At 37.7% G+C, this 122,379-nt stretch overlaps 5 protein-coding genes and 3 pseudogenes across 7 annotated transcripts; 5 read left to right on the top strand and 3 right to left on the bottom strand.

The window, feature by feature from the left end:
* Positions 1 to 7,823: 7,823 nt before the first annotated feature.
* LOC119519822 (olfactory receptor 2M4-like) lies at positions 7,824 to 8,762 on the bottom strand. The gene has a single exon (XM_037817544.1). The coding sequence runs from the start codon at positions 8,757 to 8,759 to the stop codon at positions 7,824 to 7,826; it is 936 nt and encodes a 311-aa protein (XP_037673472.1). The 5' UTR covers positions 8,760 to 8,762.
* Positions 8,763 to 25,802: 17,040 nt separating this feature from the next.
* LOC119520051 (olfactory receptor 2T4-like) lies at positions 25,803 to 26,765 on the top strand. The gene has a single exon (XM_037817802.1). The coding sequence runs from the start codon at positions 25,803 to 25,805 to the stop codon at positions 26,763 to 26,765; it is 963 nt and encodes a 320-aa protein (XP_037673730.1).
* Positions 26,766 to 51,462: 24,697 nt separating this feature from the next.
* Positions 51,463 to 52,396, bottom strand: LOC119519898 (annotated as a pseudogene).
* An 11,222-nt stretch (positions 52,397 to 63,618) lies between these two features.
* On the top strand, positions 63,619 to 64,599 carry LOC119519823 (olfactory receptor 14C36-like). Its single transcript, XM_037817545.1, has one exon. The coding sequence runs from the start codon at positions 63,619 to 63,621 to the stop codon at positions 64,597 to 64,599; it is 981 nt and encodes a 326-aa protein (XP_037673473.1).
* Positions 64,600 to 80,783: 16,184 nt separating this feature from the next.
* On the bottom strand, positions 80,784 to 81,710 carry LOC119520120 (annotated as a pseudogene).
* Positions 81,711 to 89,284: 7,574 nt separating this feature from the next.
* Positions 89,285 to 94,655, top strand: LOC119519824 (peptidyl-prolyl cis-trans isomerase A-like). The gene is made up of 4 exons (XM_037817546.1): positions 89,285 to 89,368; positions 89,459 to 89,512; positions 90,899 to 90,987; positions 94,139 to 94,655. The coding sequence occupies exons 1-4, from the start codon at positions 89,285 to 89,287 to the stop codon at positions 94,653 to 94,655; spliced, it is 744 nt and encodes a 247-aa protein (XP_037673474.1).
* Positions 94,656 to 95,718: 1,063 nt separating this feature from the next.
* LOC119520139 lies at positions 95,719 to 95,837 on the top strand (annotated as a pseudogene).
* Positions 95,838 to 98,247: 2,410 nt separating this feature from the next.
* On the top strand, positions 98,248 to 121,569 carry PDCD2 (programmed cell death 2). Of its 3 annotated transcripts, XM_037817811.1 has the most exons (6): positions 98,248 to 98,618; positions 99,600 to 99,842; positions 103,632 to 103,763; positions 106,672 to 106,775; positions 107,805 to 107,918; positions 121,021 to 121,569. In XM_037817811.1, the coding sequence occupies exons 1-6, from the start codon at positions 98,336 to 98,338 to the stop codon at positions 121,177 to 121,179; spliced, it is 1,035 nt and encodes a 344-aa protein (XP_037673739.1). In that variant the 5' UTR covers positions 98,248 to 98,335; the 3' UTR covers positions 121,180 to 121,569. The 3 variants fall into 3 exon arrangements, with proteins under 3 accessions (XP_037673739.1, XP_037673740.1, XP_037673741.1); XM_037817812.1 differs by lacking the exon at positions 107,805 to 107,918; XM_037817813.1 differs by lacking the exons at positions 106,672 to 106,775; positions 107,805 to 107,918.
* The last annotated feature ends 810 nt before the right edge of the window (positions 121,570 to 122,379 follow it).

Here is a 122,379-nt window from a genome sequence, read left to right on the forward strand (position 1 = left end):
ACAGGAATTTAGCAAAAGAAGGAAAGAAAAGGAATCTATTTGAAAGGAAGAAGTGAAATCTTCCATATTTGCAGGTGACATGATCCTATGAAATTCACAAAAAGCTACTGGAACTAATAAATGAATTCAACAAAGAGAGAGTATACAAGATCAACATGCAAAAATATAGTAGCAGTGTTTCTATACACAAGTAATGAACAATGTGAAGAAGTCAAGGAAAATTCCGTTTACAAAAATAATTAAAAGAATCAAATATCTAGGACTAAATATAACCAGAAATAAAGGATTGTATGTAGAAATCTACAAAACATTGCTAAAACAAATTAAAGACCAAAATAAATGAAAGGTCATTCTTTGTTAATGGATTGGAAGACTAAATATTGTTAAAATACCAATTCTACCCCAAACATGGTGCAGATTCAATGAATCCCAATCAAAATTCCAAGAACTTTTTTCTGCAGAAATGGAAAATCCAAACATCAAATTTATATGGAAGGGTAAGGGGCCAAAAATACACAAGTCATCTTGAAAATGAAGAAAGAAGTTGAAGTACTCACACTTTCATATTTTAAAACTTATTACAAAGTCACAGTAAACAAAACAGCATGGTACTAGAAGAAGCACAGTTTTATAAACAATGATACCTAATTAAGGATCCAAAAATTCAACCTTCAAATCTATAGCCAACTGATTTTTGACAAGGATGCAAAGTCTATTCAATTGGGAAAGAATAGTCTCATCAACAAGCGGGACTAGGAAAACTGGAGAGCATATGCAAAAGAATGAAAGAGGACCCCCGACTTCAGACCACATCCAGAAATCAGCACAAAATATCTAAAAATCATAAAGATAATAACCATAACTATAAAATCCCTAGAAGAAAATTTAGGGAAGCATCTTCAGGACCTTCTATTAGGCAATGGTTTCTTAGACTTACACCCACATTACAAACAACAAAAGAAGAAATAAATAAATAGGACCTCACTGAAATTAAAAATAATTAATAAACTTTTGTACATAAAAAGAGTCTATCATGAAAGTACAAAGCCTACCCACAGAATGGGAGAAAATATTTGGAAACTATACATGCATTAAGGGTTTAATACCCAGAATATAAAATGAATCCTACCACTCAAAATCAGAAAGAAAGCCCAATGTTAAAAATGGGGAAAAGAATAGACATTTGCCACAAGAAGATACACAAGATATCACATAAAAAGAATTTCAACATCATTAGACATCAGGGAAATGTGGTTCAAAACTACAATGAGATAGTATTTCATACCCACTAAAATGACTACTATGCCAATAGCTGAAAATGACAGGTGTTGGAGAGAATAAGGAGAAATAGGAACACTCACTCATTGTTGGTGGGAATTTAAATTGGTGCAGCCATTCTGGAAGACAGTTTGGAAGTTCCTCAAAAAGTTAAGTATAGGATTACTATAAGACCTGGTAATCCCACTTCTAGGTATATACCAAAATGGTTTGAAAGCAGGTATTCCTGCAGATGTTTAAATACTGATTTTCATCGTGGCATTATTTACATTTGCCAAAATATTGAAGCAACCCAATTGCCTCATGAATTGATGAATGAATTAACAAATTATGTTATATATACACAATGGAATGCTATTCAGCTATAAAAAGGAATGACATTCTAATACATGTGACAACATGGATGAGCCTTGAAGACATCATGTTGAGTGAAATAAGGCAGACACAAAAGGAAATATATTGTATGATCTCACTGATATGAAATAACTATAATAAGCAAATTCATAGATCAGAAGCTAGAATACATGTAACCCAGGGCTGAGTGGGGGTAGGAAATGGGGAGTTAATGCTTACCTTATACATACAGAGTTCAGAGTGAGGGAAAAGATTTGAAAATGGATAGTGGTGACAGTAACTAACTGCAGTGAATTATATATTTGAATGTGGTTAAAAGGGAAAATTTTATGTTGTATATGCATTACTGGAATAAAAATTTTTAAAAACATAGGACTGTACAACACAAAGATTGAAACCTCAGGTATACCATGGCTTATAGCCAACAGTACAATTATAAATTATATTCAATTATATAATTGTATATAATTATAGTACAACTATATAATTATATTCTTTCATCAATTGTAAGAAATGTATCACACTAAGGCAAGGAGTTAATAATAGGTTGGTATCTGGCAACCATGTGTTTTATGCATGATTTTCCTCTAAAAATACAGCTTCCCTAATGAAAAATAAAAACAAATTAAAAATCTGCATTGCTCATATTAATTTATCAAATTATAAGTAGTGTTAAGAATTTTGGCATAAATAAGAATCATTAAGTCTCTTAAATATTTAAAGATTTCTCTCCTCAGTTCATTCTAGAGGCAATATTGGAAGTAATAACTACCAGTTGCAAAATATTTTAAGTATTCTAGAAATTTTTGATGATTAATATTATATTACTAAAATATATTATGTTTGTGTGTGCTCAATGATGCATTGTCTTGTTTCTGGAATATGTAATTTAGTCTCCTCAATTTGAAGTGAAGCACTTACAATAAAGCCTCTGCAGACTATTTTTTTGTCCCCACAGCACCTCACGGTGCATTCAAACACCCAGTCAACCATAGTTCTCAGGGAATATGGCATGTCCAATGCTTGCCCAGTTATTTAGCTTTCCACATGCATTTAATTCTTCCAGAATTCCATTTCAAACATTTTGTAGGAATATCCCTATTTATGCAAAAGTTAAGAAACCATCCCAATAACCCATGGAATTTTAACCTGGGGAATGCCTGTCAGGTGACTTCATGAACCAAACAGTAAAAATATAGATTTGGAAGTATGCAATGATGAGTTAATAATGTGTTATGCAATCATGAAGAAAATAATCTCCAGTAGAGAAGTTTATAAATATATATGTTTTGAAAAGGAGAAAGAGTGAAACACAAATGATAATTATTAACATGTCAACAAATGACAATTATTAACATGCGAAAAAGCAATATATTGACACTAATGATGAGCAACTTGAAAATGAAATTAAGAAAACAATTCCTTTTATCATAGCAAAAAAAATTGAGTAATATACTGATAAATATACCAAAAGTCTTACACACCAAAAGTGACAAAACACTTCTGAAAGAAATTAAAGAACACCTAAAAAAAGGTAAGATGTCTTTAAGTAATTAACTGAAAAACTTAATATTGTTAAGCTGGAAATACTTCTAAAATTGATCTACAGATGCAAACCAATCCCTGCCTTTTTTGCAGAAATTGACAAGTGGATCCGAACATTCATATGGATATTAAAAGGACACAAAATTACCAAAACAATCCTTAAAAAGATGGAAGCTAAAACAATGTTGACCAAAAAGTAGGAAAGACTAACATTCCCTATTTCAAAACTTACTATAAATCTGTGGTTATCAAGGTAGTGAAGGACTGGCATATGGAAAGATACAGAAACTAATAGAATCGATTTCAGAGTCTAGAAAATATGCATATTTCTATGCTCATTTAATTTTTTTTTATTTTTAATGCAATTTTATTGTGATCTATTCACACACCATACATGCCATCTGAAATATACAATCACTGGCTCATGAAATCATCACATAGTTGTGCATACAGCCTCGTGATCAATTTTAGAACATTTTCATTACACCATAAAAAAATAAAAAGAAAATAGAAAACTCAAATTCCTCCATACCAATTATCCCCACCCCCTATTATTGACCCATAGTATTAGTGTGGTACATTAGTTACTGTTGATGAAAGAATATTAAGATATTACTAATTTTTATGTGTTCTAAGACAATGTGAAGGGGCAAGGAATAGTGTATTCAACAATTGGTCCTGGGACAACTAAGTATTCACATGCAAAAGAATAAAATTAGGAGACTGCCTGTTTAAGATAGTAGAGTAAGAACATTCAGGGCTTTGTTCCCCCACAGGAGCTTTAAAGAACAAGCAGGAATTGGCAGCAACATCTTTCTCAAAGCTCCAAAAAAGTGCTGCAGTAATAGCATGAGTGCTGAATCAAGGAAAGGGCAACTTTAAATGGTAGATCCTCATGGGGCCCTGCCTTGCCCCTCCCTCTTATCCTCCCCAGCTCAGCAAGGAACCTGTCTGTGCTTCCAGCACACGTCCCTGGTCTGTTCCTAGAGGGATCAGTATATACACGCAGATACTGGGAGCATGTATCTCTGGCCAAATCTGTGTGACCGTGGCCTGGAGGTCACAGGCTTGCCATCCTGGAACTTGTCCTGCTTGTTGAAGGCAGCTTACAGCACTTTATTACAGAAAACTCTGGAGAGCAGTCAAGCCATGGCTGTCTGAGACAAAGGATTGCAAACTGTAGTGTCCGTGACTATGAAGAAACTGTTTCATAGGGAGGAGAAGACATTCATATCTGTATAAATGGGGAATTCCCAGGGCATTCACATGTGCCCAAGGCAAGACCCACGTGCAGGAAAGAACAGAGAGGCCCCTCCTCTTTGTTCTCAAGAAGATCTATAAACTCATTTTATGGATAATTTCTGAATGAAAGCACACTCACAAGTCAATAAGTAAAGACTGCAAAGGGATAATCATTTTTCCCTTTTTGTTTTGTTAGCTCCTAGCATTCAAAGAAATCTTTGTCATATTACTAGCTGGATTAACAAGCTGAAGGAGTAGATGCCCCAGAGCTTAAATTCCAATAATACATTAAAATATCAAAATGTCCTAGTTTAAACAAAATACTACAGAACATACAGAGAGACAAGAAGCAATGGCCCAGACAAAGGAGAAGATAAAAGCATTAGAATCCATCCATGAGAGGAACAGATCTTGGACAAAGACTTCAGAAAAAGGGTCCTAAATATGTCCCAAGAACTAAAGAGGAGCATGGACAAAGAAATAAAGGATATCAGGAAAATGATAGGTTAACACCAAGACAATATGAATAGAGACATGGAAATAATGAAAAGGAACCAAACAGAGTTGAAGACCAACAAACCTTTAAAAATTCCCTAAAGGAGTTCAACAGCAGATTCACAATGGCAAAAGAAAGAATAAGTGAACTTGAAGATAATCACTAAAGGTAAGATAATTGAAATCATTCAGTATGAGAACAGAAAGAAGAAGGAAAGAAGAAAAATGTACAGAGACTTAGGAACCTGTGCAACACTATCAAGCATATATATATCCATTGTGGGCTTCCCAGAAGAAGAAAGAGATAAAGGGGCAGAGTATATTCAAAGAAATAATGACTGAAGTCTTCCCAAATTTAATGAAAGATGTGAATACATACATCCGAGTAGCTAAATGAACTCCAAACAGGATAAACTCAAATAGATCCACAGTGCAGTCTTACTATAATCGCACTGTTGAATGTTAATGATAGAGAATTCTGAATGCCACGTGAGGGATGCAGTGTTTCATCTACAGTAGAGCCTCTCTGTATGATTAAGTGCTTATTTCTCATCAAAAACCATGGAGGTGAGACAGCAGTGGAATGGTATACTTAAAATGCTGAAAGTAAAAGAAATTGTCAACCAAGTATTCTTTATCTAGCAAAGCTGTCTTTCAAAAATGAGGGAGAGATTTCTGGGAACTCATCAATACTAAACCAGCCCTACAAGAGACACTAAAGAGAGTTCTTTAGGTTGAAAGGAAAGGAAAATAGACAATAGACTGAGGCCACATGAATAAACATCTGCAGTAACAGAGACAACATGGGTAAATAAAAATGCCAGTGCTACTGTATTTTGGGTTTGTAACTCAACTTTTATTTGATACAGGATGTAAAAGGAAAATGTATAAAATGTAATGATAAATCAGTGGTTTTGACTTAAAATACATAAATAGGTAATTTGTGAAAAGGAACTATATAAAGGTGTAGGGACAGAATGTTACAGAAGCCTAGTGTATACTATTGAAGTTAAGTTGACATCAAAGCAAATGTGATTGTTATAGATTAGTGATGCTAATAACTACAAAGAAAATATCAGAGAATAAGCAAGCTTAGAGAGACAAAAGTTAGACTACAGGTTTCCCAGAGATGGTGTCAGGGGGAATGAGGAGTTAATGCATAAATGGGTATAGGATTTCTGTTTGGGATAAAGGGAGAGATTTAGTAATGGATGTTGGTGATACCACAGCATTGTGGGTGTGATTAATCCCACTGAATGGTATACTTGGGAGTGGTGGAGTGGTGGAAATGGGAAAATTTATATTGTATATATGTTCACACAATTAGATAAAAAGAAAGAGCAACTAAAGAAACAATGACAATTAAATGCAATACATGATCCAGTGTAGGATATAACAAGGGGAGAAAAGCGTTCAGAAAGGATGTTATGGGTACATTTGAAAGTAATTGGAATATAAACTGTAAGCTTTATAACAATATTAAATTTCTTAATTTTGGTAATGCACTTAAGGCAGTTTCATATGTGAATATCCTTGTTCTTAGGAAATAAATGTATACACCAGTATTAAGTGTTCAAAGAACATGATGTACACAACCTACAGAGAAGAACTCAAAATGGATGGATAATAGATAGATATACAGACAGATGGTGATAGACATATTGATAGATAGATGATAGATAGATAGATAGATAGATAGATAGATAGATAGATAGATGGATTAATAGATGTATGGATAGAGAAAATGATATGACCAATGTTACAAAATGTGAAAATTGGTGGATCTGGATATCTGGGAGTATAGGGGATTTTAGAATTCTCCATATGGAGTTTGTATTATTTTTGTAAGTATCCTGTAAATGTGAAAGCATTTCTAAATAAAATTGTAAAAAATAAGAATGAAGTTGGATCTCTATCTCATACCATACATAAAAATAAACTCAAAATGGAAAAATGGTCTGAATATGAGAGCTAAAACTATAAAACTCTTTAAAAGAAAAGAGAGAAGTAAATTTTTGTGACTGGTTTAGACACTGGTTTCTCAGATATGACATCAAAAATGTAAGAAATAGTAGAAAATAATGGATACATTGTACTACATCAAAATTTGAGACTCTTAAGACACCATCAATAAAGTGAGAAGACAACACACACAGAATGCAAGAATATATTTGTAAATAATTTATCTAATATGGATCTAGTATCTATAGTATACAAAGAATTCTTACAACTCAATAACTAAAATACAACCAAATCCAAATGAATTGAATAGAACTTTCTCAAAAAAAGATTTTCGTTTCTCCAAAATAGACACAAGTGGACAATACACACATGAAAATTTGTTCAACACCATTGGTCATTACTGAAATGCAAACCAAAATCCAGATGAGATTGGTGGGAACAATCTACAGCCACTGTGGAAAACATTCCACTGATGCAAAAATGTGCTGAAACTTAAATTCTCACATCTAAATGCTTGGGAATTAAGTTGAGAAGGGTCAGGAATAAAACAATCAGTAATCAGGAGTGAAGAGAGATAAAACTGAACAAAAGTACTGGCAGGTAAGTAATCAGTAAACAAAGACACATCTCATGAAAAACTGTGGAACAACTCCAACCCTTACTCCTGGATGCAGCAAAGACATTTCATTCTTAAACCTGGTTTTAAGGCAAGCATTCTAATATCAGATACCACCCACAGCTAAAAACCAATAATATAAAAAAATTCATATATGCTAATGTTTAGATACAACTCACTTTATTCATGGTGTTTCTATAACACTGAGATAAATAAACAAATTTTAAATTTGAAAAAAAGTATGGCAAAAAAGAAAATGAATGTTTGAAGTATTTCCAGTTTTCATGGCGGAGTGTTGACCAGGCAAGCAATAAAAAGATGTTTGATAGAGTTACCATAACTTTCCTTTTCCCAGTGGCTTCTTGAGGCCTCTGGACACCTCTTTGTTTCGGAGGCTGTAGATGAGGGGGTTCAGCATGGGGGTGAGGATGGCATAGAAGGCTGACACCGTCTTGTCCTGGTCGGGGGTGTGGTTCGAGGCTGGCCTCATGTACATGAACATGGCAGCCCCATAGTAGAGCCCAACCACAGCCAGATGGGAGGAGCAAGTGGTGAAGGCTTTCCCACGGCTTTCTCCAGAGCCCATCCGGAGGACAGCTCGAAGAACATGGGAATAGGAAACAATAATAACGGAGACTGGGAGGATTAGCATCACCACACAGCAGATGAAAAGCAGTCTTTCAAAGAAAGAGGTGTCTGTGCAGGATAAAGGTAGAAGGGCAGCAACATCACAGAAAAAGTGATGAATTTCCAAAGATCTGCAGTAAGAGAATGACAAGGCAGCTGCCAGCACAATGATGCCATCAACAGACCCCAGGATCCAGCAGGCAACAATCATGAGTGCACACAGCTTCTGATTCATGAGGGTGGTGTATCGCAGAGGGTGGCATATGGCCACGTAGCGGTCATAAGCCATGACAGCCAACAGGAAACATTCAGCCCCAAGCAGAGTCACATAAAAGAATATCTGGGCTCCACAATCTGCCAGAGAGATGGATTTCTTGCCAGACAAGTAGTTGAAGGCCATCCTGGGTACCGTGGTGCAGATGAGCATGAGGTCCATGAGGGACAGTTGGCTGAGGAGGAAGTACATGGGGGTGTGGAGCTGGGTGTCCAGGTAGATGAGGAGAACCATGGCAGTGTTTCCCATGAAGGCCACTGTGAAGATGCCCAGGACCACCGAGAAGAGGAAGGTGTGGGTGGGGCTGTGATCAAAGATTCCCAGCAGAACAAATTCAGAGTTGAAGGTCTGATTTCTCCACCTCATGATGGTTATGTTTTCTTATCTGGAAGTTCCAGAGAAAGCATATTCTCATTTATTAATTCAGGAAAATGCTAAAATGCTTTTGAATGCATACCATGGGCAAGACCCTCTACTAGGCAGTGCACGTGACACATATGTGAGACATTTTCAACAGTCTGCACTTTCAAACTGTTTTGTCACAGTAAGAATTATATGAATTGATCTTCTGTTTTTCTGTTTTTTCTATCAACCGACTTTCACAGAGACCAACTCAAGCAGTGCTTTCTGTTTTACAGACAAAACCGAATTTTATAATAGCTTACTGGATTATCTACAGTTTTGCAGACAGTAGAGGACTTAGTAGAAAAATAATACATATTAATTGCTAAATTTCATGGCAATCTCTTATTGGAATTTCCCTATTGACCTTTTACTCCTTTTTTCCTAGCATGTCTCCAGACTGCTGGTCTCCTCAATAACTATAGAAATATTGATCAATGGTTTCTCCACTCTAAACCTCACCACTCTCCAGCTTGTGTTTCACAAGCCCAGTGTAAGACATTATGGGATCAGTACACCTTGGCATGACACATATTCAACTTTATTTAGAGAAAGGTTTATACTCAAGAGTTTAACTCTTCATTTCAGAAAAAGCCCGAGAACCTTGTCTAATCAAAAGACTAGTATCAATCTTTTCTTTAAAAACAAGGCAAACTTTTGTCTTCTGAGAATAATTTTGCTTCTCCCAATATGTGTGGGAAGGGCAGAAGTCACTTTTTGGAAAAAAATAATCTTCCAGCCACAATGAAATTTTATAAGTTGAATATGATAAATATCTAAGGGACAAAAGAAAATCCTTCTGTGATCCTTAAAAGCTTCACTGCTATGTGCTATTTTCAAGCTGATGGAGTCTCTTCCCTACCAGTGAATAGGGGTGTGATGGTGGGAAGTACCTGGCCCCTCACTTTTCATGAGAGCCAGAGAAGGGGTTGTACTTGTGTGAGGCATGGGTTACTGGGAAAAATGAACCAGGTTAATATTTAGTCAGGCAGATGTCTAAGAGGATTGAAATGGTTTAAGCTGTGGTATGGAGCTGCAGAATGTCTGTGACACATGTTTGCATTTGAGGAGATTCTCTCAGGTGTTGAAGGAACTGATGAATTTGTAAGGTTAAATCTGGAAACATGGAGACTGTGGGGGAGATACATGCAGCTGTCCGTGGGAGCTTGAGTAAAGTCATGAGATACCAACGGAGATGAAGGGAAAGAGAATATAAATCAGGAACAGACTGGAGAGTGGAGACCTGGGTGGGTGCAAGTGACAATGGAGTAACAAAAGGACAGATTGGAATATAACTAACTCTCAGGTTGCTTCAAATGGCCACCAATTACTGTCTCTAGCCTTCATTGCTACACTCCATGTCTAAAACATCAGACAGTGTAGACAGCTCCCAAGAATAATTTTCCCACAAATTTTTAAAAATCCAAAGCAAGATATGCTTTTATTCTTCCTATAAAAGCCCTTACAAAAATTCTTCTGGACTTCCAGACCTGAAATCTTGAAATACTCTGTCTTCTTTCCTTACATTATTGTGAGATCTTTATTTTTTTGTTGTTTTAGCTGTTTTTAATATAATCTTGTTTGGTATAACCAGATCATACTTTCTGACTAGTAGGTATTGTTTGATGGTCATTTACCATAGTGAGGGCTTATAATTGTTGTCTAGCCTTTATTCCATTAAAAATATTAAGCACATAGTAGCTTTCAAAACTGTTCTGTAGAAATGTATTAGACTGTTAAAAATTCAATTATCTTTTCTCACTTGAACATTTCACTGATCCCTGGCTTAAATGCCAGAATATTAATCTTTTTCTATTTTATATCAGCAAGTTAGCAAATAGTGTATACAAATCAAAAAACACAATACCCAAGAACAGAGTAGATTTTCGAGAACTAGTCTGTAAGCTACACCTTAATGCTTTGTGTACACTATGCCTATCATAGCACTCTACACATGATGAAAATTTAGTTGAAATTCATTTGCTGCTGACATTTTCCCAAGAAAATTCTCTGATTGTGTATTGATATAATAAATTAACTTCTGTCCATTGTACATAAATGTAGAACACTTTATACAGTAATAAAACAGAATATTAGTGACATTTGTTTTGATTTAATGACACAGAGAAAAGACATGTTTTTTTTTACTCTCTGAATGAAGAGCTTATATCAATTTTCCAAAAGAAAACATTCATTTCCAGTATGCCATCTGGGCATAGCAGAGTACCTTCAAGAGTGGGTTATGCTAAATATTGAAACCAGAGAATAACTACTAAGCAGGAATAAATGCATTTACTTGTAAGACAACTAGATATTTAATACATTTTAATCCTGCATATGTGATGAGGTAATCCAAATGCCCCACAACAAGAATATAGAAAATAATTATATCTACCTAATAAATGCCAAAAATTATCTTATTCCAAAGGTGATCAACATAAACAATTGATAAATTCAATTTGTTTGTTCTGTCATTTAAAAAACAGGATTGTCACAATTTCATGTTGAAATTGTAGAATTCCCATGCCATAGTGAGAGCTCTTTGAGTCCTTGACAATGCTTTCTTGCAAACTGGGAAAATGGAGAAGACTGAAAAATGATAAAGACATAGAAATAATAGAAGAAAAGTGACTTGGTAACAGAAAAATTAAGCATATGGAAAAGAGATAGAAGCATATGAGCCAAATGGATCTGCAAAGAAAAGAGCAGCAAATAAAAAGGAAAATGAAAGAAAAAAAGATTATGTACAGCAAGCCTGGTGATTAGAGATTATAAAATACAAATGGAGCTGAAGGGAAAGAGAACATAAATCAGGAACAGACTGGAGAGTGGAGACCTGGGTGGGCACAGGTCTTTATGAGGGTGCCCAATCACAATGGGTCCTGTATTTCCTTAGACCTTGTGATATTTTTTTCAACCTGGAGATTTCTATCCACACATCCCAACACACTCCCATTTCTCATAATATTCTGTAAGCTTCACACACTGTGTAATTTAATTAAATCAAGCCTCATTAAATTCTTCTTAACTTCAATTTGTTTGTAGTGACTCTGGGAATTTTATCATCTAGTGTATTAGAAGAATTTGAATCATGAAGGAGGCAACAGAGTTCTGCTTGGGGGCAGATCAATTCCTTAATAATTCATGAACTGAAAACATATTGTGTGTCATCTAAGATCTTTTATCAGATCTGAATTTCAGTGTCTATTTTAAACAACATATTGTTTCTGTAAAGCTGTGTCTACTTCTTGGAAGATACTCATGTTTATCATAAGGGCTCCATGAAATGCTTTTAATAAAATAAAAATGTAATCTCATCATTAAGGGAAAATGTGCCTTTTTTCTCCACTCTTTTTTTCAGTAAGAAAGTGTAAATGAGCCCAGGTTGTGAGGAGAAATCACGGAACTCTCAGAATGTAGTTAACTGCACACAATATAGTGAATTTATAAATTATATATAATTTTACTAAACAAGATGAGGGAGATTTACACTTATATTATTTCATGTATAGTGATGCAAAATCTTTTACATATACATTAATTCATTCTGTTTCACCAATAGTGTGTGAGGTCAGCAAAAGAGGTAACGGATTCTCAGAAAGGAAGGTTTTGTAATAGATATTTGTCATACTCACTTGTGTGGTCCAAGTGTAGATTCAATGAATATATTCTCTTCTCTGTATTCTAGAAAATTATAGTCACTCTTTGACTCTTAGCTATATCTCAGTTTTTTCTGTTGTCTCTTGCAGAAAAGATACAGCTTCAGCCACTCAGATTTTGGAAAGCACTCACATTTTCAGAGACTTTTTAACCTCCCTGTGTAATAGAACTTAAATGTTTTCCCTCTACAGAGAGTTCAGTCCCAAGACTTCAATTATAGAAAGGTACAACCTCTTTCATAACTTCTCTTAGGAAAAAAACCCATATGGGACACCTAAATTCTGATTAGCCAATATTTGCCATTCTCTCTTTGAATATTGAGTCACAAATGATGGCTGTTATAACCTACTTTTATTTATGAAGTAAACAGAGTTAATAATGTTGAAAATAAATATTTAAAAATTTTACAAAAATAGTTATATGACTAACTATTGAAAAATCAACTAAATCACGAAAATGGCTTCTCAACTGAATTTAACATTTTTACCTCATAACCTGTACACCATCAAATATTTAGGATGAAAAAATGCTTATGCATTCTCAGAAGTCTTAATGAAAATATCTGATTATCAAATCAAATTGGAGAAAGCTGTTCATAAAGACTCCCATGTAATCCACTTTTACAGGACAATCAAAGACAACTCGTTGCCCATTGTATTGATATAAAATCTGGGCACATTTTATGTTCTTCATAAATGATACAAGAAGCAAAAAATAAAATAACTATTTTTAAATGCTTAAGCTAGCTGCAATAATTAGGGAAATATGGTAGTGGGACAAAAATAGTATGGCAGAACAACGGGACAGAATAGAGTCTAAATTCCCAGCCACAAATATATGGCCACTAACAGGAGCAGCTCTTCTCCAAACAAAAACTCCAGATCTGTTGATTTCGTGAGTCTCTAAATTCTATGCAGCATCCTTCCATCCAGCAAGTTAATGAGCCAATACATCTGTGACAGGCACTGGAAGAGACATATGGTATACCTCCTACCATCCCTTTAGACTGAACTCTATCAAAAGGACCACAGAACTTATCAGCTCCCTCTATCCTCAGTGTCATTTTTTCCCACCTCCACACAAATGTGAATCTGATGCCTTTTAGCGGAAAGCTTTCTTTTTTTCTATGATGCTGGCTATTTATTTTTGACTTTCCAGAACCACTCTCCACTTATATCAATTCTTGCTTCCCAGCCCCTAATGGTTCCTTGTCTTCTGGGTTCTGGTGGAGCACAGACAGGAAATCAAATGGGAAAGGTAGCATATTTAGTACCCCAGAAAAGTCACCCTCCCTGACCCGTTCTGTGTTTTCCATTTGTTTTTTCTAATCATTTATCTTACATATTAATTTAATTTATTTGTTTTTACCTGAGAAATACAAGTTAAGGTCTACCAGTAAAAATGAATAATTACCAATATTTACTTGTATTAGTAACAATTTTTAATTTTACTAGTAAGTTAACTTGATAGTTCTTGTGTGTTTATGATTATAACTTTCTTAAATCGTTGTAGATTTTTTATTGTGAAATACATAGCAGTGAAAATTGCATTGCCTTTTTTATTGATTACAATTCCACATAGTATGAAAATTAGACCTGACTACTATCATTTATCCAAAAAATAAATATTTATCTGCAACTTTAAATGTCTCTCACTGAAGTATATATAGCTAGGTTTTTAAAATCCATCTTTTGAATCTGTAACTTTTTTAGACTATCCTAACTCCATTGATTTTTTATTTTTTGTACACTTCTAAAATGTTTACAAAGAAATGCTTCCTCTTTCCTCTTTTCCATTCCCAGGGTAAGTTTTAATCTGCTTTCTAACACTGTGAATTTTCTAGTTCATAGGGGTCCACCTTTATTTTTCAACCTGAAGATATCCAGTTTTCCCATACCATTTATTGAAGGAACTAGTCTTTCTCCCACTGCATGTATGCAAATATCTTGTTAAAAATTGCTTGGCTAAGATGTGTAGGTTTATTTCTGGACTTTTAATTCTGTTCCATTGATCTATTTTTCTATCTATGTTCCTCTAACACACTATTTTGATTACTATAACTTTGTGGTTCAAATTGAAATAAGGGGAGGATCCAAGATGGCAGCATAGAGTGGAGTGGAAGCTAAGTGGTCCCCCTGAAACAACTGAAAAAAAAAAACAGAAACAATTAGTAAATAATCCAGAATAATTGCAGGGGGACAAACGTGACCATCCACTCATCATACACTAACCTGAATTGGGAGGAATGCCTGAGAACACAGCATAAAACCTGTAAGTAAGAACTGTGGATCCAAATTGGGAGACCCCTCCCCCACAGCCTGAGCTACAAAACCTCGTGGTGCCAGAGAGAAGCTTTCTCCCAGCAAGCGAATATAGCTTAGCTGAGCTCCAACTGGGGTTTTAATTAGCGAGTGTGAACTGCTCAGTACAAGGTACAAATCCTCAACAAGTAGACAGAGGCTTTGGGTGGCGACTGCCCTTGGAGACCCAGATGGTCACCTCGGACTAGCTCTGTTCCTTTTTCGACTCAGTGGGGAAAGCCTCAGCCATTGTCAGTTCCCAGTTCTGTGACCCAGACAAGGGTATAGCACAGGCAGAGAGAGACCACTGAAATGCTAATGACCTCCACCTAGGGCATCTATCTTCTCTAAGAGGAAAGGGGTGGGACCCAGCTCTAATACCTGCCTTTCATTCAGAACTTACACCAGTCAAGAATTATAGGCTAATCTTTGCATCAGGCTGGGAGCACCCCTGCACGGCCTGGCGGCCTGGGGCTTCCCTTGAGGGATAATGCGCACTAGTGATGTAGCATAGCCTTCCCTCAGCAGAGGTCCTGGAAGATCACAGCTGAGAAGGGGGGCCCGCTCAGAAAACCCAGGGATGCTACATCAATGCCAGTGGTTTGTGGGTCAGCAACAGAGAAAAGCTGGGGCAAAACTGAAATGAAGGCTTAGACTCTTGCAACAGCCTTGAATCTCTGGGAACATCTGGGAGGTCTGAATATTAAAGCAGCCCTGCCTCCCTGACCACCCAGACACATGCACCAAGTTCAGGGTGGACAGCTCCAACAACAAACCCAAACTGATTTCACCAACAGAGCCCCACAAGAATCATTTCCCCACACACCACAGAGACAGAGTTGGGGAGAACTGACTTGAGGGGTATAGGTGACTCACAGACACCATCTGCTGGTTAGTTAGAAGAAGTGTACGTCACCAACTTGTATTTCTGAAAAATTACATTGGGTTTTTTTTTTTTTTTTACAACTTGAAAGAACCCTATCGAGCAAAGCAAATGACAAGAGGCCAAAAACAACAGAAAATCTTAATGCATTTGATAAAACCAGATGATATGGAGAACCCGATCCCAAACACCCAAATCAAAATATCAGAAGAGACACAGTACTTGGCACAATTAAACAATCACAATCGAGGAATGAAAACATGGCACAGGATATAAAAGACATGAAGAAGACCATGGAGCAGGATAAAAGGGACATAAAGAAGACTCTAGAAGAGCATAAAGAAGAAATTGCAAGATTAAATTAAAAAATAGAAGATCTTATGGAAATAAAAGAAATTGTTGGCCAAATTAAAAAGACTCTGGATACTCATAATACAAGATTAGAGGAAGTTGAACAATGACTCAGTGTCCTAGAGAACCCACAGAACAGAAAATGAAAGAACAAAAGAAAGAATGGAGAAAATAATTGAAAAAATCAAAAAGGATCTCAGGGATATGACAGATAAAATAAAATGTCCAAACTTAAGACTCATTGGTGTCCCGGAAGGGGACAAGAAGGGTAAAGGTCTAGAAAGAGTATTCAAAGAAATTGTTGGGGAAAACTTCCCAAACCTTCTACACAATATAAATACACAAAGCATAAATGCCCAGTGAACTCCAAATAGAATAAATCCAAATAAACCCACTCCAAGACGTATTCTGATCAGACTGTCAAATACTGAATAGAAGGAGCAAGTTCTGAAAGCAGCAAGAGAAAAGCAATTCACCACATACAAAGGAAACAACATAAGACTAAGTAGGGACTACTCAGTGGCCACCATGGAGGCAAGAAGGCAGTGGCATGACATATTTAAAACTCTGAGAGAGAAAAATTTCCGACCAAGAATACTGTATCCAGCAAACTCTCCTTCAAATTTGAGGGAGAGCTTAAATTTTTCACAGACAAACAAATGCTGAGAGACTTTGCCAATAAAAGACCTGCCCTACTTCAGATGCTAACAGGAGCCCTACCAACAGAGAAACAAAGAAAGGAGAATGAGATATAGAGAATTTTAACAGACATATATAGAACCTTACATCCCAAATCACCAGGACACTCATTTTTCTCTAGTGATCACGGATCTTTCTCCAGAATGGACCATATGCTGGTACATAAAACAAGCCTCAATAAATTTAAAAAAAAAAAAAAAAAACAACTGAACATATTTAAAGCACAATTTCTGACCACATTGGAATACAAATAGAAGTCAATAATTTTTGAATTGTAACTCCACTATTTACTTCCTACAGGATATAAAATACACAAACTCTAATGACAAATCAGCGGTTTTGAACTCAGTGTAAAATATGTAATTTTTGACAAGAACTATATAAAGGTGGGGGAATGGAGGAGTATAGGTACATAGTTTATGTGTCCTATTGAAATTAAGTTGGTATCAAAGAAAAACAAGATTGTTATGGATTTAAGAGTTTAATTTTAAGCACAAAGAAATTATCAGAGAATATGACCATACAGATGAAAAGCACATAGAGATGGTCAGAGAATATGACCATAGAGATGAAAAGACCATAGAGATTTTAAGCACAAAGAAATTATCAGAGAATATAACCATAGAGATGAAAAGTAGAATATGGGTTAAGAGAAATGAGGGAAGGGGCAATGGGGAGTTAAGAAATGAGTGTAGGGTTGCTGTTTGAGGTGAAGGGAAATTTCTAGTAATGGATGGTGGGAAGGTGATAGCATTACAACATTTTAAATGTGATTAATCTCAGTAATGGAATGCTAGGGAGGGTGTGGAATGGGAAGATTTAGGCTGTATATATGTTTCCACAATTGAGGAAAAAAAAAAGTCTAAATAGATGACAATTGAATGCCAAGGATGACCCTGGATGGGATCTGAGGATGGAGAACAGGAGGCTCAAAGGGACACAAGTGAGACATAAGGAAAAGGAAATATAGAATGTAAGCTTTGTATCATTGTTGAATCTCTTGTACTTCTTAGCTGCACTTAATGGGATTGCATAAAAGAATGTTCTTGTTCATGGGAATTGTATATGTGAATTATAGTGTTTGTTCAAGGATGTGTGCAGCTAGCTCTCATATGTTCAGAAGACAGAGCAATAGATGATGGATGATAGGGAGGGAGGGAAAGAAATAGCGATGTGACAACATGTTAAAGTTAGTGGATCGGGGTATCAGGGGGGTCAGGGAATGCTGGAGTTCTGTGTATGGAGTTTGTATTGTTTTTGCAACTGTTGCTATAACTTTGAATTTATTTCAAAATAAAATGTAAAAAAAATAAAAAATAAAAGAATAAAAAAATGAAAAAAAGAAAAATCTAGTGTTTGTATTTGTGATGAGGAAAATTTTGTTAATATGTGGAATGTGTTGGTATCACAACATTGTGAATGTAATTAACAGCACTGAATTATATATCTGAATGTGGTTAAAGGGGAAAATGTTAGATTATATATAGGGTATTAGAAAAAAAATTTTTAAATCATACATAATTGTAAAAGGTCACAAATATTCAAACAAGTTTTGAAAAAAGATGACCAAATTTGAAGGATACACACTGCCCAATTTAAAAACCTACTACCAAGCTACAGTAATCAAAACACTCTGCTACTCACATGAGTTTAGATATATAACAAATGGAATAAATTGGAGAATCCAGATATAAACCCACACATTTATGACCAGCTTGTTTTTAACAAGGGTGTCAAGTGCAATAAATGGGAAAAGAGTAATGTCTTCAACACACATGAGGAGGACTATTAGTTAAAAACAGAAAATAAAAAGCATCGTTGAGGATTTGGAGAAATGGGAAATGTGCATTTTTGGTGGAAAGGTAAAATTGTGCAGCCACTGTGGAAAACAATTTGATGGTTCCTCAGAAAGTTAAACATACTATTGCCATATGAGTTGGCCATTCCACCTCTAGTTATATAGCTAAAAAATTTGAAAACGGGAACTCAAGCATAATTGTACACCAGTGTTCATAGCAGCATGATTAACAATAGTCAAAAAGTGGAAACAAACTGATTGCCATTCAGAAAAATGAGTAAACTAAGTGTGGCATATACATACAATTGAATATTATTCAACTGAATAAGGAATGAAGTTTTCATACCTGCAACAACTTGGATAAACTTTGAAAATATTACGTTGACTGAAATAAGCCAAACACAAAAAGACAACTATTGTATGACTCAATTATTACATAACTAGAATAGGAAAATTCATAGAGAATTGCAGTTGATTTAGAGGTACCAGGCACCAGCAGGTAGAGGGAATGGGAGGTATTGGTTTAACTTGTACAAAGTTCTAGTTTGGGGTGATAAAAAAGTTTCGGTAATGGATGTTTATGATGGTAGCACATAATGACTGTGATTACTAGTACCCAATTGTACACTTAAAAATGTTAAAAATGGAGGTGTCATATTGTATATATTATTTACCACAAAAAAAATTTAAAAAGAAAATGTATCTGTGAGTGGGAGTCTTTAGGAAATGCTATTTTTATTTAGTATATGTAGATTTTCTAAACCCGACAAAATTATTTTAAAAAGTGAATTTAAAGGTAACAAACATTTTGAGTGTAAACATTCTGTAAAATAATGTAATTGTTCCAATAAATGTTAAAATTATCATGAAGCAACTCTGAATAAAACAAGGTATTTTTATAAAAATTAAGAGATAGATGAATGGAAAAGAAGAGATGATATGGAAGCTTAACCTTAACCTAGTATTAGATGTCAGGACTCCATTCTTGTACAATCCTCTTGCTTTATACATACACGTGCTGCTCCCCAAGCTCGTATCCTCAGCCCTGTACTCTCCCCTTCACTCCAACTCATGCATCCAGTCGCCCAGCCTCACCTCCACACAGATGTCTACTGGGCAACCTGATCCCCAAACTGAGGTTATAATCCTCCTCTCATACCTGCCCAGTCTCAGTATTCATCAGTGCATTAAATAACTACATCAACTGTGCCACCACCACCCATGCCCAGTCACCATATCTCTCACCAGAAATAGCTCAAACCCCTGCCTGAATTTGTACTCATGAAATTTATTCTTCAGAAGCCTTCCAAGTGATTCTTGCATGACTTTAGCCCTCTCATGGCATTCCTCTATCTATTTCTTCCAGTGACATCTCAGAGTGGGATTTACCAAGAAGCTAGGAAAGCCTAAGCACTTAGGCTGCTCACTTCGTGGGAATCTTAGTGAGTGCTAGAAATTGTTGGGAGTTGTAACAGGTCAGGATGGGAAGGAGAAACCAGGACATATGACTGCTTGGGCATGTCTGAAAGACTGCTAAAGGATCTTAGGAGAATGGGCAAAACCTCCAAGAAGTCAATAATTGATTTTGATTTCCTTGTTTGATTGATTTTTCTAATTGCACATGCACTCTTGTGAGTGTTGTATATGCAATTTTGTATTTTTTTACTTAAACAGAGTCTGTAAACACACTTGATTACCCCTGGTCCATACTGAACACTCATGATCCGATAGAACCTGCGCCTTGGCTCCATCTCTAACCTCATTACTGGATATCTGTAAATTTCTCACCAGCCCCAGAGGCACAGATCTTTGTTCTGCTTATCCTACAAGGCAGGTGAGTTCCTGTCTCAGGGGCTTTATGCTCCCCCTACCCTCAGCCTAAAACAGTTCTGCTCCCAAGTTTACATGGCTGTCCCCTGGTGTCATTCATGGACCTGATAAAATTTCACCTCCTGAGAAAATAACTATTAACCACCACATCTAAAACAGATTCTCTTATCATTACTTTATTTACCCCTCACCCTGCTTTTGTTTTTATTCATTGTAGTTATTATCATCTGACTACATGATTAGATATATTTTTATTTATTTATTTATGACTGGAAGATAAGTTCTTTGTTTTCACAGTTATGGGCCTAGAATAGTGGCTGGCCTGTAACTGGAATTAAATAAATATTTTTGAGTAATGAATGAATGAAAGGATCATCTGACAGGTGAAGTTAGTCTAATCACCTTAGAAGTCCACTGCATATCATATCACCAAATGAATTACTGCTCTACTAAAAGATAAAGGTACAAAAAAGTACAAAAAACTGCTCAGATTCACTCAGTAAAAAATGAATAATAGTTTTAGTGATCTTAAAATTGTATGAGACAAAAAAAATTTTTAAAAAATGGATGAAAACAATCTAAACACACGTTATGGAATAAATCATTCAAATTAATATTTTTATTTATTTATTTATTTTTCTTTATTAGAGAAGTTGTGGGTATACAGAACAATCATGCATAAAATACAGAATTCCCATACACCAACCCAACACCAACACCTTGCATTAGTGTGGAACTTTTGTGGGGATAGGGAATGGGATTTAAGGCTTAAATGTACAGGGTTCCCATTTGGAATGATGGAAATGTTTTGGTAAAGTTAATATTTTTAACAAAATTCTTTTCAAATTGCAGTGGCACAAAATATCCATATCAAGGAAAAATAGAAACATTTGCAATCCATAATAGTAGAAAAAGTTAGTATTCTTAATATATACCTTTTAAATCCGTAAGAAAAGGAAAAGCTCTCAATAGAAAAATGTATATTGTGTAAATTTATATTTCACAAAAGCCTTTATATGCATAGATAAACATGAAAAGAAATAAATATACCAGTAATCAAGAAAAATAACTTAAACAATGATGAACCTATCAAATTTTCAAAGATAACAGCACATAAATTTCAATGCTAGTGGAGATAGTGTCTCATAGTCTGCAGAAGCTTTAGGAAAAGCAACTCACTGTTGTGTACTAAGAACTTGAAAGGATTTATATCTTTCTGGTAAATTATCTTCAAGAAAAGAAAAACATTTATCTCAGCACAATTTATATTTAGAAAGCTGTACACCATTTAATTGTTCCATATTGGTGAAGGATTATAAAATTGTGATATAATTAATTTGACAGAATATAAAATCCAATATTCAGTGTACAGGCATATAAAAACACTTAACATTTCAAGCAGAGGGAGTTTAACGCAGGACACTAGTTATAGAAGTGGTAAAAGAACTAAAAGGGAAGGATGGAGAAGCAAAGGAGAGGATTGCTTTTACTATGAACCAGAAAGTGGACACAGCTGAGTCCCAGCTGCCTCTACCTGTTGAGAAGATGGAGATGCCAGGCCCTGGGTTTGCTGGTGGAATCTTTCCTTTCTGATGCACAGTAACCCAGACAATCTCATTCCTTAGAAGCAGCTGAAACTTCTCTGGGGTGCTGGAACCCATAATCCCTGTAGGGTCTCTGTTTCCCACAAATGCAGCAGCTGTCAGAGTCCATCATCAGAAGCAGAAAGAGAAGAAACGATTGTCTCTTTCTCCAGCCTTCCAATGTCCCCCCACCCCAAGCCTCCAATCTCAGAGCCTTACAGGAAATCAGTTGGCAATGAAGCCTGAAAATGCCACTGCAGGTTGAAACTCTGGGGGTTCAGAGGAGACTATAGCAGGCAATTGTTGCACGACAGAAAAATATGCCATTGGACAAAAACCATCCTGAAAAGCCATGTTTTCAGACATTCTTTAATATATGAGGAAAATCAAAATTGTCCCATACCTGCATATAGAAAAACGGTATGGTAGAATTTGACTGCAAGATCCAAGAGAGTTAGGGCCTGCCTCTATTCTGTCCCCTCTTTTCTCTCTAGAGCCTAATACCTGGTATGCACTCAGTAAATATTTGTAGTTTCAAGCCAAGATATGCCTTTCTAAGACTATTTTCACCTGGGTTTTTACATTATGGTTGATTTTAAAATTTTTCTGTATACCACAGTAGGCTTTTAAATTTTTCTATAATTATATGTTAACACAAAATGAAAACACTTTGAAATCAAGTGAAAAACAAAGCAACATTGGCTGTGAGTGAAAGAACAAAGAGAATAATCAGTAACCTAAGGAAGAGCGATAGAGAAGATGTGAAGATCACCTCAATCTAGTTGGGAAAACAGTCCTGATAAGTGGTGCAGCCTCGGACATGTTAAACTGGAAACTGAGTTTCTGATTCTATAGATGTGAAAGATAAAAAAACAATAGCAATATCTCATTTAATTTACTTGAAGATTTATTTAATATATACATATAGATTCATATGTATATATATGTGAAAGATGCTATATATGAACCACCTTATTTTTCAGATAAGATTTTACTGATGTAGGTGGGATCTGTGATTATTATTGATATTGTTTAAGATTTCAATCAACATTGAATTTAAAAACAAAAATAGAAATAATTTTTTAAAAGATGTAAGAAGAAAAAAGTGCAACGGGAATGTTATTAACTTTTTAGCAATCTAATTGCATACTGCTTCTAAGTCTCAGAGGGGATTCATCAGCAGAAAGCCTTATTTCCCCTACCCCCAATGGCTACAGAGAAGTACAGATGATGTCACTTTCTTACTTCTTCTTGTATACTTAAACACAGCTGAACTCCATTTGTCTCTAAATGAGGCTAACAACCTCATGTGGGCTATTGACACTATCTCCTATAATCATTTTTAAGGAGATAGACAAATTTCTTTCTCCTTTGAATCTTTTATATAATCCTTATTGACTCTCACATATTTGGAAATGGGTTTGCAATTTTCAATTATTCCAGAAAAAATGAATACATAATCCTACTCTGTAGTTGGATGACATGTTTGCTTTCTTGAGACTGCAATCTTATGGAGGCAGAGTAACTGATTTTACTCTGAATGGCATTATCTCTTGATGGTAAGAAAACACAAGAAACAAATGTCTGCATCATAATTGTGTTTCCCTGAAAGAACTGACATTGGGAGGCTTAAGTCACAAACTGAGGACCGTGGAGGTAGGACTGTGTCCCTCAGAGAACCGAGCCAGAATCTCAGGCTCCGAGGCCCACCGCTGGGCTGAAGAGAAGTCCTCCCCGAGGTGGTTGCACGACTTCAGGCAGAGACCCTGAGAACCTGAATTTTTAAATCGGCAAAAGGAGAAGACAAGGTAAGTTGTGATAAAGCATTAAAAAAAATTCCTTGGGTGCAGTAAGCTCCAAATAATCCTTGATAATACTCTACTATCATTACTGATGATCTGCTGTGATAAGGAGGCACAAAACTGTTCACATAAAAAAAATTGGATTATGAGTGTATGTGGTGTAGACATAGCAGTCTGCCATCTGTCTGGTGTCCTGGGTAGACAATATGGCCCAATGACAGTGACCCGTTTATCAAAGTGCAGCAGAGACTTTCCCAGAGACAAACCAACTGCCCCCTTGTTCTCCCTCCACCCCGCCACTCCATCCATTTTTAAAATGCCTTCGGGGTCTTAAGATAAGCCAGCCACTGTACATGTCCTGCATCATTTTGACATAGACACCAGAATATGTCTATGGTATGTTTTGTTGTTCATCAGGCTCTTAAACTTTCCTCAGAGTTCATCTGCAAATGAGGATGATATATGATACAAAGATTATATTTGGTTCATGCAATGTGTCTTAGGTAATATGGGTATTTATATTACGGCATCAAATTCATTTGCGGAGTTGCCTACCATATCAGCACCCTAGAACTCGGGACTGTTAATAAGTTGAATACCAGAAGTAGTCTATGGAGTTATTAGAAGAGTATAAAACATATTTGAAACTGTGCTGAATTCTGCCTGAAATATCCCTGCCTCATAACCACTTATAAACTCCTCCCAGAAAGAGGAGATTTTATTTCTTCTTTATGGTAAGGAATTTTAAGGTTGAACATTTATTATTTCAGAAATTGGAAAATTACGCGGATTTAATCTCCTTAACAGAAAATGTGGAAGAAGATTTTATTGATTCTCTTCAGGAAGAGCAAATATTTTGGATCTCTTGTTTTCTCTTATTTATTTTGAAGTCTATTTTGTTTCTATTTTAAATCACATTTATATAGTTTTGTTTTCCCCCTGAAAAGATTGACTGTGTCTTCTTTAAATGTAATCAAATTTAAATCTGTCTTTGAACCATCTTCAAGGTCTGACACAGAGACAGAATGTAAGTAGCAACATAGAAAAGGAAAAGTGTGTTGGAGACTGGGACTAAGAAATTATCAAATCTGAATTCTTAAATCTATGAGTAGGATTCTGAAACTGAAGACCTGAAGTAATGTATCTCACATCAAAAGACAAGAAATAGTGACATCTAACCCTTATAGACACTGCACAATAATATGCTCAGATATCAGCTCTTTACACCAACAGTATACGTGTATATCTATCTGTGATTGAAGAATGTTCTGAGTATTTTCATGATATTACCTTGTTTCATCATAACCACACATTATGGTCAAGAATTATATGTGTCCTCTGTTCATGTAAAGTGGGTAGAGGAATGGAAAGTTTAGTAACTTGCCAAGGGTACAAAGTGAGTAGATGGGAAGCTGGATCCATGGTCTCTGGCTGCAGAGCCTCACTCCTCACTCCCGGCCGCTGGGTTCTCTGAGTTAGTGAAGCAATGAAGATGTCACCCTGAAGTAGGGCTGCACGCCTCAGTCCATCAACATGGAGCTTCTTAGGGTGGGCTGATCATATCAGCAGGAGAGATAAAATATTTGGGTTTCCCCAAATTAGGTTTCAGTTACTTTCTGAATGTTTTTAAATGGGATACCATCAAATGGTTTTAAGATCCTAGTTAGATCCTCAAACCAGAGAGGTAAATTCAATTCACACTTCCATAATAGAAACTCTAGAAATAAAGAATTTGATTTCTTTTCTTTTTCTCAATGATTTAGTCTATGTATTTGCATAGGTCAAGGTTTCTGCAATTTTCCACTATTTGTTGGTACATGACACTATTGTTGGGAAATATCCTCACCCTTCATTAAAAGTTAGCAATACTTCAAACCCATAGTTGCAAATTCACTCACTTTTTTAAAAATGTGTTGAATTAAAGGTAATTTATAATCCTAAAATCAACAAGCTCATGAGAATTTCTTCTGTTAGCACAATAACGTAAACAAATACAAAAACAGGCACACAGACTCACTGAATGTACATGACAGAGGACCGAATCCCCATGACTAATCCATGTAATCCCAATGTTCTCCTTGGCTCCCTTAGGTGAAACCTCATGGACAATGCCACATGGCTGGAAAACCACACTGAAAGCTCTGACTTCATTCTAGTGGGACTCTTCGGTCAAACCAAACACCCAGCTCTCCTTTGTGTGGTCATTTTGGTGATTTTCCTGATGGCGCTGTCTGGAAATGCCATCCTGATCCTTCTGATACACTCCGATGCCCACCTCCACACACCCATGTACTTTTTCATCAGCCAGTTGTCTCTCATGGACGTGATGTACATTTCTGTCACTGTGCCCAAGATGCTCACAGACCAGGTCATGGGTGTGAATAAGATCTCAGTCCCAGAGTGTGGGATACAGATGTTCCTCTATGTGACTCTAGCAGGATCAGAATTTTTCCTTCTAGCTGCCATGGCCTATGACCGGTACGTGGCCATCTGCCATCCTCTCCGCTACTCTGTCCTCATGAACCACAGGGTGTGTCTCCTCCTGGCATCTGGCTGCTGGTTCTTGGGCTCACTGGACGGCCTCATGCTCACTCCCATCACCATGGCCTTCCCTGTCTGCAGATCCCGGGAGATTCGTCACTTCTTCTGTGAGGTCCCTGCCATAATGAAGCTCTCCTGCTCTGACACCTCACTCTATGAGATTCTCCTCTATCTGTGTTGTGTCCTCATGCTCCTCATCCCGGTGGCTGTCATTTCAGGCTCTTATTACTTCATCATCCTCACCGTCCATCGGATGAAGTCAGCAGAGGGTCGGAAGAAGGCGTTTGCCACCTGTTGCTCCCACATGACTGTGGTCTTCCTGTTCTACGGGGCCGCCATCTACACCTACATGCTCCCCAGATCCTACCACACCCCGGAGAAGGACATGGTGGTGTCTTTCTTTTACACCGTACTCACTCCTGTGCTAAACCCTTTGGTTTATAGTCTTAGGAACAAAGATGTCACAGGAGCTCTGAAGAAAGTGTTGAATATGCACCCTGTCTTTCAAGAAAGTATAAAGTAGGAAATTTGTGGAGTAACCACTTTTTCCTTCTCTTTAAACACAAAAATTTTAGAATATTATGACAATGCCATTCCTCTGACTCATATCATCATGTTCTATCTCACTTTCATTGTTTTTTAAAGTGTTTCCCTTTACTGGAAAACAATTCATTATTACACTGCTTCCCATTCAAAATGTTATTATGCAAATGTATTGTATTGATCTTACAATTACTGAAATTGGTAACCGCATTGTGATTCCACAGGAAATACATAAGGAAAATATTTACTGGTAAATGTAAAAGGTCATGAGTTATGCAAATGATTCAAGAAATAGAGGTGGGGAGAGACAGACAAAATCAAAAGGCGTATAATATCAACCTATATTAACAATAAGTGTGTCTGGTTAAATAGGTAACAAGAGGTGTGCCTCTTTAAAGGATGTCTGAGTCTCCTTTGTACTGTTCTTATTCATGCAAATTTTCTGACATTTTGAAACTATTTCCAAACAAATTTAAACTGTCAGTCATTCTTCCCTTTTTTTTCAAAATCTTAGTCTTCAAAAGAGAACTGTGTGGCTGGGAAACTTTTCACTGTATACCCTTTTGTAACTTTTGAATTTGAACTTTGAGAATATATCTCATTTTAAAATAAAATGAAAATGAAAAATTCTTTTTAAACTTGTTAAAACTAAAGATTTTGTGGTTATTAAATGTCCCAAACAAGTCTCAAAAAAAAAAAAAATCTTAGTCTTCATTTGTTGGCAGCTAAATGACTTATTCTTGAAAACATGCTCATTTAAACATGGCTATTCATTCCTGAAATACTCCAGGAGTCAGCACACATTTATTGAGGGTTGCTTTGTTAACAAGGCTGAAACTTGGGAGCATCTAGTGGTTATTAATAATTTGAAACTGTCATTATTATGTGGTAGGTTTAGGATCACTAGTGCATAATGGACTATGGGAAAATATTAACCCAGAGTGGAAGGAGAATTTAGGGAAGGTTTCCTACACAAGCTGTCATCTGAGCTGAGTATTAAAGTATGTGACTTATTAATCAGAGAAGGAGAGTTGGGCCATCAAATATTCAATAGTTCAAAATGATAGCTAAATAGATTGAAATCTGAAAAATACATGGTTTCTGACCCCAAGGAATTTGAAATGTAGATGTAGTTGAATATGCAAATAGGCACAATGAAATTACACAAATTGCATTGTCAATCATGTGCAAAGGTTATATAGTTCATCCTTCTGGAGACCTCATTTCTACCTGTGACGTGAGCTTGGTCAAAATACTAGAGACAGAGAGAAGACGATGCAGAGCTGAATGCTGAAGGGTAACTAGATAATTGAAAGGTAATTCATAGGCATGAGGAAGATGGGGAGGGGAAATATTCTCAGCAACATGATGCCAAGGAAAATGAGCTACATGACAAAAGTCCAAGTTGATGACCAAGCAGGAGTGTTAAATCTTCTAATGGCGCCTTCTTTCCTGCTGCACATCATCACCTCATTTCTTGACCTTTTGTGGCACTGGGTTTTACAACCAATAGTGAAACGATCAGGTTTGCATTTCAGAAATTTTACATTACTGGTAATTCATTGGAGAACTGCAAGACTGAAGGTTGGGAGACCAGGTGATTGACAGTAGGGAACTGAGTGGCTTTGAGGTAAGTGGGATGGAGTGGTGACACCAAACCTCAACACCATGAGATGCTGAGAGAGGAATACTGCAACAAATGGACCTTGCTGGGTCTGTTAAATAAAACCACACAGTGGTTCCAGGTCTGTCATTTTCCAACTGGCAGCACTCAGTCTGTGAAGAATCAGTTTTTAAAAGTACAGATTCCCTTTTCCCATTGATTCGCTCAGTGAAATAAGTGTCTTGCAGTGTTTGGGGAAAATTTATTGGAAAATCAGGTTTGCGGCAATCAAACTGACTGATAATAAATATGTGCACTCTTTGATTTTTGGTATAATTGAGAAGAGTATGAATCACCCCTCTCTTTGCCAGATGATAATAACAAACAAATTTGATAGTTCCATTTATAAGAACCTAGAAATGGGGAACAAATTGAAACTAACAGAGATATGGAACTATATTCTTCAAAGATGATTTTCTTTACTCTGTTTCAAAACACAAAGATATAGATATTTTCGAATAATACATATACTGTTTAGATAAGCTTCAAAATGCAATTTCCTATAGTTTATAATAATAATAACTTGCAAAAACTATGCAGTTGGGAAAATTCTTCATCAAATTATATATAGTAACTAGTATTTAGAATTCCTAGACATGCTGCACAAAATTTCTTGTCCAGAGTACAAGAGAACTGGCAAATGCATTTTCCTGGGTTCAGCAAGAAATTCTGGCAAACGAAGTTTCCTCAAGTGTGAAATAAGTAACTGTGCACTGAAATATTTTTAAATGTTCAAACTTCAGAATTTATTCTCGTGTTTTCACTTGTGATACCACCAGCATTTGGCCAAATATACTGTTACTGTGCTAAAACAAAGAAACCGGATACCTAAACCTTCCAAACCACAAAAAAGATTGAGATTCAAATTCTTTAATCCAATTTAGTAATAAATTCACACTTGGTTAGGTGGAGAAGTTAGCAACATTTTTTTAATAAATCGTATGATTTCTCATACATGTTCAAAGGATAAAGTTTGAAAAAACAGAATGAACAAAACCATGCATCAAGAGGGGGCTTAAGAAATGAGGACTAATAAGTAATGATTAGATGCCTTGAAATTCACATTTAATGGAATTTTAATTACCTTTTTCCCCTCCTGTATTATTATTTAGTAAATAAATGTTTTCTGTATCTGTTTGTCACTGAGTTCAGAAAATATAAACCCCTAATGTTATACTAGGAGTACCCTGGAGTTGTACAATTCAAACTTCTTTTGTAATAAGAAAATTATGTATGGATCTGCAAAATGTGTGTTTTTTAAACTTTTTTTTAACTTAGTAACCTATCTTAAATATCTTGCCTGTAAAACACATGGAGACTGGGTGATATTCCATAGGATGGCTCGGTGTCAATTTTTAAATAAACAGTTTATTAATAAGCTCATGGGGCTATTTTGAATCTTGATGATTATTATTAAAAGCAAGTGTCTTGTGCATGTAGTTTTTTTTCACGTGTGATTATCTTTGTAAGACCAATTCCCAGAAGGGAATTACTGGTTCTAATGATGAATATTTTTTGATACAAAGTGATAATTTACATAATAAATAAGCTTGATCTATAAACCAAGACCAGAGACCAATTATCATCCTCCCATTGCGCTGGATAGTCGCGCTCAACCTCCCACATGCTTGTCCGCCATTCCATGTCTGTTCTGAGACTGAGAAGGATAAATTGGACTTCTCATTTTGCATGTTATCATCAATGAGAGATCCTGGCAGGAGACTGGAGGGTAAGAGTAGCCTGAGATCTGGGTGTTTCTTCACTCAGCAACGTCACTCCAACACTGAGACTGACCGTGGCTGAGTATCTCCACCTATGACCCCACATCTGGCCAATGGTCTCCCTTCCCTGCAATTATAGCTTCTCCGAATCCTAGCTCTGCAGTTCTTTCCACTTCCCATCAGGCCCAAGGCTGGAGATAGTGTCCACGCGTTGCTGGATTTGAGTGATTTCCCACCATTTGCTGGAGTCCTTAGCCCTGCAAAAATATGTATTTGGTTTTATTGAGATATATTAGCAAGCCATTCAATCCTCCACAGTGTACAACCAGTTGTTCACAGTATCATCATATAGCTGTGCATTCATCACTACAACCAATTTTTGAACATTTTTGTTACTCAAAAACAATAAAACTAAGAAAAAAATTAAAGTTATAAAAGAACACCCAAATCATCCTAACCCCCTAACCCCCACAATTATTCATTTAATTTTTGTCTGCATTTTTCTACTCATCTGTCCATACACCAGATAAAGGGAGTGGGAGCCACAAGGTTTTCACAATCACGCAGTCACACCATGTAAGCTATATAGTTACACAATCATCTTCAGAAACAAGGCTCCTGGGCTGCAGTTCAACAGTTCCAGATGTTTCATTCTAGCTATTTTAATACACTAAAAACTAAGAAGGGTTATCTATGTAACACATAAGAAAAACCTCCAGAATGACCTTTCAACTCCATCTGAAATCTATCAGCCACTGAAACGTTACTTTGTTTCATTTCTCTTCCCCATTTTGGTCCAGTAGGCTTTCTCAATCCTATGATGCCAGGTCCAGGCTCATCCCTGGGAATCATGCCCCACATTGCCAGGGAGATTTACACCCCTGAGTGTCTTGTCTGACACAGGGTGAGGGGCAGCAAGTCCACCTGCTGAGTTGGCTTAAAGAGAGAGGCCAGATCTGAGCAACAAAAGAGGTTCTTTGGGGGAGACTCTTAGGCACAATTATAAGTAGGCTTAGTCTCTCCTTTGCAGTAACAAGCTTCATAAGGGCACACTCAGACTGAGGGCTCAGACCTCTAAATTGGTAGCCCCAATGTTTGTGAGAATATCAGTAATTCCCCAGGTGGGGAAGTTCAATATTTCCACGATTTTCCCAAGTCCCTCAAGGGGGGTTTGCAAATACTACTTTATTCTCAGCCCAAATTACTTTGGGATGTATCAGGGCTTCAAAACAACCTGTAAAATCCAACCAGATCTCACTCCCAATTCAAAGGTCCATGTAATTATGATGTTTGAATAAACTAACCATGCAAGTTAAATTATATAGTGTGCTACAGATAATATAGATTTTGCACCAAATAAACATTACCTCCTTTGGTCTCACACAGAAATTGAAGTTTTAAAACACCATCAATATCATCCTTTACCCTTTAGTCTGATTTGCCTTAATCCTAACCAGATTAGCTTCATTCACATCTCTAACTGAAGTCTGAATGCTTTTTCAGCTTTTCAAACAGTTACTGAATGGGGTAATACTGACAATCCTAGCTGCCAAACTGGCTCTGAGTCTCAGGTGTCACACAGATTCCAAAGTTCTAGTGACAGACCAGATTATACACAAAGAGCTCAGCATCTCAGAATTTGGAGACAGCCGTTACAACTCAGGAATAGATGTGATTGTTGTAAGAGCTTACAGTCTAGGGAATTTTACAATAAGCCTTCCCCTGATAACCTATGCCATAAGATTCAATTGTCAGAGTTTGCATATTATAGTTAGTCCATATTGGTGAGCTGCTATAATGCCTGTCCTTTCATTTCTGGCTTATTTCACTCAAATTGCTGTCCTCAAGTTCCATTCACCTCATTGCATTCCTCACAACTTTATTCCTTCTTGGAGCTGCTCAATATTCTATTGCATGTATACACCAAAGGATATCATTCCATTCATCAGTCTTTGTACCCTTAGGACACCTCCACTGATTGCAATTCATGAATATTGCTGACACAAATACCAGTGTGCAAATGTCCATTCATATCATTGCTTTCAGTTTTTCCAAGTAGATACCCAATAATGGAGTTGCAATACCTTATAGTAACACCATACTTAGCTTTTTGTGGAAACTCCATACTGCCTTCCAGATGGGCTGCACCATTCTACTTCCCCAATAGCAGTGAATAGGTACATCCCTATCTCTTCATTTTCTCCAGCACTTGTATCCCTCTTTATTTTCCCCCTGAAATTTTCTGGAGATACATACCATACAATCATCCACAGTTTGCAATCAATTGTTCACAGTATCATCATACAGTTGTACGTCCATCATGACAATAGCCCTTGAACACATTCATTATTCCAAAATAATTAAAATAAGAATAGTAAAAAATAAAAGGAAAAAAACAAATTAAAATACAATACAAATGTCAGACACCACCACCACCACCAAGAATCCCATACTCCTCCCTCATATCCCCATCTTATACACATTTAGCTATGGAATATTGCCTTTGTTACAATTAATGGGAGCATATTGTTCTGGTTTGCTAATGCTGCTGTTATGCAAAATATCAGAAATGGATTGGCTTTTATAAAGGGGATTTATTAAGTTACAAATTTACAGTTCTACAGCTGTAAAAGTTTCCAAACCAAGGCATAAACATGTATATACCTTTACTTGAGAAAGGCCGTTGGTGTCCAGAAAACCTCTGTTAGCTGGGAAGACATGTGGCTGATGTCTGCTTGCTCCCAGGTTGCATTTCATAATTGCATTCTACAAAATGTCTAAGCGTCAGCCAACATCAGGGTTCCAAAACTCCAAGCATCTTTGAGCCATTGTCTCAGTCTGGCCAGGGTTTTTAAAGGACTCCAGTAAACTAATCAAGACCAAAGCTGAATGGATGGAGCCATAACTCCATGAAAATAATCTAATCAACAGGTCACACCCTAATCAAAGGTGTCACTCACAGTTGGGTGAGTCAATCTCCAGGGAAACAATCAGTCAAAAGGTTCCAACCTAATCAACACTAATACATCTGCCCCCCAACAAGATTGCATTAAGGAACATGGTGTTTTGGGGAACATATTACATCCAAACCAGCACACATATTACAATGTACTGTTAACTATAGACTAGTTTACATTGATTGCATTTTTTCCCCAATACCATCCCATTTTCAACACCTTGCATAGTTGACATGCATTTGTTCTCCCTCATGTAAGAACATTCTTATAGTTGTACATTTAATCACCATCTTGCCCACTCTGGGTTTCACTAAGTTATACAGCCCCAGGCTTTATCTTCTATCTTTCCTTCTGGTGTCACACACACCCCTAGCCTTCCTCTTTCAACTGTACTCACACTCATTTTTGTTCAGTGTACTTACAATATTGTGCTGCCATCACACAGTAGCATGCTATACATTTCTAGTTCTACACAATCCATCCTGTTGGACATTTTATACTCCTTAATCATCAAATGCACTTTCTTACCTTCCTTCTATCCCCTGATAACCTGTGTTCTCAGCTTTAACTCTCAAAGTGTGCCTCATCTTAGTGGGAAAGGTTTCAGTCATCCCCCACTGAGAATGCTACCGGCAGTATGTTTTACACATAGTCCCTTTATCTTGTAGAGAAAATTTCCTTCAATTCCTATTCTTTGAAGTGTTTTTTTACCAAGAAAGGATGCTGACAACCCTGCAGGCAAACTCACTGCTGTCCCCCATATGTGGGACTGTATTCCCAAGAGTGTAGGTCTCCCTGGCAACGTGGATCATGAGTGTCAAGAGATGAGACTATCCCTGTCCTGTGTGATTGAGAAAGCCTCTTTGAACCAAAAGGGGGAAAAGGAATGAAGCAAAATAAAGTTTCAGTGGCTGAGAGATTTCAAATAGTCAAGAGGTCAATCTGGAGGATATCCTTATGCATTATACAGATACCACTTTTTAGTTTAGTGGATTAGAATAGCTAGAATGATATAACTGAAACTGTTGAACAGTAATCCAATAATCTTGATTCTTGAAGATGATTGTACAACTATATGGCTTTTATGGTGTGACTGTGTAATTGTGAAAATCTTGCAACTGACACTCCCTTTATCCACTGTGTGGACAGATGACTAAGAAAATAAAGACAATAAATAAATAAATAATAGGTGGGATATGGGTTATGGGATGTTTTGGGTGTTTTTTCTTATTTTTATTTTATTTTTTTGGAGTAATGAAAATAGTCAAAAATTGTGGAGATGAGTGCACAAGTATATGATGATACTGTGATCCACTGACTGTACATTTTGGATGGTTATCTGTTGTGTGAATATATCTCAATAAAATTGCATTAAAATAAATTAAGAAAGAAATAAAAATAAATTTAAAAACTAGTATAAACAATGAATGGCTTATCAGAATGCATCTTATTCTCCACCTATTTTATCAGCATGTTAAACCCTGAAAATATTTGCAAGTTATTTTATCTCAACCTTTAAATCAGAATGTGAAGAACATCTTGAAGTATCAGACAAGACTAACAATTAAGTTTGGTTCACTTAAATGAATACCTGTTAAATAGCTAAGACACTTTTATAAAATTTTTACTCTATGAACCAAACCAAAACATGCAGAGAAAATATACATATAGTCCTTTTCAAAAGAATATTGAAAGTGCAATTGGTTTGAAAGCAGACATGCAAATTCAAGGACAAAGTAAAAAGAAAGCATGACCTGATAAAATAGTAACAAAATAATCGTAACTGTATATTGCACATAATTAAATTTACCTTCACCTTTGAATATAAGTTTGCCAAATACTCTTCATAGCATGGCTTGGAATTGGGTCAGTAATTTATTGCACATTAGCATATGAAATAGAACAAAAAGAGACAATCTGTAACCTACTCAAGGACAAAAGGAAAATCAATGCCAGTAGGGTTGTTACTCATTTGATGTAATCCCACACTTTCCACCCTTTGTTGCAGCTCATGTACCATCATAGAAAGATTCTTTGGTAATAGCTTTTTAATAAAGAATGGAGTGGTTTGTTTGCTTATTATTCTTATTTTTTATAGAAAATAATCAAATGTCATAGCATATGTGTACATGAATCTACCCTGTTCAACAAGAAAGATGTGTCCATTCATTAAAAAATAGTGTGTGTGAGTGTGTGTGCATGCACGTGTCATAAATTCTAGAATAGCAATCCATTCAAGGTCCACTCTAGAAGCAAATTAAACACTAAAAAACTATTATCATAAATACAACTGCTCAATCTGAACAGCCTTTGATATTTCATTCTCAGCAGGAAGCAAGTCAATTCATTCAAAGAAAGTATGCAATAGTTCATGAGAAGTAGCAGTTTACTGACTGTATTGAGATACATTTCCTTTGTACCTGTAACATAGTTTTACAAAAATAATGCTATATTATAATAGTGTGACATTGAGACTTATTTTTATATAATCTCTGAGAAATGACTAAGTCTCACTTGTTTTAACTGGAAGTAGTCCTTCAACCCCAATAGAAGTCATAAAACGTAAAAAAAACATGTCATAGGGCCCAAAGACGCAGATTATATGAGTCAGGGAAAACACTGTCTTCCAATTCCTGTCCCAGTTTCCTGGGTTGCCTCTTTGTTCTGGTTTTAGAAATTGGTTTTCTTACCTGAAGAGGCTGCAATTATGCATCTCATCATTTATGTTTTCTGTTATACTTTCAAAGAAAACTGCTAAAATCCTGTTTTGCTCCATGATGTACAAAACATTTACATCACTATCACATTCCCTGTTTCTGTTTCAAATTTATTCTCTTGTTTCTGTTTTAAAACTCAAATTCAGAAAAAAGTGACATAGGTGAAAAAATGTATATCTGCTTGTCCATTGTATGTAATGTAAATTGTTGTTAAATATGTTGGATAATTCCAAATCACTGCAGTAAGATAAAATTCCACACATGTAAAGTAATGAAGAGAATAGGCTAAAACAAAACTCATGAAAATTTAATAGAAAGTGTCATAGAAACAGTGACTTTTTTTTCCTTAACTCAAATTCTCTTAGAAATCTCATGTACTGTAAACAATCTTGAAATTTATATATTTTTAAATGACTACTATCACATGGCTCAAAAATGTATTCCCACATCAAGTAACTAACCATGTTTTGAGAATTCTTGTATATTTCAAATTATTTTTTTTTACATTTTTGGTTTCTATTAAATTAAATATAATATCCAGGAATTATTTAATTTATCAGCTCTTATTCATGCATAATTGAATTAGCAACAAATTGCAAAGTGATAACAGTGAAATTAAATGTGAACAATCTACTTATAAAGATGTTTTCAGTCTCAATTGACGCATACTTTCAGAAATCATTGAAAAAAACTGAAGTTATTTTTAACTTGGTCTTTTTTTGATACCTAAACATAATAAAATGTGTGCCTCAAATCATTCCTCCATACTGCCAAGGGAAAACTGTATGCTTTAGGAGTTTATAATTTTTTTCTAGGTCAATGTGAAAATTAGGAGAATATAAGTATTTCTAGTCCTTTCTTATGTGTTTAAGAATGGTTTTCAAGGAGGCTACTTAGATATTTTCCATTTAGTATTCATCACGTACCAAATGTTAACATTTCTAAAGCATATTGAGGGAATGAGATGCTCATATAAAAAAAGAGACTACAAAGATGATTAGAAGTTTGAAGAATTAAGAGAATAATGCAAATAGATTTTAATAGGGGAAAGAAAAAAATCAAGAGAAATATAACATGTAAGAAGTAAAAAGTAGAATGGAATAAAATGGTAATTAAGCTTATCTACAAAGAGTCTAATTACATGTTCAGATATTTGAAGATTCAAACCGCTCTTGATCAAAAGATAAACAACAATGAGGGAAGAATATTACTTGGAGAAGAATTCCAAAACTCACTCACTCTGTTCATTTATTCGCTCTGAATGGGAAACTATCTTTGCAAGGTCAACACAGACACGATTTTTTTTTTAAATGTGTTTGCAATATTCAACAACATTATTCATAATTGACCAAATTCAGTGATGGGAAAAACTAATGTATGAGAAATCTTGAAATTATATTCCAAGGATCCACACTTTCATAATTCCAGCAAAAGTATAATTTGTATATATTTCTCAATATATTTCAAATATTTTCTTTAAATTTTGCTGGCTAAAGTTTCCAAAGGGGACTGGGAAGTCCAAGGTTTTATCTGGGTATTCATCATTCACCTATAGAAGAAGCTTCTAAAATGAGAATGCCTATGTCAAAATTATTTATTGGTTGGAAGAGTTTAAGATGATAAAAATACATATAGTTGATGTTTGTGGGTTGATTGTGAATACATTATTTCTAAAAGTTATTGATATTTAATTTAATAACTTATAAGTAACTAATCTTTGAGTGACTTCTGAAAAGTCATCAATAAGTGGAAATAAGTAATGTTTCCAATCTTTGCATTGTATATGTGTTTCATATAACATTTCACATTATATGTGATCATTTTCTCTTTACTATTGCTTTTAATGCATTTTCCAAGCATTAAACATGGCACCAACCAAACTACCATCCAACTAATAAAAGATGGTAACTTTATTTTTAAAATATAATTTATTGGAACACAAATGGCTCAAAAACGTATGAAAATATGCACAACTTCACTGGCTATTAGGGAAATGCACATCAAAACCATAATCAGATATCATCTCACACCTACTAGAATGGCCATTATAAAAAAAGAAAACTAAGCCAAAAACTAAAGGACAAATACTGTATGGTCTTACTAATATGAACTAGCTATAATGAGCAAACTCTGATAGTTAAATTCGAGAGCACAGGTTATCAGGAGATAGAAAGAGGGTAGAGATTGGGCACTTGATACTGAAGGAATACAGAATGTTCAACACGATTGATTGAATAGCACAATAGTACATGATGGTAGCATATATTGTAAATATAATGAACAAAGTTGAGTGTGACTATGGTTGAAACAGGAATGCTAGTGGCATGTATGACACCAGGAGATAAGCTAAGGATAAAACTGGGACTGTGTAACTTAACAAAACCTACAGTGCATCTCCCCATCTGACAGCATTTTCAGAGCCAGCCTCAGCTGCAGAGATCTTCCTTCCCCAGAAAGAAGCTTAGATATCTACACTTGAGGAAGGGCAAGTGACTATTGCTGTCTCACCCAAGCCCAAGTTCATTTCACCTCCTTTCTCCAGTAGTAACTGGCTTTAATTTTATCTCATGAGGATATACAGCCCACCTCCCCTTTTCATTGAGTCATCTAACCTTCCAGGATTACCTTTCTCAGATGAGTGGGTTCAACTGAAAATCACTTATCATTTTCATCAACCTAGAGAGAATGACAGTCAAGGAAGACTGTGTGTCTGGTTCTGTGCAATCATGTGGTCTGTGAAATAATGACATATGTCCAAAATTCAAGTATATACATTTAAGTTCATTACTATAACTTTTTCTATTCTTATTGCACTTGTTTCAGTTCTATCACATTATGACTATTTTATGTTAAAATTATATGCCCTGGTATATAAAATCTGGAGGACCTGACTATAATAATTGGTGTAAATATGAAGCCAGATCAAATTTCTTCACAAAGAGTTAGAGTAATGCAGTGACCCCACCCCAATCCCACCCATTTTCACAGTTCAGTTATGATAGGGCACATTTTGGTCCTTAGAACAACATACAAATATAATATAACTATATAAATATATAATATCTATAGGTGTATGTGTGTATATATATATATATGTATGCATGTATACATTTTTCCCCAGAGCCTACAGTGAACAGGTGTCCAGTACTTACAAGTGAAAGAATTTGTATTAAATTTTGTGTGTCCAAATACAAAGGGGAATTTTCATTTTTACCTTAACCATTTTTTTTAAATTCAGTTTTATTGAAATATATTCACATACCATACAATCATCCATGGTATACAATCAACTGTTCACAGTATGATCATATAGTTATGCGTTCAACACCACAACCTATTTCTGAACATTTTCCTTACATCAGAAAGAATCAGAATAAGAATAAAAAATAAAAGTGAAAAAAGAACACCCAAACCATTCCCCCCATCCCACCCTATTTGTCATTTAGTTTTTATCCCCATTTTTCTACTCATCCATCCATACACTGGATAAAGGAAGTGTGATCCACAAGGTCTTCACAATCACACTGTCACCCCCTGTAATCTACATTATTATATAATCATCTTCAGGAGCCCAGACTACTGGGTTGGAGTTTGGTAGTTTCAGGTATTTACTTCTAGCTATTCCAATACATTATAACCTAAGAGGTGTTATCTATATAGTGCATAAGAATGTCCACCAGAGTGACCTCTCGCCTCCATTTGAAATCTCTCAGCCACTGAAACTATTTCGTCTCATTATGCATCCCCCTTTTGGTCAAGAAGATATTCTCAATCCCACGATGCTGGATCCAGATTCATCCCTGGGAGTCATATCCTGCATTTCCAGGGAGATTTACACCCCTGGGAGTCAGGTCCCATGTAGGCAGGAGGGCAGTGAGTTCACCTGCCAAGGTGGCTCAGTTAGAGACAGAGAGGGCCACATCTGAGCAACAAAGAGGTACTCAGGGGGAGACTCTTAGGCACAATTATATGCAAGTTTAGCCTCTCCTTTGCAGTAATGAGCTTCATAAGGGCAAATCCCACGATCGAGGGCTCAGCACAACAAACTGCCAGTCCCAATGTTTGTAACAACATCAACACCAGTCCAGGTGAGGAAGTCCAACACTGCTGCACCTTCCCCCAGCTCCTCGGGGTGGTGGTGGGGGGGAGGCTGTAAATATATTTTTTATTCCCTGCCCAAATTACTTTGGGATGTGTCACTATTTCACTCTAACCTATACTAACCTACCGTATCTCACTTCCTATTCAAAGTTCCATGTAATTGTGGTGTTTGAACAAACTGACTGTAGAGTTATACTGTTTAGAAAATATAGATCCTGCACCAAATAGACATCTCTTCCCTTGGTCTCATATGGAAGTTGAAGTTTTAAAACACAGTCAGTTTCGACCTTTACCCTTTGGCCCAGTTTGCCCTGGTCTTAACCAGGTCTGCTTCATTCATATCACTAATTGAAGTCTGGGCTCTTTTTCAGCTATTTTTCAACAGTGGCTGTATGCACTAATACTGACATTCATATCTGCCGAGCTCTAGCTCTGAGTTTCAGGTGTCTCAGAGATATGCATTGTTCCAGAGACCAATCAGGTTATACACTAAGGGATCAGCATCTCAAAGTTTAGAGACAGGCATTACAATTCAGGAATAGAGTTGACTGCCGTAAGGGCTTACAATCTAGGGACCATTACAATAATCATGTCCACGTTAGGCTATGTTCTAAGATTCAATTCTGAGTCTACACATTGTAGTTAGTCCATATTGGTGAGGCATTATAGTGTTTGCCTTTATTTCTGGCGTATTTCACTCAGATACTGTGCACAGGATCCATTCACCTCGTTGTGTGTCTCACAGCTTCACTCCTTCTCATAGTTCCTCAATATTCCATTGTATGCACACACCACAGTTCACCATTCTGTTCCTCAGTCTATATACCCTTAGGCCACCTCCACCCATTGCAAATCATGATTACTGTCTCCATGAACAACAGTTTGCAAATGTCCATTCATGTCTCTGCTCTCAGATCTTCAAATGACACACCCCATAATGAAGTTGCAGGACCTTATGGTCCCCACATACTTAACTTTTTGTGGAACCACCACACTGACCTTCAGAAAGGCTGCACCATTCTATCTGCTCATCAACAGTAGGGAGGTACATCCCTCTCACCATGTTTTCTCCAACACTTTTACTCCTATATATATTTTTTCCTACAATTTTATAGAGTTATATTCACATACCATACATTTATCCACAGTGTACAATCAGTTGTTCATGGTATCATCATAAAGTTGTACATTTATCACCACAATCAGGACTTGAACATATTGATTACTACAGGAAAAAGTTGTTTTTTTTTAGCAATAATTAAAAAATGATAAAAAGAAAAATAACATGTCATACAATACAATATAATAGTAAGGACAGAAAATAACAGAACTACCAAGAATCCCATATTCCTCCCCTATATACCCCCTCATATACACTTAGCATTGGCATATTGCCTTTGTTACATTTAATGGAGGGATATTACAATGTTACTGTTGACCATAGACTCCAGTTTGCTTTGATTATGTTTTTTCCCAAACACCATCCCTTTTCCAACACTCTACATGGTTGACATTCATTTGCTCTCCCACATGCAAAAACATTTTTATGTTTGTATATTTAGTAACAGTCATTGGCCAATCCAGTTTTTGCCAAGTTATACAGTCCCAGTCTTTATCATCTATCTTTACCTCTGGTGTCATACATTCTCCTATCCCACCTCTTTCAGCTTTACTCACAGACATCTTTGTTCAGTGTACTTACAATACCGTGCTACCATTGCACAGTATTATGCTATCTATTTCTGGATCTATACAATCAATCCTAAACATTCTGTAGTCCTTCAGCATTAAATGGCTGGTCTTTGCCCTCTTTCTATCTCCGGGTCACCTGTGTTGTCAGCTTTTAACTCCCAAAGTTTGTTCATTAATGTCTGTTAATATTAGTGAGACCATACAGAATCTGTCCTTTTGTTTCTGGCTAACTTCACTCAACATAATGTCCTCAAGGTTCATCCACATTATTATATGATCCATGTCTTTGTTCTGTCTTACAGCTGCATAATATTCCATCATGTGTATATACCACAGTTTGTTTATCCACTCGTCCGTTGATGGACATTTGGGCTGTTTCCATCTCTTGGCAATTGTGAATAATGCTGTAATAAACATCAGTTTACAACTGTCTGTTTGTGTCTTAAGTTTCATTTCCTTTGAGTATATACCTAGCAATGGAATAGCTGGGTCATATGGCAAATCTATATTTAGCTTCCTGAGGAACCTCCACACCGTCTTCCAGAGTGGTTGCACCATTCTACATTCCCACCAACAATGAATAAGTGTGCCTCTTTCTCCACATCCTCTCCAGCACTTGTCATTTTCTGTTTTTTGGATAATGGCCATTCTGGTAGGTGTGAGATGATATCTCATTGTGGTTTTGATTTGCATTTCCTTAATAGCCAGTGAAGTTGAGCATTTTTTCGTATGTTTTTGAGCCATTTGTATTTCCTCTTCAGAAAAATGTCTGTCCATGTCTTTTGCCCATATTTTAATTGGATTGTTTGTCTTTCTGTTATTGAGATGCAGGATTCCTTTATATATTCGGGATATTAAACCCTTATCTGATATGTGGTTTCCAAATATCATCTCCCATTGTGTATGTTGCCTTTTTACTTTGTTGTACAAAAGTGTTTAATTTTGAGGAGATCCCGTTTGTCTATTTGTTCTTTGGTTGCTTATGCCTTGGGTGTGAGGTCTAAGAAACTACCTCCTATCACAAGATCTTTAAGATATTGCCCTACATTTTCTTCTAAGAGTTTTATGGTCTTTGTGCTAATGTTTAAGTCTTTGATCCATTTCGAGTTAATTTTTGTATAAGGTGTGAGATATGCATCCTCTTTCATTCTTTTGGAAATGGATATCCAGTTCTTCAAACACCATTTATTGAACAGGCTGCTCTTTACCAGTTGCTTTGGCCTCACTGCCTTATCAAAGATCAGTTGTCCGTAGATGCGAGGGTCTACTTCTGAACATTCAATTTGATTCCATTGATCAGTATATCTGTCCTTTTGCCAGTACTATGCTGTTTTGAGCACTGTAGCTTTGTAATATACTTCAAAGTCAGGTAGTGTAAGACCTCCCACTTCATTCCTCTTTCTTAAGATATTTTTGGCTATTCAGGGCACCTTGCCCTTTCAAATAAATTTGGTTATTGGTTTTTCTATTTCTGTAAAGTAAGTTGTTGGGATTTGAATTGGTAATGCATTGAATCTGTAAATCAGTTTAGGTAAAATTGCCATCTTAACTATATTTAGTCTTCCAATCCATGAACATGGTATGTTCTTCCATTTTTTTAGGTCTTGTTCAAGTTCTTTTAGCAGTTTCTTATAGTTTTCTAAGTAAATTCTTTTGTGTCCTTGGTTAAATTTATTCCTAAATACTTGATTCTTTTGGTTGCTATTGTAAATGGGACTTTTTTCTTGATTTCCTCCTTTCGTTGCACATTACTTGTGTATAGGAACACTACAGATTTTTGTGTGTTGATCTTGTAGCCTGCCACTCTGCTGTATTCATTGACTGGTTCTAGTAGTTTTGCTGTAGATTTTTCTGGATTTCTTACATATAGAATCATGTCATCTGCAAATAGTGAAACTTTTACTTCTTCCTCTCCAATTTGAATGCCTTTTATTTCTTTTTCTTGCCTAATTGCTCTAGCTAGAACTTCCAGAACAATGTTGAATAACAATGGTGATAGTGGGCATCCCTGTCTTTTTCCTGATCTTAGAGGAAAAGCTTTCAGTCTATCCCCATTGAGTGTGATGTTAGCTGTGGGTTTTTCATATATTGCCTTTATCATATTGAAAAAGTTCCCTTCTATTCCTATCCTTTGAAGTGTTTTCATCAGGAAAGGATATTGAATTTTGTCAAATGTCTTTTCCGCATCGATCAAGATGATCATGTGGTTCTTCTGCTTTGATTTATTGATGTGGTGTATTACATTAATTGATTTTCTTGTGTTGAACCAGCTTTGCATACCTGGAATAAATCCCACCTGGTCGTGGTTCATAATTCTTTTAATGTGTTGCTGGATAGGATTTGCAAGTATTTTGTTGAGGATTTTTGCATCCATATTCATTAAAGAAATCGGTCTATAATTTTCTTTTTTTGTAGTATCTTTGTCTGATTTTGGTATTAGGGTGATGGCTTCACAGAATGAGTTAGGTAGCTTTCCCTCCTCTTCAATTTTTTTGAAGAGTTTGAGCAGGATTGGTACTAATTCTTTTTTGAATGCTTGGTAGAATTCACATGTGAAACCATCTGGTCTTGGGCTTTTCCTTTTTGGGAGCTTTTTGATGACTGACTCAATCTCTTTACTTGTGATTGGGTTGTTGAGGTCATCTGTTTCTTCTTGAGTCCATGTTGGTTGTTTATGCTTTTCTGGGAAGTTATCCATTTCATCTAAGTTGTCTAGTTTGTTAGCATATAGCTGCTCATAGTATCTTCTCTTTTTCTCCTTAATTTCTGCAGTGTTGGTAGTTATATTTCCTTTCGCATTTCTGATAGCATTTATTTGCATCCACTCTCTCTTTTTTTTTGTTAGCCTAGCCAGTGGTCCATCGATTTTATTGATTTTCTCAAAGAACCAACTTCTGGTTTTGTTGATTCTCTCTATTGTTTTCCTGTTCTCAATTGCATTTATTTCTGTTCTAATCTTTGTTATTTTTTCCCTTCTGCTTGCCTTGGGTTTAGTTTGTTGTTCTTTCTCTAACTCCTCCAGGTGAACAGTTAACTCTTCAATTTTTGCTCTCTCTTCTCTTTTAATATAGGCATTTAGGGCAATAAATTTCCCTCTCAGCACTGCCTTTGCTGCATCCCTTAAGTTTGATAAGTTGTGTTTTCATTGTCATTTGCCTTGAGGTTTTTACTAATTTCTCTTGTAATTTCTTCCTTTACCCACTGGTTTTCTAAGAGGGTGTTGTTTAGCCTCCAAATGTTTGTGAATTTTATGACCTTCTGCCTTTTATTTATTTCCAACTTCATTCTATTATGGTCTGAGAAAGTGTTTTGTATAATATCAATATTTTTAAATTTGTTGAGAGTTGCTATGTGACCCAACATGTGGTCTATCCTAGAGAATGTTCCATGAGCACTTGAGAAAAAAGTGTATCCTGCTGTTGTTGGATGTAGTGTTCTATAAATGTCTGTCAAGTCTAGTTCATTTATCATATAATTCAACACTTCCATTTCTTTAGTGATCCTCTGTCTAGATGTTCTATCTATTGATGAGAGTGACGTATTGAAGTCTCCAACTATTATTGTAGAGGTGTCTACTTTTCCTTACAGTGATCTCAGTGTTTGCCTCATGAATTTTGGGGCATTCTGGCTTGGTGCGTAAATATTTATGATTGTTATGTTTTCTTGAGGAATTGACCATTTTATTAATATATAGTGACCTTCTTTGTCTCTTTTAATTGTTTTACTTTTGAAGTCTAATTTGTCTGATATTAATATAGCTACTCCCGCTTTTTTCTGGTTGTTGTTTGCATGAAATATCTTTTTCCAACCTTTCACTTTCAGTCTATTTTTGTCCTTGTGTCTAAAGTGAGTTTCTTGTAGACAGCATATAGATGGGTCCTGTTTTTTAATCCATTCTGCCAGTCTGTGTCTTTTTATTGGGGAGCTTAATCCATTTGCATTTAGTGTTATTACTGTAAGGGCAGTACTTTCTACTACCATTTTGTCTTTTAGAATTTATATGTCATATCTTATTTTTTCCTCTCTCTCCTTTTACCTTTCCTGGTAGTCTTCATTTCTGCACTATTCTCCAACTCTCTCTCTCCTGTCTTTTCTTATCAGCCTGTAGCACTCTCTTTAGTATTTCTTGTAGTGTCGGTCTCTTATTCACAAACTCTTTCAATGTCTGTCTGAAAATGTTTTAATCTCTCCCTCATTTTTGAAGTTAAGTTTTGCCAGATATAGAATTCTTGGTTGGCAGTTTTTCTCTTTCAGTATCTTAAATATATCATGCCACTGTCTTCTTGCCTCCATGGTTTCTGTGGAGAAATCTGAACATAGTCTTATCAACCTTCCCTTGTATGTGATGGATTGCTTTTCTCTTGCTGCTTTCAGAATCCTCTCTTTGTCTTTGATATTGGACAATCTGATCAGTAAGTGTCTTGGAGTAGGTCTATTGGGATCTATTCTATTTGGGGTATGTTGTACTTCTTGAATCTCTAATTTTCTGTCTTTTATAAGACTTGGGAAATTTTCAGTGAATATGTCTTCTATTACTCTTTCTGCCCCTTTTCCCCTCTCTTCTCCTTCTGGGATACCCAAAACACATGTATTTGTGTGTTTCATGTTGTCACTCAGCTCCCTAAGACCCTGCTTGTATTTTTCCATTTTTTTCACCATCTGTTCTTTTGTGTATATGAATTCAAATCTCTTGTCTTAAAGTTCACTGATCCTTTCTTCTGCCTTTTCAAATCTACTGTTGTGTCCCTCCATTGTGTTTTTCATCTCCTCCATTGTGGCCTTCATTCCCAGGAGTTCTGCCATTTTTTTTTCAAGTTTATGAATTCTTCTTTATGGTCATCCAGTGTCTTCTTTATATCCTTCAGTTCTTTCACTGTATCTTCCTTCATTTCACTGAGTTTATTTAGCATTAGTTGCCTCAATTCCTGAATCTCAGTTGAACTATTAGTTTGTTCCTTTGGCTGGCCCATATCTTCATGTTTCCTGGTATGGCTTGTTATCTTAAGTTGTCTAGGCATCTGATTTTCTTGATTAGTTTATTCTGGAGCTTGTTTTCTATCTTTTACCTAGGGGGTGGGTTCTTGTTGGTTGGGTTTGTTCTCTGGCCTCTGTTATTCAGTTCAACTTATCTTAGACCTCTAATTTAGTTTCTATTTAGTTAATCAGAATTTTTCACCTCTTGTTTTTTCTGTTTCTTGCTCTGCCTCTGTGTAACCTTTTTATGAGAGGGTCTCCTCAGATATGGTCGACCCTAGTCAGATTTTCCCAGTCTAGTGAGGCCCAGGTCTCATTGGGAGGGTATGGAGTTTTCCTGAGAACAAGACCCTCCTATGAGGCCTTTAGAATTGGTGCTTTTCCTCTCCTGTCCAGCAGATGGTGCTTGCCAGCCCACAGCTCCCCCACCAGTGTAAGGAGGTGTGGAGACTTTATTCTCCTGGTGACTCTGATCCTGTTGGGGGCATGGCTGACTGAAGCTGGAATCTGAATTCCAGCCCCTGGGGTCTGAGTTCCCAGAAGGAGAACTGCCAGTTGAGCTGGGCCTCCCTCCACTCTCCCAATCCTCAGAACTCCAGTTGTCTCTCAGGGGCACTATTCCCTTCTCCCCTCTCCTCTTTGGGGCCTCTCCAGATAGATTCCTTGGTCAGCCTGAGTTCCCAAATAAAGACAGGGATGCAGACCTTCTTCAGAAGTGAATCTGGAACTCAAAGACACTGTGGGTACTCTGTGTCCCCCAAGCCCAGCCTAGTCCCTCAACCTGGGCTTTCCGATAGAAAATAACCACATATGTCACTTTTAGATTAAAACAAACAATAGAAAAGAAAAACAAGAAAAGGAAAAAAAAAAAAAAAAAAAAAAAAAAAGGAGTCCCTTTTACAAGTCTTTCCCCAGCCTGGAAGTTTTGTCAGTGTCAGAATAGAGCATTTAAAGATATGCTTTGGGCTATTGTCTGATAATTACTCTCCAACCGCTTCAGTTCCACCCCTGCTGGGGGCTATTGAAATGCAAAAAGATAAGGGATCAGTGAGAAGCCAGAAGGGACAAAATGTAGGGGGAAAAAAATGGGTTTTTTGGAGTCTGGGACTGGGTGCCCGCTTTTACGTGCCCCCACTTCTCGGAGCCCAGCCCTTCTTTAGCAACCCCAGCTCCCAAAGTTAGTTAATTAATTTGTTAATTAATTCTGCAGTTGAGGCTGGGTTGAGCCTCCCTTCTTGCCCTCAGCAGATTGCTGTTTTTTGTCCCCCCCCCCCTTTCAGGGAGCCAGCAGCAAGACAGTCTGTGAGGTCTGGGTGGGGAGGGGCGCCAGACCCCTGGTCCGGGGAACTTACAATGTTCGCTGCGATCTCAGCTTTTCCTCCAATTCCAAACTTGCGTCCAATGTGTGACTGGTTACGGAAGACCCCGAAAACACTGTTTCACCTTAACCATTTTTGATGAATACCAAAAGCAGGACTGCCTGTTTTACTGTAACAATCTGTTTATCACCATTCTGGATGCTCAACAGACATGTGTTCTGGTTTTCTAATGCTGCCATTATGCAAAATATCAGAAATGGATTGGCTTTAATAAAGAGGTTTATTTGGTTACAAAGTTACAGTCTTAAGGCCATAAAGTGTACAAGTTAAGTCCTAAACAACAGGGTACCTTCAGTGGAGGACAGCCAATGGCCTCTGGAACACCTCTGTTGTCTGAGAAGGCACGTAGTTGGCATCTTCTTCCTTTGCTCCCAGATTGTGTTTCAAATTGACTTCCTCCCAGGATGTTTCTCTCTAGGCATCTGGGGGTATTCTCTTAGTTTCTCCCAGGCAAACTCTGACGTAGCGAAAGTCTACTTTCAGTGGCCGTCTTCAAAATACCTCTCTTGGCTGCAGCACTGAGTTCCTTCTGTCCGAGCTCTTACAGGGCTCCAGTGATTCAATTAAGACGCACACTGAATGTGTGGGGCTACACCTCCATGGAAATAATTCAGAGTTATCACCTATGGTTGGTGGGTCACATCTCCATGGAAACAACTCAATATAAAGATTTCAACCTAATCAACACTAATACATCTGCTCCCACAAGATTGCATTAAAGAACATGGTATTTTGGGGGGCCGAATGCATCCAAACTGGTACAACATGTATAGGGAAATACTGCTTTGGAACAATAATATAATTTGTAATCCTCCCAAATTATCATCCATTTAGGTTTTTTTTTAATTTTGCTTATTTGTTTTTAGTAAATCATAAATACTTTTTTGCCAACACACCAGTAAAGCCATACTTCTTTTACACTCTCTCTTTTCACTTTTCTTTATTTTGTTCCAAAAACAAGTATAGGGGGAGAATTATGTATAATTTTTTTCTTTCACTGCATAGCAATTTAGACATAAGCACAATTACAAATTTTATTTGTATTTGTGGATTTGATAAATATTAGGATATGATAAATGAAGTAATTCACTCCTTTTAGACCATGCACTTTCTGTGGAACAGTGTGGAATGATGTGGGTGTGGGTGTGGGCATTGCCCAGAAGCCCAGGTGGGTGACGAGACATGAGGTGTTCACCCAGCCTCAGCAGGACAGAGGGCGGCCATGGCCAGAGGATTCTTGGGTAGCATTTCTGGGACAGCACTTGGTGCACAAGCCCTCCCCAGGCACATATATTTTTGTTTATCAGTGGATAATGTCTGAAGACATATCAGTTGATATTGCACACAGAATTCCACAAAGAATCTGCATAAGTCTATTCAGTATAAGCATATGAATTCTCAATTAATATTAATTGACAAATGATCATCAGCATTTTTTGATTGCCCATTGCAGATACATGCATTACTGATGCAACTGTGCAAGAACCCATGAAAGCCTCTTTTAAAAGAATAACAGAATGTGGGAATTTTCATCTGATTTACCACAGTAAAATTAAAGGCTGAAACATAAGGGACAATCCATACAAATTTGAATACTCTGCTGAGTCTCAAAATTCTATGCTTAGGAAATTGATTAGTAGGGAAAAATAAATGGAGAAGCATAGAGTTTAAGCTAATGCCAAGTTCTCACTTGGGCTATGAAATGCCCTATATGATATGTGACATGTCATAATTAAACTTCTTCATAATTAAAACATCACTTTTTATTCAGAAAGATGGAATTTATTTTAATATTAATTCATTTTACTAAGAAGGGTCTTCATTGACAAATGTTTTTCATCATTCAGCAAAACATTTCCAGATTTTTTGAGACTTCTGCAAAAAATATCTCAAAATTATTCTGATCTCAGTACACATATAAATATCACTGTGTATAAAATTTAACATGATGAAAAAAATGGATTACATATAATGCAACAATAATGCCATCAATTTGAAGTAATAAAAAAATCACAGGAAACAACTTGGGAAATTTGATTACATAATTCTTGGAAATTGTGTTTAGTAAAAAATAACAAAACATTAATTAAAGGGATAATCAGAGATGGACAAAATTTACATGAAGTAGATGTTAGTATCTATACCATTTAAAAGCACATTAAAGTTAACCATAAATTTTATGACACCACAGATAAATGCATGGATATTTTAGACTGCAGAAAAATAAACAGTAAATAAGCATGTTCCTCTGCAAGGTGAACAAGTAATAACTTACAGAAATACCTACGTTATACCCCTGGGTGAAAAAATACTTCATGAAAATTGAAATATAACTTACAGCGTCTAAAAGAAATCTATCCCTATGAAAATCACATATTCATTAATTTAAAAATATTTTTGTAGATTAAAATACATTAAAATAAATGAAATATTCTGGAGGAATAATTTCATAATATTACATGAACAGTAAATGAGAACCTTGTGCAAATGTTTCTGGACAAGAAGCATTTGCATGCATTTGTATGATTATTTTACATAATACAAGAATACACATGTATATCATAGTAGAAAAATGATTAAGTTATGAGATATCTACTAGAATGTCAATCAACAGGCCTCAAAACAAAATTTTGATGAAGGAGAATCCTCAAGTATGGCCAAAATGAAAGTAAAATACATGAGTACTTTTATTTAAAAAGTAGAAATATGATTTTTTAATATTTATGATTATATAAATATATTTTATTTTTGTATTAAGAAGCATAGTTGTGTTGGGATAAAAATAAAGCATCACCCAAATTAATATTCCTTTAATTACGAAAAGTGAATCATAGTTTCTATACTCCCTTAGGTTTTGACAACTTTCTCTGGAAGAATTCGTTTAATGCTCATTTTCCATTTCTCCTTTTGCAAAAACCCTAAATCAATATATAAAAGGAAAGACAGTATCCCATAAGTAGAATGAGGTGAGCAAGACCATGCCATTTAATTTTGAAACCACCTTTCACTCACAGTGATATAAAAATAAGATGTCTCATAGGAATAAATTAAAATGTGTCCAAGGATTCTACAAGATTTTAGTAAGTTGAATTGGTGAGAAAATATAAGAAGAGAAGCATGAGATAGTTTTTTGTTTATTTGTTTTGTTTTGTTTTTGGTAATAGTTGGTAATGTTTGAAAATGCTTTCTGAGCAAACATGTTACTTTGCAGCATTTAAAAATACCTAGAATTCAGCTAATGAATGCCACATAAGAAGGGGGTTAGAGAAAAAGGATCCTTAACTACAGGAATTCTAGAGATTTAACAGTAAGAGCAAAATTTAACTTTTCTGCCCAATGAAAATTCCTAATGAGGCATTGATTCTTTTTTATTCTTTTAAATATTCACTTGCAAAAGTTGGTGGGAAAATGAATAAATGATAAGTGTATATTTGTAAATTTTATCTGAAATTGAAAAAACAGAGGGTTATCTTTTACTTTTGGATGAGTTTTCCCTTAATCAACATTCTCAGAGCCATCTTCACGTCCTTGTTTCTTAGACTGTATATAATGGGATTCAAGGTTGGTGGTACCACAGCATAGAACACAGAAATTACAAGGTCAAGAACAGAAGGGGACCTTGAAGTTGGCTTTAGATGAGCAATGAAGCCAGTGGAGAGAAATAATATAATCACTGCTAAGTGTGGAATGCAAGTGGAGTAGGCTTTTGACTGGCCTTCTCTTGATGGAATCTTCTTGACAGTGGAGAAGATGTAGATGTAGGAAACAATGATGAAACTAAAACAGCAGATATCCAAAACCACACTGATAAGGATGGGCACAATTTCTCTCATTAAGTTTTCTGAACAAGAAATAGCTAATAAATGGGAGATGTCACAGAAGAACTGATGGACCACGTTGGACCCACAGAAGGATAAGGAGAAGGTACTAGCTGTGTGCATCACAGAAATCAGACATCCACACAGCCAAGAAGCAGCCCCCCATCTGCACACACGTGCCCGTGTCCATGATGACTTCATAGTGCAGGGGGTGGCAGATGGCAGCACAGCAGTCAAAGGACATCCCCGAGAGGAGGAACAGCTCTGCAACTGTCAATAAAACCACCAGAAAGACCTGGGTGACACAGTCAAGGAAAGAGATGGTGTTGTTGTGGGTCATGGAGTTGGCAATGGACTTGGGGACAGTGGTTGAAATGAGGCAGAGGTCCATCAAGGACAAATTCTTCAGGAAGAAGTACATGGGGGTGTGGAGGTGCTGGTCCAAAGTTGTGATCATGATAATGAGGACATTCCCCATCAGGGACCAGAAGTAAATGAATGAGAAGAGCACTGAATGCAAAATGGACATATTTTGATTGGTAGGAAAGCCCATGAGAATAAATTCAGGCACAGCTGTTTTATTTTTCATTACTGCAGGTATAATATGATAATAAACAAAAAGAGAGAAGAAAAAATGAGAGAAGAAGAAAATCAAGTCTCTCAATATTAAACCTATATTGGATGTATACATATGGTAGTGTCACATCCGAATTACTAAATATTACCTCCATCTAGAGCCTCTTCAGTGTATTGATCATCAATCATTTCCTGGTTAATTTAGTTTTATTTAATCAATTTAACTTCAGTTCACATATATCTATCATTATAATATTGTTCAAATATATTCTGTGAAAGTTGCTCAATGATGGAAAGTTTATACTAGCCTTTGCAAAACCCTTCCAACACTCTAGATAAATCAAAACTGACCAACTCACAACTTCCAAATTGTGCCCTAGGCTTTCTGTCCCCACATATTTTTTTTAATTCATTTTATTGAGATATATTCACAGACCACGCAGTCATACAAAACAAATCATACATTTGATTGTTCACAGTACCATTACATAGTTGCACATTCATTACCAAAATCAATCCCTGACCCCCTCATTACCACACACACAAAAATAACCAGAATAATAATTAAAGTGAAAAGGAGCAACTAAAGTAAAAAAGAACACTGGGCGCCCTTGTCTGTTTGTTTGTTTGTTTGTTTCCTTCCCCCACCTTTCCACGCATCCATCCACAAACTAAATAAACAGGAGTGTGATCCCCATGGCCCCCCCAATCCCACTGTCCCCCCTCATAAGCCACATTTTTATACAATTATCTTCGAGATTCATGGGTTCTGGGTTGTAGTTTGATAGTTTCAGGTATCCACCACCAGCTACCCCAATTCATTAGAACCTAAAAAGGGTTGTCTAAATTGTGCGTAAGAGTGCCCACCAGAGTGACCTCTCGGCTCCTTTTGGAATCTCTCTGCCACTGAAGCTTATTTCATTTCCTTTCACATCCCCCTTTTGGTCAAGAAGATGTTCTCCATCCCACGATGCCAGGTCTACATTCCTCCCCGGGAGTCATATTCCTCTGTCCCTACATATTGTACCATGACAAATACAACCTCAATTTCTACAGAGCTTTAGAGAACTTAAGAAGTAAATAATTCTGAGGGAAAAACTGAACTATTTTTTACTGACCTTCTTCATCTACTCTATAAAACCGTTAGCCAAGTACTCACTAGAGAACATTCAATTTAGAATTGTTCACAAATTTCAAAATTTTAGTAAGTACTTTAACTAATGGCTAGCTTGTTTTTGTCCTTCACCATACCCAAGTTTTTACTATTTATAGTCTTTTACTCAGTGTTCCATAAGGTACATAATATATATCAAATATAAGAGCTGAGATAGCCACACATTCCCCAAATCATTTATTTTTAAAATCTCTTCTCCTTGTCATTCCTTTACATCAAATAACTTGAATAGTTATCTTTTCCCCACAAGCTCTTTTTTTCTCTTTCTTTCTATTAACTTTTCAAGTATTACAATGCATGGAATTATCAGATGCACATCTTAAATATTGCAAATATTTCATAACAATTTTCATATCAGTCACACAGCAACTTTCACATTCTCATTATCCTCTGTCTTTCCCATAAGAATAAAAGAAATTATGTAGCAGGGAAGAATGGATGACAAAGAGATGAACCTAAATTCATTTAGTACCAATGTGAAGAAATAATACAGCTAGAGGTTCCTCATGCAGTGACGGGTTGATGCCTTCTATTTGTAAAGAATTTATTCTTTAACCTACCAGTAAATGTAGTAAATCTATAAGAATGTACCTTACAGTTCAACCTTCCACACTCTCCCCTTTAATCCTCCTTTTAAATGTTATGCTCATCCTGTTCCCATGGTGGTGGATAGTGAAAACATCACAGAGTAAAGTTGAATGTTAGATTTGAGAGAGGTGAAATTAAACAATCATTTAATACCTCTAATTTAATATTCTCCAATTATTAGAGGAAAAGAATTCATATATTTCATTAAAGAGAAAATATAAGAATTGGGATTTGTTTCAGTCAAATAAGTCAACATTTTCTGAATGATTTAAAATATGTTTCTAATTATAAAGTTTGAATTAATATATCTCTCTGCTGCTGTTCTTGTTTAAAATATTGTGAATTCTTTAACTTAAAAAGCTACTCACTGCCCCTAAGTGTTTGAGTAAAAACATGTTTATAGCCTTACATACACATATTTTTATCTTATCTACCCATGTTTGTGTCTTGTAGTGTGAGGGAACTAAAATAGAAAAAAAATGCCTCAAGACAGGTTTTTTATAAGTTCTAACTGACTCAATTACCTACCAATAATATATCAGGGCTGAAAGTATAGTACACTTTTTTATAAACACAACATACTTACTTTTTAAATTTCTTATTTTATTATTTCTTATATAACTTTCTTTAATTGTGATTCCTTTTAAAATTGAATACACTTTCAGCTTATTGAGCTCAATGAAACACCCCTTACTCATTATATGCACTTCTGAACCAGCATACCGTAAATATGCCAAGAATAATAAAAATAATAGCCCTTAATGAAACACCTAAATTGAGGAAGACAAATGCAATATGTCCTTCCAATGAATTTCATTCCAAGGAAAAGTTGGCATTTTTGTATTTTACACCAGACAATCATGTATGATACAATATGGTCTCTTTATATTTTACTATTTTTCATTATTTGTTAAACAAGGATTTTTCACCTCTGTTTTATTTCCCAGGTTGCTTTTAAACCTAAAAAAACAAACTTCTAAAAATAATGACTTACGTGTATCCCTCCAAGAACCTTCTTTGTTTAAGAAGTTTCCAGCTGTCTTCTGAGGTTCACTACTACTGAAAGTTCAGCCTATTACAAAGAGGAAGGAGGCTGTAAACTTTCATTTCAATAGAGATCATAGAATGTGTTTATTCCTCTGAATACTCATGTGATGCCTACATTATCTGACATCATAGGTATTTATGTTGGCAAACACTGGTAGCTGAAGAGTTCCATCCCTTCACATACATTGCTGCTATCCCTTGGGCTTGAACATTGCCCAAGAACTACAATTTATCAAACTGTTTGATTCCAAAGGGAAAATAGGCTACCTTTGTCTCCATCGACTTTCTTAATTGCTATCAGCCAAAAATAAATCTTACTGCGTGATTAGTGGATCAGTATGTCATATTTTTTTTCTGAAAGTAGTTTGCGCATCTATGGCCAGAACCACAATTAACTCTACCTTCCAATTACTCAGTCTTCGTTTCTTGAGTAGCTTCACGTCACTGCTTCAGTAAAATCAATGCAGTAAGTCAAAGCCCAGACGTAGGTGGGAATGTCATTGTCTCTCACCAACAGATTTTGCTTTAGAAGTTTCATAAAGAGGCCATCCCTGGGCTGGGGGGCAGGTTCGAGGTGACCAGCGGAGGGTCCGGGGACTCGGAAAGGCAGAAAAAAGGAGGTGATGAGCAAGAAAGGAAATAGGAAAGAGGGCTGCATATATGGACACTGTGGTTCATGGGGAGAATTTATCATTTATATTATGCAGGAGAGAAAAACCTCAAATTGGTTGAGTAGGGGAGTGATAAGATCCAACTTATATTTGGACTTCACTTTCTGGCAAAAAATTGGTTGTCAAGCGGGGTCCCTCTTGTGAGGTTGTGGGTTTGATGGGCTTGGACAAAAGAGGTAGTGGCACAAATGAGAGAGGAGTACACTGTCTGAATATATTTTTTATTGTGAAACCTAAAATACTTGTTTTTGATTTAACAATACCTCATTTTATTTATTTTTATGCTTATTGTATGAGCATGGGTGTAACTATTCAGATTAAGATATTACTTTTTGAGCTTTAATTTTTGAGGGGATTTAGTTTTATACCTATAATTCTATAACCAGTATAATAATATTACAATTTGGAGCACCAAAACAATCAACAAGCAAACACACAGTCCAGATATGCAAGAATTCTACCCTGTCATAGATTGCCGCTTTGATTTTGTGAAGAGATTAAGTAGGAAATTGTTTTTTTCTAATAACTTGAATATTTCTCCACAACCCTACCCCCAGTCCAGTTACATGTCTTACAGGCTCATCCCACTAACATTCACCACTAGTTCTATTTTCCTCTTTTTTTCTTCTTGTCACTGGATGATCTTATAGGAGTATCTCTCTATTAATAGGGTTTTGGAATTTTACAAGGATATAGTATGGTGTATTATTTTTATTTCTGTTTTTAACTTATGGCACTATTTTTGTTTCTCTGTATCCTTTCTTTTAAATTCATTTCCATCATTCTGAAGAATTATCTTATTTTATTTTATTTTTATAATCCCACTCCTTTTCTATCTCTTTCCTCTTTCTGAAATTTTATTAATTAGATTTCCCTCATTGATATCGTTTTTCAAAGTTTTCTCTCCAATTTTTGATTTCTCTATTAGATAACTTACTCTTTAGAGATGTGCCTCAACTCTTACACCATTTAAAGGCAAAATTTTATTTCAGATACAGAATTTTCACATGTGAAGACCTCTCTCTACTTTTCTGAAGTACTTTTTCACCGTTACTCATTGGAAGGATTCTCCACTTTCTAATTTTTTCCTATGAGGTTTTTATATCACATGATTGCGGTTTTTTCCTTCTATTATCTGCAATGCTTATTTCCTCTGGAATTCTATATTTTGTCAGTATTATTTTTCTTTTGGTCTCTTCCCTTAAATTAGAGACTTTTCCTGAGCACATGGTGACTGTAGGATGCAAGGGAATAATGAAGAGGGGGACATTTAAAGGACGTGCCATGAGCATTGACTGTACTTGTGAACAGCTCAGCATCATTGATCAGGGATGTGGCAACATTGGCAACATCAAACTGCACCGGAAACACATATCACAACCTCCACAGCTATTGAACTAAAAGAACGGGAGCTAGCAGGTGGTAAGCAAAAATGTACAATGCATTCTCACTGAAATTTCATAGCTGTTTTTATCATTCAGCATTCCCTTTGTGGACATAAGTTTTTTATTAGGATATAGAGTTCTGAAAATTTTGATTCTGATTGGTTTTTCAAGCTCAATGGCTGCCTCAGTGAAGGAACTGATTCTTTGAGCACCCTACTCTGCCGTGTCCCATGACGTCACTCTGAGAGCAAGTTTTAATATGTATTTGAAGCATGCAGCACTCTGCTACCTGACTGATAGAAGATAAAATGGTGCATCCACTTTGATAAAAATGAGTTGTTAGTATCTACGAGAGCAAAACATAAATCTATGTTATCATCCAGCAATTTTTCTTCTAGTTATATGCTCAAGAGGAATGATTTATGCCCACAAAAAGACATGTCCAACTACTTTTAAATGTTTTATGTTTCCTAATGGCCACAATCTAATAGTAAACAATTGCCCAGTCTCAAGGGAATTGATAAGTAAAATGTGAACTATTCACACAGTAGAAAACTCTCAGATGTGGTAAAGAAAAACCGTGCATACAGTTCCTCGAAAAGTCTGATAGATATGGTAGTAAGAAAAAGAAAGTCAGCTACAAAAGAGAGCATAATGTATTGTTCTGTTTTTATGAATTTCAAGATTAAAGATAATTATTTCCAGAAGTTAAAGTGATGAATATCAGGGATATTGAAATGTGGGAAAAATAATGATGAATTCAGAAACACAAAAACAGAGAGAATTCAGTGTCAACATTCCAGAGGTACTAGAAATGTAGACAGACGTTGCACAGGCTGAAGGAGAAGCAGCCCAGATACAGGCACCAGAAGAGGAAGGGACAACGAGCACTGGAAATGGGAAATACATGCAATCAAGGATTTGTGGAGACAGTAAGTTAAACTGGATTGTAAACAGTTGAAAATGGATAAAGAAATCTCTAGCCTATAATTACAATATAAAACTTAACATTGTACCATCAAAAGCTAGGAAAGGAGAAAAAAGTAAAAGTAAACATTTATTTTATCAATCCAAATATAAGGAAAATAGAACAAAGAGCATATGGGACAAATAATGGAAACCAAAAATGTTTCAGCAGTTACATTAAATGTAAGCAACCTGAATAATCCAATTAAAAGAAAAAGATTGCCAAATAGGAGTGACTGTATACCTTAAAATATATTTAAGATCTTCCCCTTGAAAAGAAAGACTATTTGAAATATATGCAAACTGTATACATTGAAAATAAACTGGAAACAATTTATTGGGTATAATGGATATAATGAAGATACATAACTACACAAACCAAGAGCTGATGTGGTTATATCACTGTGTTCTTATCACACAGAATATATATGAAGACATGATATATAGCCCAATATTATGGTTATTTTGCATCATGATAGATAAAAAATGATAAATTTATATTCACCTATTAAATAGCTTTAAAATATATAACACATAACATGATATACCTAAAATAAGAATTTTAAAATCCAAAATTATAGCTACATATGTAAATACAACTCAGCCAGTCTAATAATCTTGAGACAATCATCAGGAAAGGTATAAAGTTTTGCACAGCACAGTTGACTAACTCCTAATGGTGCAGAATGTGCATTCAAGTGTATGTTGAGTTGTTTTAAATCATAAAGGGGTTGTGGCCTGAGCACAGTTGAATTAAACCATAAATAAATAACAGAAAAGTACGTAGAACCTCCAAGAAGCAGGTTGAGGCTCCTACTTTCCTAACACAACCAGAATAACCCACTCATGCAGTGATTGTGAAGACTGAGCAGCAGTTGTTGTAGTGCAATTTGTGCAGTTACTAGTCTAAATGGTTTGCACACTCCATTTAGTCCTTCTCTCAGGGGGCACCTAAGGGTGGACTCCGTCATTAATGTGCTGACAGATGAAGAAACTGAGGCATCAAAAATAAAGCAACGTGTGATGACCATCCAGCTCGCAGCCACTGTGCTGGGATTGGCCCCAGGCTCACATATGTGCTGGACAGTTTCAGAAGGGCTGTTTTGTCACTTGTCCATTAGCATTTCCTAGAGTTTGGTCTGACTAGTGGAAATAATTCCACTCCTGAGAGGAAAACCCTGAGGCTGGACAGGAAAACTTAGTGTCCTGGGATTGGGCTGAAGGCAGGCTTTGGATCTCCTCAGCTACTTAGTCTCTAGGATCCTCAGCAATTTCACCTTAACAGCCCTCAGAATATTAGAGGAACTGTGATTTTCCTTCTAATTAAGTGATGGTCCCTTTAACCTTCACCAATTCTTTTCATAAGTTCAAACACACTAATATATCTTAATATAAAAGTTCCGTTTGTGGACAGTTATTACTTAGATCCTGTTCCCTAACCATCTAGAACCAATTATCTCATTGAAATTACCATGGGCACTGGCTATTATTGGTGCCAAATCCTGTGTTCCCAGGGGTTTTCTCTGATGCTACTGGAGATTCCTGTTTGGAAATAAAATGTAACACGAAAGCTCTTGTTACAATATAAAGGTTCCTGACAGGATGTTAATCATCTCTTCTAAATATGGCCGCTCATCCTTGCTGCAGGTGAAACATCATTGGGTCCTTACCAGAAATTCTGACGGTCTGTCCAATGTAAGAAAAAAACAGCATTAACTTCTGAGGCTTTGTTGTTATTAACTCTTTTTTTCTCTTTCTCCTCCTTTTCTTCCCTATATGAATCATCTCCATTTGTTTCCTCACTGCTTACTTGATTTTTTGAGAGAAATTCACAAGGGAACTATTATAAATACACACACACACACACACACATATAGACATACACACACACATATGGAAGGTACTTACACAATGAGAGAAGCCTCTTTGTAATTTGACTTATTCAAAAACAGCACCATTTTAGCAGAATTGACAGCTGCTCATGGAAGCAAAGAGTGAGCTGATAGAACCAGGTAGAGCATGGCCAGAAGTGTCTGCCCACTGAGCAGAACTTCAATATGCAGAATGCTAGTTTAAGTTTATAGTTAGACATGTCTAATTCTCCTGGGATGTGTTTTGCTTAAAAAGAATGCAAATAATGATTTACGTATACTATTGATGACCAGTTACTAATTTCAATAATTGTTGGCCTAATATTTTCTCTATGCCTAGCACTCTGCTATATTCAGCGAATAAGTGAATCCTTAAAAATAAAGTGAGTTCATAACCCCTTATACTTCAGGTATAATTCTAGGGCTTTCTCATAACATATCATGAAAATCATGTAAGCATTTGTTTGTAATTGATTTCCACAGCCTCCAGATAAATGTCCGCATATAATTCACCCTAAAATACCTTGAAAAATAAGAGTTAATTATAAATAAACTAAAGATTAGAAGGATGTTTCAATCAATAAATAAACAAAAAGATATTAATGACCAAAACACATATTCAAATTCTTGAAGTCTTTGCAAAAATAATCTTTTGCTTTTACAATTTGATGGATGGGAACACCTGTGCAATAAACTAGTTTTCTCAGAGGAAATTTACTTTGCTGGTTATCCTCCTGAAGCCTGTATGCTGTTCAAGAATAGTCTCAATTTCACAATCTCTATTTAACTGTATAGAACATTTTCTATTGTCATACTTCTTTTAACAGAAAATCGCATTAGCAAATGCAGAATGCTGGCATTCCTTTACTTTTTCATTTCATTTTTTTAAGAAGAGCAATATAAATTTAAGAGGGAAGATGTAATTGCTGAAGGAATCACATACTTAACTCCTTTCTTTGAGTTTTAGTATTTATTGATTTACTTTTCTTCAGCAGTAGCTACGATGATGAGACGTTCTATTTGAATTCTTTTACAGATATGAATTTCATGAAGTAGGAATTTTTATAAAATTTATAGAAAAGGAAATGATATGTGTGATGCCCGCCATAGCTACATAGCAAATAAATGGCAGAGTCAGGAAGTAAAACACATCTTCTCCTGAAGTCTGCACAGATTTAACACGCTATACTGAGACAGCCCAAATTCAAGCTAGACACCTAAAATTGATTGGTGATTGTGAAGTAATAAAAGATGTTCATTCTGTGCTCCAACTTTGAAATCCTGATGCATTATTTGAACCATTTTGAAGGATCCTGAAATAAAGAAGATCGTAAAGAAAGAAAGCTTTTATTCTTGAGTGCAGGGGGTCACTCAGAATGTGACACTGGCCCTGCCTTCCTGCAGTTAGCAGATGTTCTCTATGGTATACGTGGTTAAATTTGTCAAAAGAAAAAAGGAACATCAAAACAAATACATGAAGTATATTAGCATTGAGAATTAAAGAGTACAAGTAAAAGCAAGTGTGAAAATGTACATTCTGTGCTTCCAAATCAACAGGGAAAACAGACAGTTTAATCAACTTCAGAAGAAAACATCCTGCACTTTAGGATTAAATAAGATTTTAGCTAAGGGCAAATGTGAAAGGAAACATTATGAAGGAATTGGGTGTGAATATAATGTCCATTAATGGCCTACACATCAAGCAATGTCTTTCTTTATTCAAGTTCTCAAATATGTCCAGATTTTGTGGGAAAATGTAACAGTATTTGACACAGAACTAAAAAATCAATACACTTAATTTAGTGAGCCTTCTATTATTAATAAATAAATACATTTTCTCCACAGGTAATATCTACCTATCAAGAGTTGCAAGTGACTTTTTTTTGAACAGAGAAATCTAAGCATCTATTTAAATTCAAGGAGTACATGAAAAAGCATGGGAAATTTATGATGGTATTTAGTGGGAAATATTCATGTCAGTAAAAGAGGTGAGAGAATGAAGACCAGAGTGGTGAATTGGCCTTAGAAATAGATGGTTCCATTCACATTAAGAAAACAGATAAGGGGGAAACATGAATGAAAATATACGAGTTTTTATATTGAAATTCTAAATGTATTAGGACAAAATCTCTTAGAATTATTTTAAATGGTTAAAGACAGTATATTCTCACATTGAGTAGAGACAGGGGCAATACAGATATTTTATTCTTTTAGATGGGTTGAAACCTAGATCATAATAAATAATTCTAAGTTGAAGTTATCACATACAGTTGAATAAAGTCAAGAATATTAAAATATGGAGCAATATAGAACATTGTTTTGAACATTTCTCAAGGACCACCTAATGTTGAATATGTAGGAAATCAGTGGAGGGATGTTTCAGTCTGGATCATCATAATTTAATACTGGATCCAAAAATTGGGGCTTGTGGATCTGCAGTGTTTGGAAGACTGGAAGTTTGCTCTATTGGTGATATTGAGCCTGAATGAGGAGTATGGATTGGTGTCATGCAAAACAGTGAATCTCAGTAGGATCAGGAATTTTGCTGGAGGAAATACACCATGTAGCAATGCACTTTCTGAATAGACAAAGATGACATTGAATGCCCACTCTTGCACTTATCTTTTCATGCCTAAATACATTATCATTGAACTTTCAGTGACCTACTTTTAATATTGCATATTTTACTTCCCAATTTGCAGAGTTTCAATAAGCGTTACGGTACATAATATATGAATAATGTAAACTATAAAAGAAATTATGACTAAATGAAAGGTGGTATAATGTAATTCATTTCATTGATTATTTTATCTAAGATATTGAACAAACAAAATGAAGCCAAAAAGCATCTAAGAAACTATTAAAAATAATGAAGATATGTTGAAGAATCAAATATCAAAATAAAAAGTGTACATATTAAGAGCTGCTAGGAAGACTACATGGTCAATGAAAATGTGGTCATTAGAAAGAGGAATTTTTAAAGGTTAGTATTCAAATGAAATCAGTAGCAAAAGCCATAGTGGGTGAACTGGAGATTAAAACAATTTTCTAATTTGGGGTCAGGGAATGGATTATAATTTTTTATAAAATTTTGAGGGGCTCTGAATAAATAGTACTTCCTATCTACTCAGATTCTACTTTGTCATCATAAAATCATAAATATTAACACTCATGGAATATTACTAATGACACAGGGATGCATAGAAATTACCTATATTGAATATTTTAATCTTCCAGGCAAAGCTTTAACTTCTAAAAATCCATTTTATAACTAGTAGGTGATAGAAATACATGCAAATATAGGCACAAGCTCTTAAAGATTATATTTTACTGCTACCCCTACCCTGGAAATAAGTTTTACAAGCAGGGAGACTACAGAGCATGAGGAAACATTATGTTATACCTCACTAACCAAAACAAACTACAGAGAATAAAATTGAATTAATGTGAGACAATAAATTTGTTTAGACTCCTTTCTTCTACATGTTGATTCTGCAGGTTTTCAGGGATTATTTGTCCAACTCTTCATGACGATGGTAAATTTTCCCAAGATACCCAACTCTACCACAGTGACTGAATTCCTGCTTACAAGATTTTCTGATGTGTGGGAGCTCAGAGTCTTGCACGCCTTGCTCTTCCTACTGATGTACTTGGCAACCCTGACGGGGAATCTTCTCATTGTCACAGTCACCACCTTCGACTGGAAACTTCACACCCCCATGTATTTCTTCCTTAGGAATCTGTCTGTCCTGGACATGTGCTACATTTCTGTCACTGTACCCAAGGCATGTGCCATCTTCCTGCTTGACAGCAGGGTGATCTCCATGGCTGGATGTGCAGCTCAGGTCTTCCTTGTGTTTCTGTTTGCATATACCGAGTTGCTGTTACTGACCATCATGGCCCTTGACCGCTATGTGGCCATCTGCCAACCCCTCCACTACACTATGATCATGAAACATCGGGTCTGTGTCCAGATGACTCTGGCCTCAGTGCTCAGCGGTCTGGCCTACTCTGTACTCCACACAGGAAGCACTTTCTACCTGTCCTTCTGTCAGTCCAACATGGTCCATCAGTTCTTCTGTGACAGCCCCTCTCTGTTGAAGCTCTCCTGCTCTGACACCTTCAGCAATGAAATTTTAATTCTTGCCTCTGCAGTGCTGGTTGGTGGTGGCTGCTTTGCTTTCATCACCATGTCTTACATTTGCATATTTTCTACTGTGCTCAAGCTTCCAACCAGAGGAGAACGAGGGAAGGCCTTCTCCACCTGTGTCCCTCACATCCTCGTGGTGACCGTCTTCCTCAGCTCAGGGGCTGCTGTGTATGTGAAGCCAGCCTCTAACTCTCCCACAGTTCAGGACATGATCACCTCTGTGTTCTATTCTATCATCCCTCCTTTCCTGAATCCTATAATCTATAGTCTTAGAAACAAGCAGATAAAGGAGGCTTTAAGGAGAATTATGACGAGAAATCTTGATTCAGGAAAAAAGGATAGTTTGAAGCCATTCCCATTTTGATGACATGAGTTAAACTCCGATTCAAAATTAACTTTCCCATTTCCAGTGTCGGTGACCTGTACTGATATCTGAAAGCTGAATGTAAAAGAATAACCTGAGCAAGCTTTAGTTAGTGAAAGAAATCATTATAACTTAACTATTTTTAATGTGGCAGGATGAATTTTAAATAATTATTTTTATTCAATGTAAATATTAGTATTTATAAAATGTAAGTCACTGCTATGTTGAGAGAGTTTAGGATTAAGATTACATGGTCGCAGCTGTTAAACTCTCCATTCCCAGGAAAGAAAAATGTGTCTCTTTTCCTATTTCCACATATATTGCTTTTGATGCATCTTTCAATATGTTTAGGAGATGAAATCATAAAATCATGAACTTAGCTAGACTTTGTTAAATGTGTCATATATTATGGTCCATATCCTTATAATAACCTTTGAATTAGGTGCTGTTCTCTACACTGAATGACAAAAATGGTTTGCTATGTTGTATAATTTCTGAAACACATGCAATCTTGGAGAGAAATTAACTAAAATATTATAGTTTTAATTTATAGATACGTAAATGGGTAAAAGATGGTCACAGTGACAAAGAGTACTCTCACTTCTGTTAATTCTAAGACTATTATCACATGGTGCTTATGTGATACTTAAATGATCAAATATATGACTTTGTAAACTATTATTCTGTCTGAAAACTCTACTTTTATTACATAACATTTTCAGTAAAATAACACTACATTTGCTTATATATAACTCTATATTTTGAAAAGTATTTGTGTTGTAGAAAAGCATTGTGTAGCAAGTGATGTGTAAATAAAAAGAATATTTGAATTAGGTGCTGTTCAATAGTCAACAAAATGGCAACAAAATTCATTTAAATGGAGTCCTTAAATTTCATTCTTCATACATCCATTGATGCTCACTGTGTGCCATCCAATTTAGAGACCAATTCCCCAATAGAAAGTCATCTTTGCCATCACACTTTATAAAACTCATTTTGAGATATGCATTCAAATAAATTCCATAGCAATTTTATGGGAATATTACTATAAAAATCACAACACTTAAAGCAAATTTGAGAGAGCCACAAGGAGAAATGGAAAAACACTACCATAATTAAACAGTTTAAGGTATAGCTCTGTGATGGTTAAGTTCATGTGTCAACTTTGATAGATTATGGTGTCCGGTTAAGCAAGCAATGGACTAATTGCTACTGTGAGGCTATTTCATGGATTCAAATCATTAATAAGTTAATTGCATCTACGGCTAATTGCATCTACAATCAACCAAGGAGTTTGCCTTCAACAATGAGAAAAGTCTCATTCAACCAGCTAGAAGCCTTAAAAGGATAACTGGTGATTTCAGCACTAAGAAGGAAAAAATTCCATCTCCATTTCAGCCAGCCAGGTTCTCCTGGGGAATTCATCAATGTCCTCCTTTAGAGTCCCCAGCTGGCAACCTATCCTATGGAATTTGGAATTGCCCAGCCCTGCAGTCAGTCATTTGAACCAACGTCTATAATAAATACCATTTATTTATTACATTTATTTATTTTGTTTACAGAACAAACAAAAATAAGGATAGATAGAAGAATTGAGCAATATGATTTTTCAAATAGATCTGATTGACAGTTGTAGAACTGTCAATCAGATCTACCCCCAAATTGCTGATTTCAGGTTTTTTTTCAAATTCACATTGGACTTCTGCTAAATGGACAATATACTGAACCACAAGGAGATTCTGTACAAAGTTAAACAAAACTGAAACTATCACAAAACGTTATCTTTGCTCTCAAATATCAATGAACAGAGCATGGGTACCAAAATCTCCAATTTAAAATTGTTCATACATATATTTCTTCAGGCAGTTTTACCAGTTTAGCATCACACATTTTGTAGCTCTGTTATTTGATGCATGTAAATTTGGAATTTATTTCTGCCATCTTAATGAATGATCCCTTTATCACTTTGAAATGACTTTCATTAACCTTGATAATATTTTACCCTGAAATCTGCTTTATCTAAAACTGATTTACAAATTTAACAATTTCAACTTTCTTTAAATTAGTGTTCACTTAATATATCCTGATTTGTTATTTTCAAATATTTGTTTATATGTTTATGTTTCAAATATTTGTTTATATGTTTGTTTTTGAAGGCTAAATCAAGTTGAGTCTTTTTTTTATTCTATCAGAGAATCTCTTTTTTTAATCATTAATTACAGTATTTATATTAATTGTAATTATTGGTATATTTGGGCTTAATTATTTCATATTGTTATTTTTTCTTTTTTATTTATTTGTGCCTTGTTTATTTTTACTAAATTTGCCTTATATTTCTATTAATTATCTATTTCTTCTCCATTACCTTGTTAGTTGCTAGTCTTTGTTTCATTTTTTTTTTTACATCTCTTACTGTGCAATACAACATATAGACAGAAAAGTGATAACTTACAAAGTATGATTAAACACGTAGTTAGAGAGCAAATTTCAAAGAATGTTATGGATTATGGTTCCACAATTTCAGTTATTTTCTTATTGTGAAATATAACATATATACAGAAAGGTGATAACTATCAAAGTAAAATTTAATGGTAGCTATAGAACAAATTTCAAAGAATGCTATGAGTTACAGTTCCACCATTTCTGTTATTTCCTTCTAGCTATTCTAACACCCTAGTATCTAAATATACATATACATATTTGTTTATATAACAATTCAGTATTCATAATCCCTTGTTAATCTTATCTTGTCTGTTGCTAACCCTTCCTCTTGTTTAATCACTCTCTCAATCTTCAGGAATGTCTAGTGTTGTCTAGGGATGTCAGTGAGCATGCTAACTTGTTCATATTGAAAAGGGGTGTCAATATTATGGGGAAGGGGGCTGCATCTTTGTTGCTGACAGGGCAGCGCAGGAATGAGACACAGACACAAAGTTAAGAATTAAGGGAGCAGGGGGCCCACCGCATCTTGTGCTAAGTGGATGATAATGCACCTGTGCTCCAGCTATTTATTTCAGAAGATAAAAGAGTATGTGCTCAGTGTCCTAAGGCACGGAAGAGCCCACCAGATACCTATGTTTACATCCTGTTGCATACCAGAAGGAACAATCTTGGTTTAGGACAATGGTAAACGTTGTTGTCATAGTCACAAGACACATATCTTTACAAGGCGGGCCTGCATAGCGTTCCATGCAAGCCTGCGGCTTAGCATTCCAAGCCACCACCCCAGATACGGCTCAGCCAACATGGAAGACTCAGTTTCCCACACATCTTGTTGATGTTTTTGGAGAGGCTGTTCTCTCTGGGTTTTGGTACTTGTCTGGCATGGGAACACTACGGGATTTAAGTTTCTGAAAAGTAAACTTAGTGAGTGAAACTTTTATAGAGTCACAGATAGGGACCTAGGTATTTCAGAACTACTGTTCATTAGGGCTTGGCATACTCTGACCATTTGGGATATCTAGCTGGAGCTTGTATAAGAGTAACCTCCAAGAAAGCCTCTTGACACTATTTGAAATCGGTTAGCCACTGTAACCTTATTTTGTTACCTTTCTTTTCCCCCTTTTTGTCAAGAAGGCATTTTCAATCACTTGATGCCAGCACCAGGCTCATTCCTGGGAGTCATGTCCCACATTATCTGGGAAAATCACTCCCCTGGGAGTTATCTCCCACATGGGGGTGGGGAGTGGTCATGAATTTATTTGCAGAGTTGGGCTTAGAGAGAGAAAGGCCATATCTGAGCAACAAAAGAGGTTTTCTGGAGGTGCCTCTTAGCATAATTATAAGTAGGCTTAGACTGCCTTTTAGAGCCATAAATTTCACATGAGCAAGCCTCAAGATCAAAGATTTGACTTATTGTGTAGGGGCTCCTAATTTCACATAGCACATATTCTGTCCAAAATAAACAATCAGTATCTCACATTATCTTCACTTAGGTGCACAGTCATCACTCACAGTTTTAAAAAATTATCATAACACAAAACACCTCAAAGGTCTAATTAGCCCCTAATTATTCATTCCTAGTATTAGTGTAGTAAAGCAAAGGCATTCCTAGTAAATATATTCTATAATATGCAATGGGTAGATTTGCCCGTATACCACTCTGTTTTTAACTCTTTGTACCAGTGTCATACCTTAGAAGTGTATCATGAAAACACTTATTTATATTTGTAGTGCAAATCTGTGGGATACGTGCCTTTGAACAAGGACTTTTGATCATGTTTGCCTTCAATGCACCACTGATATTTATAATCCCATCAATGAACCATCATCACCATTGTCCATTCCCATATCTTTAAGTTCACCCTCGTTAACATGTCTGTATATATTAGGTTATCATTCCCCCTTCACTAACTTCTGTCTATCTCGACGTCCTCTATATTCTATATTATAAGACACTGACTTTACACTGTTCAAGGAGTTCACAGTGGTGGTAACATACAACGTCTCTTCTTTTGTGTCTGGCTATTTCACTCAGCATTATGTCTTCAAATTTCATCCATGTTGTCAAATGTTTCAGGACCTCGCTCCTTCTTACTGCTGCGTAGTATTCCATCATATGTGTATACATTTTGTTTATCCACTCATCTGTTAAAGGACACTTGGATCATTTCCATCTCTTGGCAATTGTGAACAATGCTGCTATGAACATTGGTGTGCAAATATCTGTTCATGTCACTGCTTTCAAATCCTCTGGGTATATGCCAAGAAGTGAATTTGCTGTATCATACAGTAACATGATATCTAGTTTTCTGAGGAACCACCAAAATGTCTTCCACAGTGGCTGTACCATTACACATTCCCACCAATAGTGAATAAGAGTTCCAATTTCTCCACATCCTCTCCAGCATTTGCAGTTTCCTGTTTGTTTAATGGCAGCCATTCTTATTGGTGTGAGATGGTATCTCATTGTGGTTCAGATTTGCATTTTTCTAATAGCTAGTGATGAACATTTTTTCATATGTTTTTTAACCATTTGTATTTGCTCTTTGGGAAAATGTTTTTTCATATCTTTTGCCCACTTTAAAATTGGGCTGTTTGTACCATTGTCATTGAGGTGAAGGATTTCCTTATATATACTGAATTTCAGTCTCTTATCAGATGTATGGTTTCAAATATTTTCTCCAGTTTAGTTGGCTATCTCTTTACCTTTACCATTGACCAGGTTATACACAAAGAGCTCAGCATCTCAGAATTTAGAGATAAAGATTACAACTCAGAAATAGATGTGATTTCTCTAAGACCTTACAATCTAGGAACTTTTACAATAAGCCTTCCCCTAATGATCTATTCTTTCAGATTCAATCCTCAGATTTCACACATAATAGTCCATATTGGTGAGGCATTATAATATTAGTCTTTTTGTTTCTGGCTTATCTCACTCAACATACTGTCCTCAGGGTCCATTAACCTAGCTGCACAACTCACAACTTCATTCCTTCATTCCTGCTGCTCAACGTTGTATTGTACATACACACCACAGTTCACCACGACATTCATCAGTCAATGTATCCTTAGGCCAACTCAATTCATTGCAAATCATGAATAATGCCACCATAAATACCAGTGTGCAAATGTCCATTCACGCCCCTGCTCTCAGTTCCTCCAAGTATATAACCAGTAATGTGGTTGAAGAACCATATGGAAACCCTATGCTTAGCTCCCTGTGGAACCACCACCCTGCTCTCCAGTTGAGCTGCACCATTCCACCTCCCCACCATCAGTCAATAGGTACATCCCTATCTCCATATATTCTCCAGCACCTGTATCCCTCTGTTTATTTATTAAACAGTTTTATTCACACACTATACAATCCATCCTAATTTAACAATCAATGGTTCTCATTATAATCGCATAGCTATGCATTCACCATCACAAGCTATATGAGGACATTTCCACCTTTTGTTAAGTGCACAAACAATATTGTGCTACCACCACACAGTATTGTGTTCTCCATTTTTCAATCTCTACAGTCAATGCTGTACAACATTCCGTACTCCTTCAGCAAAGATAGAGGAAGAGAAGAAAAAAGAAATGAAGAATAAGAAAGTAAAAAAAATAAACTAAAAAGAAGAATAAAATAAAATAAAATAAAATACAGTAAAAAGGTCAGACAACAACAAAAACACCTCTCCGTTATATCTCCCTCTTATACACATTTAGCTTTGGTATGTTGCCTTTGTCTTAATTAATAGAAAAAGCATATTACAATGTTACTGTTAACTATAGACTCTAATTTTCATTGGTTGTATTTCTCCCCTATACTACCCCATTTACAATGCCTTGCAATGTTGACATTCATTTGTTCTCCCTCATGTAAAAACATTCTTATACATGTACATCCAATCACTATCATTGATCACTCTAGGTTTTGCTAAGTCCCAATATTTATCTTCTATGTTTCCTTCTGGTGTCATACATGCCCCTAGACTTTCTCTTTCAACCATACTCACACTCATCTTTGTTCAGTGTACATACAATATTGTGCTACCACCACACAGTATTGTGTTCTCCATTTTTGGATCTATACAGTCAATCCTGTAGAATATTCTGTACTCCTTCAGCATCATATGCACAATCTCTGCCCTCTTTCTATCTCCTCATGATCTGGGCTGCACCATTTTTAATCCCACCAGCAATTAATCGCTCTTCCTCTTTCTCCACATCCTCTCCAACAAATGTAGTTTTCTGGGTTTTTTTGATTACTAGCCATTCTAGTGGGTGTGAAATGGTATCTCATTGCAGTTTTGGTTTGCTTTTCCCTAATATCTAGTGATGCTCATCTTTTTCTGTGCTTTTGAGTCATTTGTATTTACTCTTTGGAGAAATGTCTGTGCATGTTTTTTGCTCATTTTTTTTTCCCTTGTTTTTCTTTTTTTTTTTTAACTTTCCCTTCTTTTTTAAATCAACTGTATGAAAAAAAAGTTAAAAAGAAAACAAACATACAATAAAAGAACATTTCAAAGAGACCATAACAAGGGAGTAAGAAAAAGACAACTAACCTAAGATAACTGCTTTACTTCCAACATGTTCCTACTTTACCCCAAGAAAGTTACATAATATAGCAACATTTCTGTGAACTTGTTCCTACTATATCCATCAGAAATTAACAGACCATAGTCATTGCTGGGCATCCCCAGAACGTTAAATAGCTTATCTGTTCTTCTTGGATTATTGTTCCCCCTTCCTTAATTGCTCTCTACTGCTAGTTCCCCTACATTCTACATTATAAACCATTTGTTTTACATTTTTCAAAGTTCACATCAGTGGTAGCATATAATATTTCTCTTTTTGTGCCTGGCTTATTTCGCTCAGCATTATGTCTTCAAGGTTCATCCATGTTGTCATATGTTTCACCAGATCGTTCCTTCTTACTGCCGCGTAGTATTCCATCGTGTGTATATACCACATTTTATTTATCCACTCATCTGTTGAAGGACATTTAGGTTGTTTCCATCTCTTGGCAATTGTGAATAATGCTGCTATGAACATTGGCGTGCAGATATCTGTTTGTGTCACTGCTTTCCGATCTTCCGGGTATATACCGAGAAGTGCAATCGCTGGATCGAACGGTAACTCTATATCTAGTTTTCTAAGGAACTGCCAGACTGACTTCCAGAGTGGCTGAACCATTATACAGGCTCACCAACAATGAATAAGAGTTCCAATTTCTCCACATCCCCTCCAGCATTTGTAGTTTCCTGTTTGTTTAATGGCAGCCATTCTAACCGGTGTTAGATGGTATCTCATTGTGGTCTTAATTTGCATCTCTCTAATAGCTAGTGAAGCTGAACATTTTTTCATGTGTTTCTTGGCCATTTGTATGTCCTCTTCAGACAACTGTCTTTTCATATCTTTTGCCCATTTTATAATTGGGCTGTCTGTACTATTGTCACTGAGTTGTAGGATTTCTTTATATATGCAAGGTATCAGTCTTTTGTCAGATACATGGTTTCCAAAAATTTTTTCCCATTGAGTTGGCTGCCTCTTTACCTTTTTGAGAAATTCCTTTGAGGTGCAGAAACTTCTAAGCTTGAGGAGTTCCCATTTATCTATTTTCTCTTTTGTTGCTTGTGCTTTGGGTGTAAAGTCTAGGAAGTGGCCTCCTAATACAAGGTCTTGAAGATGTTTTCCTACATTATCTTCTAGGAGTTTTATGGTACTTTCTTTTATATTGAGATCTTTGATCCATTTTGAGTTAATTTTTGTGTAGGGGGTGAGGTAGGGGTCCTCTTTCATTCTTTTGGATATGGATATCCAACTCTCCCAGCCCCATTTGTTGAAAAGACCATTATGACTCAGTTCAGTGACTTTGGGGGCCTTATCAAAGTTCAGTCGGCCATAGATCTGAGGGTCTATCTCTGAATTCTCAATTCGATTCCATTGATCTATATGTCTATCTTTGTGCCAGTACCATGCTGTTTTGGCAACTGTGGCTTTATAATAAGCTTCAAAGTCAGGAAGTGTAAGTCCTCCCACTTCGTTTTTCTTTTTTAGAGTGTCTTTAGCAATTCGAGGCATCTTCCCTTTCCAAATAAATTTGATAACTAGCTTTTCCAAGTCTGCAAAGTAGGTTGTTGGAATTTTGATTGGGATTGCATTGAATCTGTAGATGAGTTTGGGTAGAATTGACATCTTAATGACATTTAGCCTTCCTATCCATGAACATGGAATATTTTTCCATCTTTTAAGGTCCCCTTCTATTTCTTTTAGTAGAGTTATGTAGTTTTCTTTGTATAGGTCTTTTACATCTTTGGTTAAGTTGATTCCTAGGTACTTGATTTTTTTAGTTGCTATTGAAAATGGTATCTTTTTCATGAGTGTCTCTTCAGTTTGTTCATTTCTAGCATATAGAAACATTACTGACTTATGTGCATTAACCTTGTATCCCGCTACTTTGCTAAATTTGTTTATTAGCTCTAGTAGCTGTATCGTCGATTTCTCAGGGTTTTCTAGATATAAGATCATATCATCTGCAAACAATGACAGTTTTACTTCTTCTTTTCCAATTTGGATGCCTTTTATTTCTTTGTCTTGCCGGATTGCCCTGGCTAGCACTTCCAGCACAATGTTGAATAACAGTGGTGACAGCGGGCATCCTTGTCTTTTTCCTGATCTTAGAGGGAAGGCTTTCAGTCTCTCACCATTGAGTACTATGCTGGCTGTGGGTTTTTCATATATGTTCTTTATCATGTTGAGGAAGTTTCCTTCAATTCCTTCCTTTTGAAGTGTTTTTATCAAAAACGGATGTTGGATTTTGTCAAATGCTTTTTCAGCATCTATTCAGATGATCAATTGATTTTTCCCTTTTGACTTGTTAATGTGTTGTAATACATTGATTGATTTTCTTCTGTTGAACCATCCTTGCATGCCTGGAATGAACCCCACTTGGTCATGGTGTATGATTTTTTTAATGTGTTTTTGGATTCAATTTGCAAGTATTTTGTTGAGGATTTTTGCATCTATATTCATTAGGGAGATTGGCCGGTAGTTTTCCTTTTTTGTAACATCTTTGCCTGGTTTTGGTATTAGATTGATGTTAGCTTCATAAAATGAGTTAGGTAGTGTTCCATTTTCTTCAATGTTTTGAAAGAGTTTGAGTAAGATTGGTGTCAGTTCTTTCTGGAAAGTTTGGTAGAATTCCCCTGTGAAGCCATCTGGCCCCGGGCATTTATTTGTGGGAAGATTTTTGATGACTGATTGGATCTCTTTGCTTGTGATGGGTTGGTTGAGGTCTTCTATTTCTTCTCTGGTCAGTCTAGGTTGTTCATATGTTTCCAGGAAATTGTCCATTTCTTCTACATTATCCAGTTTGTTGCCATACAGTTGTTCATAATATCCTCTTATAATTTTTTTAATTTCTTCAGGATCTGCAGTTATGTCACCTTTTTCATTTATTATTTTGTTTATATGGGTCTTCTCTCTTTTTGATTTTGTCAGTCTAGCTAGGGGCTTGTCAATCTTGTTGATCTTCTCAAAGAACCAAATTTGGTGATATTTATCCTCTCTATTTTTTTTTTGTTCTCTATGTCATTTATTTCTGCTTTAATCCTTGTTATTTCTTTTCTTCTACTTGGTTTACGATTGGTTTGCTGTTCATTTTCTAGCTTCTTCAGTTGATCCATTAGTTCTTTGATTTTGGCTCTTTCTTCCTTTTTAATATATGCATTTAGTGCTATAAATTTCCCCCTTAGCACTGCTTTTGCTGCATCCCATAGGTTTTGGTATGTTGTGTTCTCATTTTCATTCGTCTCTATATATTTAGCAATTTCCCTTGCTATTTCTTCTTTAACCCACTGACTGTTTAGGAGTGTGTTGTTTAACCTCCAGGTATTTGTGAATTTTCTAAGTCTCTGATGGTTATTGACTTCTAATTGTATTCCATTGTGGTCAGAGAATGTGCTTTGAATAATTTCAATCTTTTTAAATTTATTGAGGCTTGTTTTATGTCCCAGCATATGATCTATTCTGGAGAAAGTTCCATGATCATTAGAAAAGTATGTGTATCCTGGTGATTTGGGATGTAATGTCCTGTATATGTCTGTTAAATCTAATTCATTTATCAGATTGTTTAGGTTTTCAATTTCCTTATTGGTCTTCTGTCTGGTTGATCTATCTATAGGAGAGAGTGATGTGTTGAAGTCTCCCACAATTATTGTGGAAACATCAATTGCTTCATTTAGTTTTGCCAGTGTTTCTCTCATGTATTTTGTGGCACCTTGGTTGGGTGCATAGACATTTACGATTGTTATTTCTTCTTGCTGAATTGCCCCTTTTATTAGTATGTAGTGGCCTTCTTTGTCTCTCAAAACATCCCTGCATTTGAAGTCTATTTTATCTGAGATTAATATTGCTACACCTGCTTTCTTTTGCCTGTAGCTTGCATGAAATATTTTTTCCATCCTTTCACTTTCAGTTTCTTTGTGTCCCTGTGTCTAAGATGAGTCTCTTGTATGCAACATATTGATGGTTCATTTTTTTTGATCCAGTCTGTGAATCTATATCTTTTAATTGGGGAGTTTAATCCATTTACATTCAATGTTAAAACCGTGAAGGCATTTCATGAATCAGCCATCTTATCCTTTGGTTTATGTTTGTCATATTTTTCCCCTCTGTCTATTAATATCCTTTATTGTACCGATACCGAATCTCTTTAGTACTGAACCTTTCTCCAAGTCTCTCTGTCCTTTCTTTGTTTCTCTGTCTGTAGGGCTCCCTTGAGTATCTCCAGTAGGGCAGGTCTCTTGTTAGCAAATTCTCTCAGCATTTGTTTGTCTGTGAAAAATTTAAGCTCTCCCTCAAATTTGAAGGAGAGCTTTGCTGGATAAAGTATTCTTGGCTGGAAATTTTTCTCACTCAGAATTCTAAATATATCGTGCCACTGCCTTCTTGCCTCCATGGTGGCTGCTGAGTAGTCACTACTTAGTTTTATGCTGTTTCCTTTGTATGTGGTGAATTGCTTTTCTCTTGCTGCTTTCAGAACTTGCTCTTTCTCTTCTGTGTTTGACAGTGTGATCAGTATATGTCTCGGCGTGGGTTTATTTGGATTTATTCTATTTGGAGTTCGTTGAGCATTTATGATTTGTGTATTTATGTTGTTTAGAAGATTTGGGAAGTTTTCCCCAACAATTTCTTTGAATACTCTTCCTAGACCTTTACCCCTTTCTTCCCCTTCTGGGACACCAATGAGTCTTATATTCGGACGTTTCATATTATCTATCATATCCCTGAGGTCCATTTTGATTTTTTCAATTTTTTTCCCCATTCTTTCTTTTATGCTTTCATTTTCCATTCTGTCATCTTCCAGGTCACTGATTTGTTGTTCAACTTCCTCTAGTCTTGTACTATGAGTGTCCAGAATCTTTTTAATTTGGTCAGCAGTTTCTTTAATTTCCATAAGATCATCCATTTTTTTATTAATCTTGCAATGTCTTCTTTATGCTCTTCTAGGGTCTTCTTGATTTCCTTTGTCTCCCATACTATGGTCTCATTGTTCATCTTTAGTTCTTTGAGTAGCTGCTCTAGGTGCTGTGTCTCTTCGGATCTTTTGATTTGGGGGCTTGGGCTTGGGTTATCCATATCGTCTGGTTTTTTCATATGCTTTATAATTTTCTGTTGTTTTTGGCCTCGTGGCATTTACTGAACTTGATAGGGTTCTTTTAGGATTTGTAGACCAATTAAAGTCCTTATCTCTAATTTATCAGATCTACAGCTTCGTGGAGTACACTTTCTCTAACTAACCAGCAGGTGGCGTCCACGAGCCACCTGTTCTCCACAAGCCAGTTCTCCCCTGCTTAGCCTTTTTGGTGAGTGGGGGAGTGAGTCTTGTGGGGTCCAATTGGTGTACCAAGGTTGCGTGTGTAGTTGGTGTTGCCTGCCCTGTATATGGGGCGTGTTTCTGGGCAGTCAGGGAGGGGGGGTGGCCCTAACAATCAAATCTCCCTGGTGATCCTAGAGTTTTAAAGCTGCTGCAATAGTCTAATCCTTCACTTCAGTCCTGCCACAGTTTGTCTCTGCCACTGACCCACAAGTTCTTGGTATTGGCGTATGGCTCCTGAGACTTGCAAGTGGGCCCCTCTTCCAGGCTGTGCACCCCGGGTCCTCTGTTGAGGGATGACTGTGCTATGTCACAGGTGAGTGCCATCCCCCCAGGGCAGTTGTGGGCTGCTGGGCTGTGTAGGGAGGCTCCCAGTCTGCTGAAATGATGGCTGAATGGGGCTTTGTTAATTCACACTGCTCTACCTTCCCAACTCTGGGACAATCAGCTGAGGTTGCAGGGAAGGCTAATGTCCACACCCAGTTTTGTGGTGTGTGCCTGTTATTTGAAGCACTTCCGTCACACTGGGTTGTCTGGGGCAGTTCTGGGCTATGGGGCTGGCGATGGGCAGGAGTGTTTCCTGTCCACCAGGATGATGGCTGTGACCAGACACCCCTCTTTTCTTGGGAAGTTGTGGTGTTTAGTGAATTTTCTCAGCCACTGGATTATTGCCTTTTGTCTCAGAGCTCTCTTAGTTCTGCACTTGAGTTGACCTGCCCAAATTGCAAGTCTTTGAAGCTTTCTGTATTGGGCTTCTTAGAGTAATTGTTTTAGAAAAAGAAAAAAGGATTAAAAAAAAAAAAAAAAAAAGGGCCCTCCTCAGAGATCTAATGGGTTATTGAAATGCTAAGAGACAAAGCAACCAGGGCCATTAAGGAAAGGTCCACAAGGCAGAGAGATCGGCTTTTCTTCGGGATTCACATATGCGCCTCAGGGCCTGAGCTGGGGCCTGAGCTCTGCCCTTCCCCTTTCTATGTTCACCAGAACTCCAAAAATCCTCCGCTTTTATTTTGGAGTTTTTCGTGTTGTTTTTTTTTTTTCTATGCCTGTCTCCTCTCTGCTGGGCTGGCTGCTCTCAGATTCTCTGGTGTCTGGTCTCAGTCTATCTATGGTTGGAGTTTGAATCAGTAGAATGAGTTTCCGATAAGAGCAGCCACTGCAGTTCTCCCTTCTCCTTCCCGGAGCTGACAGCCCCTCCTCCCACGGGACTGAGCCTGTCAGGGAGGGGCGCGGGTCCCCTGGCCGCAAAAACTTACAGATTTCGCTGATCTCAGCAGTTCCACGTTTTCATGAGTGTTGTATGAAGTATGCCCAAAGTCAGATTGCTCTGCGGTGTCCAGTCCACGCAGTTCCTGGCTTTCTGCCTACTTTCCTGGAGGAGTAACTAAAACATACAGCTCACCAGTCTGCCATCTTGCCCCGCCTCCTCTGCTCATTTTTAATTCAGTTGTTCATATTTTTGTTTTGAAGTTAAAAGCTTTTTAATATATACTGGATAATACTTTTTCATCCAATATGTGATTTCCAAATATTTTCCCCCATTGTGTAGGTTGTCTTTTACATTCATGATAAAGTCCTTTGAGGAATATGAGATTTGGGTTTTTTATTTTTTTTGTTATTCTTTTGATGAGGTCCCATTTATCTTTTTTTGTTGTTGTTGCTTATGCTTTGGGCATAAACTCTAAAAAGTAATTGCATTACACAAGTTCCTGAAGATGCTTCCCTACATTTTCTTCTAGGAGTTTTATGCTGCTGGTCTTTATATTTACATCTTTAATCCATTTTGAGTTAATTGTTTGTATGTGGTGTGAGATGGGGTCATCTGTTATTCTTTTGCATAAGGTTCTCCAGATCACATAGCACCATTTGTTGAAGAGACTATTTTACTTGCCCAATTGAGTGTACTGGGCAGCCTTGTGAAAAATCAATTGGCCTTAGATGTAAGCGTCTATTTCTGAACTCTCCATTCAATTTCATGGGCCTATATATCCATCCTTTTCCCAGGAAAATCCTGTTTGGACCATGGCATGTTTGCAATTAGCTTTAAAGTCAGTTGAGTGGGTAGCTTAAGGTGAGGATAAATATAAGTGAGTTTCATATGATATATAAATCATACAAATTATGCCTCAAAGCTTGATTTTTATGTCATAGGAGTTGCAGAAGTCACTAAAGAAATTTCTTTATTGTTAGGGCATGAGTTTGTCTATATCATAGAATCATGGCCTGCAACATTGTTGGCAGAGTTGAAGAGAAGTAGCAGAAAGAGGAACAAGACTAGTATTTTAACTATACACCAGGGCTTCTGAAGTGCTTAATTTAGGGCTGCTATGGAGAAAATAACAGTGGTGAGGAAGGAGGAAAGAATTGTGCCTCACCACTGAGACTATCCACCTGCCTTCATTAATCTCCAGTTTGATTGCTTTTGTCTACAGGGTTACCATGTAGGGTATTATTTGAATAAAGAGTACTACTTCCATGAAAAAGAAATAAACTTGAAAACAACTGAATTAAATGATTTGAGTTGATTCCAGAAAATAGATACTGAATCCTAGACTAAGAAAATATGATGTGTAGGGATGAATGAAATATTTAGAGAAAAATGAAAACTTCTAGAGCAATTGTATGTAAAAGGATAAAGATCAAAGATAAAATGATGACTTCAAAAAGTCCAGCCTAGTGAATTGGGCAGTTAAGAGTACTAGCTGCATAACGAAATACTATAGGAAAAATAAAGCAGTTTAGTGAATGAAGGAAAGGGATAAGTGGATTTTTGAGATGTGAAAAATGAGGTGCTTACTGTATATTCAGCTAAATGTGGTCAAGAGAAGGTCAGAAACACAAGACTTGGTGTCATTATACAAAACCGATGACAGTGATGTGATAATATAATGCCAAGGAAATACATGAATTTTCCAGTTACAATAGGTAGATTAGGGAATTTTTTAATATGTGATTGTGCCAGCTTGAATGTATTATGTCCCCCAGAAAAAGCCATATTCTTTGATGCAATCTTGTGGGGCAGACGTTTTAGTGTTGATTAGACGAATCCTTTGAGTGTTCCCATGGAGATGTGACCCACCCAATTGAAGGTGATAACTCTGATGAGATAATTTCCATGGAGGTGTGGCCCCACCATTCAGCATGGGCCTTGATTACTGGAGCAGTATATAAGCTCAGACTGAAGGAGCAAGCTTGCTACAGCCAAGAGAGACATTTTGAAGAATGCACAGGAGCTGAGAAGAGGAGCTGCAGATGAGAGACAGTTGGAAGACAGCTGTTGAAAGCAGACTGTTGCTCCGGAGAAGCTAAGAGAAGACAGACACCCCAAGAGCAACTAAGAGGGACAGTTTTGAGGAACTGCAGCCTAGAGAGGAACGTGCTGGGAGAAAGCCATTTTGAAACCAGAATTTGGAGCAGACGCCAGCCACGTGCCATCCCAGCTAACAGAGGTTTTCCGGACGCCATTGGCCATCCTCCAGTGAAGGTACCTGATTGCTGATGTGTTACCTTGGACACTTTATGGCCTTAAGTCTGTAACTGTGTAACCATATAAACCCCCTTTATAGAAGTCAATCTGTTTCTGGTGTTTTGCATTCTGGCAGCATTAGCAAACTAGGACAGTGATTTTATAGTAGAACCTGAAGAAATATCAACATTTACATGGTGCTAACTTAGAGTCAGTTGAATGCTTATGAGGAAGAATATTTAGAGAAAATAGAGAAGCAGCACTGCAGTGACATGTAATTAGCTTCATCACCAGTGTTAATTACAGAGGAAGGAAAATGATGTGATGTAATGAAGTGATATTTGACTCCTTTAACCAGTCATTGTACTTCCGAAGTATCCACAAGTTGTAGCTCTCTGGTACTTAATGTTTTCTTCGACAGTACAGTTTCTGCAAAGCAGCTTTCATGTCTTTGTTCCTCAGACAATAGACAACAGGATTCAAGGTAGGAGTGAGAAAGGAGTAAAAAATGGATGCCAGGCGCCCCTGGGCTGGGGAGTGCTAGGAGGCATATCTCAAGTACATAAAACTTCCAGTTCCATAGAACAAAATAACCGTGGTTATATGGGAGGAGCAGGTGGAGAAGGCTTTCCACCTCCCATCCACCGAGGGTATCTGAGCAATTGTGGAGATGATGAAGACATAGGAGAGGACTGTGAGGGCAAAGGAGCTCAAGACAATGTAGCCACTGACGGCAAAGCCCACCTCCTCATTGATGTGGAAATCAGTGCAGGAGAGTCTCATGACTGGAGGAATGTCACAGAAGAAATGTCCAACAACATCGGGCCCACAGAAGGGGAGGGAGAAGGTGTTGAGAGTGTGGAAGGCTGAGTATACGGCCCCAGCCATGCAGGCCATGATTACCAGTTCAGTGCAAAGTTTCTGACTCATCATGGAGGTATAGAGCAGGGGTCTGTAAATGGCCAAGCACCGGTCATAGGCCATGGCTGTGAGCAGAAAGCACTCAGTAGAAGAAAATGCAATAAACACGTAAAGCTGTGCTGCACACTCCAGGTAGGAAATGACACCAGAACCCATGAGAGAGGTCACCAGGGCCTTGGGGATGGTGACAGAGGTGTAGCACATGTCCAGAAAAGACAAGTTCTTTAGGAAGAAGTACATAGGAGTGTGGAGCTGGTGTTCCTTAATCACAGCTGTGATGATAGAGATGTTCCCCAGGAGTCCAAACAGATAGACAAACAAGAAAAATAAGGTGACAACAAATTTCAATTCTGAAGTGTCTGAGAAGCCCCTGAGGATGAATTGTGTTACTCTTGTCTGATTGGACATTTCTCACTCTCCTTGAAGTTTATTTGGATGTGCTGATAGAAAGTGAGGAAACAGAAATAGGAAAACAGCTTGGACCAAACCCATGCGGACCCACTTTGTTTATAAACTGTCTATCTTCTATAAGTGGAAAGATCAAATTGATCCAATGATGATATTTCAATAAATCATGTCATAATTTTGATGAGCCAATTTGCATTGGCTATGATTCTTCTAGCCTTGATGAGACAGAGAGAAAGAGAGAGAGAAGGAAAACTAGGGAATAACTGTAAATGTTTTCTTCCCCTAAATTGTGCATGACCTTTGTAAGAAGCAGTACCGTATATGGCTCTTTGACATATTTATACATTTCAACTCTTCCTGATGTTTTAATTTTTTTTCACTGATTAGAGATGTCCTTTTTTTAAAAACCACTCCTCCTGATCATTCTATCTTCACTTATCCTTCATGAGGTCACCTTTTTTCTTACTACCTTTCACAATCTTTCCCAGCCTCGTTTATTGGTGTTAATTTCTCTCTCTTTCCCTAAAATATTGATTTACTTCTGTAATCTCTCTCAACCAACTTAAAATCATTCTACTAAACCCATGAAAAATGTTCTTTTTTAATGACTGTATATTAAATAAAATGCATGATTTCTATGCTTATTTCTCCAACTACCTTATGTATATATAAATCTACAATATATCATAGTATCCAAAACATAATTTTTAGTACTTATTTTAAAATATTTTTCCTCTTATGAATGGTTATCAAAGTTAGAGACCTGGGATTTTTCTTCAAAACTCCACTACAGGCCATGCCCATTCAAAAACCATGTCCAATTGATTCCACCCATTTAAAACTTCCTATGACTGATATCTCTGCTCAAATATTTACATCCCTACCTGAATGCACATAGTAGAGTTTGAGGAGCCTTCCACCTCCACTTTCACTTCCTTCCAGCCAAATCTCCATCCTTCAGCCACACTTATTTCTCATGGTTGCAGGGCTAATGCTAGCGCCACCTGTTAATACTCTTCCAGGAGTGCTAACACTTAAGGAGATATTTAATACTCTTCGTCATGGCACAGATGCCCTATATAATTTGAGTCCTGCCTGCTGCTGCAGAAACATACTGAAATATTTACCTTTCCCCATGTAGACAGCATTGTCTAGTGGTTCCCTGCCTTTATTCAAGATTTTCTAATATTATAACATCCTTTCAGATATCAGGTGTTTTGATCACATATCAGTGTGAGTTCTCTGCAGGATTTGTAGCAGCAGGAATGCTCAAGTTCCTGCACTGATAGCCGCATATCATCTAAACTATCATTAATATCATATTACATAATAAGGCAATAATGTGTGTGTTTTTTTTAAATTAGTTACACACACACACACACACATACACACACACACACACTCACTGGAAATTTATCTGCTGCTCTGAGACTTTCCTTCTCCTAACTATCCACATCTCCAGGGAAGAGAGAATATAACATAACTGTAGAGCCAAGGCATCATATATTTATCTTTAGTTCCCAAAGCCTCATTTGTGTTAATCCCACTCTTAGTTAAATATTAATAGATTGATCAATTGATAGATAACTAATAAAAATTAGAAAGACCTAAGTTTGACTGAGACTCTCCTGTCACCACCTCCATGTCAATCTGGTGCAAGCAGAAGGAGACTTAGAGGATAATCAAGAGCATTGGGCTCCTGCTCGCCTGCTGGGCTGGCCAAGCCTCTGGGTGGATGTAGTGGGGGATGACAGCACCCTCCAAGTTCAGAGAAGGCAGTGAATTCCATAAGAAATGGCAAGATTTATAGAAAACTCGATCCCTACGAGTGCCAATGCTTAGGCAAATGTCACTCTGGGTCTTTTCCCACCTGGAATTCTGGATGTGCTCTTCCAGATGTGCCTTCTGTCAAAATGGCAGGAAAGTAACAGCAGGGTCTATATGGGGATGACTTAGTAAAGAGGGCCTAGTAAAAAGCCCAAGTCTCCTGAAGTTTCTGAAGATATCCTAGAAGCAGAATCAACACAATCATATTCTCCTTGTGAGTGAAGGAGGATTGAACTGAGAAAGACCCTCCACGTTCAGAAGGGCAATGAATCTCAAGTGGTCATGGATGCACCAGCCATTTATAGGATATCCAGTGAGACTAGAGCCAGGAAGATTCAGACAAGTCCACGGATCAAAGGCCAGAACTTGTGGCAGTTCGACTTGATGAGGCTACGCTGGTGTAGTTGTGGCTCAGATGTCTCCTCCCCCCTCCCTTTATCAAATAAACCCCTGAATCAGGAAGCTATGATAAATCTAGATCCTAAATGCCACCCCCAGGTTTTGGAAGAGCAGGGTGGAAAACCTGAATTGACTCAAATAGGTGCTTGAAAGACTGAAAGTACTGAAGTTATGAAGTGTACTCAGTAGTGACTGTTTCCTAAGGGGAAATTGAATTTAAAGATATTTGCTAAGTTTGTTTTAGAAAGCTAAAAGTAAATTTATGAACTTTTTTGTGTGTGAAAACCTGTACCTTCTAAATTATGAAAAATTACTCCTTTATTAACTTTTTCACTAAAACAATTAAACATCTACTTGCAGGGTACTCATTAAAATCAGGAATAAATGAATTATATGTATTCATTTATTATAAAATAAGGAATAAATAAATTTCCCTGGCCAATGCACTGAAATATGAAATGAAATAAAATATATGAATATTTAAAAGCAAAGGAAATATTAGTTAATTTAATTATTTTATCAGACTATGTTCATATCGCTATGTCATCCAAACCTATAAACTTATTATCCATGTATCTTACAGAAAATATTTAATCATAAGACTAGTTATGACTTCCCAGACCAAATAATTAGAAATGTTCAAAACTATAATGTCAAAATACATAGTACATAACAATAGAAGTACCAAAAATATATTTAAATATTATACTAAGATGAAAACATGTAGCTACAAACCTTCACTGAGAGCCTTAAAGGCTCATCTTAAAGAACATATGGACACATGGACGTTCATATAACCTGCTCCTGCAAAAGAAAATACTTTTAAAGCATAATCTCATCTCTAATTATTTTTTATATTTGTAACACAATTACTATAAGTATCTCTAACAAATTTGATATTTTGACCAAAATAATTCTTAAGCTTGACTGGAAGTAAGTAGATATAAAATGTACACTGCATCAGCATTGAAACAACTGGCCCTAACACATAAATAAACAAACAAAAGAAGGAATTCTATAATTATTCTTACTCTAAAAAGAAACAATATATGTTATATGCATTAAAACATTTAAAAACAATGTTAAAAACCAACATTTTCACTTTTACAATTTGAATTTCTGTGAAAAATCAAGATAGATCTTTGGATTATTTCCTTTACAAAAATGTATTAAGTGGATTAAATAATTTTTTAAAAAAACAGTAAAACATATAGGGACATATTCAATTCATCTCAGAATGGAGAAATGCAATTGACCTATAATGGAAGAAACCATAAAGTGTAAGGTCTTGAAATAACTGTAAGCATCAAATACGTTTAAAAATATGTCCCTAATGGAAAAACTATTTTCCACATTGAGAAGCTTTCAGAAATGCAGTATATTTAATATTAGTTGGTTTTTATAAGCACAAAAACATATATTCAATAGAATAATTAACAAGGTCAATCAGACATCTCACTGAATAGTTTAAAATGGCAAATGGACATATGAAAACAAAAGACTTCATCTCAAGTCCAATAAACAACTTGAACATAAAAACAATTTGAGGAAAGGACACGCCTTCACTGTCCCCTCTTTTTTAAAATCCAGGTGATGTTAATGTGCAGCCAGGCAAGTTTTCCTGAAGTAATCTGCCATAAGGCTGGGAGTATCTTTTTGCAGACTGTGCAGTCTCCATCTCAACAAAAGAATGGAGAAAAACATTAAGCCTAGAAAATGGGCTGCAATTCCTGGGAAAGGAGAAGGGAAAACTGTCCTCTTGCAACTTGCCTCAGCCCAGGAGAACAGTCATTAGCTCTACTTGTTGAAGGGTTTGTGAAGTGAATTCCCAGATTTTGCACCCCCTCATCTTCCCTGATCTCTGGTGGGTTAGGGAAGTCCTTTCCCTTATTATATGAATCTCCAGAGAATGCTTTTCAAAAAGGTAGATTTGGATAGATTATATTTTCACTATATATGAGTATGCAATTTCATCCCCACAAGGCTGTGTGAAGAGGGTTAGCCTTAGATTTATACCCAAAAAATGTCAGTGAAATATAATATTAAACCTTAACTTTATTATTCTTAGATTCTAAATTCTACTATTACAGTTTCATTCTTAACAGCTTCACCTCTAAATTTTGACCCAACCCATTCTTTGCTCCAGAGATTTTGATTGGCTTTTGTGAGTTCTACAAATATTTACATTGCTCCACTTATTGTAGTATTTCCTATTGTCAATATTTGGATTTTCAGTGGGTGGTCATGGAAGTGGAAATCTGTGTGCTTAGTGACGAAAAGGGTGGGTGAGATGCTATTCCTAAGGTTAGCATCAGAGAGAGAGAGCTCCAGAAAGCTAAGACTATCTGAAGCCCATGCATGCTCAGGAGCAAAAAAATCAAACCTGGGAGCCTCATGAAAAGTAAGAACTCACTAGACACAATTTTGACATAATTCTAAGTATTCTAAATTATTGGCAAACACATATTGAGTATCTACTAGTATATCCGCTGTTGACCTAAGGATTAGGTTTGCAAAGAGTAAATGAATGGTCATGACTTCTGCCTCCAATGTATAGCTTGGCAAACCTTCACTTAAGCTACGAATGTTGGTTAACTTGATAAATGTGCAGAGATAAATATTAGAAGATGCCACTGGGACAGGAGAAGGAGTACATACATTAATTGTGGATCAAGGAAGCCTTCTGCAAGAAAAAGTGGCCAAAATGCTCTACTTCATTAGCCATTAGCTAAATGCAAATCAAAACCACATTGAGATACCATCTCATATCCACTAGAATTGCTACAATAAAAAATACAAAAACAGAAACAACCAGTGTTAGACACTTGTTTATCATTGGGGACAAAGTAAAGTCGTTATCTACTATGGAAAAGTTTGGTGGTTCCTCAGAAGGTTAAGTATAGAATTTCCATTTGACCCAGCAATCCCCCTTAAGGTATATATCAAAAGAACTGAAAGCAGGGACCTGAACAGGTAGATATTGACATAGCAATGTGCATAGTGGCATTACTCACAACTGACAAAAACTGAAGCAACACAAATGTCTATCAAAAGATGACATTTTGTATGACTGGATACAATATTTTTCAGTCATACAAAGGAAAGAATTTCTGATGGATGTTACAACATATGTACGAACCTTGAAGACAACATGTTGAGTGAAATAAGTCAGGAGAAAAAAAAACAAACACTGTATGATCTCACTTATAAGAAATAATTAGAATTTGCAAATTCATAAAGTGAGAAACTAAAATACAGGTTACCAGTGTTCTGGATAGGGGTGAGGAATGGAGAATTAATGCTTAATTGTTACAGGGTTTCCATTTGGGGTGATGGAAAAGTTTCCATAATAGACACTGGTGATGTTAGCACATCATTGTGGATGTAACTAACACCACTAAATTGTTTATTTGAAAGTGGTTAAAATGGGAGACTTTAGTTGTATATATATTGCCAGAATAAAAATTTTTAGAAGACAATATAACCAAACAACACCAAGAGTGACCCCTAATGTAAATGATGGATTATAATCAATAGTATAATTTTAATAACATTGATTCATGAATTGTAACAAAGGTATCACACTAAAGCAAAATGTTACTAATAGGCGTTGTGAGAGGGGGTATATGGAAACCCTGTACTTTCTGCATGATTTTCCTGTAAACCAACAACATCTCTAATAAAGAAAATAAAGAGGGGGAAGGGAAGGAAGAGATGCCAGAGCTCAGGTTTAACAATCCAAGGGAATATGTGTGTCATCTCTTGCTGAGGCAAATTATTTAAACCACTCACCCCAGTTTCCTGATATGACTTACTTTTAGATGGGACGCTAATCAGTGAGACAAACCTTATCCTACAATAATATGTCACTTTCAAGTGCACGTGAATGCATAGATACCAAATGGTTAATGGTCCATTAATTTGTATTTGTATTTGGGAATGTATATAATTTCACAAAAGGAATGTGTTGCTTCCATAATCAGAAAACAAACCAGAACCATAAAATCATTTATCAAAAAGTATCTTAGGATTCAAAACAGTGTATGGTAAAACACAAAGCATAGAGCTCACAGATTTGTGGACTTAAGCACCCTTGTTCACCTTTCTTTTGAGTATTTTTATGGATTGAGGATGACCAAGGCCATGACAAAGAACTAAAACCTTGTAATGTGCCCCTGAGCAGAGGCACTCTATCCGCCTGGGATACGTCTCTAAGATGTGCCTGCTGCCCAACCACCGGTGTCTTTCCTGAGTTCTTTCTTGACAAATACCTTTGATAACCTGTTTCCTATTTTTAATCCTACTCAGCCTTTGTTGTGGCCTCATGGACCACTTCTGGATTACATTCCAATGGCAGAGTCAGTTTCCCAGTTTCATTCTTCTCAGATATTCTAACAAAGACCCTGGCCACACATTTTAAGAGGGTGATATACACATTTTTCTTGCTGTGTGACCCACAACAAATTATTAATCCACTTCCAGCCCTCTAATCTCCAATGTCTAACATAGATATAATTAATTCCTACTTCACAGAAATTTTATGAAGATTTAATCGGTAATTCTTCCAAAGCAGCTAACGCATGACATGTGTTCAATAAATGTGAGCAGTTTCTCTACTTTGGCTTATCTGAAGATAGTTTCATATCTTGCTGTCCCTGCCACCACTTGAGTCTATTCAATAGCATCCAGAGTTGCAATTGAGAAAGCTAGACTCACTGCTTCCGGGAGGTATTTATCGTAAATATACGTGACCCCACAACTCCTTGAAACTTCAAATGACAAAATAATATTAATTGTCAATACTGTCAAGAAACAAATGATTTTGATACACTATTGTCATATACCTGATTATCCATTTACAATTTCACTAGAGAAAATAAAAGTGGATCCCAGTTGAATGAACAATTTCATGTGGTCAATATTCTGAGATGGATCTTAGAGATATTTGGAAAACTATGGAGCTGGGGATTAGTAGTGATTCTTATTCCTATTTATCAATACATTTGTTAAGTAAGAAGTAGAAATTCTGTTATCTGGCATAATGACTATGGAGAGAGGCAGTGGTAAAATTAATCTCACAGTAGTTGTGATGTAGAAATACTTAGGCCATTTTACCAAAATCTTTCTCTAAATACAAGCCATGCAAGTTTCCTAATAGAAACGGCAGTCAGGGCATAATAAATAAATAACTCTCAATCAGGTACATATAAGTATTAGTCTCCACTGATTGGGTCTCAACTAGAGGACCAAGGCTCACTCTTTGAATCCAAGCATATCGGATGGTCAGATGGAGAGCAGAACCTCTTCATTCACCTGGGTCAGTGTATCTAGTGAGGAGAGTGCTGGAGATGTGGAAGCAGCTAGCTGCTTCTCTCTGCATGGCTATTAACTATAAGCAGTGTGAAACCTTGCAGTCCAGCTGGGAAAATCAGGTAATGTGCTTTGAGCTGTCTAGAGATTTTGCTCAGGGAATATTTTTCTACCTATAATTGGAGCGTTTTATCTGAGTGAACCATTTGCAGGTAATAACCTTCATGTGTTATTGGGATTATGTAGATGAAGAGCAGTTCCTGAAGGTACAGGCAAGTGCAAATTAGGCAGGAAAATGCAAATCATATCCATGTAAAAAAAGTCAGCAATACAGGGCATTTAGATGAGGCCAAAACAAGGGTTTATGAGGGTAAAGTCAAAGAGATGCCAAAAGGTGTGTGTGTATATAATATATACATATATAAATTAATTCAGTTGCTGATCATTTTTCAGCTAAGAGGAATCTATTGTTTAATTTGTTCCTTAAGTCTAAGTAATGTTATTTTGGAAATATAAATTAAGTAAAGAAAAATACATGTCATAAGAATACAGTTTCACGACATTATATAACATGAAGGACCTCTTTAATCAAAGCTCTGGTCAATAAAAAGAACATGAACAACTCAGGTGGCCCTCCTGCTTCTTTGTAATCATGATCTCTCCATTGTTACTGTTACCCTAACATAAATCCATATTTACATATGTCATCACTTGCCTCTGGCTAATGTGACTCATATTTTGCAAGTGAGATTCACTGATGTTTTATGTATTTGTGATTTCTTCTTTCGTGATTGCACACACACCATAATTTCTTTATCCATTCTATTCTTGTGGTCCAGATGGGGTTTCCACTTACTTTGAGGCTATTAAGATACCATTACGAACATTCTTGTACATGTCTTTTGAGAACATATGTGCATTTCTGTGGGATATATAATTAAGACAGGGATTGATTCATCACTGAATGCTATATTCAGCCTTGCTATATAGCTAAACCATTTGTCTTCAAAGTAGTTGCTGAAAAATAAGGCATGAAGCAATGCATTTAATTAATGCAAAAATGTCTGAACTCAAAATAAAGTACACAGTATGCAGCTGTCCCCTCTGCAAGATTGTAAACATATTGAATTCCAAAAGAATACTGAATTTTTATGGGGACAAGTGAGCTTCTGTAAATGTTAGCTCTAGTGATGGTGTTTGAAAGTTAAGGATGAAAGAATGAGGAAAGCTATGCCTTACCTACCTGTACGTATCAGGTGCTGAATGATCAGTTTCTCTCACAAATGTTTTAGTACACATAGCATTCAGTTTGTCTGCTTGCAAACCTTTGCTAAGAAATAGGGATGTGGAAAGTGTGTAAGTCAAGCAATACCTTTCCTTCACTTATAGTTCAAATAGTGTATGTTTGAGGGAGAGCTATAGAAGAGAAAACCTGCTGAACTCTCAGTTCAGAGGAAGACTGTAGATTACCATGAAGATAAATCTGAGGCTTCACCCTATTGTAGCATATAATAAATATGGTGGCACATAAGAAATTGACCTTGGATTCACCCAAGCTCTTAAGCAAAGATCTGGAATGTATGGGTTATGGGTTTTTGTTTTCTTCTTTTGTTTTCTATTTTTTTAAACTTGGACTCATTCTTGGTGTTCAGGATATAATGGAACATCTCAAAATTACTCAGCTGGGGCCAGAGGTGACCCTGGAAATGTTCGGCCAGATGGGTGGTGTCACTGAGCAATGGTAATTCTAAGGAAACTGTGGGGGACATGAGAGACTGCATCTCTAACAGACTCTGTGCTCTGCTCCTGATCTGTGCACCTGTCTCCATGGACATATTATTTAGGGTTCTCTAGGGAAACAGAATCAAAAGGAGATATCTGGAAATATAAGATTTTATAAAAGTGTCTCATGCAACTGTGGGTATGCAAGAGTCCAGATTCCATAGGGCAGGCAGCAGACTGGCAACTCCAATAAAGGTATTTGATGACCTCCTCAGGCAGCAAACTGTCAGCTCCGATGAAGGTGTTCGATAAACTCCTCAGGAAATGCTTCACTGGTTAGCCAAAGAAGAAGTGAAGGCTCTCTCTCTCTTCTCTCTTAAAAGTCTTCAAATGACTGGATCAAATCCAGCTGATTGAATTCTCTCACTGTGGAAGACACACCCTTTATTGATGTAATCAGTCACAGCTGCAGCCAATTGACTGGTGATCTAATAAACCAGCCTTCTGGTTTATTAACCAGCCACAAATGTCCTTGCAGTAATGGTTAGGCCAGTGCTTGCTTGACCAGACACCTGGGTACCATTACCTGGCCAAGTTGATACATGAACCTTACCAACACAGTCCACCCCTTGTCAGCTTGGCAATTACACACATCACCTTAAACCATACTTTATCTCTATGTAGATAACAATAACAGACATATATTTCACCTAATACTCAGCTGTCCTGCATACAACCAGAAATGCACTAAATCTCTCCAGAATAGGGTGCAAGCCCTTGGGTGACATTGACTCTTAAACTTGATTTCCTTTAATTTAAATACTGCAAAATGAACAATACAGCTTATATCATTTGATATGGGGATATGATAGAAAAGAAAACAAAGATATTTGCTTTACAGACATATACAAACATACTGATAACAAAACAAGGAGGAAATATTCATGCCATCATAGTACTCATTTCTGTAACTGGTCACGTGGCTGTAGTTCATATTTATCACTACCTTCTTCCACTACCCATTCCATGTTCCCTTTACCCTCAGCAACACTTCAGCTGGCCGTAGTTCTTTGCCTGGTGGGGTGACCCAAACCTTCATTCCTGAAGTTTCTTGGCCACTGGTAGTCCTGCCTGGATTGGGTTGTTGCAGTTTTCCATTGACTTGAATCACGGGGCATGGTAGTACTAAGAGAAGCCCTAGGGGATCTCCTGTATTCCAGGAAAACTCTTCTTTACTTCCATTGTGTAGTTGCAGTGCTATTTCCCTTTGATAGTCAGGATCAATAACCCCAGCGAGTACAGTAATCCCCTTTCTTTCCTGTTGATTCAGAGGCATCAGAAGCCCAAAGTGGCCAGGTGGCAGTCTTAACTTCCAGTTCAATGGGATTATTGTTGTGTTTCCTCATGGAAACACTCCTCTTTTTGGAACTAAGACTTGTAGACCAGCAGAGCTTAAGGTTGCAAGGACAGGAAGCAAAACTTTTCCTAGTGGATCACTAGGAATGATAATGAGTAGTGCCACTCCTGTTTCCACCCCTTGATTCCTGGACCCATGAATCCTGGCTATGAGAGAAACAGCACCATAGAGTGGATGCTGATTCAGAGCACGCACAGCCTCCTGGAGAACACTGTCCCAGCTCTGCAAGGTATTGCCACCTAGTTGGCACCATAATTGAGTCTTCAACAGGCCATTCCACTGTTCTATCAACCCAGCTGCCTCTGGATGGTGGGGAACATGGTAACACCAGAGAATTCCATGAGCATGTGCCCATCCCCTCACTTCATTTGCTGTGAAGTGGGTTCCTTGGTCAGAAGCAATGCTCTTTGGAATATCATGATGGTGGATAAGGCATTCTGTAAGTCCACAGATGGTAGTTTTGCAGAAGCACTGCATGCAGAGAAGGCAAACCCATATCCAGAATATGTGTCTTTTCCAGTGAGAACAAATCGCTGCGTCTTCTGTGATGGAAGTGGTCCAGTGTAATCAACCTGTCACCAGGTAGCAGGCTGATCACCCCGAGGAATGGTGCCATATCGGGAACTGAGTGTGGGTCTCTGCTGCTGGCAGATTGGACACTCAGCAGTGGCTGTGGCCAGGTCAGCCTTGGTGACTGGAAGTCCATGTTGCTGAGCCCATGCATAACCTCCATTCCCACCACCATGACCACTTTGTTCATGAGACTACTGGGCAATGACATCAGTGGCTGGGGAAAGAGATTTAACTGTGATGAAAGGTTTTCGATGAACTCCTCAGGAAATGTTTCACTGGCTAGTCGAAGAAGAAGTGAAGGTCCTCTCTATCTCTCTTAAAAGCCTTCAACTGATTGGATTAAATCCAGCTGATTGAATTCTCTCATTGCGGAAGACACACCCTTCGTTGATGTAATCAGTCACAGGTGCAGCCAACTGACTGATGATCTAATAAACCAGCCTTCTGGTTTATTAACCAGCCACAAATGTCCTTGCAGTAATGATTAGGCCAGTGCTTGCTTGACCCGACACCTGGACACCATCACATGACCAAGTTGACACATGAACTTAACCATCACAGCATATATTTCTGAATTCTTCCCCATTGATGAATTTAAAAAAAAAAATTAAAAAACAAAACAACAATCACCTTAATATAGCAAATATTTCTATTGACATATTTCCACATGACACCATTTTGGAAAATTCTTTTTTTGCATGGAATTCTTGACTTCATTTCTCATCTCCCATTTCTTTGTCATTTTATGTTGGGGGGTAGAAAGTCATATTGAATAATACATTGTAGGCAGTACATGCACTACACCCTATAGATCTTAGACTGTTTCTGTAGACTGATATAAAGCTAATGTAAGTACAAGAGTTTGGTCTGTTTTTCAGAGCATAAAATATTCCTTCTGCTAAAATAGGTTTACCTTCAGCTCTGACAGAGTGGATACAAGGAAAGCCCATCTTTTCAATCAGGGCACTCATAAATGTCTTTAGAAAAAGCGAAGGGCACTCTGTTAATTGTTACCTAAATAGGCACCCTCAGCCTGGCAGCACCAGTATAAACCTGGGTGCCTTTGAAACTCAGAAACTCAGGACTCATCCAGACCCACTAGATCATAAACTGCATTTGAACAAGCACCCCAGTTGATTAAAAAGAAAAATAAAGGCCTTGCAGATGCCACCATCCACAGCCTCACTCTTTCACCCGCTGCCTTGGTCAACCCCACTGTGTACTTCGACATCTCTGCCAACGGTGAGCCCATGGGCCGCATCTGCTTTGAGTTGTTTGCAGACAAAGTTCCAAAGACAGCAGAAAACTTTTGTGCTCTGAGCACTGGGGAGAAAGGATTTGGCTATAAGGATTCCTGCTTTCACAGATTTATTCCTGGGATTATGTGCCAGGGTGGTGACTTCACAGGCCATAACGGCACTGGTGGCAAGTCCATCTACGGGAAGAAGTTTGATGATGAGAACTTCATCCTGAAGCACACAGCTCCTGACTTCTTGTCCATGGCTAATGCTGGACCCAACACAAGTGGTTCCCAGTGTTTCATCCGCACTGCTGAGACTGAGGGGCTGGATGGCAAGCACATGGTTTTTGACAAGGAGAAAGAGGGTGTGAACATTGTGGAAGCCGTGGAGCACTTTGGGTCCAGAAATGGCAAAACCAGAGAGAAGATCACCATTGCCAACTGTGGACAATTTTGATTTGTGTTTTGTCTTAACCACCAGACCCTTCCTTCTGTAGCTCAGAAGAGCGTCCCTCCTCCCCCGGTCTGCTCACAGTGTCCTATCATTGTGCTCTCGCTGCCATTCTTTCCGTTGTACATTATCCTCCCCCTTCCGAGTCTACCTGGATTGCAGAGTTTAAGTTTATGAGTATGAAATAAAAAGTTAAACAACCAAAAAAAAAAAAAAGAAGAAGAAGAAGAAGAAGAAAGTCTGAGACATTTTAGGGGATTACAATCTGTGAAATTACTAGGAAAATCTAACAAGAAGCAGTGCACACATGCAAAACAGCCTAATAAGACTAACAGGGAGAATGCATGTGTTCTTTGAATTACCACCCTGGGAATAAGGTTAATTAGTTTCAGAGGAACTAACTGCAGAAAGCGAGCTTTGAGTATGCTTCAGTAGCTATAGTCAAAGCATATTGCTCAATTAAGTGATTATTATTTTCACAGATGTTGCCCTGGGTTCATCTCAACAGTTACGCAAAAATTTCTTTGTGTGAGAGAGAATTTAAAATATTATCAGACAAAGAGACGCTGAGGGAGTCTGTGAACAAGAGACCTCCTTTAAAAGAAATACCAAAGTGAGTGCTACTCGCTGACAGGAAAACAGAGAGCGGGATTTGGAGAAGAGTGTAGGAATGAAGACTATCAAGAAGGGTACAAGGGAAGAGACAAAAAAATAAGATATGACATGAAACCCAAAAGACAAAATGGTAGAAGGAAGTACTCCCTTTACAGTAAAAACATGGAATATTAATGTGCTAAAACTCCTGACAAGGTCAGGCACACAGGGTGGGAAAAGGGTTGTGGGGGTGGCTGGGTGGGGGGACGGTTGGGGGGACCTGCCCCAGGGGTCGGAAGGCAGAGACCGTGAGTGGTCTGAGGACTCGCAGCCTGGTGGACTGTGGGGTGTGGGGGGGAAGCATCCGGAGGCCAGGAGCACACCCCGGGTGCGCAGCCCCCCGCAGCTGCTGGGGCTGGAGGGCGGCAGCCAAGCACGGCTCAGGCTCCTGGGGCTGCAGGCCACGGCAGCCAGCCTCTCCAGCCACACCACCCTGAACGCGCCGGGTCTCGTCCGATCTCAGAAGCTAAGCAGGGCCGGGCCTGGTTAGTACTTGGATGGGAGACCGCATGGGTATATTGGGTGCTGCAGGCTTTTGCTGGGCGCAGGTTTTTTGCCACCCTGTAGAAATCAAGGTCTGTCAGGGTGAACATCCCTTACCAGCAGCACCCCTTCTCGCCCAGCGGCCCCTACCCTTTGCACTTGCACTGAAACCGTGCCAGCAGGGCTCTTCCTCCACAGACATCGTAGGCCTTCTCTGCCATCCCTGACAAGAGAGCCATGTGTCAAGGGAATGTATGTTCCCTCCCCACCTTTGCTTCATGTTGTAGACTTCTGGTGCTCTCCAGGCCCCTGGGGACAAAACCCACCAGGCCACCCCTCTGGCCCTATTGTGCACCATACAGTGTGGGGGGTGCCCTGCTCTACAGAAACTAAAGGGTGCATTTAAAGGGTGTTGTGTGCTAAGGCAAACCAACAAACAGCATGAGCACCTGACAGTATAGAGGTACAGTTACATCCTAGTGGCTCATGGGGTTCCCCCTAATATCCCTACTCTTGGTGTGCCAGAATCCCTTCTCAGGGATGTTATTTTCACCAAGCTTTTTAAATCACTTATTTAATGTCTTCATTTTCATTGAATAGTAAACTTAATTCAACATCCATTATCACATTCATAAATACTTTAATGCATCTTTTGGTTAACTGGAATTTTAGTGTTACAAAAATAATTAATACCATAAAATAATTTTTTCTACATATCCTTTTTTGTGCATTTTTCATCTAGCCTTCTTAATTATCCCTTAGTATTCATATGTTTTCCTGCTTTTATTTATTTTGGGGGATTATAACACATTTACATGTGTTACATTACATTTACTTTCCATGTGTAGTTCAACAACTGGTTAAGAGGGCAAATTTCAAAGAATGTTATGGGTTACAGTTCCACAGTTTGTTATTTCCTGGTTTTATTTTATGCCCTACATATGTTCATCTGTTGTTAGAATGTTTTTCAAGTCCTGCTGTGTAATTGTGGTGATATTTTCACAGCAGCATTTGTACTCTGTGTTGGTGCACATACGTGGGGCTGTGGTGGCAGTGTTGTGGGGTAGTGCAAAAGTGTGAAAAACATTCCAGGCATAGAAGTCGGCATAGCTTCACTGGGACTTAGGAACAGTAGAGGATGCCTGGTTGTGGCCAATCCAAAGTTTTAGCAGAGGAATAGGAGTGCAGAGGAAGTAATATGTGATTTTAGAAGAAAACACTCCATATAGCATGAAGACATCGGGTTTCTACTAGAATCATTACAGGGGCCTAAACCTGATGTTTTACTAAGATTAGTGTTTAAGACTAAGATACAGTCGTCAGATCCCAGAAAAGAGTCTAACATATAGAAGGAATTTCTGACCCAGGGGCCCCGCAGCTTATCTCATAGAAACCAGATGCGCCATAAAATACGGGTTGAAGGCTGTTTTAGAAATTCCAGTGATGGTGGCGCCTCAACCCCCAAAAGGCTGATAAAGCAAGATCAGATATGTCCATAAGATAAACGACCAGAGGCACACAGAAAAGGCCTGTTCCCTCCACACAGATAGCACACCTGCAGGTCAAAGAAGAGTAGTGAGTTAGAACCCTAGCGACCAATTAGTTCAAGAGTTGATAAGCGCACACCCATCAGGGAACAGGACACCACTCAGCAGACATCCTTCCCTCCCAACGTGGTTTCTTCCTTTAAAAAATGCTGCTCTCAGATAGAGAGCCAGAGCCATTTTCTTTCTTTTCGCTGGCTCCCACCTGCTTTCTTCCTCTAATAAATCTTAAACTTTATACTTAAAACTTTGACTCGATGCCTTGTGTGGATCTTGTACAACTCTGACCTAAGAACAGTCAATGTTGTTTTTACATCTTGTTACATTCTTCCCCCTCCTAGAAGATTGTTTCCTTTCTGACCTTTGTCCTTGGATAAAGAACGTTTATTATGGGCAATTTAGGAGGGGACCTGGCCTTGGGCCACCACATGAGCAGAAATGAGTAATTAGCAGAGATTTCTTTTTCCCTTGTCATTCTCGGACCCTAGCTTCACATCCTTTTAAGCCTGGAGAGATGAAGAAACATCAGTGCCCGAGGAGACACTGTGTAACTTGTGCCTTGTTTTCCGCACAGCCGCATCTCCCACGTGTCCTGGACTGGAAATTGCCTCCATAGGATTCGTACATCTTAAGCAGTTAGCTAGTCTAGTTTAATGACATGTTCACACACTCCCGCAGTTATACATCAACAATTTTGCACATTCGCCACGGTCTTGCGTGAATTACAAACGCCCGCAAGTGTCAGAACCGGGAACCCCCGTCTCCGCGTGGGAACCCGGGCTCTCCGCTGTTTCCGGCAGCGTGCCGGAAGCGCGTGAAGGGGCGGGCCCTGGGCCTGCTCGTATATTTAGCCCCGCCTCCTCGCCGCTCGCCTCCATTGGTTCCGCGTCGGCCCTTCCTGCTGAGTTCCGTCTTCCGGTTCCTCCCTTTCCGGCGCTGTGGCGTGGGCTCTTGGCGGCTCCCTGCGCCAGCGCCCTCGGCGTGTCCGCATCCCGCGTGTTCCCCATGGCGTGCGCCGCTGCGGGTCCGGTGGAGCTGGGGTTCGCGGAGGAGGCCCCGGCCTGGCGCCTGCGCAGCGAGCAGTTTCCCAGCAAGGTGGGCGGGCGGCCGGCGTGGCTGGCGCAGGGCGGGCTGCCGGGCCCCGCGGAGCTGGCGTGCGGCCTGTGCGGGCGCCCGCTGGCCTTCCTGCTGCAGCTGTACGCGCCGGTGTCCCCCCGCGCCGACGCCTTCCACCGCGCGCTCTTCGTCTTCTGCTGCCGGGAGCCGCCGTGCTGCGCCGGCCTGCGCGGTGAGACCCGCCTGCGGGCGCCGGGAGGGGCGGCGGGCGCGTGTCCCAGTGCGCCGTTTTCTCTCGCTGGTTGCTTATTCCGTTCGCGGTATTTCTTTCTTCGTGTTCTTGGAAGCTGCGCGGTGCACAGGGTTAAAACTCCGGCAGTAAGCAGCGGTGTACTGTCTTAAACTTTCCGTTCCTGTCATCGTCGGTCGCCCGTCCCCGAAGTTCCGTTTCCCCCCCCAGGCACTGTCAGAACCCTCCCGTGTGTCCGTCCAGGGACATTGGTCATAGTAGGATGATGCATTTAGTAAGCCTATACCATGCACAAGCACATTTCTAGTCCCCAGCTTTTGGATTAATCAGTTGGTACTAGGTGTGGGTTATCATATTCAGATAATAAAAGTTGTAAGTTTTCAGAAAGGTGGGTCTCATACGTTTTTCAGGTTTTGTCAGTCTCATTTAATGATTGGTCTCATTGCTAATTTGAATAGGTTGAATATCTCGCAAGAACCCATTTAGTTGTAGGTACACAGACAAAATCTAGGCCCTGGACTATAAGAGTTGAATTCTTTTTTCCTTTTTTTTTTTTTTTTTTTTTGCTACAATCCACAGGCTTTATTCAGATTTCACCAGTTTTATATAAACTCATTTATGTATATATGTGTTTTTTTTTAAAATTCAGTTTTATTGCGATATATCCACATACCATGCAGTCATCCATGGTGTACAATCAACTGCGCACAGTACCATCTTATAGTTGTACATTCATCACCCCAATCTATTTTTGAACATTTTTTTTATACCAGAAAGAATCAGAATAAGAATAAAAAATAAAAATAAAAAAAGAACACCCAAATCACCCCCCCCCATTTTTTTTTTTGTTTTAAGTTGTCTTTTCTGTCGTGTGTGTGAGTGCAGGTTCAAGTATTTGTGGAATTGAATTGCTGTATTATTTCATTGATAATATTCATAATTTTCCCCAAAATTTTTTCTTAGTTTTTAGGAATCAGCTCCCCAGGAAAAATGACTTTTACTCCTATGAGCCACCTTCTGAAAATCCTTCCCCAGAATCAGCAGAATCTGTTTGCCTCCAGCTGAAGTCTGGTGCTCATCTCTGCAGGGTTTGTGGCTGCCTAGGCCCCAAAACCTGCTCCCGGTGTCACCAGGCACATTACTGCAGTAAGGAGCATCAGGCCCTGGACTGGAAGCTGGGACATAAGCAGGCTTGTGCACGGTCAGGTGGGTAAAGCCTTTTTTTGTTTTGGTTTTTAATCTCAGCTCATTTTCACAGCTTCTGTCAACTCAGGTCTTGTTATTTTGAAGATAAGCTTTGAAGTTAAAATTAGAAGAGGTATAGTGCTTTCCAGAATTTCTTAAGTTGGTAATGTGAATGCCTGTATAGAAGAGGGTCTCTGAAGCTTTACCCATTAAGTTGACTCACAGAGAAGAATGCCAGTGTGGACGGTTTTCAGGTGCTCCATATTAGGCAGCTTAATATGAGGGCCCTTTCCCATTTGAGATAAAATATTGTATAATAACAAAGTTTGTGTATGTTTGTAGGTTTCCTTTGAGATTTAAAATTTTGCATCCATTTCCACCTTAGCTTACCCTACCCAGGTGCTGATATAGCCCTGAGTAACAGTGTTGAAGAGGGTCAGGTTGTCTCATCATGTTCTGGAGAATAATGAAAAATTGATTGGTTGACTCTTAATTGTTCCTAATTTTGTACTGCACTTCCTCAAAACCATTGCTTTAGGAATGAGGGAGAGGGAGGAGTGGTTATGTAGTTTTTAAAGAAATTCAGAAAATGTAAAAGTGAATTTAGAAACCTATACCCTCCTTCTCAATCCCCTGTATAACGAATTACCAAGTTTATTATTTCCTTCTAGATATTTATTGTGTATTCAGAGAATAAATTTTATTAAAAATGGGATTATGATTTATACATTCTATAAATTCCCCATTTCAGTGAAAAATTTGTTACCATTTGTGCCGGTTTGAATGTATTACGTCCCCCAAAAAAGCCATATTCTTTGATGCAATGATGGGGAGCAGACATAATTGTGGGGATTAAGTTGGAACATTTGGATTGGGTTGTTTGCATGGAGGTGTGCCCCACCCAGCTGTGGGTGGTGACTCTGGTGGGATACTCCCATGGAGGTGTGGCCCCACCCATTCGGGGTGGGCCTTGATCAGTGGAGCCATATAAATGAGCTGGCTCAAGGAGAGGAAACTCAGTGCAGCTGTGAGTGACGTTTTGAAGAGGAGCAAGCTTGCTAGAGAGGAACGTCCCGGGAGAAAGCCATTTTGAAACCAGAACTTTGGAGCAGACGCCAGCCATGTGCCTTCCCAGCTAACAGAGGTTTTCCAGACACCATTGGCCATCCTCCAGTGAAGGTACCCGATTACTGATGTGTTACCTTGGACACTTTATGGCCTTAAGACTGTAACTGTGTAACCAAATAAACCCCCTTTTATAAAGCCAGTCCATCTCTGGTGTTTTGCATTTTGCAGCATTAGCAAACTAAAACACCATTGTTTCATGTTAAAGAATAATTCTTACATTTATTATGCATACAAATAAATCACCCATGTATTAGAGAGAAGGTCGTTAGACCCTTGTCAAGGAACAGCAGCAAAAACAGAAGGGAGAAAGAAAAACTTGACATTCTTGGTGCAGTGAATCTTGGATTAGTTTTTTGTTTTTTTTTTAAATTCAGTTTTATTGAGCTATATTCACATACCATAGAGTCATCCACAGTGCACAATCACCTGTTCACAGTACCATCATTTGTGCATTCATCACCCCAATTTTCAAACATTTTCCTTACTCCAAAGAGAATGAAAGTAAGAATAAAAATAAAAGTAAAAAAGAACACCCAGAACATTCCATCCCCCCGTCCCACTCCATTTTTTTATTTAGTTTTTGTCCCCATTTTTCTATTCATCTGTCCATATACTGGATAAAGGGAGTGTGAGCCACATGGTTTTCACAATTACATAGTCACACTGTGTAAGCTATATAGTTATACAGTCTTCAAGAATCAAGGCTACAGGGTTGCAGTTTGACAGTTTCAGGTATTTCCTTCTAGCTATTCCAGTACACTAAAAACTAAAAAGGGATATCTATATAGTCCCTTCCCAAGTGACCTCTTGACTCCATTTGAAATCTCTCAGCCACTGAAACTTTGTTTCATTTTGCTTCCCCGTTTTGGTCAAGAAGATTTTCTCAATCCCAGGATGCCAGGTCCAGGCTCATCCCGGGAGTCATGTCCCACGTTGTCGGGGAGATTTACACCCCTGGGAGTCATGTCCCACTTAGAGGGAAGGGCAGTGAGTTCACCTGCCAAGTTGGCTTAAAGAGAGAGGCCACATTTGACCAAGAAAAGAGGTTCTCTGGGGGTAACTTTTAGGCACAATTATAAGTAGGCTTAGCCTCTCCTTTGCAGTAACAGGCTTCATAAGGGCAAGCCCCACGATCGAGGGTTCAGCATACTAAATTGGTAGTCCTCATTGTTTGTGTTGGATTAGTTTTGTATAAACGGATTAACTGTTAGATAGCATAGAGGCATGTTGGCTAAGAGGATAATAAGACCAGTTTCCTTTGTTATGTATTCTCCAGAACATGAGAGGCTCTCTGTACTATCTGTAAGTATCTTTTCTTTATTAGTGCCAAGTCTACCATATGCCTCATCAGACTTTTTACATTGCAGTTACATGAAGATCTTAATTACCTTTGGATGGGTACCTCTAAATTGACTTCCTGTTTATAGTATATGAAAGTGCCTCTTCTGTGCTTGGAATATTACAGGGAAGAATTTAGTGGACTCATAAGTGCCCTTCTTCGGTCCCCCAGCCATTGTAGATTTTCTCTGTCTTGAACAGAGGCTGTAAACTGGTGTTCCAAGCTGCCTGATCCAATTTGTTGATGTTTTTGTTGGCAAAAAAAAAAAAGGGTATTTAATTTCTTGAATTGATTGCTAACATTTAATGCTAAGATTTCACATAAGCCATCAGGGTTTTGGGCTTCTTTTAAAAAAATCAGAAGTTCTCGCAGTGCTAGGACTCTTCTTTCCACTTGGCAGCAGTTGGAGCTGAAAAAACACCTGTCCCCTAAGTATAGGCCTGTGCTTTCCAGCCTCTTATCACCGTCTACTGTCTCCTTGACTCTCCCTGCTGTATTTGGAATATACTGAGCTGTAATTAACTGAAAACTCCCAAAAAGGATGACTTAACTAAGATAGAAGTGTATTTCCCATGTGAAAGTCCAGTGCTAGTCGGATGGGGGTAGCTTGGTGCACCACGCATCAAAGACACATGTGCCTTTTCTCGAGTCTTTAGCTTTTTGTTTTTTATTTTTTTCAAATTCAATTTTATTGAGATATATTCACATACCATGCAGTCATACAAAGGAGTCTTTAGTTTCTAAGGTGCTTTTGTCCCAAAATGGCTCCCGGAGCTCCAACCCTGTTAGGTTCACATTTCTAGGCAGTAGGACAGAGGAAGAAAGGACAGACTTTTTCCCTTTAAGGGAAACTTACACTTTCTGTAAGTTTTGGTGGCAGTTCTGGCCTTCATTCCAGTGGTCAGCCCAAGGAGAGTCAGAGGCTGGGAGCTGTCTGTATCCCAGGTGACCCTGTGCCCTGCTGAAGAGCAGAGATTCTTTTATTACTAAGGAAGAAAGGGAGAATGACTATTAAGAAACAACTTGTAGACTCTGACCATCACCATTTCTTGTCTTCCATGTTTTTTTTTTTGAGGATAAATATTTCTCAGTACTTACGTCTCCGCTAATGATTTGAAAACAGAGCAGTGACTACAGAACCAATAGCTAAGACCAGTTCATTCCACTCATTTGTGCTGCCAGCCTTGCCCCTATGAGAGGCATTTAATTTATGCCCCCTAATCTAAGTGCAGAACTACATGTTAATTTACTAAGAAATGTTACGTTAGAAATAGGAATTTATTATACCACCTTCAAATATGAATGATTACTAATGAGGCTAATAATCTTCCATTTTCTTTTAGATAATTTGTATGATACAATCCCAGATCACAGCTTCCTTTTTCCAGAATTTGAAATTGTAATTGAAACAGAAGATGAGTGTACTCCTGAAGTTCTGGAAAAGGAAGTCAAGTCGGAGCTTATAGGGAGCATGGGTAAGGAGTGAGTTTCAGAACTTTATTTGTTAAATGATTAATTATAATGTTTGAAAAAAAGGTCTCATTAACATGTCAAGAAGAGAGGTACTCAAAGGAAAAAGAGGACTCACTTTGAAGACGGCAGCCTGTAATTTTCATTACCTCAAGTGAAAAATATCCTTCCTGTACCTCCCATTCCTGGCAGATCTTGGGTGTGTGCTGGTTGCTGATCAAGATGTGTCAAAGGAGGGCCCAGTGGGACTTTGGTGGGGCCACGTAAGATGGTGGAATCTGGGTCAGGTTGTCTGGGCCTAAGATCCATTTCTCCTCAGATTGAGATTGCGTGCCCGAGAGTGCCTAGCACCGTGTCTGGCCTGTGGCAGGGGCCCTTTAACACTCAGTTTCTTCCAGCTTGCCAGGTTTAGATACTTGAGTTTGCCAGTTCACCTAGAGATGACTGTGCTGACCCAGTGCTTAAGAGATTGGTTTTATCCTAGTAGCCAGCATACATTTATCCAGCACTTTGTACCAAGCGCTTTTTGTGCATGATGTCATTAAAATCCTGACAGCAACCTTCTAAGTTAGAAACTCCATTTTACAGAGGAGATTGAGGTTCTGGGTATAACATACTTTGATCACACAGCTGTTAAGTTTTTGAACTGACTTGAGAACTTGAGCCCTTCACCACCACAGCTTTTAAATTAGAATTTTGATGTACTGATTTGTAGCTTATATACTTCATATGTCCTGTGTTCATACATAGTTTATACACAGCGGGTACAGTTGAGAGCTTTACAGTGTCCCTGATCTGGAGCTTGGTGGAGGGGATTTCACATTAAGCAAGTGTTCCAGTGCTTAAGTTGTTTGCGGTCTCATGGAGGGGACCAAGTAATAATCAGGAAATTTAAATCCAGTGTGATATGAGCACAGGGTACCAGGGGCTATGGGAGCACATAGGATATCACTAAAATGTGTCTAGAAGCTCAGTATGTTTCTTTCTGTGTGTATCTTATTGCTTATGTTTTTAAAAAGGGTAAACCATAGACATGATTACCTTCAGGAGAAGGGAAGGAACAGAGAGGAGGAGGGGTCAAGGGTAGAAGCTAGATTTTGAATATTCCTTGTTTTATGCAAGATGCTTGCAGAACCATGTCAATATTTTACATAATTATAAAATGGAATTAAAATTTAAACAGCAGTCACTAACAATCAATAGTAAAATGAAACTATTGAATTATTCATATGATCCACATGAAGAACTATCCTAAATGACTTCAGAACATGTAATTTGATGGTACATCCCTAGTGGAATATACCCCAGGAATTAAAAAAAAAAACTGCAAAGAAAAATCTTGGTGTGGCAGTGCCTGTTGCTGGTAGTGATGCTGTTGTCACTCTGAAGTCATTATGTGTAGGGGAAACAAAGCAGATGGATAATTATGTTGGTGTGACTGAGAACTGAGATTTGGAGAAAGATGTAGATGTTAAGAGTGATGACATTAAATAAAAACCCTGTAATTCTGAATTTAAATTGGAAGTATCAGTATGATCTCATGCTGTATACTATCTAAACAAAAACTCTTTCTAGCTTTCTCCACTAAAAAAGGCCTAGAAATAATGACAAACTCAGTAGCAGTGGTTATCCTTAATGCGCATGTAGTTGTCTCTAAACACCATATCTCTCTAAAAAAGGAATCGGTGCTCTCTGGAGAAGTGGCTGATCCCAGAGCTGGGGTCAGAAATGTTTGAATGTCGGAGTATCATCATGTCAGATGGCAGGGTGGCCATCAGAGACCAAGAGGGTCATGGAGCCAACTCAAAAAGGCTCCCATTGGCAAAAGATGGACAATTTGAACATCAATAAGAATAATAACTGCTGTGGATTAAAACACATGAGCTATGATAAAATTTGTGGGTTCAAAATGATACTTTAAAAAACTTCCAGCTTTGTAGAATACTAAGAGACAAGCTCATGATTCTGAAAATTGGTAAATAAAGGGAAAGCTCAAGCACTAAAGATGTATCTTTATACTCGTTTTAAAGACACATACTAAGTTACTCACAGATGAAGTGATGTATCTGGGATTTACTTCAGAATAATGGAGTCAGGGGAAGTGGTGTGGAGAGAGTAAGCAAACAATATTGGACATGCGATGATAGGATGGAAGCTGCTTGATGAATCCATGGGGGTTGTTACGGTGTTCTTTCTACTTTTGTAGGTGCTAAAACCCCTCAAAATAACAAGTAAAAAAAACAAAGCTTCTTGGAGTCAGCTGGGTCTCCTCTGAGACTTGAGTTTGACTCTCCAAGGTGAGAGGCTGGGAGGAGGGGTCGCAGGCTGAGGGTTAGTGTTAGCAGGCATTTGCAGAGGCCGATGTGGGGGCGGACAGCCTGGCCTGGTGGGAAACTGAGAGCTTCAGTGGGGCTAGAGTTTGACATGGGAGTTCCAAGAGATAAGGACCAGGTTGGTAGGTACACAGTGTTTGATGACTGAATAAATGAATGTATAAACTGGGGAAAAGCAATGTTTAAGACATAAAGTCCAGTTAGGTAGAAGACACGTCACGCTGTTAGGAAAGGCTTAACTGCAGTGATTCTTTGTGCAGCGGCAGTAATGGCTAACGTTTGTTGGGTTTCTTACCATGTGCTGGGTACAGGCCTCAGCCCTTTACTTGGCTCAGGTCTTTTAACAAGCTCTTAATAGGAGCCTGCCTAGTAAATAATGCTTTGTGTAGTACTGGGAATTAAAGGGGCTCATAAAGCATTGACAGGGCAGGACTGAATAGGGAGAGCCTGAGGAAACATCAGATCTTTATGATCTAATTTAACATTAAGTTTGGCTGTTTAGAACTGGGTCCCTCCTCATGTGTGAATGGTAGTTGTGGGGATTATTCCTGTTGTGTATAATTCTGTTGATGACTTTCAGATGAAGCCCTTGAGGAAGAATTGGATTCTCTGGCAAAACATGAATCCAGGGAAGATAAAATTTTCCAGAAGTTTAAAACTCAAATAGCCCTTGAACCAGAACAGGTAAAATGGAACTCATATACCTCCTTCGTGTATTGTCTTCAGGTCATGCTTCATGGTTGTACTCCCTGAGAATTCACTCTTTATGAAAAGCCCTTCTGTTCCTTAGGAGCCCATAAAAACAATGTTTTTCTTATCTTGTCACAGGACTTCCTTACACAGATAACCTATATGGAAAGGTGGTTTTGCAGTGCCAGTCTACGTAATAGTTAAGTTGGAGGGACCCAGGGTTGATTCATGGCCCCAGTAATTATGCAATGAATTTCTGACATAAAAATCTCATCTCCAGGGTTATGGAGATGAAATGAGATTGTAGCCATGCAGCACATGTTTGTCTCACCTCCTGTTCTTCAATCAACATTATGCTTCTTCCTCACCTTAAACAGCACAGATCACTAAAGAAAACAGCTAAATTCCCATAAACTGGTCACGGATCAGATAAACATCCATGGAGCTTGTAGAACAGATCTAGGTCTTAAACACCAAGAAGGTTGTTTTTAGCAATGCATTTGTTTCAAACAAAATATTATAGGAAAACCACTCAGTTGTTACATAGAGCTTATTATAATGGAATTTACCTGTATTTGTACTCTTTATCTAAACACTATTTTACTTTGTATTTGCCCCTTTTAAAATTTTTAATTAAGATTCCTTAATACTTCTATGAAAGTAAGCACTGGGCTGTGCTTTGGACATAGAACCTGGTAAAGGGGGATAGGATAGGATTATTCTTAGTCCTGAAGGGACTATCCACAGGATGAAGATTCTGACTATTAAATGGTGTAAGTGTTATCTTGTGACTTAGGTAACTGAAGTAACTGTGTTAATGAAATTGTTTTGAGAAAGCATTCATGAAGCGTACTGGCACAGCTAGATCTAATGTGAGCGCTCTAAGGGACCTTTTCCGATTAGGGTTCTACCAAGTGTGTGAGCATTACACAGGATTTCTCTAAAAGCTAAGCAGATAATGTTACCATTGAAAACTTTTAGCTAAGGTGTTGATGATTTGAACATGATCCGAATTGATTTCAGATTCTCAGATATGGCAGAGGGATTGCCCCCATCTGGATTTCTGGTGAAAATGTCCCTGAAGAAAAGGATATTCCAAATTGCCCTTGTGGTGCCAAGAGAATATTTGAATTCCAGGTATGTCCTTAAAAATAAGGGGTATTTAATATGTAATCACCCTGATTTATCCTTTTTTTTTTTCTTCCTTAAAGCAGTTTTGTTGAGGTGAATTCGTATACCATATAATCGATACACAGTCAGCATCTTCTAGTATATGCAGAGTTGTGCCTTCATCAGCTCCATCAGTTTTACCCTCAGGAGGTGTCACTACTTACACAGTCCCATGTTTCCTCCTCTGGCTTTCTTTCTAGTGACATACACGGCTCTAAACTTTCCCTTCCAGCCACAGTCACCAACATCTCTCTCCATTCTCTGCCCTCATTCTATTTTCTGGTGACCTGTGTTCTAGATATTAACACCATGAGTTTGCTAGTTAGATTTAGCTCATATTAGTGAGGTAATACTTGTCCTTTTGTGTCTGACTTATTTTACTCAACCCAGTGTCCTCAAGGTTCATCCATGTAGTCAAGTTTCATGACTTCATTTCTTTGTTCAGCAGCATAAATATTCCATCGTATGTATAAACCACAACTTGTTTATCCATTCATCGGTTGATGGACCTGTGGGTTGTTTCCATCTTTGGGCAATTGTGAATAATGCCACTGTGAACATCAGTGTGCAAAAGTCTGTTCGCGTCCCTGCTTTCAGTTCTTGTGAGTATTTACCTAGTAGAGGGATTGCCAGGTCTTACGGCAGTTCTGTGTGTGGCTTCCTGAGGAGCCACCCAGCTGTCTTCCACAGTAGCTGCACCATTCTGTATTCCCACCAACAGTGAATGAGTGTTTCTATTTCTCCACATCCTCTCCAACACTTGGAGTTTTCTGGTTTTTTAATACTGGCCATTATGGTAGGTGTGAAATGATGTCTTATTGTAGTTTTGATATGCAGTGAAGCTGAGCATCTCTTCATGTTCTTTTTAGCCACCTGTATTTCCTTGTTGGAAAAATGTCTAGTCCTTTCTTTTGCCCATTTTTAAATTGGGTTGGCTTTTCATTGTTGAGTTGTAGAATCTGTTTATATATCCTGGATATTACGCCTTTATTGCATATGTGGTTTCCAAATATTTTCTGCCTTGGCACCCTGTTGACAAAGACCTTTGAAGCACGTAAGTATTTAATTTTGAGGAAGTCCCAGTTTATCTACTTTTTCTTTCATTGCTTATGCTTTGGGTGTAAAGTCTGAGAAACCACATGAAACCACAAGATCTTGAAGATGCTTCCCTAGACTTTTTTCTAGGAGTTTTATGGTTCTGGCTTTTATATTTAAGTCTTTAACCCATTTTGAGTTAATTTTTTTATAGGGTATGAGATAGGGGTCCTCTTTCATTCTTTTGGATATGGATGTCCAGTTCTACCAGCACCATTTCTTGAATAGACTGCGCTGTCCCCATTGAGTGGACCTGGCAGTCTTGTCAAAAATCAGTAGATCTGAGGGTCTGTTTTTGAACTCTCAGTTCATTTCTGTTGGTCAGTATGTCTGTCTCTTTGCCAATACCATGCTGTTTGACCACTGCAGCTTTGTAATACGCTTTAAAGTCAGGAACTGTGAGTCCTCCCACTTCATTCTTCTTTTGCAAAATGCTTTTGGCTATTTGAGGCCCCTTACCATCCAAATAAACTTGATTATTAGCCTCTCCAATTCTGCAAAATAGGCTGTTGGAATTTTTGGTATGGCATTGAATCTGTATATCAGCATAGGTAGAATTTACATCTGAATGATATTTAGCCTTCCAATCCGTGAATATGGAATGTTCTTCCATTTATTTAGATCTTTGATTTCTTTCAGCAGTGCTTTGTAGTTCTGTGAATACAGGTCCTTTACATCCTTGGTTAAGTTTGTTCCTAGATATTTGGTAATTCCTAGATAAACGGGATTTTTTCTCCTGATTGCCTCCTCAGATGGGTCATCACTTGTATAGAAACATTGCTGATTTTTGTGTTTTAATCTTGTATCCTGCCATTTTGTTGAACTCATTCTTGAGACCTAGTAGCTTTGTTGTAGATTCTTCAGGACTTTCTATGTATAGGGTCATGTCATTTGCAAATAGTGCAAGTTTTGCTTCTTCCATTCTGATCTGGATGCCTTTATTTCTTTTACTTGCCTAATTGCTCTTGCTAGAGCTTCTGGCACAGTGTTGAATAACAGTTCTGACATCGAGCATCCTTGTTTTGTTTCCAATCTTAGATGGGAACCTTTCAGCCTCTCACCGTTGATCATGATGTTGGCTGTGGGTTTTTCATAAATTTCTTTTATTATAGGAGAAGGTTTCTTGGTCATGGTGTATAATTCTTTAAGTGTGCAGTTGGATTTGGTTTTCATTAGAAAGATTGGCCTGTGGTTTTACTTTCTTGTAGTATCTTTATCTGGCTTTGGTATCAGGGTGATGTTGGTTGCATAGTCTGTGTTAGATAATGTTCCATCCTCTTCGGTTTTATCAGAGTCTGAGCAGGAATGGTATTAAATCTTGGAATGATTGGTAGTATTTGGTTGTGAAATCCTGTGGTCCTCGGGTTTTCTTTTTTGGGAGATTTTTGATGACTGATTCAATCTCTTGCAGTTGGTTTGTTGAGGTCTTCTATTTCTTCTCGAGTAAGTGTAGGTTGTGTGTTTTTGGGAAGTTGTCCATTTCATCTAAGTTGTCTAATTTGTTGGCATACTGTTAATAGTATCCTCTTGGGATCTTTTTTATTTTCTTGGGGTCTGTGGTAATGACCCTCTTCTCATTTCTTATTTTCTTTATTTGCATCTTCTCTTTTCGTCTTTGTCAGGCTACCTAAGGGTTTGTTGATTGTATTGATATTCTCAAAGAACGAGCTTTTAGTTTTATTGATTCTCTGTTGTTTTTTCCTTGTTCTCAATGTCATTTATTTCTGCTCTTATCTTTAGTATCTTTCCTTCTTTTTGGTTTGGGGGTTGTTTGCTGTTCTTTCTCCAGTTTCTGCAGTTGTTCAGTTAGGTCCTTCGTTCTAACTCTTTTGTTATAATACAGGCATTTACGGCTATAGCTTTCCGTCTCAGCACTGCCTTCACTGCATCCCATAGTTTTGATCTGTTGTATTCTCATTCATCTTGAGATATTTACTGATTTCTCTTGCAATTTCTTTGACCCACTTATTGTATAAGAATGTGTTGTTTTGAACCTCCATATATTTGTGAATTCTGGTTATCCAGTTGTTAGTGATTTCCAGCTTCTTTCCATAAAAGTGCTTTCTATAATTTCTTTTTAAATTTATTAAGACCTGTTTTGTGCCCCAGTATATGGTCAGTCCTGGAGAATGTTCCAAGAGCACTTGAGAAGAATGTATATCCTGCTGTTTTGGGGGGAAATGTTCTAAATATGTCTGTCAGGTCTAGTTCATATTATCTAAATTCTCTGTTTCTTTTTTGATCCTGTTTAGATGTTCTATCTGTTGGAGAGAGTGGTGTGTTGAAGTCTCCCACTATTATTATAGATACGTCTGTTACTCTCTTCAGTTTGCCAGTGTTTGTCTCATGTACTTGGGGGCACCTTGATTAGGTGCATAAATATTTATGATTCTTATTTTCTTTTTGGTGAATTGCTTCTTTTATTAATTTATAGTGTCCTTCTTTGTCTCCTATAATATTTTTGCATTTAAAGCATTTTGCCTGATAATGGTATAGCTACCCCAGCTTTTTGTTGGGTTACTGCTTGCGTGGAGTATCTTTTTCCAGCCTTCCGCTTTCAACCTGTTTCTTTCTTTGTGTCTTTGTGTCTAAAATGAATCCTTTGTTAACAGCATATAGAGGGATCATATTTTATATCCATTTTGCCAGTCTGGGTCCTTTGATTGGGGAATTTAATCCATTACCATTCAATATTACTATTATAAAGATGGTAATAACCATTTTATCCTTTGGCATTTATTTGTCAGACCTATTTTTTCTCTTAATCCCTTTAGGTACCCTTACCAATAGTCTTCTTTCTGGTACCCTCCTCCAGTCCTCTCTCTCCTGTCTTGTCTTTTTAGCTAGCAGAACTTCCTTTAATTCTAGCAAGTTCAGTCTCCTCCTCTTCTTCTTATTTTTATTTATAGTTTATTTATGAAAAAATGTAAAAAAAAATTCAAACAAAACACAAAGGAATAAGAAAAACAAATAACCTAAAATAACTACATTGCTTCCAACATGTTCCTACCATAACCGAAGAAAATTAACAAACCATAGTCATTCCTGAGCATTCCCATATCATTAAGATTACTCTCCCTCCATATCTTATCTGATCTTTTTTTCTATAGTATTTTTTAAAAATTTTATCAAAAAATTAAAAAACCAACAATAAAAAAGCAACATTGCAAACAAAACCAAAACAAAGGAATAAGAAAAGACAAATAACCTAAAATAATTACATTGCTTCCAACATGTTCCTACCATACCCCAAGAAAATAAACTATAACCCAACAAAAGAATAAGAAAAACAAATGATCTACAATAACTACATTTCTGGGGTGTATGTTGTTCCTAACATACACCACAGAAATTAACAAAGCATAGTCATTCCTGAGCATTCCCATAACATTAAGTTTACCCTCCATAACTTACCAGTTCTTATTAGATTATCGTTCCCCCTTCACTATTTGCTATCTATTGCTAGGTCCCCTACATTCTACAATATAAACCATTTATTTTACATTGTTCACAGAGTTCACATTAGTGGTAATATACAGTATCTCTTTTCGTGTCTGGCTTATTTCACTCAGCATTATGTCTTCAAGGTTCATCCATGTTGTCATGTTTCACGACCTCATTCCTTCCTACTATCCATCCTATATATATATATATACCACATTTTGTTTATCTACTCATCTGTTGAAGGACATTTGGGTTGTTTCCATCTCTTGGCAATTATGAACATTGCTGCTATGAACATTGGCGTGCAGATATCTTCATGTCACTGCTTTCAGATCTTCCAGGTATATACTAAGAAGTGCAATCGCTGGATCAAAGGGTAACTCTATATCTAGTTTTCTAAGGAATGGCCAGACTGTCTTCCAGAGTGGCTGTACCATTATACAGTCCCACCAACAATGAATAAGAGTTCCAATTTCTCCACATCCTCTCCAGCATTTGTAGTTTCCTGTTTGTTTAATGGCAGCCATTCTTACTGGTGTGAGATGGTATCTCCTTGTGGTCTTAATTTGCATCTCCCTAATAGCTAGTGAAACTGAACACTTTCATGTGTTTTTTGGCTAACTGTCTTTTCATATCTTTTGCCCATTTTATAATTGGGCTGTCTGTACTACTTCTGTTGAGTTGTAGGATTTCTTTGTATATACAAGATATCAGTCTTGTCAGACACATGGTTTCCAAATATTTTTCCCATTGAGTTGGCTGCCTCTTCACCTTTTTGACCAATTCCTTTGAGGGGTACTGTCTTTTATATTGAGGTCTTTAATCCATTTTGAGTTAATTTTTGTATAGGGTGTGAGGTAGGGGACCTCTTTCATTCTTTTGATATGGATATCCAGCTCACCCAGCCCCATTTGTTGAAGAGACTGTTATGTCCCAGTTCAGTGGTTTTGGGGGTCTTACCACAGATTGGTCGACTGTAGATCTGGGGGGGGGGTCTATCTCTGAATTTCAGTTCAGTTCCATTGATCAATATGTCTATCTTTGTGGCAGTACCATGCTGTTTTGACTACTGTGGCTTTATAATCGTCAAAGTCAGGGAGTGTCAGTCCTCCTGCTTTGTTTTTCTTTTTTAGAATGTTTTTAGCAATTCGAGACATCTTACCCTTCCAAATAAATTTGATAACTAGCTTTTCCAAGTCTGCAAAGTAGGTTGTTGAAATTTTGATATGAATTGCATTGAATCTGTAGATGAGTTTGGGTAGAATTAACATCTTAATGACATTTAGCCTTCCTATCCATGAACACAGAATATTTTTCCATCTTTTTAGGTCCTCTTCTATTTCTTTTAGAAAAGTTACGTAGTTTTCTATGTATAGGTCTTTTACGTCCTTGGTTAAGTTTATTCCTAGATACTTGATTTTTTTAGTTGCTGTTGAGAATGGAATCTTTTTCTTGAGTATCTCTTCAGTTAGGTCGTTTCTGGTGTATAGGAACATTACTAATTTACGTGCATTAATCTTGTATTACGCTACTTTGCTAAATTTGCTTGTTAGCTCAAGTATCTGTGTCGTTGATTTCTCAGGGTTTTCCAGATACAAGATCATATCATCTGCAAATAATGACAGCTTTACTTCTGCCTTTCCAATTTGGATGCCTTTTATTTCTTTTTCTTGCAGGATTGCTCTGGCTAGCACTTCTAGCACAATATTGAATAACAGTGGTGACAGTGGGCACCCTTGTCTCGTTCGTTCTTGGTCTCAGAGAGGCGGCTTTCAGTCTCTTGCCATTGAATACTATTCTGGCTGTGGGGTTTTCATATATGCCCTTTATCATATTGAGGAAGTTTCCTTCAATTCCTACCTTTTGAAGTGTTTTATCAAAAAAGGATGCTGGATTTTGTCAAATGCTTTTTCAGCATCTACTGAGATGATTATTTGATTTTTCCTGTTTGATTTGTTAATGTGTTGTAATACATTGATTTTCTTATGTTGAACCACTTTTGCATGCCTGGAATGAACCCGACTTGGTCATGATGTACAGTTTTTTTTTACTGTGTCTTTGGATTCGCTTTGCAAGTTATTTTGTTGAGAATTTTTTCATCTTTATTCATGAGGGAGACTGGCCTGTAGTTTTCCTTTCTTGTAGCATCTTTACCTGGTTTTGGTATTAAGAGTGATGTTGGCTTCATAAAATGAGTTAGGTAGTATTCCATTTTCTTTAATTTTTTGGAAGTGTTTAAGTAAGATTGGTGTCAGTTCTTTTTGGAAAGTTTGGTAGAATTCCCCAGTGAAGCTATCTGGCCTTGGCTTTTATTTGTGGGAAGCTTTTTAATGACTGATTGGATCTCTTTGCTTGTGATTAGTTTGTTGAGGTCTTCTATTTCTTCTCTGGTCTAGATTGTTCATGTATTTCCGGGAAATTGTCCATTTCATCTAAATTGTCTAGTTTGTTGGCCTATAGTTGTTTGTAGTATCCTCTTACGATTTTTTCAAGTCTTGTTCTCAATGAACCAACTTTTGGTTTTATTTATTCCCTCTATTGTTGTTTTGTTCTCTGTATTGTTTATTTCTGCTTTAGTCCTTGTTATTTCTTCTACTTGGTTTAGGATTAGTTGCTGTTCATTGTCTAGCTTCTAAAGTTATTTCATTAGTTCTTTGAGTTTAGCTCTGTCTTCCTTTTTAATGTATTTATTAAGAGCTATAAATTTCTGCCTTTTTGATATGTTGTGCTCTCGTTTTCATTCGTCTCTGTATCTAGCAATTTCTCTTGCTATTTCTTCTTTAAACCGCTGATTGTTTAGGAGTATGTTGTTTAACCTCCAGATATTTGTGAATGTTCTAGATCTCTGATGGTTATTGACTTCTAGTTGTATTCCATTGTGATCAGAGAATGTGCTTTGAACAATTTCAATCTTTGTAAATTTATTGAGGCTTGTTTTATGCCCCAGCATATGATCCATCCTGGAGAAAGTTCCATGAGCACTAGAGAAGAATGTATCCTGGTGATTTGGGATGTAATGCTCTATATACGTGAAATTCATTTATCACGTTGGTTAGTTTTTCAGTTTCATTATTGGTCTTCTGTCTGGTTGATTTGTCTGTAGGAGAGAGTGATGTATTGAAGTCTCTAACGATTATTGTGGAAGCATCTATTGCTTCCTTCATTTTGCCAATGTCTGTCTCATGTACTTTGGGGCACCTTGATTGGGTGCATTGACATTTATGATTGTTATTTCTTCTTGCTGAATTGTCCCTTTTATTAGTATATAGTGAACTTCGTCTCTTATGACATCCTTGCATTTAAAGTCTATTTTGTCTGAGATTAATATTGCTGCCCCTGCTTTCTTTTGGCTGTAGCTTGCATGGAGTATTTTTTTCCATCCTTTCACTTTCAGTTTCTTTGTGTCTCTGGGTCTAAGATGAGTCTCTTATAAGCAAATGTTGATGATTCATATTTTTTAATCCATTCTGCCAATCTGTATCTTTTAATTGGGGAGTTGAATCACCTTTAATGTTACTGCTGTGAAGTCAGTTCTTTAATTAGCCATCGTATCCTTTGTATTTTTGTCTCTATTTCCTTTAACATACTCTTACTAAAACTCTTTATTTCTGTGCCCTTCTCTGGACCTCTCTCTCCTTTTTTTCTCAGCCTGTAGAGCTCCCTTTAGTATATCCTGTAGGGCAGGTCTCTTGTTAGCAAATTTTCTCAGCATTTGTTTGTCTGTGAAAATTTTAAGCTCTTCCTCAAATTTGAAGGAGAGCTTTGCCGGATAAAGAATTCTTGGTTGGCAATATTTTTCCTTCAGAATTTGAAATATGTCATACCACTGCCTTCTCGTCTCCCTGGTGGCTGCTGAGTAGTCACTACTTACTCTGTGTTATTTCCCTTGTATGTTGTGGGTCACTTCTCTCAGAATATATCTTGGAGTGGGTTTATTTGGATTTTGGATTTCTTCTATTTGGAGTTCTTTGGGTGTCTATGATTTGTGTATTTATGTCGTTCAGAAGGGTTGGGAAGTTTTCCCCAACAATGTCTTTGAATACTCTTCTCAGATCTTTACCCTTCTCTTCCCCTTCTGGAACACCAGTGATTCTTCTATTTGGGTGCTTTATGTGGTTCATCATTTGCCTGAGATCCATTTCAAATTTTTCATTTTTTTCACAATTCATTCTTTTATGCTTTCACTTTCCGACACATCATCTTCGAGTTCGCTTGTAATTTCCTCCCATTTCTTCAAATCTGGTGTTATGTGACTCCAGAATCTTTTTAGTTTGATCAGCAGATATTTTTATTTCCATAAGATCTGCTGTTTTTTTTATTTACTCTTGAAAATTCTTCTTTATGCTCTTCTGTGGTATTCTTGACGTCCTTTATATCCTGAGCCATGATATTGGTGTTTGTGATTAATTCTTTGATTAATTGTTCCAAGTTCTGTCTCCTCTGGTTTTTTTATTAGGGCATCTGAGTTACCCATATCTTCTGGTTTCTAAATGTGCTTTATAATTTTCTATTGTTTTGGGCCTCTTGGAATTTGCTTATCTTGATACGTATGGTTCTTTTAAGACATGTAGTTTATTTGAGCACTTGTCTGTAATTTGACAGAGCTAGAGCTTGGTGGAGTATACTTTCCCTGAACTATCAGCAGGTGGCTCTCCTGAGCCACCTCTTACCCTCACGCTGGTTCTCCCCAACTTTATCTGTGTACTAAGTGGGCGTCCAAACCATGCGAAAGTCCTGTCAGTGCACCAGTTTTCCATGTGCAGTGGGACCACCAGCCCTGTGGGTGGGGGCATGACCTGTGCAGTTTGGCAGGGAGACTGCTCCAGGATACAGTGGTCCCAGCCTTTCCCAGGGCTGCAGACCTGCACATCTGCCCCTCCAGTTCAGATGCCCCACAGTCCCTCTCTCCAGGGCGCCTGTGGGTCCCTGGGATTGGGGACTGGTTCCTGGCACTTTCGTGCAGCACCTGTCTCTAGGCTGTGCACTTCCATGGAGGAAGTGTGGACATTTGCAAGCCTGCCAAATCCTGAATTCCCTCAAGGCTTTCGGCTGTGGCGCTATGTAGGGGTGTCTCCCAGCCAGCTGCAAAGATGGCTGCACAGGGCTTGGAGAGCTACTATCCCCTTCGCTCTCCCTGCCCTCTACAATGGCCTTTCCCTGGCTCAGCAGTTCTTGGCTGTGGGTCTGCTCGTCTGCCCCTTCCCCTGGCAGCTTTCTGGGCCAGACCCTCACCTGCTTGTCTGTGGTTCAGCTCCCCGCTCCCCCAGCAGCTTTCTGGTGTGAACACTCACCCGCTTGTCTGCAGCTCGGCTCCGGCTAGGCTCCCTGCTCCTCGGCTGCTTTCCAGGCTGGACGCTCACTGCTTGTCTACCTGCTATTTCTTCCCTTTCTTCAATTCGGCCGTTGCAGTTCTTTCCTCAGTCTGTTCTCCTCTAGAGTTTCAAACAATTCAGAATTTTCCCTTTTTTTTTTTTTTGTTGAATCTCTGGAGAGAGGTTTTCAGTAGCTGTTTATGTCACCACGTTGATGACGTCACTCCCCAGTCTCTTCTTAATGAATTCTTTCAGCTTCTGCTTATTTGTGAATATTTTAAACTCTCCCCCATTTTTGAAGGACAGCTTTGCTGAACAGAGTTCTTGGCTGGTAATTTTTCTCTTTCAGTATCTTCAATGTATCTTACCAGTGCTGCCTTGAGTCCATGGTGTATGATGAGAAATCAGCACTTAGGCTTATTTGGCATCCCTTGTATGTGGTGAGTCCGTTTTTGTTGTTTTGTTTTGTTTTTTGTTTTTTTTTGCTGCTTTATGATTTCTCTCTTTATCTTTGGCATTTGACATTCTAATTAGTATGTGTCTTGAAGTAGGTCTTTTTGGATTTATTCAGTTTGGAGTACTTTGCGCTTTTTTACATGGATATCAGTGCCTTTCATGAGAGTTGGGAAGGTCTCAGCCTTTGTTTCCCCAAATATTCTGTCTTCCCCCTTTCCCTTGTCTCCTCCTGTGACACCTATGATGTGAATATTTGTGCAGTTCAGGTTGTTAGTCGGTTCTCAGAGACTTTTCTCAGTTTTTCCCCATTCTTTATCTCTTCTGTCCATTTGAATTCTGATGCTCTGTCATCTTCTAGGTCACTGATCTTTTCTTCTGCCTCTTCAGATCTGCTGTCATGTACCTCTAATGTATTTTTAATTTCATCTGATGTGCCTTGAATTTTCATAAAACTGTAATTTCTTTTCAGTGCTTTCAAGTTTCTTATGCTCACCCAAGTATCTTCTTTACATCCTTTACCTCTTTACCCATTTCCTTGAGTTGGTTTAGTATATTTGTTTGAACATCTTTGATTAATTGCTCCACATGTCTCCTCTGGCTGTCTTATTTGCTCCTTTGGCTGGACCACAGATTCCTGTTTCTAACAGAGTTTCTTATTTTTTGCTGATGTCTGAACATCGGATTATCTTGGGGAGTTCACTCTTTAAGTTGTATTCTCTCTCTTGCCAAATCTCTTACTGTTGATTGAGTTTTTGCCAGTGCTTTTCTCTGGCACTTGTTTTGTCAGTATTACCCCACCAGGGCTGGGCCTGGGACCTGCAAAGGGGTGCACACCAGTTCCACAGAGCCCTGGGAAGAGCGTCAGGTGAAGATGCCCAGGAAGCCTTTAATTCCGCTTCCAAGGGTGCCCTTTCCTGGCCTGCCGAGCATACGTTCACCTAAAAGCCTAGGTGTCTTCCTGAAGGTGCCTCTTCCTTCTGCTAGCAGATAGCGCACTTCGGAACTTACTCCCTTCAGCCCTCAGAAGGCAGGTCACTCTCAGCTGTCGGCTCCCGGCAGTGGCATAGCTGAGCCAGGCTGGGAGTTGAAACTGCCAGGCCCCACAGTCCGAATTTGCTTGCCAAAAGCTGGAACAGTGCTGGATTGTGTCCTGCCCTGTTCTCAGGAGAGTGAATCACCACTGCCCGTTCAGTCTATCTCTCCCATCTCCCAGGGATTGGCAGCCCTGAAGTGCTCTGCCCCAAGTGGGGGGTGGTCACCAGGGGCCGGGGCTGAGGGGGCTCCTCACCGTTCTCACCACAGTGTCTCCGTCTCTCCTGCACTCTCCTGGGTGTAGCCCAGCACTCCCTCCAATCTCCAGAGCTCTGGAACCTTTGCTCCAGACGGTTTCTTCCTGTTCCCTAGTTTTGTTTTTTTTTTATTCTGGGAGGGAAGTGAGCCTAGCCTTTCCGTAATCAGGCATCTTGGACCATCCCTGATTTATCTTTTTCAACATTTAAAAGCTTTACCAAAGCAGTACATGCACCGTGTTAAATCGGATAGTAGAGAAGGTGCCTGAAAAAGAAAATGCGTAGTTTTCTACCCCACCTCAGGGCTTGTTCCCTGGAGAGAATTGTTTTTAGCTGCTTTTTCTGGTGGTGGTTTCTGTGTCTAAAGAACATGCTTATTCTGATACTTGTCTCTACCAGTTTTTGGACATTATCTGTTGACTTCTGTGATGAGGGTGTAAATGCAGTGGCTTATAGTCTGTACTGTAGCCTGCCCCATTCCCTCACCGCCTGCTGTGATAGTCATTATTTTTAGTGTCTGTATTGTTATTTTCATAATTTAAAATAATATGCTTATATCTTCTTTTCCTGTTACATTAGTCTTAAAAGGCCTTTGATTCCAGTTTATGAGATGATTACTTTAGAATGCTTATCCTGGTTGCTGGATCTGTTAGGAAGAATGGTGGTTATGATTACAAGCATTAAAATAAATGTTTTTGTCCAGGGGAATTTGCTAGCTTCGTAATCTATTTGGATTAGGTGGAAATGCCCATGAATTGTGGATTCAGTAATGTTATAAAATAGTAGGTATTTTTGTTTCTTAGCTTAAAATAAAAGTAGAAGTTGTAAGGACTCTACCTAAAACTTTCCTTGGTACTTACAGTCAGAGCTCATAACGCTTCAGGTAAGCTGGCAGGGTTTGTGTAAAGGCTTTTCATGTCACTGCGGCAGCTCTGTGTTTCCTCTCATGGGGACGATCAGACTGCTTGCCCTCTAAGTGCCCTACCTGGTCTATAGAACTACACATTCCCTTCATGTATTCATCACTACCAGTGTTTTTTCAGTCATAGTAATTCAGGTTTTAAATGATAAAAGTAGAGTAGAAATAGAAATCCTGGCCCTGTTTTGTGGCATGGTAGTAATAAAAATAACTAGGTTTGGTGTGTGAATTTATGTCAGTAAAACTGCTTTAAAAATAAAAATTAAATTAACAAGAAAACAAACAAAAACTAAAAAAATGTCTAGGTTACGATCTGTGCCCAGTTATCAGCTGGGTTTTTTGTATTTGGAAACTTCTTTCTCAGACAGAAAAGAGAGATGCACACAGAGGGCTGCAATAGGAAGTAGAGGGGCTCTGAAGAATCACAGAGTATTTGGGGATGTTAGAAATGTCAATTCCATACTGCGTAACCCTGCGCTGTAGTGTGGAGCTCGAAGCTAGGAAAGGTCTCCTTGCCCGGGTGCTGAGCTCTCCCCGTGCCGCCCTCTCCTCAGGTCATGCCTCAGCTGCTGAACTACCTGAAGGCCGACAGTCTGGGCAGGAGCGTCGACTGGGGCGTCCTGGCCGTCTTCACCTGCGCTGACAGCTGTCACCTGGGCACTGGCTACACAGAGGAATTCGTGTGGAAGCAAGACGTGACAGACGCAGCTTAAAGCCTTACAGACATTAATACACCCGATGCCTGGTGATTCTGTTTCTAGGACCTTCATCATAAGGATAGTGATACAAAGATGTTGCTTCAGGCATTGTTTGGTGTCTAAAAATTAGTAAAACAGAAATGTCTGACGACATGGAATTCGGTAAATTTTGGTACATCCACACAACAGAATGATACAATTTTGTATAATTCTAATTTGATACCAAGTTACCATTATAGGTAGTAGTTACAGCATGATCATGCTTGTGTAAAATGTTTGTATATGTATATATGCACAGGAAGAAACCTGGAAAGATAGTCACTAGGTATTAACTGGTTATTTATAAATGATCTCGTTTTTTATATGTACATTTCTTTCCTTAATAAAAATGGATTATCTGCATAATTAAGCCATCACGTTGGAGCATTTTTTCTTTCTAAAATGTATAAAGTTACAGAGAAAAGCATTTGAGATAGAACACCAACCGTTACCTGACAGCCAGTGGGTCATCACAGGCTCCACAGGGTGTGCACTGACAGCCCAGCACGTCTGCAAATACTGGACACGGTGAGGCTAAGTGAACGTGACGTGACAGTTCAGTGCTGGATGGCTCTATGTGGTGTTAACTCTGAAGCAGCAGGATCAGCATTAGAGGATCAGGGAAAGCCCACTGGACGTAGAAACCCTAATTTTCAAGATGCTCTTCTTCAAAACCGCCCACCTGCCTGCATCCATGTGGGAAGCTGAGAGGCGAGAGACCCTCCTCTTCCATCGCAGCAAATGCACGCATCCCATCTCCTGGACAAGCATTATGGGGTGTACACAACTGAAGACGATGCACGGTCAGTTGTGGGACTCTGTGTCTGGGGAACGGGCATCAGGATTTCAGGCTGGCACCAGGAACAGCCCGGGGAGAGGCTGCTTGTCGTTCCGACGTCAGCGTTCATGGTAGGGGGTGTCTTCTGATAGAATTACCTGTCAGTTTTCAAGCACTGATGCATTTTCAGACTTGCCCTAGTTTTGGAGACAGCAGTTTCCAAAAGTCCTTGATGAGAACACCAGCCCCTTTTACAATTAGTTTGTAATAAATTTTCAATTCTCTTAACCTCAGTGATGCCCATCCAACACTGAGGCAAATCTAAAAAACACTGGTGTTGATCAGCGCTTGAAAACTGACAAATGATTTTGATAACATCAGGCTTATTTCCTTAATTT

Source organism: Choloepus didactylus, chromosome 24 (assembly GCF_015220235.1).
Source record: "Choloepus didactylus isolate mChoDid1 chromosome 24, mChoDid1.pri, whole genome shotgun sequence".
Taxonomy (NCBI): Eukaryota; Metazoa; Chordata; class Mammalia; order Pilosa; family Megalonychidae; genus Choloepus; species Choloepus didactylus.

Excerpts from the sequence above, each read along its gene's own strand:
- LOC119519822 (XM_037817544.1), bottom strand. The coding sequence starts at position 8,759 with ATGAGGTGGAGAAATCAGACCTTCAACTCTGAATTTGTTCTGCTGGGA.
- LOC119520051 (XM_037817802.1), top strand. The coding sequence starts at position 25,803 with ATGGACAATGCCACATGGCTGGAAAACCACACTGAAAGCTCTGACTTC.
- LOC119519823 (XM_037817545.1), top strand. The coding sequence starts at position 63,619 with ATGGTAAATTTTCCCAAGATACCCAACTCTACCACAGTGACTGAATTC.
- LOC119519824 (XM_037817546.1), top strand. The coding sequence starts at position 89,285 with ATGTGGAAGCAGCTAGCTGCTTCTCTCTGCATGGCTATTAACTATAAG. Across the intron at positions 89,513-90,898 it reads ATGAAGAGCAGTTCCTGAAG|GATATAATGGAACATCTCAA; the intron begins GTACAGGCAAGT and ends CTTGGTGTTCAG. Across the intron at positions 90,988-94,138 it reads GGTGGTGTCACTGAGCAATG|CCTCACTCTTTCACCCGCTG; the intron begins GTAATTCTAAGG and ends CACCATCCACAG.
- PDCD2 (XM_037817811.1), top strand. The coding sequence starts at position 98,336 with ATGGCGTGCGCCGCTGCGGGTCCGGTGGAGCTGGGGTTCGCGGAGGAG. Across the intron at positions 98,619-99,599 it reads GTGCTGCGCCGGCCTGCGCG|TTTTTAGGAATCAGCTCCCC; the intron begins GTGAGACCCGCC and ends ATTTTTTCTTAG. Across the intron at positions 103,764-106,671 it reads GGAGCTTATAGGGAGCATGG|ATGAAGCCCTTGAGGAAGAA; the intron begins GTAAGGAGTGAG and ends GATGACTTTCAG.